This window comes from Meleagris gallopavo, chromosome 6, assembly GCF_905368555.1.
Source record: "Meleagris gallopavo chromosome 6, MGAL_WU_HG_1.1, whole genome shotgun sequence".
Classification (NCBI taxonomy): domain Eukaryota; kingdom Metazoa; phylum Chordata; class Aves; order Galliformes; family Phasianidae; genus Meleagris; species Meleagris gallopavo.
This window is the reverse complement of record NC_139409.1, coordinates 34,054,423-34,198,601: the sequence shown is the minus strand read 5'-3', so window position 1 is coordinate 34,198,601 and position 144,179 is coordinate 34,054,423. Positions and strand designations below refer to the sequence as shown.

General features: G+C 38.0%; 2 protein-coding genes across 17 annotated transcripts in view; one reads left to right on the top strand and one right to left on the bottom strand.

Moving 5' to 3' along the window:
* TBC1D5 (TBC1 domain family member 5) overlaps positions 1–3,515 on the top strand; it is a 297,677-nt gene extending 294,162 nt beyond the window's left edge. For 11 of the 13 annotated variants that reach the window (XM_085226304.1, XM_085226314.1, XM_085226310.1 and 8 more), the window contains one exon: positions 289–3,515. In XM_085226304.1, the coding sequence (XP_085082430.1) occupies positions 289–573 (285 nt within the window). In that variant the 3' untranslated portion in view covers positions 574–3,515. The remainder of the gene's footprint in view (positions 1–288) is intronic. The other 2 variants (XM_085226316.1, XM_085226315.1) reach the window with 2 other exon arrangements.
* A 35,493-nt stretch (positions 3,516–39,008) lies between these two features.
* Positions 39,009–134,000, bottom strand: PLCL2 (phospholipase C like 2). Of its 4 annotated transcripts, none has more exons than XM_085226301.1 (7): positions 133,714–133,992; positions 132,655–133,193; positions 78,860–81,346; positions 75,684–75,887; positions 60,725–60,800; positions 47,063–47,172; positions 39,009–40,298 (listed from the first exon to the last, which is right to left on the bottom strand). In XM_085226301.1, the coding sequence occupies exons 2-7, from the start codon at positions 132,952–132,954 to the stop codon at positions 40,119–40,121; spliced, it is 3,357 nt and encodes a 1,118-aa protein (XP_085082427.1). In that variant the 5' UTR covers positions 132,955–133,193; positions 133,714–133,992; the 3' UTR covers positions 39,009–40,118. The 4 variants fall into 4 exon arrangements, 3 of the variants coding, with proteins under 3 accessions (XP_085082427.1, XP_085082428.1, XP_085082429.1); XR_014883934.1 differs by lacking the exon at positions 39,009–40,298 and adding an exon at positions 72,500–72,588 and having other exon boundaries at positions 47,109–47,172; positions 133,714–133,997; XM_085226302.1 differs by lacking the exon at positions 47,063–47,172 and having other exon boundaries at positions 40,156–40,298; positions 133,714–133,996.
* Between the last annotated feature and the right edge of the window lie 10,179 nt (positions 134,001–144,179).

Sequence of the window (144,179 nt, the reverse complement as noted above, 5' to 3'; positions counted from 1 at the left end):
GCATTGGATGCCCAGCTACTGGGAGCATGGCACAGATGCACTGTAATAAGGAAACACATAAGAACTTCATATCTCATGGTAATTTTAGAGCTTTTGTACTGTTGTCATTAATAATTTAATCCATAATACATGTGTTGATTTTTTTATTTTTTAATATGGGCGTTGCAAATTTTTGAATAATGATAATTCCTCTATCCCATTCCTGAATCGTCACTGTGTGTCAGAAAACTCTTTTAAATAGTAAAATGGGTACTGACTTACAGTTCTTTCTGTGCTATTGTCTTACAGACTGCCACTGATTCAAGCACTAGAGAGAGTAAGGATGCTGATGACTGTATTTTGGTTTCCAAAGAAGGAAGCAGAAGTGCTGTCCCAGAGCCAGCACAGTTGCTTCAGACATTCAAGGAGTCAGCGGTGAAGCCAGAAGCTCCATCTCGTCCTTTGGTATTCTCTGACCCTCTGATGGGCTCCATTTCAGCCTCCTCCAGCAACCTGAGTTCCAGCCCTGATGACAACAGTAGTAATAACAGCAAAGATTCTGACTTTGCTATTGTAAGCCCACTGGACATCTAACTAAACTGACTGGGAGAAATTAAAAGGCCAGCTGGTACACCTCAGCTTGGCTTCCAGTGGTTCCACAGGCTGGAGAGTTCTTTGGATTAGAAGGACAGAAAATAGGTGAAGGTAACACATTCAGCTGCCAAAAGCCTAGGTTAAAAAAATTACATTTTTTGTTGCGACTCTTCAAAAAGAATATACATCTTGTAATGACTGCCTTAAGTAAAAACCCAGTAAACCTGGTTCTAATATACAGTTATTCTTAGTTATAGATCTATCTTACTTAGGAGCTTTGTTACTATAGAACTGTTGCTTTCTTGAAACATAGAATAGTATGTGCTAGGTACCATAATGGATTAGGAAATGCATAGGTACTTGACATCAGACCTGAAGAGGCAAAAACAAACTAGGTTTAATATCATCCTTCTGCAAAATGTGCTAGACTGGGTTTTCTGAATAGGCAAGGATACTGTTTCTTCAGAGTCTGTGACTAGAGAAGTAGAGAATGTAAATCAGAAAAATTAAAAGCATCATCCTGGCACTTGTTCTCAGTTGAGGAATCCTAGTTTCTTTCTTTTCATCCAACAGTAGCCTGAGGTGTGTTAAAGGCATTGGTTTGTGTAATAGTTCCTCAGCACTGTGTTAAAGTGAATGTGTTACAAATTCCTTGAGAACGGGGACCTCTACAACAGAGCCTTACTTCCCTTTGCCTACTATTTTGCCCCTTGAGAATTCTCAGCTCACCTCTTTCCCTCTTAGTATCTGTGTGCTTTTACTCCCCTGGCACGAATTAATTTTGATTTTACTGAGATTGCTACCATCAAAGAGTAGGGAAATTATGTTATTTCATAGTGTACACCTGAGCCAGTTGATCTAAAATTATTTTGAGTATGGTAACTTAACAGGGAAGGGTGCAAAGTGATATAAAATGTTCATAATTAAAAGCACTTTACGTCTCCTTGCTATTATCTTCTATATATTCTGTTTACATATATGCATATATGATTTCCGCATTACTAGTCAGAAAAAAATACATAGTGGTGCAGCAGCATTAACCAACAGAAAGTTTTTAATTAACCCTAAAACTTGTTTTTCTATGGAAAAGCATATTTCTTTGCCATCAAGTACATAGTGCATCTAATAACAGTTCTTTTCAGATAGATAAGATGGGGGTTCTTTGTACCCACTGATTCCTTTAAACTCTTCTGGAATTTGCAAAAAGAAGCTGTTAGTCAGAGGAAGCCTGCTGCTCATGCAGGACTTGTGCAGTTATAGCAAGAGGAAGTAGTGCTAGAAAATTTCTCCATTTCTAACAACAGTACAAAATCTGAATTATTTTGTTTCAAGATACTTATCGAGTACACCATGCAAGAGCATTGTAACTGCATGGTGAAGCTTCTGTTGGTATAGTCTTTTAAATGGTAGTTATTTGCTGATTAGTCTGTAATTGTCAGTAGAGTTAAGTACAGTATCCCAAAGATGAGGCGATGTGGCTTGCTGGTCTTAGATGGTCTGTGTTAATGACTGACATTAAGAGATAGCTGTCATGTAATTACATGGGAGCTGCCATATCCTTATACGTTCAGAAGCCGCTGTGTAGTTCTTCTTAGATTCTCTGTGCCTTGTAAAATGTTAAAACACTGGAATGTGTTAAAATACATTGTTTAATTGTTTAATTGTTTTAACACATTGTGAGCGGGCATAGCATCACACATCTCTGTGGCAGAGTGGTGTGAACAGTCAGATGACTTTGTTTAGATGAGAGACCTTAAGCGAGTAGCATTTCAGATAGGTGTTTATTTTGGTTTAATTTTAAGCTTCATAGAAAATCACTTTGGAAATAAACACACATGCCTACCTTCAGGTTTATTTTATTTCCCTGATTTTGTGTGAATGCCAGGGGATTAGTTGCCTGTTGGGGTTTTTAGTTCTTTCCAACTCTTCTAGCCTTAACCCATTCAGCAAGGCTTGTGCCACACTACCAACAAAGGGGAATCTGTTCAACCAGTACTCGTGGAAAGAGGAAAGAAATATTGTGGGGGCAGAGAGACAAGTTTTATATTCTGTGATACATAAGCCTTCAGTGATTCTAGAACTTTGGCAGGGGAAAATGTTTTTACTTTTTTTTTTATTATTTTAAGAATCATTCTTTTCATTTTTGTTCTGGTTGTTTGTTTCAGGGATCACATTGCTATTTTCTTGAGCAGTCTCATTGCATTGGAAGAGTGTGATTTGTACAGTTCTTTTATTTTTGTAAGTTAGTTGTATCTTCAATACAGCATATTTTAAAGCAGCGCTGAAAGTATATACAGATTTTTGGAGTTTCTAACAAGTTTTTGCTAAGTGGTGGATACCACTGAGCTGGATACCTGTCATGCCAAGGGATATAATAAGATCCTTAGAAGCAGAGAGTTGATTATGCAAGTAAGATTAGAGCAAGTTCCAGTAAACGAATCTGCTTTGGTTACACCATGTCCTTCCATGTCACAAATTTGCTGTCTCATACTTAATCATGGTACAAAGACAGTTAAAATTTTATATATTCTTTAAATCAGATGAGCCTGTAAGTTAGACAGAATATCAAACCATCACTCTGTCTTGCTTTATGTTAGAAATATACTGAGAAATAAATTGTTTAAAATGCAAGATTATTCTTTTTTCCCAGAAAAGACCCGCTCATAATGTTCGTGGATCCCAGTAACAAGATAGAGAACTGATATGCATTGAAAACTTGTGGTAATAACTAATATGGGATGAAGATATGCATTTGAAACTGTTGTACTGTATCTTACATCTGTAATTTATGGCTGTTTGAAGTCTTTTGCATGTCATATCAGTTGTACATACTGCGGAGAAACAGTATGGTATTTTGACTGGGTATTCATTTAGTTGTGGAACTTTGTGTCTTTATCCCAGAAGAATATCTATCCCACTTTATTAAAGAATTAACTACTTTCCTGGGTTGTGCTTGTGCTGTTTTCACAGAAGGAAAAGCTTTTTTACTAGAATTTTTGAAGTATGATTTCTCAAAACAAAGGTTATTAGAAACTTTAAAACTATTCCATTATCTATATAAGCAGATATATTATTAATATTTTAATCAGATTTTATGTATTTGATCCAGGGAATCAAATTGTTCATTACTCATCTTACTCAAGTGGTGCAGAAAATTTAGTATTTTGCCATATTTATTGTATCTGACAGTGCTGTACAATATTTAAAGTGGTATAACCTTTCTGCTGCTTCTTTAAACTTGTTATGATCTCATCATCTCATCTCAGTTCCCATCTCAGTATCTGTACAGTACCTTTCTGAATCTCATTACTTTATTGCAGATTCTTAAATGGTTCCCTTTATTCTGCAGTGTGCTTTCCTCTTTAGAGGACAATGAAGCAGCATTGACAAAGGTTAAATTTCAGGTTTAATGTCTGTGGGACACTTGTGCTGGCAGTTACAATGTCATCTGTTCAAATATGGACACAACAATCCTTAAAAGATTTCCATGTTCTGAGTGTCAGCCCTTGAATAATACTTTTGATTTTGTGCTGCATGTGTTGGTCTGGACTGAATGTCTGTAATGGTTTATTAGACTTAAAAAGGTGCAGTTTCATAAAATAAACTTCATTTGGCTACACAATAGCGATTAGACCGTCTCATAATCTGTGCTGTTCTTTTAAGAGTGATTACATACAGCCTGCATTAGTGTTTCCTGTGTCGCTAGACTCACTTCAGTAGCTAGCTAAATTTAGAGATGAAAGAGCATGAAAGAAGGTCATTGGAGAAACAGCAACTTGAAACGTGCACACAGGCAACTTGTTTGCCTGCTGCTTGAAATATATTTAACCACGAAAAAAAGTGTCAGAGGTATTAGGAGGACTCTGCAAGAGGTGAAATGTGTTGTTACTCTAGAAGCAGAAGACAAGTAGCAAGGGATGAACCATGAGGCTTTTAAACTACAAATTCTTTTGGGCAGGATCCATCTTCTCTGAATTTGAACAGAACTTCTAAGACTGTTGTACTCACAAAAACTCTCAAAAACTGTACATTTATCAGTTCAGCAGGTTTTGCTCTTTCAAACAATGAGCCGGATGAAACCCAATAGTAATAGCTCAGCTGACAGCAGCAGGATCGTATCAGAGAAGGATTTGCTCCCCCACTGCTGAAATGCAATTGAAGAGCATTACATAATTAAATGTAAGAAAACAATATACCACAAAAGTGAGACAATAATGTTGCTGAATACAAAAAGTTGCATTTACCTCAAGGCATATATGAGGTATGGCAACTGTGTGCTACATGTCTTTACGCACCTGGTTTGACTGTGCCAGCAGAGTTGGTACAAACCTGTCTTTGCTTCTGAGTTGCAAAATCATAGCTGATGCTTAGCTGCAGGATGAACTAAAGACACATCAACTTCATAGCGAAGACACTGCCATTCCTCTTGCTATGAATGATAAGAATTTGATCCTTCAAATCCCATTGCTTTAACACTTCTGCTGTCTTTTGTGGTGACAACATGAAAAACCCTGTAAGCACTATCCAAGCTCTGCTGCTTAAGTTGTCACGTGCAGTTATAGAGATTTGAGCTGAGAAAATTTTCACAGCTTTGCCTTTCACTGTGGATTTCAGGGACTGCTGTGAGATGAGATAGATAGTTCTGAATTTTTAACTAGTACAAAGAAGCATTCAAAAATGCTCTAAATTATCACGTCAGCCTTTTGGAATATAAATTGCTGCATAGTTTTGAGGGAAAGAATAGTTGTCACAATATCTTCATCTACCTGCTTTTCTAATTGAATCCAGGCGACAGGGAGAATATAGTAGCAGTTTCAGATCAGCATTAAATTTCTCTTTAAAACGAGAGAAAATATAAAGCACATAGATGCTAAAAGGCAGATTGTCAAAGATGTCGTATAGCTTGCTGGATAATATATACCTCTGTGCAATACTCAGGAATGTGCCATATTTTTATCCACAAGTAGCCTGGAACACATGACAGAAAATGTACGTGAGTAAGAGCCTGTCCTCAAAAACCCTTTTAAAATTATGATTGAAATAACATCAAAATGTTTAACAAATATATTTTTATACACAAAGAGCTTATTTAGGTTTGCAAAAATTATCAGAACTTGGTAAAGATTCACTTGGCTTGCAGAATTTTTCTTTAAAGTCTGAATACTTTTGGTTCCACCATGTAGAATTCCCATTACCACTGGCCCTGCTGTCTGAGTTGCTGCAGTACTTGCACCCACACCCAAGTGTAATGCCCAGCCCACCAGCAGCCCACAGCTGGACAGAATTAGGGTATGTCTTGATGGGAGTCCTCCAGACGTTGCTTTCTCTAGTTATTGCCTGACTCATTGATTAGCGCCTTGCAGTCCCTACCTATGCTTTCTCTGAAGGTTTTTTTTTTTAATCTTTGTATTGTCTTCAAGACCTCTGGCATCACACATGCATTGCAGATACAGCACTGAGACTCCAGCCTCCAGGTGGTACCACAGGACAAAGTATAAAGGAACCTATGGGTAAGTATCTTGGGCCAAGATCAACTACTTGTTTCAGAATTGTGCTTCAGGACAATAACTTTCGTAGTCCGGAGAAGATTAATTCCAGTATGATGAACAATGAATTGCACGTGTTTACTAAGTTGTGAAGAAGCTGCGATGGGGGAACATCCCAGCAGACCTTCTTTCCAAATGCCTTTTATTTTAATTTCCCACAGTCTAGCCCATCTGGCAGCTTTGTGATACCGGGCATAACCCATAAAAGTTTGAGCTGTTTAATTTTCTGAATAAATGAGTTCTCAGTCGCTGTGATCAAAGTTCAGTGTTCCTCATCTGAGGACTCCAATCTCCTCTGCCTGGAGCCTGGCCACCAGCCCAGCCAGGGTGCTCCTTGTTCCAGTGAAAATCTGCAATCTTACACAGATCTCACAATACTCGTACAGCAGGTGGTGTCCATATTCACTCTTCATAGTTTTCCTGTGGTAAGCTTTATTGTAAGTTAATATGTTTTTTCTATCCACACTTTCTTACAAACAGAAAAAAAAAAAAAAAAAAAAAAGATATATATATAGTTGCTTGACTCAGAAATGTTTTGCCTTTCTCTTTTCCCATACTTCTCCCCTTCTTTGGGAATGGAATTTTGTAGCTAAGGCTTTGGGGTTCTTTTACCTGGAAAACAGCCAAGGTATATTAAAACTGACTATGAAGTAGAATTCTGACCTATTTTGTCTTAAAATGCTGAAGTAATACGTTGATATCTTCAGAACTTTACTCAGCAAGTGGAGTTTGTATCAAGCATTGACATTAAAAAACCATAATGGGGAATTGTGTCTCTTTTCCTTCAGCTGCTCTGTACTGGTGTGTGCCTTGTTATGTGGGGATGGGAGGACTCTTACTTGTGTGAGGGCTGCAGCACTGCTAGCAAGGTTGGAAGGTCCAAAGGCAGAAATTACCAGGTGTTGCCTTTTGTATATCTCTAAGTTTCAGCATAAATTTAAAAAAAATAAAAATAAAAATAAATAAAAAAAAAAGGAAGGCAGTTGTCAAGTGCCATTAACCTTGTCAGCATTGCAGTCACTACAATGTGATTTCCTCGATTTTTAATTTCTGTGGGATGCAAAGTCTACACTTTAGAGTTGCTTAAGAAGGACTCTTTCTTCTTAAAGCAGAAAGAAACGTGAAAAAGAAAGTCTTTTTCACATTTTGGCATTTTGCCATGTGTGAAAATTTTTGAGAAATGTTTGTGTAAGTCTTCAGATGGACTGCATCAGCTTCTCTCCTCCATCTCCATATCAGTTATGTTGAAGTAAGTAGAAGAGAGAAAGAGAGGAAAAGATTTCAAAATGCTTGTAATCTAAGTGTTGTTCTTTTTAGATGGCAGGATTGGTATGGTCATTAGTTTTGAGTGAAACACCGATATCTATTAGGATAGCTGGAGAGAGGCAAAATGCCTGCTATTGTTCAGTATATTTGTGACTATGTATTTTTTCAGAGCCTACTTAGGTACAGCTGGTCTCACCAGAGAAGTTTGATGATGAAAATGGCTTGGACAGATTTTTTTAAAGGAAAATCAGTTTATAAAGAATGGTTTTGTTTTCTGAAATACTTGGGTCTTTTTAATAATGCATTTTGTGGTGCTTCTCTACAGTGTGATGTTTGTTTTCTTTCTCTGACATCCCCTGCCAGCATGACCTGCATACCCATCTGATCCTCTCACACCTTCACATAAATGTCACGGTTTATGGGAGTTTCAGTTATAAATCATTTGGGGAAAACCACAACAAAGGATGTGAGAGAGCTACATACCATAGTTAGAAGAAATTTGCCATCAAAATGAGAAACCATGAGCCTGACTTCTAGACCCCTTAAGCACAGACAAGCATCCCCAAATCCTCTCATTTTAAAAAATGTAGGGAGACCCTATCTTTGGTAAGGAATGAAATTGCCACCAGGAGTTTGGATCTGGATGTGTAATTTGGTGGGGACCAATCCAAGCCAGATGGAGGGTAGCTCTCATGCTGCTGTTTTGTGGTAGGGAAGGTCACTTCTCCAATTGAGGAGAAGTCAAGACTGGTTCACAAACTAAGTCAAAGGTTGCTTTTTGTAAATGTTCATTCATATGTCTGTAAGACAGAGGATACTGCACTAATATCAAAATTATTAGCCCTAAGGTTGGCATTCGCTGTATTTCAAGCACAAGAGTGTTGGTTTAATCAGAGGTTTTCATCAGTCTGCAGGGCACTCTCCAGCCTGACCTCCTAAATCCATGGAGCCAGCAGAGCCACCTGCCTCGGTTACAATACCACAGATGTGGAGCAGCACTTCCTCTGGCTGCAGGGATCACATCAGTGTATTCAGACTGAGGTGTGTTCCTCCTGGAGCTGGCTTCTGTATGTGACAATCCTCCTAGCTGCTTCAAAATAGAGCTGCCTTAGCATCTGTTGATCCTGTGTGTTGCTCTGATTTGGGACACTTGGGTGAAAATATGTGTCTTTGTCCTATCTAGGGTCACTACTCCTTGCAGCCCCTCAGCAATTGGTCTCAAAATGTTCTGTCTGCACTTTCAGTTTGTGAGTCAGGAGGATTATGTATGAAACAGAAGCATCAGTATGTGTTAAAACTGGTTTACACCTCCACTGTGAGTTGCTTGCTGCAGATACTCCCCGTCGGATCCCACCACAGCTGTTAGCAATGCTAAATCATGTAGCAAAACCTAGCGATGCTGGTTGCGGCAGCAGTGGTGGTGGCTTCTTGGAAGTCAGTGCCTCAGTTCAGGGAGGTTGTGTAGCAGAAGGACTGCAAGCCCTGGAGACTGACAAACACTTGGGCTCAGTGTTATCAGGGCTGAGGGTGCAGGGTCAGCACACACCCAGTCTGGAGCAGCTGCTGCCTCCCTGCTGGTGGATCGATGCTGGGCTTCCTGTTACATGTCCACCTCACTCACCTCACCCCAGTTCTATGGCAAGGAACACTGCTTTTAAGAGGCTGCTGCTCCGGTAATGGCAAGTTTATACAGGATTTCAGAGGGAGAAGGCACTGGGCTTCCTCCATGTCGCTGCCAATTAATTGTCATGAATGCATAAATTCTGCAACCAGATGGGGCAGAGGTTTCCATTTCGGCTGCAATTGGTTTCTTGATGAACAATCTTCATAGAGCTATTTTGGAGATGTGCTCTGAAAGACAGTTATGCCTTTTCTTCTCTCTGTGTTTACTGTTTCAGAGTCAGGACATGTATCCCACTATGAAATATTCTCCCATAGAAAGTCACTGGGACCATGCGCTCTGCCCTGCCTGGAAATGCCTGAAACCAGGATAAATCAGTGCTGCTTCAGAGTGAGGTGACCTGAGTCAACAGTAAAACAGACCTTGAGATACAAGATTGTGGAAAGGGGAAAGACTTTGTATCAATGCTGACTTTTGTGTTTTGAACAGATTTTCATCAGTAGATAAGTGTTTAAACACAAAGCTATCTGATCAGATTGTTCTTATGGAGTCTGAGTTTTAACACCATAATTACTGTAGCACTGAGTTTTCCTGAATTTCCTTTTGTTACTTTTCATATCACCTATTGAAAGTGGCAAAGAAACTTCTCCAAAACCGTATGTGCAATGTTTGTTATAGGAGGATAATTTTAGGGATGGTTGGTAACTGAAGCACATTTTACGTTTTCTAAAAAATACTTCTTTTCTAAAAGATGTCACGTAGTGACTTGTGATTTTGTGACCTGAGGATGTTTTTCTAAAGAAAAGGACGTGGGAGGGAAAAAGAGAAACTAACTGCACCATGATCATTAAGGGAGAGTGTGAGAGCAATGTGAAGACTGTTAACTCCAGGTACCTCAAAATAGATTTACAAGCAGATCAAAGAATAAATTTATATGCACATGAATAACAAATGCATTAGTCACATTAGGGTTTAATGAAATGTTTGTGAAATAGCAGCTTTATAGCGCTATCCCTTCAAGAATAATTCACTAACGTAGAGCTGGTGGCACATCCTTGTTTTTCTTTGTCCAGTGTATAAACTGTGCAGGAAGGGCAATGAGGATAAGATGATCGTTACTGCTTTAGGATTAGCTACCAACTGGAGATAGAAGTTGTGTGGTATTGGTGCTTTGCCATGTGCTACTTTACCTGCAGTAAGCCTATAGAGGCCATTAAAATCAACCACAGAACCTTAGCTGAGCTCAGATTTTCAGACTGCTCTTGGTAGGAACAGTGCAAGGAATGGGGGTTGACCAGGGCATTCAGTTCATGAGAAGGAGGCTGCCAAACAGTTATTGTTTAATCTCCTAAATGCAAAGAAAAGCGCTGCCTCTACTGCCCCATTTTGGACACTTATCCATGTTGTTTGTCTTCCTTAAATGAGCTGTGACAGGAATCTGTGATTCTCCAAGGACAAACACTGCACGTTCTAGTATAGTCTGTATGGGCATGATGGAAACTAAGAACATGCTGTATTCCCAGCTCCACCAAGGTCTACCAGCTACCCAGCAGTCATTTGGGGAATCAGGGAGTCAAACACTACACTGCCACTAGAGAGAAGACCAATGTTAAAATTCAATCAGACATCCAGAAGCCTTGATGAGAAACCAGCGGGCAGAGCTGCACTGAGGAAGAGCAGGATCTGTTTGCTCCTAGGTTTGGTTGGATTATGTATAATCCTCTGGGGAATGGCAGGCTAATGGGTGAGGTGCTGTCATGGAACCAGACAGAGTCAGCATCTGAATGGATCAAGTGCCTAAATATCATTGAAATGCGTACTTGGATTTAACAGAAGACATGCTTTGTTGCTTCTGAAAATAGTTCTGGCAACTTTGAACATCTTGTCATTGTTTTTTTTGTATGCCATGTTCTGAGTTCAGGAAGGTGTCATCACATCTGTTCTCTACTATTGCATGAGAAATGTTGGAAAAATGGTATCCTCTGCTGCTAAGGTAATGGGAAGAGCCCGTTTTACTTCTTTTTGATAGTTGGAGTGGGTATATTGGTTATGGCTTTTCTGATGACTATAAACTTAGAAATGAAAGAAAATGAGTTTGCTGCAGAAGTAGTGTTTAAAGGCACTGTATATATATCATTAGTGTCATATACTTGCCAGGCTCTTAGATCAACTGCAAAGAAAGCTGCAATGGCCTGAATGCTGACAACATGCCTGCTACTCTCTGCTTTGATTATTTACAGAATTCAAAATTAAGGCCATATTTGAACAACATCCTGTATCAAAGGTGCATGCAATAGAAGTAATTGGATGAGCCTGTGTTTGCTACATATAAATAAAGTTTCTGCCCTGACAAATCATTCTATGACAGCAGTAACTCTCTAGGCATAGAAATATTGACTGCTAGATGCATGACTTCTTCTGAATTATCACTTGCCTACATGTAATAATGCAGAGAATGTCAACAGTGCCCATTGTTTCCCAATGACTGGAAAAGTAATTCATGCTGTAGGTTACCTTTGTGGTTTTCAACAATAAAGGCTGGACTGGCTTTATGCATTCATTAAGGAATAAATCCAGCACAGTCAAAAAAGGGTGTTGGATACGTCAGCCTCTGCACTGTTACGTGCCAATTTAGCCAATATCATGCAATGCAATCTCTCTGCAGCATGAGAGAATGAAAGAATTTAGAGCAGGTTCTTTCTCAGAGTCTTTCAGAGAATCTCACCAAACCATAGCTCCAAATCTCTGCAATTCAGCCTATTTTGCAAAAAAGAAGAAGGAATTTTGTGTTTGCTTGCTTTGTTATTTTGGCTTTTTTTTAATTATTATGTAAAAGTGCTGAATTTTACTTGAATTCGTTAGTATATTTACTTCTCTAGACAATATTTTTTTGCAGAAAAAAAGATGTGTTGTAGAAGTCTGTACAGAATAAATATGCTATGCTTCAGTATTTAAAGCTAGAAACAAAGATTTGTCATCTTAGAAAATCTGAGAGAGAATATATTTGAGCTCTAGCATATGGAATGTCTTCATACCATCTCCCTTAGCTTAGAAAGCTCTAACATTAACAGAGAACCTAGTACGTATTGGGAATGTAAGCAAGCCTTTATGCAATGATGGAGGATTTTTGGATAAGGACAACCTTTCCAAGATCAAAAACCAGCCTACTCCCAGTTGGACTGAGAGATTTAGGCAGCTGCTATATTTTAACTTGTTCCCATCGTATGTAAAGAAAACCCTCACTTTAGAGTTTATATGGCCTTAAGTAAGATATTAGCACCATGTTATTTGACAGTCATCGTAATCAAAAGGAGTACCTTGGGCTATTAACTATTTTTAAATGCAAATGCCTCAGTGTGTGTTTGATACAGTAAGATTTTTTGGATGCCAAGCACCTACTGCCAGATGTTTAACATGGTCAAACTGGTCTTTTACTATGCCTTTTTCTTGCCAGTTGTAATGTTACAACTAGCTACTTGTCCTTTCATATCTGAAAGATATGACATCCCAAGTGGACCTTCCAATCTCCATTTTATTTGTCTTCTAATAGCTAAAGCCAGAACTCAGCATAGGACACAAATATTATTTTGTTGGTCCCGATTTTCACTTCTTCTGGGGAAAGCAAGAAATGAGAGGGTTCTGAAGAAGAGGCATGAGAGGACTGTCTTTGTGATGGTGCATTGTTCTTATAGCAGGGAGCTCTGTTCAAAAGCATTTCCTAAAGCTGCAGTGTACCTCACCCCTGAAAACCTGTTCTGGAGCAGAGAACTACATAAAAGGAACAACAATTTACATAACATTTTCCCCAGTTCTTTCTTTCTAATTTTTTGTTTGTTTGTTACTGTTGTGTTTCTTACAAAATGCTTCCCCTTTTGGATAGTATTGCAAACTATTAAATGAGGATATTTTTAACAGAGATAACATCACCTGCTGAGAATGTCCTTGATGATGCACTGTCAAGTGTGTCCTTCAGGAAGCAAGGAGATGTTGTTCTTGCATGTTATCTTTCTGTGTTTCCTGTAAATCTCAGCCTGTTGGTTGGAGTAAATAAGGGTACACCCAGATCACTGCTGCAGGTTACTACAAGATTAAATAACAGGTAGCTCATGTTTTTGGTGTACAAAGTTTCAGTTCCCTAATAGAGTACCAAGTCTTTAAACTTAGGCTTAGACATGTCTCTGGTACTTGGGTACAACCTGTGTTTCTCTAGGACAGATTTCTTAAGTATCTTTATGCTTTGACTGTAAATTCTGCACACTGAATAATGTCTGTTGACAAGGAGTTTCAAGTAAAACCAGTGAAAACACAAAAAATACTTGTTCCTTTTCATAAAAAAAGATTTTAAGGCTGTTAAAATAATTTGTTAAAAGACCCACTTCAACTAGCAGACCTCTAGAAATTAGGGCATTGAGCTGTAGACTTTACATCCATTCTTTTTCATTTATTACCATCAAGGGAAAATAATGGAATCTATACTTTACTGTCTTTCCATGGATCATAAGCTCAAGCAGAAGGGCCATCTCTTGCTTTGTTGCGTTGAGGATGTCATCATTTGTGTGTAGCCTGAACCTTGCATTAATCTCTGCACTCTTCGGGCTTTACTTCCAAAGCAGCAGTACTGATTTACCACTGTGTGTGACTCAAGGTCCCGGATGCCCAGGGCAGCCCTGATGTTTGTGTTCCCATGCAGCAGCTGTGTCTCACCTCAAAGCTCAGTGAAAGATGCTCCACTTGCTCACTGCCCCAGTGGGCAACTCTGGCTCTGGATTTCTTCTTCCAAATTGTTGCAGCTTCATCAATATTACCCACTGTATTTTTTTACATCCTTCATAAATTTCACAGATTATATTGACAAATAAGGATCCTCTAGGCTCTATTCATCTCTCTGATGTACACAAGCCAGCTCTGTGATGCAGTTGTTGCAGCCCTGGTGCAGGAGGAGGAGCCCAATTGCTGCTCTTTTTGCAACAAAGGAGCCAGATGTTGCAGAGAGGAAGCAGCCTTCCTGTCGGCATGGTTACCTCATTCTCCACTCTTTTGAAAAGAATACGAACTTTTAAGACTTCCAAATGCAACACAATTTCCACCTTGGCATGTGTTTCCAGATGACTCCCAAGTGATAATCACTAAGGACTTCTGAGTTTTCTTCTTTTTTTTTTAACATTTAATGTTACTGGAATAATATTAATAGGGTTTGAGTTTCTGTTTGCTCATTAAGCAGCCAGCAGGAGCTCACTTAATGGAGCACAAACTCACAGTTATTACATTATCACTTAATTATTCGCCGCTGACATCACTGCATCTTCACAGCAGGCACCTTCCCAGCTCGGAAAGGGGTGTGCTTCCCCTCAGCTCTGCACATCACTCTGAGCATCGGGTAGCAGGAGCAGCTGGGGGTAACACTGAGGTGGGCTGGTCCTGCTGTAAGGCATGCAGCCCTGTATGCAGAAACAGCCCTCAGCACATAGCGTGAGCCACGGGAAGTAATTGTGAAATAGGGCAGCTACAGAGAAGGGTAATCAGGGGAAAGTAGCAGTAAAAATATCACACTGCTGTACAACTGCACTCACCAAGATATTTTTAAGTTGTTTAATAGATAGAGAAGAAGGGAGGGGTGGGAGGTTTTGCAGTGGCAAAAAAAAAAAAAAAAAAAAAATTGTTCAGGTGAATTTACTGAAATCTCAACAGTTTTGTTGATCCATGAGTAAAACATCATCAAGCTCTGCTTTTCAGTGAGCCTGTTTTTAGTGCAGCCTTCTGCAGAGCTCTTGGGGAGTGAGCTGCTTCTGGAGCCTTTTCCAAACAAAAAAAAACACACAACGGGTGGGCAACACCCATCTCTGCAAAGCAATACTACAGGAGAATGCTGCTTTCTAAACAAATCTCTAAGTTTTTATTCTTACAGTGGAGTTTTAATTACCCTTCTGTCAAACAGCAGAAATAATGAGGTCCAGAGGCCATGAAGTGTAAGAACAGACCAAAATCCCTTTGAGTTTAGTACCTGCCAACAACTGTGCTACTGAAGCCAGTTGTTACTCTGGTGGTAACACTGAGCTCCTCATGAATTAGTGTGATTCAATAGCATCCAGCTCTGCAGAATATGTTCTCTTAGTGCTTTCTAATGGGAAAGGGAAAATCTCTTTGGGCAGATTTGTCCTTTATGGATGTGGCTGACAGATTCAGCTCTGGTTACTCAGCAGCACATGACTGCAACAAAGTGATGGCTTTTATTGTAAAGGAACAACTCTTGCAGAAAATCCTGGATGTAGATTTGTCAGGCATCTTAGTACGTCAGTGTTAAGAATACATCATGACTGGGGAATTTCTACTCACCATGGCAAGAGGGAGACCTGTGAAGTCTCTGGCTGTGGCTTTCAGACTACATTTGTTGCTGTGAGACAATGACATTTAGAGGTGATTTTAAAGTGCGATGTGCAAAGGGAGAAACAGCTTTGTTCCATTAATGTTATCAAGGTACCCCACACTAGCTTTCTTTATAGGGATGGTTTGCTGGAAGTTTAGCCTAGCTGTTTGGCATTTGGATATAAGCCCAGGGAGTAAGTGGATTCAGGTGTAAGGAACTGCACTTTAAAACAGGAGTTCACAGTGTTCTTGTATTCATCCCTTGGGGGTTTAAGGCATTCTGCAGCATCTCCTAACCATCAAATGTCTTCATGTCGTGCTTTGACTTCCTTTTCTGCCCTGCTTTTTTTTTTTTTTTTTTTTCCTAACCTATAAAGTTCTCCAGCCACATAGGAACACATGATCTTAATTCATTTATTCAATAAACCATTTCTGGCTTTCTGTCTACAGATTTGTTCCAGTGGGGAAAAAAAAAAAAAAAAAAAAAAAAAAAAAAAAAAAAAAAAAAAACAGCCAAGGATGGTAATGGCCTAGCAGCTGACATGAAGACAGACATATTTTTGAGAAAAGGAGGAGGCGGCTGATAAACCCAAGACATACTTGGGCATTCCCCAAGGCCAGCTGCCCATCACCTTGAGAGGACTGCGGAGATGCAGCAGCGTGCAAATAGGCTTCTGCAAGGAGGACAGCTTTCTCCAATAGCAGGTAGAGCTGTGCCACAGCAGGATGCAGACAGAGACTGTGTCTACATGCAGGAAGACAGGACAATGCCTATTCTGGGTTGTTAGCCTCCTCTCCAGGTACTAGCGGAGATCAAGTCAGATCTTAAGTGTCACCAGGAGGAACTAGCTGTGCAGCTGTCCCTGCGGCTGCTATTCTTGTGGTGGGGATAGCTGAGCTCTACAAGAAGGGGTATTCCAGAGCCTGTTGCCATTGGGAGACCCAGCCAATAGGTCTGCCTGCACCACTCCAAGTGCTCCTGTTTATCCCATAAAGAGACCATTATTTGCCCATAGCTTTCACAGGAGAAGGGCTCTTAAGTGGCACACGCCAGAATGGTGCCAAAGCACACAGAGATGCATCACTAGGTTTTTGTCCTTCCCATCTATGTGAATATTGCCTTCTTTTTTTCTTTCCTTTTCGCAGCTGCAAGTTCAGAAGTTAATGTGCGTTATCTGTGGATGAGGAAAACCACTAAGTGGAGAACAATCTTTAATAATGAAAGTGCAGAAGAGAGACTAGCAGTGGCGTTTTTAAGACTTTCGACTTTCCCATGATGTTGAGAATCCGTCCCCTCCATGTTTTGTGCTTTATGTTTTGTACCATCACTTTGCCTCTCACCTAAAAACTGCACCTCTTGTGTTCTTTGTTCATTCTGCTCTGATGTCAGCCAAAATTGTGACTTGTGGCCTCTTGTGGTTAGTGTTTCTTAAAAGTACACTAGCCAAAACTATTTTCTGCATTATTTCACCACAGTGAGATGAAACAATTGACGGATTGCAAATGTGACAACACTACCACACAAATGCTCTGCTTTGGGAATTCATCTCCTGCCTTAACTCAGTGCAGGGAGAGACGTGTCTTCACTCCTACATCTGTGCAAAGATGCCTAATTGAGTTCCTGTTGTCTTTGCTGCTAATGAGACTTCTGCACTCAGGAGGTGTAGTCTCAAAGGCACTATTAATCATTCTAAAGCCTCCCATTTACCACAAGCCCCAAGTAGGGTAGATGGATCTACAGACTGAGAAGTGAAAACAGCCTATGGTGACTATATAAAGGAGGGAGATCATCTTGCTGTAAACTTACAGTTAGTGCTAGCGTATACTTAAACTCTAAAAGAACTAGTGAATTCAACTGCCTAAAATGCACGAATAGCAACACTTGCCCCCACAGAGAGGAACTTCCTCCTATAATCCATCAGTGATTTCAAGCTGGAACCTTCAGGAGGGTGCCCCCCTCTTCCCCTCCCAGCACAAGGAGATGCAGCCTCACACTGATCCTCTTGCAGCTCCTTTCTACTTTGTTCCTCTAATTTATTCCTTTGGGACCAGGGCTAACAGGGGGGTGATAATTACCTGCTGATTGCTTTATTAATTTAAGTGACCTGCTGGGCCACAGGAACCCACTTCCTGTGCTTCAGGGAGATAAGAGCCATGCTGTGGGTGCCTCAGTCCATGTCTGCCATCTCACACCTGAGTGCAGCCATCTGTACTGCCCTTGATCTAACAGAAGTGAAATATAAAATTAACATGATAAGACAGCTGGGGGCAGGTTAATTGGAAGCTGGAGACAGGTTTTTTCTTCTTCTGTTCTTTTATTCTCTGCATCTTGCCAAGATCCTTTAAAAGGTTTTTATCTGCCTGCTGTATGGTGATGCTGCTCACCAGAGCTTGCCACTGTTCTTGCAGAAAGCTGATATATTTCTGCAGGGTACTTAATTGTGGCACAGCAACTTTATGTACAGCAAGTCACAGAGCTGTCGCTAACAGGAGTTAGTCTATTGTGGTTCCTGGCCTCTGGGCTTCAAGAGAGATGGCACTGAATCTCACAGGAAATATATGAGCTGCTTTCCAAACAGGCATGGATAGAATGGAACAGTGAGGACCTGCTGAACAGACTGGTACTTCCATTCCAACAGATAGTGGAGAGACAAATGCAAGTCCTACGGCCACCATTCCCAAAAACTCAGTCTACACAAGTCAAAGATGTGAATCCTTCTATAGCCAAAATATCTCTGGCTGTAAGGTTATCCCAAACAAGGTTATTGCCATGGTTGCCTGATCTCTCACTGTCAGAACCCAGCATGTTGTTTGCCATTTCTGTTTGCAGGTCAGTCTGATACTGTTTGCAGGTACACTGGTGTGCAGAGGACTACCCTTAATAGGAAGTTAAGGCCTCATTAAACACCTTTATAACCTGTATTTTCAAGCTTTTCACACATAGAACTCCTCTTCATGGTTTAAAAAATGAAACTCCAGGTGTAATAGGGATCCATCACGTCTCACAGGTGCAGATGCAAAGAGTTTGTAGTATTTTAAAGGTTTATCCAGCCTAACTGTGTGTCCAGATTTGTTTTCAGTTTTCTATGGGTTCTTTTCCTTCTTGAATGATCTTTTCCATCCTTCCAAAATGCAATTAGTAAAGTTCATCAGGAGTGGCATCAACTTTAGAGAAAGCAAATTTGAAACAAGTGACAAATGCTTCTCCTGCTGGCTAGGATGGCAGGCTGTGTGTGCCTAACCAGCTGTGTCTATTTGAGACTGTAGAACAATACTTGTATTCTATTCATAAATTATCTATGGATGTGGAAGATGGTTTCATGTAAGTCTTCTTCCTACACAGTTGGCTGAATTTACCCTAATTCTCTAATCTTGTCCACACCAGCACATCTTTCTTCACCGCAAAGCAGCAGTGTAATAAGATCTCTGAGTATCTTAGCAGAGGTCATTAAGTTTCACCTTCAGCAGCACCTCCCTTGGTATATAAATTTGTGATAATTACATGATGACTCTGTTTCTTCCTTTCATTCTGATATCCACATCTTAGTTTTTATAAAGACAGGATTGCATGTGGTTGACGTGGCTGTTTCTTCATGGAATAGACTTCTGAGCAGGAGGAATAAGAGAAGTTAGGATGCACAGAAGTGCAGTATGAGGCTGTTTTCAGAACATACCCTCTCCCACTCCACCCATAAACCTTAAATTACTAATTTTCCTCAGCCACAAGGCATGGAGGAAAAAAGAAAGATCAAGGTATTTTAGGTAGGCAGCTTCAAGGAAACAGACTAAAAAGGGAATAAATAACTCAGTCAGCTCCTATTTAAGCAATGTTGGTAAAGTTCTTTGAGTGTCTCCTCACAGCTTTGCTGAGGAATTTTTTACACTGTTCTATAAGATTAAAGCTAACCTCAACAGCTTTAAATCTCCAGTTTCATGGATGCCATATATTATCATTCTTGAAGCATAAGAAAAAAAGAGCTGATTAGGGAGCCACATTGAAGACAGAACTTTACTGAGTTGTCCAGTTTTGAAGATGCATAAAATTGTTGCTTGTTCCTGGGCATTTCTTTTAAAAGGGTGAGCAAACTGATTAGGTTGAACCTGTCATTGCCTCTTTATTGTCCACAGATCCAGCCATTGCCTTTAGCAAGAAAGCAAAGCAGAAATGCTGCAGGCAGCTATTTAAACTGCACTTTACTGAAGAAATTATGCAGGGTTTGTCTGGCATAGAATCACTGGCATGTGTAAACACCAGATGTAAGTGAAACACAGTTTCTTAACTAGAATGCTGTGTTTAGGCCAATAAAAGTAATGTATTATTATAGACAATGCTCCTGGTACCTATATCTGGGCTATGTATCAGCAGCATCTTCTGTCTCCCTGGGCCTTGCCAGGGCTGCTCTGACCACGTGGCTCTGCTGGTTTAGTGCTGGGAAGGGCTGCAGCTGAGCTACGCATGCATGTCCTGCTCTTGGGCTATGCTCTGAGACAGTGTTCCTTGGTGTCTGCAGAGATCCAACCTTGCTGTCTGATGCAGCCTTCTGCTTCTTGCCTCAGTGCTTGTATGTCTGTCCTTGCAGGGTGTGCTCTGGCTCCAGACTCCTGAGGGAGCAAAACAAGCAAGACCTTATTCCATCCAAGGGATGATAAACCCATGCCTGCTGGGTGAATATGGAGAGGAAAAGGAGCATCCTGCAAGCAGGGATTTAGTCTGCGAGGTCACTGACTTTTGTTCTGTCTGCTGAGAAAGCCTGCAAGCAGGGCAGAAAGCTGTCTCAGGCTCTGCCTTCATGATCCCGTCTTCTCCAAACTGCTGCTGTTCCCAGTGTTGGAGAAGGCCACAGGCTGTGTACCCAGGTGAGTGCAGGCCTGTGCCAAGGTGGTCACAGCAGCTGGAGGAAGATACACCTCCCCGAAGATGTTGCACTCCATAAGCTGCGTCTAATGGGGAAGGGTGTGGGTAGATGGAGTCAGTCAAGATGCTGAGCTTGACTGCAACAACATGTTTAGCTGCTATCAGACAAGTGTGGAGTCAGTGAGGCTTTGCAGGGGCTTATGGTAACTACAGGTCTGGAATATTAGTAGGAAATGCTTCCGTGAAACTTTTCTTAGTCCCAGAGCAAGTGTGAATCTAGAACTGAACCTGCTTTTGCAAGACTTTGTTTTTGTTCCTGTAGCAGCAAGAGGACGTTTGATTTTCTTCCTTCCATTTCTTGGAACTGCTGCATGATAAAAGCACTCATGGGTCTGCAGAAGAGGCTAGCAGAACAAGGGCAATAAAAATGCTGTAGGCTTGCTAAGATCCTCCTGAAGCCTCGGTAGTTTGTGATGTCCGGATCCAAGACTGAGAAGAGAGATTGTTGGTTTCTCTGCATGGTGGAGTCAACAACAGGACAAACCGTACTGCAGAGACAAAGCCTGCACTAGCAGTGAGCATTTCATAAGTGAACAAAAATACGAAAGCATGTGAGGCACATTGAAGGATAAAGGCTGACACTACAAGGGTTGTACTCACAAGAGAGTGACCTGGCAGAGAGTTAGAGGCACATGATTAGGCTGCACCTCAATGTACTGTGTTCAGTTTTGGGTCTCTCACTACAAGAATGACATAGAGGCCCTGGAGCATGTCCAGAGATGGGAACTGTAAAGGGTCTGCAGCGCAAGTCTTATGAGGAGCAGCTGAGGGAATGGGAGTAGTTCAGTCTGGAGAAGAAGAGGCTCAGGGGAGACCTTGTCACTCTCTACAGCTATCTGAAAGGACATTGTGGTGAGGTGGGAGTCAGCCTCTTCCCCCACATTACTAGCAGGGGAATGGTCTCAAGTTGCACCAGGGGAGATTCAGGTTGGATGTTAGGAAAAATTTCTTCTCCGAAAGAGTGGATAGATCATGGAACAGGTTGCTCAGGGGGGAGGTGGAACGTTGTCCCTGGAGGTGCTCAAGAAACATTTAGATATTTTATTAAAGAAGATGGTTTTGTGCAGAAATATTGCTGTAGGTGAACAATCATACTGGATGATCTTGGAGGTCTTTTCCTCCCTTGGTGATTCTATGATTCTACGTTCATATGGGAACTGTTGAGACATGGCCTGAACCACTGATTGATCACCTGAAGCAAGGACTGAGTCAGCCATGGGAGCACAGGTGAAGGCGGTTCAGCTGGTGACTGGAAGGTGTGGAACCTGGCTGTAACACCAACTGTAACAATGATAGTCCTACAGATTTTGCCACAGACTCACTATAAAACACCTCTGAAAACTTCTACGTTTTATGGAGTAGTTTTTCCCATCTGACCTGGCTGTTTTTCAGTTTCCTATGTGTGGCACAGCCATCAGCCTGCTGGAAGGCTCTCAGTGTCCCCATTGGGTGCTGTTCCTCAGCAGCTGGGAAGAAGGAAGAGTGGCCCTTCGTGCTCACTGTAACATCTGTTTCACCCACAACATGCTGCAGCCGTTGAGGACAGGACCTGAGGTTTTCCAAAGATGTTTAATGATGACAAAAATAATTCAATAAGCTGACCAAAATAAGGTACCCTACAATGTTCTCCTTCTTGGATAAAGCACATAGTTATCGAAGGTCATTAGCTGTGCTGCAGAAGAGCTGTAAGCATCCTGATGCTTTATTAATCACATAACAAAATGCTAGTACCTGTTTAAGTTCCCAGCTTTGCTTAAGCCATCTGGGAGCTGCACAAGCAATCTGATAACAGGTTTGCACCACTGGTCTGTTAAATGAATTTCATTAACCTCCCACTCTGTAACAGTGCGTGTTTTATGCAGCTTTCTCTTTCTATCATGCAGTTCACTGAATTACCAAGGAAAACAGTGTTTTCTGAGCCTGGAAAAGGCCGGAGAGCATAGTTCTGATCACACTGATTTTGCATCTGAACTCTTAAATTAATCCCCTGTTCCTTCTGGCCTGTTTAAGACAGGAAGGTTTGCAACTTTCTTTTTTATTACTGTGGCACCACATAGTGAGGAATGAACTGGCTTTTCCATTACAAAGCACTTTTTCATTTCTGAGCACACTGAAGCCTGGCATACAATGCTAACTCAAGGCACAGGAAGTTTTTTTAGCAGCTTAAAGAAAATTAGGCTTTCTTTGAGATTTGGGAGCAAACAGGGTTATTTGTTTCTAGGGGAAAAACTGGGTGGTTTCAGCTGGAGTCTGGCAAAATAGTGCATGGAGAGAGCCAGGAAAGCCAGGTTGTTTTGTTGGCTCTAAAGATACTCTTTCCCCTACTCTGACTAAGATTTTATTTTTAAAAACAGACAAGATTCCAGCAATCGCTTAGTTCTCGCTTTGAGTAAGTTTCCTCTTTTTGATTTGCATACTGTGTGTGCCTTTTTAACATTTATTTATTTTCCTTTGCCAGCTCCACACTGAGAACAGATAGCCTACCCCTGAGGTATCAGCACAAGGAGGAATCACTTCTGTCCTGCTGCGAACAGCCACTTTCTATCAGCCTCAGTACTACATCCTCAGCACGACATGATAGGGATCAACATCATGCATCCAGCGCCTGTATGATTTCAAGGGGATATGGAGAAGGTTCATACTGCTCCTAGTCACCTTTCCAGAATGTATTCCCATCCCATGCAACCATGTCAATGTAATGAGATTACAGCACAATTATTTCCAAGCTCATGCTCCTCCTTAGCTACATCTCAACCTAGAGATGCAGCCTTCTTTCCCTGAAGATGCAGTGGAATTTGTCTCCTCTATCACTTCTGCTGACAAAATGTTAATAATGTCACTGGGAATACCATGTGCTTTATGGTCAGCTGTCTTTGTTTTATTTGGAAGTAAGATGCCTGAATAAGTCCAAAATAACCTGCAACCTTAAGCTGGAGGAAAAATTGATTGACTGCACTGAAGTCATTACTGGAAGTAAGCAGTGTTAAGCAAGATATATGAATGTATAAATCTACATTGCTCTTTGTCCATTTGAAGATCATAGTGTAATGCAGATCTATGATCTGTAGGTTAGTTTTGACTTCAATTAGTAGCGGGTTGTGTATTGAATTTTATTTTCTTACAAAAATAGTATAATACATAAAACAGAGAGGTTTAAATTAATGCAGACTTAGTTCCCCTGAAATCACGTACACAGTCAACAGAGACATGGTGTTTTGTTTTTATAACACAAATACAACAGCAGAAATGCCCAAGTGTGTGCTATCATTTATGTGTTGTCCTCTCCTCAAGGCAAAATTGTCTGTGTGCCTATCTATGTAGTGAGCATAAGAGAATTGTAAAAGATAAATATGAAGTAGTGTGTTAATATAGGTCCGCCTTCAAATGCTAAACTAAGACAAAATTCAAATGGAAAAATATTAAAAATAAATGTCCCTTCTCTCTAAAACCACAACATGGAAAAAATGCAGCCTTCAACAAAGTTAACCCTTTGTGTTTCTTGGAGCCTGCAGACCTCACAGCAGTATGTCAGTGAGAGTTGCCAGCGTGCTTCATCCTCGTTTAACAGTGGGAGGAAGCTGATACAGCCCATCTGTTTCATTTTGGAGGTACAAAGCTTAGGAAGATGAGATGCTGATTTGTCACATGTAATTCAATCCTCTGAATGACAATGTTGTAAGAGAGTTCCAGTCTTCTTTGTGCATTTCTCTGACCTCCTTGCCTTTGATCAAACCAGCCCCTTTCCTTTCATGCGTCTGTTGAAGACAATAGCTAATGAGCAGCCTTGCAGCAGTGCTTGTACTCTGACCAGCACATAATTTGATTGCCCAAAAGAAAGTAATGTTGATTGTTGTTAAATATAAATGTCTCATAGGATAAATAATCTCCAGTGCAACCATTTTTCAGTCACATATACTTTAGGCTTTGGTTTGTTCCTTTTGTCTAATGCTACTCAGTTTTCTACATGAAGTGCCTCTTGTGACATCAATTCTGAGTCCTGTCAATGGTTCTTGTGCCACTACAACCACACAGAATGCACAAAACAGCAACCGAAAAATAAGCTGTATTTTTTCCTTGATCTTGTCTGAGTAGATTTTGCTTTTTATGCAAACACTCTCAGCTGTGGCCATAGCATAGAAGCTGCATTGTGCAATTGCCACTGTTGATGGCACAATCAGTTTTGCTGAGACACTTTCTCTATTAGTGTCCTGCTGTGAGCATGTAAAGGAGAACTTTAACTGTAGACTGCAAAGATGGTGGAAGCAAAGGCTTGAATAAACCACCCATAATGCTGGTTTTGCATTTTACGGAAAAATGGTAATTCTCTTCCTCCACTGCACAAAGTAACTTTCCAGCTCTATGAGACAAAGAGAGATGTCGAATGAAGTAAAAAAAAAAGGCTGTAATTGCATGATAACAGGGAGGAATACATGCAGTATGTATCAGCAGCAAATTCCCATCTGAGAAATGAGAAAAACAAAAGTTTTTTTGATAGTATATAATTTGTCATAATGTTAAAGACTGGAACCAGAGAGGAAAAAAAAAAAAAAACTGACTTTTCAGTTAAGTACCTCCTAGAAATTAGTTCAGCGGTTCCCAGTAGACTAAACAAGAATTAGTTCAATGAACAGGAGGCTTCACATAGAAGAACTTCAAATTCATTTTGTTTTTCCAAGTATTCCCTGCCTGGGGAGATTCCCAGTCACCAGCGTTATACTTGCCTGGACTGTTTTTAACCTGTCTGTATCAGTACTGGTGGCCTGTAGAAAAGTGCTTTGAGACCTTTAGTACCAAAAGTTTGCAATCATATTGCATCATATTGTTGCTGGTTTTAATGAAAGGTATGAAATGGAGATAGATTAACTGCCTCCAACGGGATGAGTGATGCTTAATATTGAACAAAAGCTTGACATGCATCAAACCACACAGCTGTTGAGATAGTTCAGGTTTACTTCTTGTTGTTGCCTGAGTTTTATTGTTACATATTACCTCACGTAAATTTTGTTTCCCATGTGCTTCTCCAGAATGGCCAGATCTTTGTGCAACAGGGCTGGCACCAGTTCACAGAGGAGAGCAGGCTCTGGGAGGGCACTGCTCACAGACCCTGCTCCTGCTAATTCTCTTGGGTTAAGGACCAGGGCCAAAAAAGGAAAGAAAGGCAGAAAGTAGCTGTTCGCTGTGAATGAAGATATACTGAGAGCTCACAAAGACAAGCTTTTCACCCACGGGGTCAGGCTCTGTAGGAATGGTGAAAAAGGCTTTGAAAAAGGCTTCTCTATGACCATGTCCTATGTATGCCATGAGGAGGCAAAGGGAAGGCACTGAGCCAGGAAAGGAGATGAGGGAAACCAAAGGGAGCTGCTACATTACCTGTCATCAGATCTGGAGCAAAACCATCTACTGGAAAACCTCTCACTAGCTGCTGCAAGTCTGCCTCAGACCAAAAGCATTGGGGGGACATGTGGGCTCAGCCACTCCATGAGCTCTGCTCCATGGGCTCTGTCTTTTCACTTCTGAAGGTCTCTTCCACAGGGGCAATGACATGTTTGGGCTTCCAAAAAAAATAAAAAATAAAAAAATAATAATAAAAAAAAAAAATAGAAAAAACTGGGGAAAACAATGTCTTCTGGGATCTGTTAAAAAGCCTAAAATGTCCCTCTGGATCCTCCTTATCAAAGTTTTAAGGCTGACAGTTGCGATTATGATGAGCTTTCACCAATTTCTTGTCAAATTACATTTATCTTCCTGTCAAGTCTTCTTGTACCTGAGCAATAATGAACACGCCAGCAGTTTAAAGCACATTTCCCCAGCCTCTCTCTCTAGGAACCACTCCAAGTACTGTCATTTACCTGACCCAGATACTGTATTATTTTGCCAACATTTCTCCAGACCCCTCTTGATCCTTTCAAAACCCCACTTCTCAGCCTGCACTGTAGCTACTCAGTAGTTGCTATTGTTAAATGCAGGTTTGTCAAAGCAGAGCACAGCAGGTATTAATAACCAGCTGCTGCTTTCCTTCTCAAGCAAAGTGATGAGGAGATGCTGAAGATCTGTTTACACAATTCTTGAAGAGCAAAGTTCTTCATTCCCCCCAGAAGCATTGTTGATTCAATTGAAGAACTCCCCTTGGGGAGGGTGTTGCTTGTGAAAGGTTACAGCCTATTAAGATAAAATCATCTCCATCAATTGTCAGCTCTTTAACCTAATGATGATGATCTTGAGTAGTTTGCTCTACTCTGTAAAACTAGGTACACAGCTTAATTATATTAATTAGCAAAATAGTATTATCATAAAGAATCTGACTCTATATATCTCAATGCCAGAAAGGAAAGTTAAAAAAAAAAATTACAGATTAGTCTGAATGACACCTGTCATTTATTAAATAGCAACTGGTCACTGTTGTGTTTTGACTGCTGTAAATCTGTCTTCATTCCTGTTCCAAGATCTTCAAAATGGACTCAAAAAATTGCTTGTTCATGAGTGGGTTTTCCAGGTTTTTTTTGGGTTTGGTTGATTTGGGGTGTTATTGTTCTGTTGGTTTGATTTTCTTTATACTTGCAATGAATGCAGCATAGGAATGCTTATTGCTGTCCTTCCAAAGGGATATGTTTCAGTACTGTGCTTAAAATATGTAAAGAGGTGCTGTAAATGTAGGTAGGTGAGGCAACAAGGTGGTTATGCAAGGCTATATCTGATTCCTAGAAATCCCAAGCTTTCCTGATTTGTCTTGAGTAAACTGAAAAAAAAGAAAGAGGCAAGGCAAGGCAATGCAAGGACAAATTGATGATCTTCATCAAGCCTGAGATGTGTAGGACTCAAAGAATGATGTTTTGTGGGTTTGCAGTAGGCACCAAAGCGAGTCGGTGTTATGTTTCATATTTCCTGCAGGGGAGCATCAGCAGTCACATGATGTTCAGGAACAAAAACTAAGCTCTGTTCTGTGCTTTGTTTTTCTAACATAAACCCATCTTTCACAATGAAGATTCTATCTGCTTTTACTGTGTCTATCAGATGTTTTGTCCTTGTTTCAAAATTATACATTACTTCAACCACGCGTTTGCAGCTAAAGTAGTGTTACCTTTAAGTAAAAAGAATAGATTTGGTCCCACATTTCATGGAAAAATATTTTAAAAACTGCTCCAAAGCTTTCTGAACCATTGATTTTATTCCTCATTAAGTGTGGTAAAATGAGAAAATTTCTTAGAATGACAAGCCAGGAAATCAGCAGTCTTCTAGAGGGGTAAATACAGAGGCTGCATGAACTATGTAGTCCTGGAAAACAGATTGTATTAAGCAATTTGCACTGGTTGAAAACTGGGAGAGGACGAGGGTGGTGAATTCAAATGTCGATGACCTAAGAAAACTCAGTATAAAAGACTTTACTAAATAATAGATCAAGTAAGATTAACTTATTTGATGAGGTTATAATTTGATAAATTTGTGCAGATGTTCTGTGTCATGCTCTTCAAATTAAAATGAATAGCAGTACCTAAAATTAATTGAATTATGTTAATAATTAACTGTGAACAGGAAGACACCATTTTGAAGGAGACTTCCTAGTGGAGCACCATGTAAGCACTATGTAGATCATTGCATTCAGTTATTTCTTCACACTTTTCTGAAAGAAAATAGAATTAAGGATTAAATTTGCAGAGGACACAAGTTACTGAAGTATAAATAAAAATGAGATGAATTCCTTTGTTCAGATGGATTTCCATCACTTGACTACATAATTGTGCTGAACGTATATTTGGGAAAGAGGAGAAGTGTGGCTAGCAGAGTGAGCCCATGTGATGCATCACTAACTGTGTCTGTGTCATTCCTGGAATACTATGTCTGTTTTCATAGCATCAACACCAGAATTTACGTTGAGAGATCAAAAGGGATTAGCAGGGAAGGCCAAAGAATGACTTGAGGTCTTGACAGGGCGCTTCAGGAAAATGCTTCAGTTTGATGCATAATGTAATATGGGCTTCAGCGTGATTAGACCACATGAAAGATTTCTGATTACAGTAGGATCTCTTATCTGGTGAATGAGTGAAAGCTCAAGTCAGACAAAGTCAAGCTGGGAATGAAGTGCAAGTTTTACAAGGAAAAAGTTAACCTTTGAACAACACAGCCTACAAAATGGTTTGATTTTTAATTTTTATCATCCTGGATCTCTTAGTAAGGAAGGAATGTGGCTCTAAAGACCTGCTCCAAGTGAAGAATCTTTAGGCGGGAGGCACTAGGTGAATTGGCCTTTATAACTGATGTTAGACAGACTAAATTATCTGAAACATTTCCATCTGGACCTCTGAATATCTTTTTTCTCATGTGTTGAAGGAGTGTTTGCTAGAAATTTTTAGTAAAATGAACCTGAGACCAATTTATCCCTGCACAGTGGCATTCTTCAAGCCAAGAAGACAGATCTGTGATGTTTCCTTTGGCTTTCTGCAGAGGTACAAAATAAACAGTAGCCACTGAGATCATAAATTTAGCTACATAGCAACTTTCAGGAAAAGCAGCAAAAAATTTATAAATAGGGACAGGCAAAGCAACGGAGATGACAGAGTCAGAAACAACCTCATCCTGGACCACAGAAAAATATTTACAAAATGTGTGTAAAAATTAGACTGTATAGAGCTGCCAGTGACTAAAATCAGAATGTTTTATTGAATAATGTACCCCAGGGGAGACATCTGATGGTTATTTGCATCACGACTGACATTTTCAAAGATAACATCCCAGGAGTGTAGCCCAAGAAGCCTTGATTTTCAGTGGCTCAATTCTGCTCTGAGAAGTTTGGTTTAAGGTATAGCCATTCCCATCAGTTTTGGTGACGTTCCTCTGGTCCAGTGTTTAATCACTGGAATTGAGACCCTTCTAAGTAGTTCACAAGATCTGCCATTTAGAGTAACAGTATTTTAACTGTGTTGAAATATCCTTCAGAGAGGAAACTCATAGCTTAGGAGAGCAAGGGCCTCTGCCACAAGGTAGCCAGAAATAGTCTGTGGTGCACTCAGAGTAATACGATACATATAAAGCACACAAAAACTTCCTTCCAGATCCCAGAACACCAGCACACCTAGCCTCAATTCAACAGATGCATAGTCGTATGTTCAGCTGGGGTCAAGGAAGCAGTGCAGTTTGAGGTTTACAAAAATATATTTCTTTCTCAAAATATCTCTGGCCATGTCCATCGTGGTCAGGCAGCCTCAGCTCAGTCTCCAAATGCCACCGGCATCATATTTCTGGATTACAGGGCACCAAACCACTTTTCTTCTACTTGCAGTTTGCATCCTCACGAAAGCAATTTATAAGTTAATGTCACATCTCCAAAACATGTGCTCGTCTTTCGGACTGGTAGAGACCTCCCTGCATAGAAATTCTCTTCTGTTACCACTGTCAGTGAAAACAGTTGCCCTAGATTGCCTTCCAGTTAAAACAGAGAACATGGATTTAATACAAATTGTTACTCCAATGTATGTCATGAAGTCTGAACCTAAAATTAATGACTCCATGTACAAGTTACATTCATGTCTGCATGCTCTGGAAAACGACACCACCTACACTTTTTTTCTGAAATAATCTTGATATTTCATATGAATCAAGTTTCTCATGTGATCCATGGCTTCAGGCAACTTTCAGCTCAAGCAAAAAGAATTAAGAGGCTGGCTTTGTCTCCCTTAAAATTGGTCAAGGTTTATGCTACTTGGAAAAAGATGAAACTGCATTTCCTAGATGGGTCCTTGCAAGACAAAGCCCTTTGATTTCAGAGAGAATTTTCTCGTCTTACTAAAAGAAGGAGCAATAATGCCTCTTCTGTGAACATTCAGTGCAGGTCTCTGAACACAGCTGGCTCTCCAATGAGAAATCCTGAAACTATGAAGAGTCCATAGTGGATTTCACAGAATCATAGCATGAGTCTTGGAATGGTTTCAGTTGGAAGTTGAAATTTCATCTCAAAATATTTCTAATGTACGTGGTATCTGCAAGATTCATGCGCAAGTTCTGCTCATACCTGTATGGTGCTGTTATGACCCTACATAGATGATGCTCCTTTGGCTGGGGCAGCCCTCTCTATTTGATACACCAGCAAGACTCAATATCCTCTCTTTTAACCGGTACTGTGCTTCAGCATCCCCTTTGCAGAGCAAGCCCAGAGCAGGCACACAAGAAATGAAGAAACGCCCCACTGCCATTGCTCCAAATTTATCATACTTTCTGTTACCTGCCCCACTTGCTGAGCCCTCACTGCGTGATGAACCTGTGGCTGAGGACAGGTGCACTAATGGCTGGCCGCATACACATACAGCAGAGAGTGTTACAGTCTTGGTGGAAGATGGCTAGCTCACATCAGTGAGGAGCATCTATGCACCTACAGTGGAGAACAAAAGAATAATGGCTTGTAAAGCTCCTGTTCCCGAGTGCATTATCAAAAGGGAAAGACATGAGCACCCTGCTGCCTCAGGCGAGCTGTGGTTGCTTGCCTGTCTGCCCCTGCTGGCACACTGGGACTTCAGCACTGCTGGTGAAATGGTTAATGAAATAAACATGCTCTATTTCTCAGTCATTTAAGCTATTTTCACTTGTGTCAGGTTTCATTTTACAAAGCCCCGATGTTGCGGCTGAAAGCAATTGGCAGTTTGAAGCTTCTGAGAAAAGTTTCACAATGGATCATCCAGTATGTGGCAATGCATCTTTCTGACACCAAATTTTGCACTTCTTCCCATTCGAATTTCTGGCTAAATATGAATTTAACTTTGTTTTAGGCACAAGCAGCCTCCTGATCCCAGGCAGCCTCCTGATCCCAGACAGCCTCAGTGTGCAACAATCCCCTGGATAAGGCTGAGCCTTCAGCTAATTTAGAGTTCAGCTGGCTACAATTTACATGAGAAATAGTTGGCAGTTCAGTCCATTTTGTTATCTTCCTTGCTGCTTCTGCAATGTCAGATCTCTTTCAGCCGTAGAAGAAGACTATATGCATGAAGAGAACAAAGTCCCGCTGCTGAGACATTTAAATGCCATAAAATGTCACAACATCAGATATGCTTCAAGATCTTAAAAAAGAATTAGAAGTGCAGAGAATTTATTGGATGCTGACATGCAGCTAATAGCACGTTTGTATGCAATGATTTCACACTATTTCTGCAGTTTTAAATGTCATGTAAGTGTATAAATTCCTTTCAAACATAACCTTTACTATGGGAACATCAGTAACAAAATCTAATTAAAGGATAAAAAAAACTTGTTGGAAGCATAGCCTTTTTCATATCAAATTTGTAAATGAGTTAATAGAATTCTAGGAGGGATATTATTCCAGATGAATACTGACCAGCACAGAGAAAGCCCAACCTTCCACAGCATCATTTAGTGAAAGTTCCTCCCCTCTCTTCAGCACCTTATCCTCACTCTTTGTAATCCTGCATGAATTATTATCCCATGTGGCTGCATCAGAACACATGAAAACAGCAGCTGGACTTCTGAAACCACCCTATTTCGTTCAGACTCAATACCTCACACTGGGCCACTTGCCACCTTGCCACAATTTGTTACACCCAAGCCTGTGGCTGTTGAATTACAGCTCTGTCAGTCCTCCTGTCCAGCAAACTGCCAGTGCATGAGGAGGAACCCAGCATCATTAGCAGAGTTACAGAGCACCATGGACAAAGTAATAGCAGGCTGTGTTTCCCTCGCTCAGCGCTTCCCCGGGAAAACTAGGCCACGGTGTCCTTCAAACCATAATGAGAATTATTATTGAGAGGACTGTCAATCTATGTAACAGAAGAAACGAGGCTTGACAGTTCAGAAAATTAGGGGTAACTACAGTAGGAGAAGCAATTACTGCAAAAGGATTCTTTTTTTTTTTCTCTATGCTCAGACTAAAACAACGAGAACTGACCCTGGCCAAAGCTGTTGTCTAATTTCGACTATATATGGTTATCTGTACCTAGCTATTGAGTTTTGTCTGGAAGACTTAGATTATGATAAAGTTCCACTTAGGCTGTTCTTTCCCTAAGCAAATAGTTTTTTGCATTAAGTTCATGCTGCAGAAGTGATATCTGAAAACGTTGTATCACAATGCAAATAGACCAGCAGAGCAGCCCTCACCCCTTTCTGTTTCTTTTATTATATCCCTAGAGAATCACTGCAAGAATATTTTTGTCTTCTGTGACTTTCCAACCATCACTTACTTTCCCTTCCATCCTGGTGGTTCAGAAACTATTAACCTTCCAGGTTTAATTGCTGTGGCTCTCTCGTCTGTCAGAATGTTCTGTAGGAGCTGCCAGCCCTGATGCAACCAGCGATGGAAGCAGCAGCTTTGGGAGCAGTCAGCACTGGGAAAAATTACTGTGACAAAGCCATATTTCTGGACTCCCCGACACAGGGCACGGATCTCCCCAAATGAGGAAGTTCCCCATCTACCCACCACAGCCCCACAAAGTTACTTTAACTGGAGCCCTGCATCTCTTGTTGCTGTTATGGTAATATGGACCAAAGCAACACTTGGGAGTCACCTCATTTTTAACACCCAGCTCTCAGTGTTTGCCTCTGCTGATGGATGTGCAGAGAGCAGTTCTTTCTTCATGCCCCTTCGCAAGAGAAGTGTATGTCTTAAACATGAAAGTATTTTTACATTTACTCAAAAACACAGGAATTATCATGTAGTTTTAAATGCACTCTCTATCTACTGTAGCAGCTAGCATTGGCCACTGACCTGTACCAGTTTTCCAGTGTGTGGTTCAAAGTCTTCTCAATCATTATGAAAAAAAGAGATTATTTTAAGCCCTGAAGTAGGAGATTTAACCTTCCCATGCTTAGTGCAATGTGCTGTGACTATGAAAATCCATATAAGCTGTGAGAACTCCAGCACCTTTCTTGAGCTTGCTGAGTTAGCCAATTAACTTCAGTGAAATCCTGTGGCTGTGACTACTGCCTTCTAAAAAAATACAGTATTTTCTTTTATGGATTTCTACGTTTTCCAGCCTTTTATTGCATTAAAGGATTTAACCAGTAACATACCTGTTCTGTACGCAAAACATTGCTCAGTAGAAGTTAGAAAAATGAATATTGTAGGATCAAATATAGTCATTCTTACAGCACTAGAAATGTTGCTGCTTGCAGTACAGGTCATGAAATAATTTTAACCTGATTCTTCTGGTGGGCAGTCTACAAACAGTATCTTGCCAGAGTGTGATTCTCAGAGAGGTTCAGAACCCAGTGGAATGGCATCAATGCCATTTGCATGTTATCTACTTGGACAAGTTGCAAAAGCTGCAGTTCCAGTGTTAGCAACTGCCTTTCTATTCTTTTACAGTTTGTAACTTTACAAGAAAGTAAATACTTGAAATACAGGGAACTGGGTTGGGGATGGCTTCTTTTCTGTGTAGATTATGAAAAGTGTGGGCACTGATGCTAAAGTACACAGATCTGCATGCTGCCCTGTGCATCAGCGTGGGAGCGCTGTGTCTCTCAGGGCCCTCCTCTGCTGCTCTCATCTTCACAGAATCATAGAATCATAGAATGGCTTGGATTGAAAAAGACCTCAAAGATCATCTAGTTTCAATCCCCCTTCTATGTGCAAGGTCACCAACCACCAGATCAGGCTGCCCAGAGCCACAGCCAGCCTGGCCTTGAATGCCTCCAGGGATGGGGCATCCACAACCTCCTTGGACAACCTGCTCTAGTGCTTCACCACCCTCTTTGTGAAAAACTTCCTCCTAATATCTAACCTAAACCTCCCCTGTCTCAGTTTAAAACCACTCCCCCTTGTCCTATCACTATCCACCCATGTAAACAGTCATCTAGAAAGATATTTACAAATTAATACAGATTTCATCAAGCAAATAAACCACAAGACTGGTTGTGAGCCAAGGCCCAGAGCAGCATGAGGCCCTTCCTCCCTCCTTCCCAATTTCAGATCCTGCCTGCTTTGCTGGAGCACAGCCATAGCCCGCCAGGTTTCACCTATTTCATAACCACATTGCACTTATTGCCAGAGGAGATGAAACAGCACAGAAACGGCAACGAGTAAAGTGTGCAGCTCCTTAAACTTGCATACAGGAAAGGTGAGCACAAAGCACAGTACTCCAGAGAAGGGTGTTCAGGAAGCACTGTTTCCAGCACTGCTGGCTGGCAGCTCCCTCTCCACAGCAGAAATGGCTGCACAGATGCTCACTGTGGGGATGCTCTGCATTCTGCAGTGAGATCCCTACCCACAGCCCCACAGTGGTCCGAGAAGATCCACTTTTTCTCCACCCAGTGACATCCTGTCATCATTTTTCAGCAGTCCTGGCACAATCATTACCAGTGAGTTATGCAAATAAAAGATCTTTTACTCTCTTACTGGACAGTCGTGATATTTAACTCCTTAGCCCTCATGACCCCAAACACCCAAGCTCACTTTGCAGCCAACTGACAGCAGCTGTGTGTTAAAGCCCTCCTCAGCAGCCCATGGCACGCTGGAGCATGACTGATGAATATGTGCCTGCAAAAAACCATTTAGACATTAATGTGCTTTGTAAAACCCAGTGTATGTGACATTCAAATACATCCTAAAGCTGAGCTATTTATTTGGCAGTTTATTTCACTCCTAGCAGGCACTGGGGGGGTTATATTTTTCAGCAGTCACACGGTATGATGTTTCTTTTGTTACCTCAGAATGTGCTAGGTGTCACTTCCTCCAATTTATTGATGGAGGAAACCAAGGGACGGAGAACAAAACCCAGCCTGAGTTCCTGCGCTCCACTTCCTGGCTGTGCTGCTTTCCTTCTCCCCAGGTTCTCAGCTTACGGTGAGGCACTGATCAGTCAGCTCCTCTCCCTCCAAAAGCTCCTTTATGGGCTGTAGACATAAGGCCGGGGCACTTCCAACCAGGCAGGAGGGGCAGCTGAACATCCATTTTGTCCTGAGGGACTGCTAACACCTCCAGTGCCACTGGATCTTCCAGTGCACAGGGATCCTAAGGGATGACACCAAGACCACGCCATCCCATAGCTCCCATAGCTGCCCATATTCCTGGGCTAAAATTCCCCATTTTTGTTTAACATTTGATTGCCTTCCCACTCCCTTTGGCTTTCCAGCTCATTACACTCTACAGTGGCTGCTCCCCTGTGTCTGCAAGGGTTCTTGTTGCTCTTCACTCAAGCAACATTTCTAATCTGCTGTGCTGCTTTTTGCAGCTCTGCCTTTCCCCAGCCACTGGAGGCCAGAGGTGGTAAGTCAGAAAGTGAAGTTTAACAGTGTCCAGAAACAGAAATACCATAAAACCTCGAATGGTTTTACTGCCTTTTTCTTACAGAGAACAAGCAAGTTGTAATGAATAAAGGGAATCACGAGTCAGTTTGGAAAATTATTGGACTGATCTGTCCCACCACTGCTTTTGCAATAGAGGAAAAAAGAATCTGAGGGTTGTACGACTCTGGGGATTTTTTTCAAATGTTTACAGGAGTTCAAACAATTGAGATTGGTATAGGATACATGCAGACCTGTTAATTTTTAAACCAAGTTAGTAAATATTCCATTTAGAAAGCTTAACTGGTCAGTGATGAGGCGTGAATTGAAGAAGTGGTGAAGTCCTCCTACATCCATTACAGGTGAAAGCAGCAAGCTAGAGACTTCCCCAGTATTAAAATGCCATGGGCCAGGTGTCCCACTGCAGCAGTTCTCCACTTCAGCTACAGGATGTGAAATACACACCACTGTATGTGCAAGCTTTGCTGCAACTATGGCTGCATGACTGTCCCCTTTGCAAGTAGCACCCCTCATTTTGAACATTTTGAACAGAAGTAAAGCTAGGGAGATCCAGGCGTTTGACTGAAAGGAGTTTGACTCAGTGATCTTCATGGGTTTTGTTCCAACTTGGGATATTCTGTGATTCTGTGAAAGATTATTACATGTGCACAGGAAAGCCAGGAGTTCCCTTGATGTGTGCAGCAAACAATGCATACAGCAAGTAGAAATATTACTGACAAAACTGCATTCATGCAGTAGAAATCCAGGAAATCATACATATGGAAATGTAAGAATGCAAGACTGGAAGATTAGGACTTTTAGGATTAGTTCATTTGATTAGGAGAACAGAATTAAAATTTGGAGCTCATTTCCATTTTTCATGCTGGCAGTTCTGATTCATCTCTCTGCTGCTTCAACTAACAGGAAAAAGTGAACATGGTAACCAGCCAGGGAGTCTTATAAAAATATTCCCGGGCTGTACGAAGCAGCTGAAAACCGGCCTGACTCATACAGCATCTTTCACTATGCCTACACCAGCAAGCCCATGAAATGAGCTGCAGAAACATGAGAACATAAAGAAACAAACGATCCAAGGTGGAAAAGACATTTTGCAATACTGTGCTTAAGTCCTGACCCCGTTGACTTGACTAGGAAGACCAGCACTGAGAGAAGAAGGGTCATAGCTTCTCCAGAACTTGTCTCTGAGCTATTCTGAATGCTTTGATAACATCAATAGGCCCAGAGCATCCTTCAGGAAGTGCTGTTGGAGGAATTCTTGGAGGACTGAGTTGCCATGTGCAAGTGGTTGGTGAGTTCAGAGGACGGAGGGCATGATCCTGGGCTTTGCACTTCCATCTCCAGTGGCTGCTACAGACTGGACCTCACCAAGTGCAACTGCTGAGTGGGGTGCGAGGCAGGAGTTGAGATGGGGCTGATTTTTTTAGAGACACTTCTTTTAAAAGCTGGTTTTGTTTCATCCTTTTACTTGTGTTCAAGAACAAACTTGCTGTTACTGTATACATGGCGAATAATCCCTATGTGAATGTTTTCTATCCAATTAGTAACTTCTTTTAAATTAAGCAATATGTTGACATATTTCTCTATTCATATCCTTACTCACTTACTGGAGCCAAACGAGAGCCAAAAATGCAGTCAGATAAACAGCCACTTGTGTTTTGGCTCCATCTTCCAGAGTTCAAAGCTATATAAATAGTTCAACTACTTTACAGCACATTTAAGAAAATAAAGGCAAAGAAAAGTGTAATGTTAATTTGTGGCTTGATTTGCTAAGAGCACTTCACCATACTTTTGGTGTTTGTACTTCTGCATAACCTAAAATAAACACCGTCAAAAAGGACTAATAATAAAAATAATTGCATCATGGATGCAAAGAATGCTTTAAGAAAGTACAACTGAAAAAAATATGCTAATAAATTTGGTTTTGAAATCATCATTACTGGGTTAACAGTAGAACCTGATACTTTGCTTGCAGGTGTTTATGTTACATTCTCTTAGCATGTAACATGAAAACTGCCTGAAGGATTTTTAGCTACCCATCAACTTTCAAAGCATCTGTCTGAGTTCATTTAAAGGCCTTATGTTACATACAGATTTGGACCGAATATGAATAATGCACAAAAGCAACTTCCATTTTAAGGTCTCAGTGTTACACTAGAATCCAAAAGTATTTAAATGGTCATTTGGATAACTGCATCTATTTTAGCTGTTAGGTTGCTTTTGTTGTTTTGTTTTGTTTAAGCAGATGATATATATGGATACTACTCACAAAACAGAATTATCTTCATTTTTAGTGAGATACAGAAGGATCAGAGGAGTTATGTATATAGCAGAGTTCAACATACAAAACCTGTCAGCCTTAACTCATGTGGCACTCATCTTGTACTTTTTTTTTTTGCCTTAAAGTGAAGAAAAAGCACCAAACAACCTTACATGTGTTTAACCCTTTCAATGTTACCTGACATCTCTCAAAGATGTGATGTGCTAAGCAGCGATTTATCAACAGTAAGAATACCTGAGCCATTTATCCTGATCACCCAGATGAAGAAAGAGGTTGTACAGAAATGTTTCGTTTGCGATATCAATTATATAGTTCTGTGATTGCCGCTAAAAACGTGATGGGCCAGAACTGCTAATGGACCTTCAGTGGCCTTTAGGCCTATCTGAGATACAATACCAACTGTACTGATGTTTTTTCAAAGTCTGCACTTTTCAACTGGGATTAAAGTTGGTGGTAAAATTCCAGCAGCCTGGGTATTGGATTTTCTGATAAAGTGAAACTGACCTTGTCAATTTACAGCCCAGCTAAATCTTGATGTAACATAGTTATTGTTGTGTAGATAAGTTGGGAATAGATTTGACCCTGGAAGACCGATTTTATGCTGGCTCGGAGTACAGTCGGTAACAGCCAATGTAATGTTGCTTCCCATCAAGCAGATGTGCCTACGGAATGTTTGCAGCTGACAACATAGAGAAAGACTGCTCACAAAGCTGTGCTTGCAGGTGCTCACCACGGGTTAAACGTTTCATTTTCTAAGTCAGAGCAGAACTCATTCCTGGCAGGATCATCACATTGAGGCATATGATCTGTCACTGGACATTAAGAGAGCTCAGCACCTTCTAAAACTGCTCCCAGCCCATTCAGTTTGACATTTAAAAATGCAAGCTAAGACGTGACATTTACTGTGCAAATTGTTTTCATCTTTCTTTTCCTCTAGCTTTATAATGACTAGAAAATAAATCTAAGTCCCTAACAATTCAGATTGAGTGCGGATATACTGATGTTCTTTGTCAGAGCCCTACTGACTTTTACAAGATGTTACCCATACACAGATTTACATTCTAACCTAAATGCAAAAATAGGATCTCAAATTGGTTAAACAAATGGATTCTGTGTAGAATGCATGTCTTGAAGAGCTCTAATTAAAACAGTGATTTTCAACAGACACTGCCGTCTTCCACTTTTTCCCACAACTGAACAGAAACTTCATTTTGATCTCTGTAGGATTTTGCTTGTTTTTCTTCAAATTTATTAGCTTCTGTAATTATATAGTCCATTTTATTGTTAAATCAGGAACAGTAAGAGAACACTCTAGGTTGGTATAGTCATTTTACAATGAGTATATCAGCTACAATACCTTTACCTAATGTCGTCATAAAACCAAACAAACAGAACCAGAACAGCAAATTTTTTTTTTTTTTTTGACAAATCTGCTTATTGAGATATCGCGTATTCCGCAAGGAAGAAAATACTTGAAAAATAAAAAAGTTAAAATTTAGTTAAAAGCTTTACTTGTCTAGGAGCAATCTCATAAAACTTTTTAAGATGAGCACTTCACTTCACAAAATGAAAAACTATTTACAACATTTTGCTTGCAGTTTGGTCACATTATCTACACACATTTGCAGAAGATCTTAGGCAAAATAGGTATGAATCTTTTTTCTGACATAAGCTATCAGATTGATTGCACATTTTCCTTTTACATAATGGCTCTCCTATAGTGCACTGAAGTCAGTGATCACTGTCTAATTACATTCTCGTTGTAATTTATGGCTCAACAATAAAATCAATAACACTTCAAATCCAAATATCTGAGCGGCTGAATTACGTATAGTGTGAAACACGTGGATCCCACTTTTTCGGACCTGATTTTCAAAAGTTAGGCGCACAATAATTCACTTTGCTAGCACAATTATGGAACTGTGCAAAGAAACAGAGAACCCACACATCTATCTTTTTGAAAATCAAGGCAACTCGTCACATTCTGTGAACTGTTTTCTAATCATAGCTCATTTAAAAAACATTCACTTCTCTATGGCACTATAATAAACTTTTCAGCACGCTATGACTGAATTACAGTATCTTTTACATACATACTACGTTGTGGCCAATAATGTAATTTCCATGTTACACAATATCATTGCCTTCACAAGCAGAGTTGCTACATACATTCACAGTTTCAATAGATTGTAATTAGCTTCTCCAGTTGTGCTTTGAAGATTCCAAATATTTTTCAACAGTAAGTGCAAAGCAAATGTCCTATGCAGCTACAATTGGTCACAGAGTTATAAACTCCATAATTACGAGATGAGAGTTCTCTCATTCGCCATTTTCATCACCTGCTTTTTCAGGTATGACCTCCAGGCTTCGACGGGGCTTTGAGATTTCAGCGTTTTCAGTGCCTGGCTTATTGAGTCCACATGAAAGAGTGGCATAATGGATTTGTTTCAGATTCTCCAGTGCTTCATTTTTAGCATATTTGAGAAGATCAGCTTGTCCCTGCAAAACAAAAATGGTGTGTGAATACACAGTGGATAATAGAGCTATATATATCTTTTTTGCCCTTCTGTTTATTTCAGATTAATGGTAGAGTTGCCCTGTTCAAATTAAGTAAATAAATAAATATTTGATTACTTCATACTTGTAAAGTGATAAGAACCAAGCTCCTTGCTAGCTCTGGAGCCAATCTGTTGCATAAACAAAGGATAGGGATTATTTCTAACAGCTTTCAGAAAGGTAATCTGTTCTGTATTTATAACCTAGGGGACTAAAAATGTTTCCTCATGGACAGAATTGTGGAGACTCATTTATATACTTCAAGGAGCAGTTAAACAACTTTGATTTTTGGTTCTTTGAGGTTTTTTTCCAAGCAATGTGACTAATTCAATCGTAGCATGGTAAAGAGTCAAAGTTTGTCAAAATATGAAATAAAAATACGGGTCAGGAAGTGACAGGTAAAAAGTACAGTGACAGCAGAGACTTCGTAGGACTGTCTGCAGTTCAGATCTATCTTGCAGTCTTACCTCTAAGTACAATTCAGCTTAAGCTGTAAGAGAAACTGTCTCAGACTCAGGTGATCCAGCTTTCTGTATTACAGCCCCCTAACTACCACAGCTCAAAAATCAGATGATGCTTCAAAAATACCAGATCTTAAGCAACATCAGTTTGTATGGAAATGTTGATCACAGCCTGAGCCTCTGACTGACCACCTGAGGCAAGCACTGAGTCAGCCACAGGAGCACAGGTGAAAGCAATTCATCTGTGCTACCAGAAGGGGTGGAGGCTGGCTGCACCTCTCCTAGATCCCATTTAAGGGCTGACTGCCACTGAGGAAGGGTCTCTTTCTGGAGATTGCTCCTTGTGGAGTTTACTGCAAGCCTACAACACTGGTGAGTATTTCCATTTATTTTGATTATCTTTCCACTGTGGTAATCTTACTAAGCCTAGATTTGTACACCTATTGATTGTATATGGTTCTAAGTGAAGAGAAGAAAACAAACACACAAATAACCAAACAGGCACTGTGGTTCCTTGAGACTTTCATTTCATATAATGTTTAAAAGTTCATGAACTTTGACTGCATCTTTTCCTGCAGTAGGAGTGTTCATGTCTTTCTGAAGTAAAATCCAGCTCCTGACAGTCACTTCTCTTGTACAGACATAACTGCTATTGCACCTCTCTTCCTCTGCCAAATAAGGGTGAAGTCCAACTTTGTGATTTCAAAAATAAAAGAGAGGTAAAATGATGATCAGGTTTAAACAGATGTGCGCTCAAGTTGTGATACTTCAGCCTCGCTTCTTTCAGCAACTATAGAATATAAATATTACCTTAAGAAGTAAACAGAATTACACATTTGAGGCACACAAATCAAAAACATGTATTGCTTTCTTCAAAGAAATACCTCCCTAGAATAATCCAAGGCTATAATAACTAGAGTGTCTTTTCTGTTTACAGGGCAGGAAAGATCTCAAAGTTCTCCAAACACAGCAAAAGCTGCAGTAAATTTTTTTTCCAAGGAAAACCAGGGATACTATTTTTTTAAAAGTCTTTTTTTTCCAAACTGACAAACAACTAAAAGCTAATTTAAAACACTCCGGCAGACTAAGTGAGTCATATCTGGAGTGCATCTGTCTCTAGCCCAAGCTCTGTTTTACATGGATTACTGCTAAATAATTCTAGAAGTTTAATGAAGTTGTTTATTATAGGCAGACTTGCTAGCAGCAGTCTGAAAATCTGTGTTTTTTTAAATTGTTTTCAGTTGCTTATACGCTTGCCAGACTTTTACTACTTAGACTGATATTCTCCATGCAAGATTTTTGCCACTGGCAGATTTTATTATCATTACTGCTTAATATTATTCTATAACCTCAATATATGGATCACTCAGTTCTGAGAATAAAGACAGGAAAATGCTGTGAAAATTTTAAGAATCTTCCATCCTTCCCCCCAACTCCTGCTTGGGGTAAGAACTTGTAATTCAACAACAAGGGATCTAGAGTTGTGGATCCAAGTTATGAGCTTCTAACAAATACTCCAGCATGTGGCAAGGCAACACATATTCTGTTCTCACACAATAATGTGTTTGAAGAAAAAGCTGTGTTTTTCCTGTATGGCTTCTCCAAGTTGTCCTACCACCAGCATTTGGTTAATTACAACACAAGCAGTATCAAAGCCTGATTGGAAGAAGGGAAGAAATAGCTTGGGATGGCAACTGGTAAGGAAGCAGATAAAGGGAGGAGGAGAGAACAATCTCTGACCTGCAAGTAGTTTATGACTGAAGGAGTAACTGGATTACATTAGGCAAAGTAATGACAAGATCCAATTGAAGGAGGAGACTGAACTAGCAAAAAATCTACTAACGCAGTGCAAGAATGCTGAGTCTAGAACAGGCAAGCTAAGAAGAAAGAGAAAGAATGAAGTAGCAGCTTAAAATTGGGATTGGAATACCAAAAAAAAAAAAGCAGATCTGACAAAAACACCATGTTGAAAGAAGCCTTGAAACAGTAGACCAGTAGAAGGAGTAACAACTCAAAAAGAACGAGAGAGCTTTGCAACAAAATTAAAAGCTGGTGACAATAATAATAAAAAAAATTACGCAGAATAGGTAAACAACTGCAGAATACAATGAAATCAGGTAATGTGATGAAAAAAAACAAGATTAACACTCATCAGGAAGACCTTGGGGGAGAGGGGACAATACAAACTGCAAAGCAACAGGAAAAGCTACCAGAAGAGAAAATGAGGCACCAAGTGTAAAAAGAATAGTGGATGGAGGAGACAAAGGAGAAAAGAGAGTTCAGAAGGAATGGCTGGGTGTTCAGCAGGGAACCCATCTGGATGAGACTAATATGGAAGATTGCATCAAGAGAAGTGTGACCAGCAGGTTGAGGAGGGTGATTCTGCCCCTCCACTCTTGTGTCTCATGTTGTGAGACCCCCACCTCAAGTACTGTGTCCAGTTCTGGAGACCCCAACAATTGAAGGACCCATTCTATGATCCTATGTTAAGATGAACTCTGTAGACAAGAATATATCTGGGATAAGGAGTTGGATTATTACAGGCAAAAGGGTTTAGACTAAATACATTTGGCCAAGTGGGGTCAAGTTTAGACTGAGGTAAAATACAAAAATGAATCTGTGTTCATTAGACACTCTCTTATCCAATAATTAGAATGAAGAAATTGATTTCTGAATGCTTCTGACTCAGAAAACCATTTGTGAAACCAACATGTACCGGTATACCTTGAGCCAAAGACAGAGTAACAACCAGAACAGCCACTTTTTTTACTTTGGTATGTATTCTCTCATGATTTTTGGTTGGCAAGTTCTCCAGCTATTACATGAACATTAAAGTGCTATATAGATGATATCTGAAATAACTGCCTAACTCTCCCCAAGAAACTGTATTACAAATGAATAGGCCTTAGCTCAGGTTCTGGGACCCCAAAGCTCCTATAAGGAAAAGCAGCAAGTCATCATCACTGTCCCTAAATAGCAGGCTGCTTGGTATGCTGTGGTATCCCACAGTGCTCCGCATCCAGAAGACTTGCTTTGAGTGCATTTACAGAATCAAGCCATAAAGGATTTAGCTTCTTTACTTATAAGAATTGCTTTAATTAGGAGCCAAAACTCCACAAATCTGGCAATAGCAAGAGAACAGTTTTCAGTATTTTAATAGAACTCTTTTTTTTTTTTTTTCTTCTGAGCACCTACAGTAGTATGCAGCAGGTGTCAGGGGTTTTATGAATGCTCAAGGTGACAACAGTATTGCCTGAATTCATTGATAGATTCAGTTCATAAAATTCAGATGATGAAATAAATATTTAAGAAGTTGCATGCTGGTGTTTCAAATGTTCTGTTTATAAATATATTTACAAACATAATTCAGATGAAAGACCAACATCATTGCAGAGGTAATAGATGCTATGAACTGGTAGATTACAAAAATATAGAAAATAATTTGTGTTGACCAATATGATGTCTAAAAAATGTTGGAATTACAACTCACACTTTCACTCCAAGTACTTCATTCAAACTCTCCCCATATGCTTAGAACAGCTTCTGTTGCAAAGACTAATTTACAGAAGCTGTTGTGCTCCTCTTCTTCCTATGGGCATTTCAATGTCTGTGCCTATTTTTTTTTCCCAAAGTTTTGCTATGCCAGTAAAATCTATAAATTGTTTCATTAGTTTGTTTGCAAAAGTCTGCTTCAACAGCACTTAGTAGACATTTTTTCAGCTGGTGCACTCTTTCTGGCAGGAAATGTGATTATCAGTCATTAGAAAATGAGTTCTATCAGTGTGAATCATAACGATAAACAAATTACCAACAAGTGGTCTTGCAAATCAACTATCAGAAAGAGAAGAACAGTCTAGCAGTAAGACCTCTAAAACTGGGAGCAGCCCTTGTAGGTCAGCTCTTCTAACAAAGATTTCCCCTAGAATTAAGCTGTCAATTTTGTTATTTTATCAGACTTTCCATTGCATCAACCATAGTCAAAGTGTCCCAATTAAGATAAAGATCAATTTTGTCTTGAGGGCAAAATGGAACTTAATCGGTTTGGAAAATGTATCAGTTACAATACATGAGCAGCCTACTCCTCTTGGAAAGAGCTGATGATTACATTTGTGAAGAATTAAGAGAGCTGCTCCAAAAAAACATAGGTCAAAATTATGGCTGCCAGTCTCTTTGTCCAGGCAGGAAGAGTAGGGTCTAAAAAACTCAAACTTTTCCTCTTTAGTTATATCACTCAAGACAAATTATAGTTACAGCCTATAGTTTAGAGTCCAGAGTGAAAAAGCTGAATATGTTTTACTTTGAGAAATTACAAGCTCTAACTTTATGTAGAAAACATGAAAAAAAACCTTAATATATGTGAACTATAGTTTTTGTGAACTGCAATATTTATGAAGAATTTTTAAGATGTCATAACATACATGAACCTTCTGTAATAAGACCTGCTACAAAAGGTTGATTACACATCAATTTTTTGCTGAAGTATCCAAAAGAACCTTCCTACAGAAGGGACCTTAATCTTGGACCAGAAAAAAACTACATCAACGTTGAAAAGATTTGCTCAATAATCTCTTCAAAAGGAAGGCCTTCTAACTTCATAATTACGTTAATTCTAGGGACACACACAAAAGCCCATCAGTGCTCTCAGGAGTCAGATTTCCAGTATGGGTTCTCCAATTCCTGGTTTACACAGAAATTCTGATTTCACAGGTCAGTCATTCATCAACTACAAAGCCTTCCCCCCACCAGCCTTTACATTTTGAATAGAAATAAGAGATGAAGCAAAGCTACTGTTACTTCTGGAAGAATTAAAATAAATTTACTTCTCCAAATGATATCTGATAGTTTTGACAGGAAATTAAGGAGTAGAATCTGTCAGAGTTCAAGAAGCATTTGGACAACATTCTCAGATGTAGGGTTTGATTTTGGGGTGATCCTGTACAGAGCCAAGGGTTGCACTCAGTGATCCCTCTGGGTTCCTTCCAACTCACAACATTCTGTGATTTTGATTTGTCCAATGCCATTGAACTGACTCTCCTCCTCTGAATCTACTGGTTAGTACAGGTTTGGTGTTTGACACATCACATGTATCGTCTTCAGGATCTACTGCTCTAATAAAGGAAAAGTAACAGTCTGCCTCTTTGATCTCAAAGCAGAATCTGCAAATATGGTTTTAGAATGTATTAGATGTACACATGTAGCAAACGTGGCCTCTTTTTGATCCACTTCTGCTCTGGACAGGAGCAGCAAGCAGCACAGAGAAAAGCTTAACAGCTGAAACCAGCACAGAAAGCAGAGATATGACTGCATTACAGGTTTTCTGTAGTAGTCCACTGTAAGGAGAAGTGATAGTTAATTCTATTTTCAATAATAAGAACTAAAAATAAAACACACGTGGGAGAAAATTCTAACTAAAACAGATTTTATAGTTTAATATAGCAATGAAATATTTGAGTGGGAAAGAAGAACTCATTAGTAGATGTAAACACAAAATTTGAATAATTTGGGCTAGAAGGATAGTGTCAAGGGAATAAATTAGGCGAGGTAGTTTTGCTGTCTCTATAAATTTTGATATACTCTGCCAAGATGAAAGACAAAAGATAAGAAACTTGAAAACCTATCCGCATTCAAGTTTCCTGAGGGTTTCTAGCTGAAAGTACTTTTTTTATTACATCATTTAAACTTATATAGTATAATATATATTTGCCTATAGTAATATAGGCAAATGTGCTCAACGAAGAGAATCTATGGGTCATATATGTTCACTTTACTATAGTACGGATGATTTGTACGCTTTGTATGTATCTTTAATTGCCATTCATCACTGACTGCAATAGCAACATCTTCCCTTTTGTTTTCCAGTAGCCCCATTACCCTGAATACTCTCACTACCTTTGAAATCAATGAACAGGGTTTACCCAGCAGCACAACTTCCTCCCAGACCAAGCAGCTTCATACGAATTAGTACTCATTTCACCCATGTATTCAAGATTACAGTGGGTCCTGTTGACATTAAGAGGTTTTAAAATAAAAACCTCAGGGACAAACAAAATGAAATAACCTCCAAAATATTATATAAAAGTACAAAAACATGCAGTCAGTCTGCTGTGTTTTCAAAGCAATGAATGCTGAAAATGACCATAAAAGTGAATAAATCTAGTTGAGCTATGAGACAGAATAATGACCAACAATAACATCAGAACGCCACCAGTGAATGGAAAAATAACTAACTAATGGAAGACACATTACCTTTAAAATTGTAATATTCCATGTAAAGCTTTCTACTGATTTTTGCAGTTTTCTTTCTTTTAAGCCTTCTCTTGCTCCTATATTGTGCAGGTTTTCATGAAACTCCATTGCTGTGGAGAGTAAAAGAGGGAGTAATATAGTAACTATTTTAATGTATTTCTGTGATCATAGAAACAGTGAATTGAAACTAAAAAGGTAAAGAACAATGAAAAAGCTTCAGAAATTTCATTCTTCGAGCACAAATATATCTGTGAAGTTATAGTACATGCAAATATACTCAGATCTCTCTAAGTCAAAATCTGCACTGCAATACCTGCTGGGTCACTGCCATAGAAATGGAGCCAAACAAATATATATAAATACTATACAAAATATTTTTCAATCACAATAAAATCTGTTGCACTACATGTGAAGACCTTCATGTGGATCACTGTGAAATGAAAGCATTCGTTTCAGGAAATATGTCCCAACAAATTTATTTTGTGCTTTGCTCTAGTGCGCACCAAATTTACATCACAGTTGCCCAATTTACGTGCTGGGAGCCATGCAGAATACAGCCTTCTCACCTTACCCCTGGGGGAAAGGGCACAAACGTGAGAAAGGTGGCAGGAAAATGAACCACCAAGAACATTTACACTCATGTAAACTGCTGTCTCCCTGCAACTTGCATCTGACAGACCCCAACCCAAAAATTTACTGCAAAATTCAATGCAGTAGAATGACTAGAGCATACATCTTAATTCAGTGAAATGCACAGATTTAACAACAAATAAATTGCTTTCCATGATGCTGTTACAAGTCATACATAAAGAAGTTTGAAACACACTTTCCTTCCTACACAGAAAGTAGCATGTTCTTCCATAGATGTACACATCATCACAGCCTGCATTACAGTAATCCTCCTCCCTTCTTAAACTGTTCTCTTAAAGTCTCCATCAGTAATAACATAAAGTTACATAATATAATTTACAGCTATAAACTTAAAATCAAGGTATAGTGTGATTCTAAATTATTCTATTAACTACATTGATTCATTTCTTCTATCTGCTATTGAGTAGATGTGCTTTAAAATTTACATGGAATTAATTGCCATGAAATCCACATACAAACCTGTCCTGCCCCTCAATCCTAATCAGAGTAGGTTGATTTTTAAGGGCATTATTGTATCTGCTCTTCTCTGTAATCTTTCAGCCTCACACTCATGTCTTAATACAAAAGAAAGATATGACTGAATGTTTTCATCATATTCTTGTTTACCTTATTCCTACATAAACATATATAAAAACATATATATGTATATATAAAAAAATTAAAGATGATTCATAAATTAATTTCAAAGACAGACAAAAAACCCTCTTGTTAACTTTTCTTATCATTTAAATTTTACTGCAAGAAAAATAGACAGCATATACTTTTCCTGAATTAAACTACTGTATTGTTTTTAATTCAAAATACTTCTCCATAGCTCTACCTCCCTATTGAGAGTACAGCCTTAAGAAAAGCATTCATTTGGCATTTCCTCAGATCTTAAACCAGGTGAGAAATTAAAGTTCCTCGATCCATCACTGTTTCCAAGTATCTGTTTCCTGTTCAGATCATCATTTAAAAAAAAAACCTTCCCAATGTGATCATGGAAAGATGATGCATAGATCCATATTTAGAACACTACATTTTTAGAGCCTCCATAACAATAGAGATTATAGAGATTATTTTGTCTGAACCATTTATGCCCAGATTATGCTGATAAACTTGGAGCTCTGTACTCCAATTTTCAGCAGAATAAATAAATAAGCAAGGTGCATGGAATATAAGCAGGTGACTTGCAGCATAACCCCGTTATCAGCTGTTATTACATTAAAAAAAAGTGAAAGGTGGTGGACAAGAGCGCAAGCAGCACACTTACAGAACTGCAGTAATGATGCATTAACCTCATCTCCATCTTTATTAATACTCTCCTTCAAGTCCTAGCCCATGGGCACTAGTGACTGATAACAACCATGAAGCAAAGCTACTCTGAGATTAAGAATAATGCTGAGGGACCACACAAACGATGTGAAATTGGTGCTTTGCAGATTATAGATTATTCTAATTTATGCAATATCACTGGTAATACAGACATGGAGACAACAGCCTCCAAATGCTCTGCTAGCTAGAAGAACTCATCACTTATGGCACACTGAGGACTTTGTGATGATCACTTTCTTCACACTCAAGCTGAGCTACATTTCTGTTTTGTCAAAGCCATTCCACTCGAGTTAAATACTTCGAGCGGTTGGCAGCAACATCTCATTGCCCTTTTTTCAGAAAACAAAATCATGTCAGGTGATCCCACCAAGGCATACACACGTAAAACTTTGACAAACAAGAGCTGCCTACTTAATGAGGACTAATCACACCTCTGTCCTCAACTCTTCTTACAGACAGGAAAGGACAACTCCTCATTGGCACAGTAAACTATAAGCTATCCCATTCTAACCCTAAACATACAACCAGAGGCAAATGGATTAAAATCATATTTGTGTTGCTATTATTACCTTGCCAGGTAAGCTTAAATGGATTATTTCACTTTTCATTATTTCACCTCTGGACTGTATCAGTCTCATTTTTTTTCCATCTGCTGATTGGAATTAGCCATGCTCCCTATACGGTATATGGACAACCTGAGCCTTAATTATGAAGTATGAATGCAGCACAGCATTTATTTATCGACTACATTTCTCCTGGTATTCTCCTTCTCTTTCCCTGCTTGTTTTTCTTGTGTATTTTTTTTTTTTCTCAGAACTGGCTATTTTCATTAATATTGGCAAAATAATAACAGAAGCGTTAAATTCCAAAATGAAACTGACTTTCAGAAGATAAAAGGAAAAAGGGAAGAAAGATTTTCATTCACAATTCATTAATAAAATGACAAATATGTTCACACAGTCACTTGAAAGTGCCTTTAAGATAAGCTTAAAAAAAACTCTTTTTTAATAAATAAATTCACAGGATTTTCTATATCCTTGCAAGCAAAAATTCTGCTCTTGCTGTCATTAAGATATGGTAAGCAAGTTAACTTTATGAGGCTTAACTACTTCTAGAATTATTAGCCCATTAGTATCTTGAACTGCCTAACATCTCTTGGAAGGTAATAGTCATTATGCTAATTTGATTTATCACTCTTACCGTATTTCTATGTATACCACCTGTTTAATGCAAGAAATAGAAGTTACTCACACTTTCCATTTTTACTGGCAGCTATTAAAAAAAGACATCACCCACAAATTTCTCAGTGATCACAAAAATTATATAGGATTCCAGAATACGCTAATGCAATGGTAATGTCGTTACTAACATTCAGTCGTATTTTTCCCAGTGAAAAAAGCCCCAAACTATAAAAGAGCTGCTACTTTGTGGAAGAGGAAGATGGCCTCCTTTTTTCCTTTAGCAGAACAGATGACAAGAGCATGCTTTGTCTGCATTCTCAAGAGATGCATTACTTGACTTTTAAATTTGGTGTTATCACTGAAGGTCAATATGAAACCAAAAAAAATGAACATAAACAGTATAGAGTTGAACAAGAATTCCTCAAAAGGTGATATATATAAGGAACCATGGCAACATGGTCACTCTCTAAGTACCTCTGCATCACTCCAGAGCGTACATTTGCTATGCTTAGCAGTCATTTCATTCTGCTGCAACCTGCACAGCAAATAGGAATGGCAAATGAAGACTGTATAAAGGCCTCTCAGTGTTGGCCAGAAAGCATCCCCCATTCCCACCCTTCTTCAGAAAGGCCTATTACAAATTAATCATGGATTTGCTCTTAGTAGCATCTTACGCTGAATCAAAACCAAAGTGCTGTCATCAGTAAGTAACGACATTAGTGTAATATCCAACTGATGTGAAACAAAGCACTACATCTCTCGGAATGCTGATGGAAGTGATCTGAGTATGAAAGCTCTTGACTTAGGAGATCAGTGCAAAGACTGAGATGACAGCCATAATTCTATCAAAAGCTGTCCACCTTCATCTCCGCAAATTAATTTTAACAATCATCTGCTAAGATACTCATACTAATGTATACAGACTCTGAATTCTATAGTTGTAGGACTTGAAGCTGTCAAGAAAGGTTGATGTAGTTGGCTTACCAGGAAAATTTGAAAAGAGAAAAAGCAATAAAAAGGAGCTGAGAAAGGCTCAGTAGATAAATGTCTGCTCAGCAACACCTGGCTAAATAAGAACTGCAATAAGATTTTGTCTCTAGTGAAAATTGCAGTCGGGAGGAAAGAGAGCTCCTCTCATGCTGAGAGAAATCATCTATAATAGATTTGCTAATCTGAGCCATCATAATTGTATATAGAATGACATACAACACAATAACAACAAGTTGATTTCTTATTAATCATACAGACTTAACCGACTTAACCGAGTGAAAACAGCTTGAAAAAGGTGAGACACCCATGGTTCTGAACAGCTCAGGAATGACAACACCCACTTATCTTTTGCATCCTGCTTTATCTTATGCAATTACCAATTATACTACCAGAATTAATCTAGTTTATTACTAGTAGTGCAATGAACTAATGGGAATTTAATCCGTCCCATTTATCACAATGTTGAAAAGAATTTTAATATCTCTGTTTAGGAGATTATCTTAAGGTTTGTTTGCACTGTTTTGAGCAAATATTACTACTGAGTAGTGATCACAACCTCTCATTTATGTTAACTGAGATAGCTCAGTCTCACTTACGAATTAGAATGCATTGACTTACATTGCCTTAACTACAGGTTTTACTTCTTGTTGTTTAGAAATCAACATATGGCCAAATGCTGTGGTCTGCCTGGTAAATGCTGTTGAGGCAGTGCTTTTAGCCTGGCTGGTCAGATGACTTTCAGCCCACCTCACTGTCCTCTTATCTAGCCTGTACTTCCTGAATGTCTGAGACAATGTTACAGGAGTGTGTTGAAAGCTTCAGTAGAGTCAAAACAAGACCAAGACCAAGCTAGTCTTCTCACAGCACTGTAGTCACCTCAAGGTATTGTACCTATAATAAGGATTAAAATATGATATACAAAGCAGCATAACTCATTGTTATTATTTTTAAACTACTTAATAAGAGTATATTAAAAGCATTAAAAGCAATTAACCTGCTTGGAACTTTGGAATTTCTTTTCTATTCTTTTTTTTTTTTTAAGATTTACTATCACAAAGCCCTGACATACAAACTCCATTTATGGGTATAAAAAGTAAACCATTTCTTTAGCTGATAGTTGAGATATTTGTTTTTTATGGAATCCCTACTGAAACAGTGAGCACAATACTTACTATACTGTATTTCTAAAGCCAGGTTTCTACTTCACATACTGACTTGTTTTCTTTGATTAAAATTTTCTTGCCACAAACCTGATTTATAAAATAGTCAAGATACAATTATACAGAAGGCGGGTTTCTTCTAGCTTAGGCTTCCTTTCTTAACAAAGCACTTTACTAATGTAACAACAAAATGTAAAACTTTGGCAATGAATGCTTATACACAGTATGCCTAATATGAAATGGACAGCAAACAATATTTTTCCATATCTATATAAAAAACGTATTACTCATACTCTTGTTAAGTACTTAACTTCTGCCAAGTTAAATATGTTTTATTTCAGTCTTGGAAGGGTGCTTTGATTTAGAAGTGAATTAAATATTTTTCAAGATATTAATAAATAGGTAATAAAAATAATTAAGAATTAAATATTTTAAAAACTTGAAGAAAATAGCATACAGCTCTTGATTAGATTACCACAGACTGCAGCTCAATTGCTATGTACGCTCTTTTTGAAAAGAAAAAAAAAAAGTCCAGGAAAGCACTTTAGGCTTGAACATTTTTCTACCTAGGAAAGAATTCTAGGAAAGAATTTAAAATGTTAGTGCCCATTTCGACCCATAAATACTTAATCTGCACATAAAGCTGCTACATTTGCCTGTATCTTTGAAGGCCAAGGCTTTAATTTTATTCTGAACAGAATATGTTTCTTAGTAGTTTTCTTTCTGATTATATTTCCTTAAAATTCAGGTATTTCAACCTCAAATAATTTCTTCTTAAAGCAAAATTTATCAGAAAAGTTCTTGAGAAAAGAATCTGTTACCAGATCACTTCTGCAATAAATCATACAAGTCATGTTAGAGGGGCAACTGTAATTACTATAGCTATATATAAATTCCCAAGTAATTTTGGTTACAGAAAACTTTTCATACAAAGATTTAAAATGCACTTTAATAAATTACTTCTCCATTCACCATTGTATTTTGTATCACTTTAAGCTACAAAAACTGAGTCTTAACAGAAAAAAGATTAGATGCACACATAATTTCAAGGACCCACTTCCCACTGAAGTCACCCAAAATATTTTATATTATAACTAGAGAATTATGTGTGTTGTTCTTCAGTTTCAAGAAACTCCAGGTCAGAATTATTTGCATTCAAAATATTCAGGTTAATAGTTGATGAAATATATTAGCTAAATAAAATGCTCAGTATTTTTTAATTACTTCAACTTCTTTGGCAACATGCTGTACGTCCTTATTAAGTAAAAATATTCCCCATATATACCCAGCCATGTCCTGTCTCCACTTGGAGAGTTAAAAAGACTTTCTGATGCCTGATGCTCCATTATTCTTCTAAAGTAGGGAAGAAAAATTGTATGCCTAAGACACCTTTCTTATTCCAACACCTCAAATGATCAAATGGCATCACAATCTGCCTAAAAACATCCTCTCTGCTACCAACATCAGTATTTAGTCTTTCAATCCCAATACATCCAGTTCCATACTCATCACAGTAATTCAGTAATTCACCATAAGATGGTCTCACAATACACCAACTTTTTACTGAACTGCTGATAGAAGAAATTAAAAGTAGCTGTAACACCAAATTTATGCTGCTACAAAAATACAAAGAGGACATCTGGCCGTGACTTAATTACAGTTTAATAACTTCCATAAATGCAGTAACAAGCTTCAACTTCTTCAAACACCTTCAACAGTCCTGCATAAAATTTTCTAGACAACAAAGTTAACAAAACATTTATCAAGCAGTGAAATACTCAAGACTCCTACACTTCTCATGAGCCCCCAGTAGTGTACAAAATACACAAAAAACTAGGCCTTCACAAATTAAGACATTTGCACTGAAAAGAAGACCCATAGTATCCCACTCTGATTTCTGGCAAACTGTAGCCTACAAGGACAAATCATTTTTCTAAATGTGGGTGAAGTTAAGCCATTACCACATGAGAATGAATTACTGCTGTCAATAAGGGAAGAAACACAGAGTGGAAATGGAACAGAATATTTTTTTCCACATACTGCTGTTTTCATCTTTTATTTATCAGCTGTGATCCTCCAGAGAGATCACTGAAAGACTAAGAAAAAAAAAAATTCCTAATGTTACTGAATGCTAGAAAGCAGACTTAATAAGGACATTGATTTATGGTACATTGTAATTTCTCCCAGTCTTCAGATCATGCTGTGTCCATATTGTTTCATTGGCAACAGTAATTACTATCTCTTTCTGTTCAACAAGAATGCTACTTCTCCATTCTCTAATGCTACCTTCTGCTTCAAAGAAGTTGGCTACCTTTTTCTACCAAATTATCTGATTAACACAATTAAATGTCAAACACATTGTGTTTAACTTGGAATTTGTTACTGTTTAAAGTATGAAGAATGAAATGAATGTGCTTCTGAAAACTCATTCATCTCTCTTTGAAGTATAGCCCTTCAGTTAATAAAACATATTATAAAATTTGTCTTTCAGCTGTATTATTTCTAACAATTTACTATTTTTTCTTAACTTCCATCTACAGATAGTTTAGAAGCATTGACTCGCCTTAGCAGCTGCTGTACTTGTTCTGTCCTCACATGTAGATACAGACAGTCTGATGGGAGGATAGAAGAATGTCTCACTCTTTCCTGCTGTTTTGGATTAGATATTAGTTAGGATAACAGTACAGCCTTTTATCAGTCCTTAGCACACACAATGTCTGATGTACTTGTGTGCATTCTAGTGTACCTCTAAATATCTTCAGATATATAATTAATCTTCCCTATTTAATCAGGTTAATCATAGAAGGCAAATACAATTTGCAAGCTAATATCAGATTTATGCAAATATTTTTGCTTTTGGGAAACCACACTTAAATCAGGACTATTATTTCAGTCTTTCACAACTGTATTAATATTTCTAGTACACAACCGTATTTTACAATTATTTCTGCTACTGAAGCTACTGGGAGTTGAACATGCAGCTCATTCATCACTAATATGACCTGATCTTTTACACTGCTAGTACCAAATTAACTGTAAGGAAAAAAGGCTTCATGTAAAAAGGCAAGCTCACAAGAACACTACAAACTCTGCGTTAGTTTAAGCGTTTTTACAATCTTTTAAGTGCAGCATTTAAACATAAATCTACGTGGCAAAATAAACTTGTAAATGAAGTTGAACTGAGAATATAGAGAAACGTAGCACGGCATGTGAATGTGATGACAACTGGAATGCAAAGAATCTAGACTTCTAACACCATAGTTCAGCTACAAGCAAGTCTGCCGCCTACGTCACCTGTGAATGTGAGGCCAAAATAGGATGTTCAACTATTTGAACTGTGAGAATGACATTGAGATACATTTAGTCAAGTATATGCATTTTCCTCAGAAAAGTGCTAGGTTAGATAATTCCAAGAATACATCATTTACCCATTGGAGAGTCCAGCAGAGAGCTACAAAGATGATGAGGGGCCTGGTGTATCTCTCTTAAGAGGAAAAGTTGAGAGACCTGGAACTGGAGAAGTTCAGCACGGAGAAGACTGAGAGGGGATCTCATTGATCCCCTCTTATAAATACCTAAAGGGCAGGTATCGGGATGATGGGACCAGGCTCTTTTTGGTGATGCTTAGAGACAGGACAAGGGGTAACAGGCACAAATTAGAACACAGTAAGTTCCATTTGAACATGAGAAATAACTTCACTTTGAGGGGGTGACAGAGCACTGGGATGAGCAGCCCAGAGATGCTGAGAAGCCTCCTCCGGAGATTTTCAAAACCGCTTTCCTGTGTAACCTACTCTAGGGAATTTGTCTAAAGCAGGGGAGTTGGACTAGATGATCTCCAGAGGCCCCCTGCAACACCTACAGTTCTGTGATACATCAGTTTATCATAAAAAACACCATCCATGGTGGTTATTCCATGCCTATTTCTTCATGTTTTCCCCCATGGTGGAATGTGGATTCAAAAATATTCAAGGCACAAGAGAGACAGACAGGATTAAATAACTGCAGAGTATAAAACAATTTGATAGCTGGCTTATTAAAAAATGAGAAAAAGGAAAAAAGTGAAGAAAAGCAGGTATTTCAGAAGAATGGAAACAGAATTAAAGAGGCGTCAAAGTGCTATTTCAGTCTAATTGGAGTTTAGGCACTGGGTGTAAATACTGTAGATGTTTTACTTTCAAAAGTTAACCTCATGAAAAACATAAAAGGATCCAATTCTAAGTTTTAATTTGAAGATCAGTACAGACTACTGATGCAAACACATTAAATATTTCTCACTTGGGGAGTACAACAGTAATAATAAGTAGCATTTTTTCAGTAACCCACATATGAGGCCAACCTTAGTTGCTGTAGCTTCTAATCAGAAACCAAGACTTGCTGATGAAAGACAGTATTTCAGAAGGTACAGATAATAAACTCTGACAGATCTTTGTAAATAATACGATATCATGTCAAGAAACTGCAAATTCTCTTCCAAATCAGAGTTAACCACAAAAATGTTGGGAAAAACTGTTCTGGTCACTCTCTTTCATTGGTTAAAAAGACTTCAACTACCCTTCTATATACTCAGTCAAAAGTGCTCCTCAATATTTAATTATTATTATTTATTTTCATCTATTAGTGGATTACCTAATATGTACATAACATATAATGTACAATATTATTTTTTCTGCATCTTACACGCTCTGTTATAATAGACCCTAAGTCTAAAACCAATTTAGACTACAAATAATGGAAAAAAATATATATTAAAGTAAACAGCTCTGTAAACATGCAGTTATGCTGAAAAGGTATTAAAACAAAATGAATTTTATTATTTCAGTTTTCAACTCCAAGAAGAATTTGCCGTGCTTATATGGTCATTGTCATGTTATTTGCATGCAACTCAGACATAACTTCTTCCCAGTGCATACTGTGCACTGTTTATCTTTGACAGCATCCAGTATGGCTGGATCTTCTTCAAACAGTATCCTGTTTCTGATACTGCTGAAAGACTGCTTTGGAGTATATATTAAAACATGTACTCATTTTATGTCTTTTTCTATCTGCATTGTTTAATAACCCAAGTCCCTGCTGGTTTTGTCACTGTACAGATGGAATAAATGAGACAGTTCTTGCTCCAACAACCTGGAATCTAACCATAAGGAAAAACGATAACAGATGGGCAAAGAAAGAGGAGTGAGTGCAAGGAAGCAATGAAAGCTATTTTTGTTAAGGTAGTAGGAGGACATGTGTCAATCCAGCTATATTTGTAGGACAATTTTAAAAATCAATTCAGAGGAAGCAGTCCTGTGGATGTTTACAGTGAGTATGTGGGGCAACATGATAGATAGCAGGATGATGGCTCACTAGCTATCAGACAATGGAAATTCTTGTTACTAGATGAGCAAATACAAGAAAAGTAAAAGCAGCTCAGCCAGTATAGAACAAAGAAAAAGTAGAGAGATGAGTACTGGGAGAAACATTATCAAAATGAGAGCAGGAAAATGATGTCAGGAAGGTAAAATTAAAACGGTCAAGCTCAGAAAAAAGGACAGGGGTGTCAAACTGTCAGAAGGTTAGAACCTGAACAAGAGTTCTGGCTGCACAGATAACTAGGGAAAACTATACTTCTAAAATAAAAAAAGGGATCTGAATGATCAGCACACAGCGCTGGAGAACTCCATTTTCTGAATTAAAACAGTAAACTTAAATGCATTTCTTTCAGGTATCGATGCAGCTATTTTCTTCCATGTGCACATTAATTTACCTTATTGATGTTACATTTCACACACTGTTTAATTCAATTCACTGCTTAATGTCACAAGATCCTACTGTACTGTTTCACAGTCCTATCTAGATTTGAGTACACTCAACAATTCTTTGTCACCAGCAAACTGTGTTCACTCATGATTTGCTGCTGATCATTTAATGAACACGTGGAATACTAAGTGTACTGCTGAGCTTTCGCCTCTGAACGCCAAAATACAACCTAAGCTTTGGTTCTCTCTTTTAACCACTGATTAATTCAGACAGCATTTGAATTAAGTGCAACTGGTGATTCAAGAAAAGTGGAAGAACATAAAGGAGGACAGGGAAGTTAGGTCTTGTAAAAGATTAAAGGTACAGAGTGGATTATCTTTAACCTCTCTTTAACACCTACACTTTATTTTGTTGTAGTACATTCAGCTGACTTAGCAACAAAATAAATGGTGATTAAACCATTTCAAAGTAACTCTATTTTTTTCTTCATATATTTTCACTAGTTTTATCTAAAATGCTTTCAATAAATAATTAAGAATAGAATGTATTGAGCTGAAATTAACACACTAGTATGAAGAAACTGGAAAAGCTCTTTGATATGGATTAATTTTTAAAAACCGAGGGAAGAACAAAAGTTTAACTAATGTTTTCATTTTCCTACAGAACATTAACTGCAATCTGAATTCCAAAAAAAAAGTCATAGCAAGAATCACATCTTTGCTTATTCTCTAAAAGCTACCAACCTAAGAAATAATATTGCAGTTACTTCAAATTTAGTTTTGAACTTTAAAAGAGGGCCAAAGTCTTATCATTAAAGCTAAGCCAGAAAATGGTTTAATAGAGAAAGCTTGACAAATTTCTCTTATAAGCCTGTTAATATACCCTTACTGCTTATTCCCACTTTATCAGTTTTGCTTCTTAATTTTTCAATTTTTTTCACTACTTGACCCATAGAACAAACAAACAAAAAAACACTGACAAATACATAATTTTTCTTTTCCTTTATCAAGAGATTACACTGGAAAAAGTATAATCCTTAACTCAGAATTAAATAGAGTAGTATCTACTGAGATCAATTAGTCTTAAAAAAAGCTTTGACAATCACTGATATTTAAATGTAATTTAATACTGCTCATTCATCTTAACAAATACCCTGACCCTGCAGGGCTGCAGCTGCCCTAAACAGCAGCATCTATTACATAATCCATACTTAGGCTTATGTCATTGTGCCGTAGGTTTCTCATCTAAATGAGATCAAAATCTCTCTTCACTGCTTACCACTGATTTTAAGTCTTCAGCCATCTTAAACAAAGCGTTCTTGTACCCAGTTGCACATTAAATCAAATAAGGTTGTAAGATACAGGAAGATCAGACAAGTGCAAGTTTACAGGAACCTGTATGACCTAGTAGCAAGCAATCTTTTCTAAAGGGTAACAACTCTTAAAAACATGAGGATAATACGCAACAACGTTTTGCCTAACTAAGCTGTCTGACACAGCATTGTAGCTAAAAAATATGGCACAGTACCAACAAGATATAATAATATTTTTGTCACTCATGTTACTTATGATTATATTTGACAGCTTAAAGTAAATAGGACAAGGTAAATTTTTCGAATATTTTGACACTTCTATGGTTTGATTGAGGTTCACAGAGTCTAAGGAGTGTATACTAAGAATACAGTGGAGATCATGAAATTCAGAGTGGGTGCACCTTCCTGCATCTCATCTGAGTTGAAAGGAACCTGTTAACAAAAAAGAGTTTGCAAGGAGAGAGACTGAAATTTTGTGGACAGCAATGAAAGGGACAAAAGAATGCAAGAAAAAAACCATGTAAGATTATGGCTGCTGCACAGTGCTGAGTATAAAAATGTATTTGTACATAAAAAGCTTTTGTCCCAATTGATTTGTGCATGACACTGCTGCTTGCGAATACTTTGACTTTCTAGCAGATTTCCTGTTTCTGATGCAGAATGAGATGCACCATTACTCTGAACAAATGTGTTATGTTATTTAAAAAATACTTGAGTGCGATCAAAAGAAAACCAGCATGATTAAGTAGCACGGTCAGACACGTTATTCAAAATAAAGTAGTAGCCTTAAATACTCATATTTGTGTCCAAATGGAAAATTTTTGTAACATAGCAGGTAAGAAGGGGACAATTTGTGAAAGGACTAAGAACAAAGTGACTATACAACCTGTTTCAAATATATCAGAAACAGGAAAACTTCCAGAGAATGTGTAGGTGGGACCCATATATCGTAACAAATTTTTTTTAAAAAAGATTTCGTGCATCCATGGACTAGGAAAAACTGCCATAGAAGGTGAATGTAATTGAAACAAAATTATTTTATTCTAAACAGACAATATGGTAAGTAACAAATCCACAGAACCAGAGCATATTCATCTAACAGAGCTAAAGACAAGTTGTAATTTTACAGCTTTTTGATTTCTATTATTTGAAATATCCTTTTCACTGTTGCTGTACACTACTGTAAACTCATACACATATATGTGTGTGCTTATATTTGCTATAGCTGAATAAATAAACTCCAAAGTTTTGGGAACTAAAGAAAAATATCATGAATTCTTTATAATAGTTTTAAGAGACAGCGTACACTTACCTGCTTTCTGACATTGCACTATCTTCTCATATAAGCTATCTGCATTTTCAACTAGAGTCCGGATGGTCTGAATCATCTGTAGAGAAAATAAAATATACAGAAATATCAGTAAAATTCATTTTTTACTGGCAATTTCAAATTTGAAAAATATTCTTAATTTAAACTGAAATCAGTAATCTATTGTTTCTTTTAAACATAATAAGATATTATTCTTCCTTGTTATGACCAAGCAGAGAAGTTCTGCCAATGTAGCATAAGGACACAAAAAACATGATAGTTTTGGGTCAGGATCTGTGAACACTGGAGTAAAATGTCAATTCCATAACTCACTCTCTATCAGAACATATGGAAATTATTCAACGGTTTACCAGGTTGTTTGTTTTGTTGGCTTGGGAGAAACAACCTGGATGCAGTCTTGCTCTTTGTTAATCACTCAGATACTCAGGATGGCAATAGCTCATCACCCAGTAATTGTTTCCATATTTATCATGCCATTGCTTTTCCAGATTTGCTCCTCTGTATTTTCCTTTCTATGACTTGACTTGTGCATGTGCATGAGCTAACACTAAGGAGGAAAACAAATCACTCAAGGCTTGTACTAGCGGATAAGAACAATAAATGATTTCCTTACTTGATCTTTCTCAAGCAAAAACCTTTCATGGAAACTCAGCCAAAAGCATACTGATTAAATTGGATCTGTGCAGATTCTTCAACCCAGGATATGTATTCAGAAGGATGGACTTTGCCCTACCCCTTAACCATTAATGTCTCTGGGATCTAATCAAGCAGCATTATTTCTATGAGCAGATTTCCCTTCACCAAAAACACTGGTTAAGCTAGATATACTGCTTATCCAAGTCTTGAGGTGGAACTTTCTTTTCTTTAAGAACTACAACTGCTATTATGAGCAGGAGCATTTCAGGTTACAGAAGAAAAAGAAAAAAAAGAAAATCAAACATCCAAAATTTCTGCTCACCAATACAATGCTTTAAGAGGCAGGACTACAGGATCTTTTCTCCCACCTAGTAGAGGAAGCTTTCCCCAGCTGAGTGACACTGACATTGAGGCTGATTTCCTGAACATTGCTCTAAGTGCACTCTACAACTTCCTGAAGGGAGGTTGTTATGAGGAGGGGTTTGGCCTCTTCTCCCAGGCAACAAACAGGACAAGTTGTGCTGCACCAGGGAAGATTTAGATTAGACATAAGGAAGAACTTTTTCTCTCAAGGGGTGGTCAGGCACTAGAATGGCCTGCCCAGCGAGGTGGTGGAGTTGTTGTCCCTGGCAGGGTTCAAGAGGCATCTGTTTGAGGAGCTACAAGACTTGTGAGACATAGAGAGACATAGAGGCTTGTGGTAGCAGTGGTAGTGAGAGGACGGTGGGACTAGATGATCTTGTAGGTCCTTTCCTTGTGATTATATAAGTTAGACACGAGTGAATTTGGAGAAGTGGGTAAATGAGCCCCAGATTCTGGATAGCAGAAAGTGTGCAAGCAAGGAGGAACACCACATGTGGGGATGTAAACTATGTTATAGACTTCTATTATTTTCAGCTAGACAAAAATCTAGTTTAAGTACATGACAAAGTATCTAAAGGTAATTCTAGGTCATTTTCTACAACTACAGCTGTGGAAGTCACTGTACTGGATAATGTTTACATTTAACCTTCACATCCTGATTAATCCGTTTGTAATTTCAAAGTATCTTTATCCTGACTTATGTTAATTGAAAAAAAAGAAATGCAAACTATAACAATAAGTGAGGAAAAAATAGTAACTGGATCAGGTTGCTAAGCTGCAAGGGAAATATTTTAGCTTACCCATTTTTAACTGGATTGTTCTTTGAATATAAATATCAATGCTCACTCAGGCAAAAATTGCCTATGCATAGAATTATGCTAATTACTAATTAGTTGCGATAAAGACAACAACTGTACAGAGAAGCACATTTTAAACAATAGTATATTTTACCCAGAAAGCCTTCCGTAGGGAGCACTGCAAATTAACTATTCCTGCTTTGTCAAGGAGAGTTTCATCATCATTTGTTCTTCAAAACAGTATACAGAAATTGAAATGAACCTACCATAAATTTCCTTGAAATGCAAGGATTTTACTTGTTTCAACATATATGTCAAGAAACACATTTCTTTTTGTAATGCACTTAAACTAAAAGGTCCAAAGCATGATTGACATCAATTGCAAATATACTTCCAATAAGCAATAAAGTTAGTTTACTAGCTAGCTGAAAGGATACTGTAAAGCACTCTGCTCTGAGTTTTTTCCTGCTTTGAAAATCACTTTGAAAAATAAAATGCTGAACATGTATAATTCTTGTTTGGTCAGGATCCTAACACACAATAATGTGGGATTCTTCTCTTAACCTGAGAACGTTTTTTGATTGGAATTCCTAACAGAACAGTTATGCTGCCTACTCAAGATATTTGTTCTGGAGGGATTGTGCAAAATACTGTGACTGCACTGTTAGTCTACTATGTGTTTTTGACCACACTTATACAATAATTTCCATGCGCTCAGTTCCTACATATAATACATTCTACATGCAGATAATTTAGAAATTGTAGCAACAGAGGTAGATTAGAAAGCTTACTCTTTTGTTCTGGGACACTGCACTAATTTTTAGAAAAAAAGAGAATACAAAGATGACTAAATATGCTCACATCATGGTGTTCTTTTGTTTAGCTCCTATACTTTAAAGAGTAAGAAAGTAACACTAGTACTGCAAATGGAAGGAAAAGAAACATCACAGTATCAGTGTTCTTCCATTGTGATAAGGTTAACACCAAAGAAGATACAATAATTTAGAGGTTTAAAATTTCACAGTTTTGGTATGAAAAATATTCTTAGATCAAATGTAATGCTTTCCTTGCAAATTTTGGAAAAAAAAAAAAAAAAAGCGACAAATGATTCTAATACAAATTTTGGTATTAACAATACCAGAACAAGTTTCTTTCTTTACTTTCAGTTTCCTTTAAAACACATACAAAGCTGTATTTAACAGCATCAGTAAGCAAAATTGGCTGAACTAACAAAAATTCAAGGGTTGATTCCCACCACCATTTAATCAATAACAATGCTACACCCCAATTTTGTTGATGTCAAAGGAAATTACATGCTGTTTTTGTAAACAAAAAGAAATCTTTCACTAAACAAAGAAGTAAGGTGTGTCCATGTCCACATCACCTAGTCATGTTTAATTAATGAAGATGCATCATTCTAGTCATGTTTAATTAATGAAGTAATAATAATAATTCACTACAATTTTATTATTACATTGCTTCTCATCACATAATTACTCAGCTGTTACAACCCTTACAAGGTGTTCCAACATATAAATTCTTTCTGAAATTTTAGCCAAAACTGTATCACAGAAACAATCAAGCAGATATTAACAGAGACTGAAGACTTTTTGGTAGGCACAGCATGTAGAACAACTAAGTATAAATAGTACTATTTAAACAGAAAATCAGCTTGGTCCACATCATACTTGTGTGTTTCATGCTTAGTACAAGAGCAAAGTAGATAATGAAAAGTAAGCAGAAGCTTCAGTGTGAGAAACAGAATGTCTGTAAGCAAAATGAGAAATGAAATTCTGAAGGTGAATTAGTTGTGGAAGCAGAGGAGAAAAACAAATTATATTCTAGTGTACATTACATAAGCATATAATGAACAAGGCAGTCAAAAAGCAGGAATTTCCTAACCACTGCTAACTTGTATGTTAAGTGACAAAACTGGAAAGAGAAATGCAAACAAGCTTAATAGGGAATAACCAGTGTTAGAAGTGCTCCTCATTAAAAATGTACTACCAATTATGCATGCCTATTCTAAGAGAAGAACAAATATTATACAAAGATTAATTCTTCCCAGTCTTTTACAATATTAATTCACATTTCTACTGTTGCTTTCCTCTGGAAGTCCAGATTCCAAATATCCGGTGAATATTTTTTAAAGACAAAACATACAACATTTACTGGAATTGTTTCAGCTCTTCCTGCAATTCCTGCTTCTCATCCATCTTATGACCAGAGTTCTGGTACTTACAATGTAAGCGTCAGAAACGGCTGGACTACGTTCTTATTTTTCTGGACAATGGAGAAATACAAGGTACACCTTATAAGCCTTGAAGTCTTTGAATTTGACAGGCTGACAAAGGTTGATCTATTCCTTCAACCCTATTTGCTAAATCATGCAACCATTTCACCTACTTATCAGAAAAACTGTTAGTAATTCAACCAAAAAGAATAAATGTCAACAAAGATGATAAGAATATTTGAGTTATTTAATCTATCAAGGGTATTAGAAAAGAAATGGTTATAATGGTTAGAAATAAAAAACACTTCTAGTTTCCTACTAATAGAACTTTACCAGTACTATTGGTACTATTGGTAAGGGGTAATTCACCCCTTTTGTGACTGTCTTCACAAAACAAATAAAAAAAACATATACTTAAAGTATCTATTCTTTTCTCGGCAAAATAGAATATATCACTAGGACAGTAATAGGAGAATAATAACAAAGGAATATAAAAGTCTAGACTATCCTTTAAGATTATTTTTAGTGTTTCAGAGTTTTGTTACGTCCATTTTGTTTTACTGAAGAGGTGAGATCTATGAACTAATACTGTGTATGTCTATATATATATGTATATAGTACGTATTACATGTAAGATAATATATTATATAATGTATGTAATATGTAATATATGTAAGTATGCACAGGTGTAAGTAGATACTTATATATGTAGAAGTATATATATCTATATAAATGCTCATCTGGATTACATGCACATTCTATTAACACTACTTGAAATTATTCTGCATTCGAATAAGAAGTCAAGATTTATTATTACCAGGCTGATGAAGATATCTTTTTTGGTAGAAGACAGAACATTCTATTCATGCCTCCAATGTAGGGGAAAGACATAGATTGAATTTAAACTTAAATATTTTACACACTACATTCTAACAAGAATACAGACCTTGAGACAGAATTCTTTGAGAGACAGGGGAAAAAAAACCCACTATAGTATTTATTATTATAGTAATAATAATTTATTAATACTATAGTATTCATTACTTCTCTGGAACTGGTAGGTAGCATACCTGTGGGAATACAAGAAAAACTGTTCAGAGCAGAAGCTGTGGAGCAAGATAAACAGCATTAGAACCAAGGACACCTCTAAAAGAAGAAAGAACATCTCATGGCTCTGATTGGATAAGCACCTGTGTGAACGGTTGAAGAGTGTTTTGTAGAATGCTCTGTTGACATGTAAAGGTGGATGGGAAAGTTGTAGGGGTGGATGGGAAAGCTAGAAAAAGAAAACTTGTGAAGTATATAAGTGATGTGAGAACTTGTAATAAAGGATTTGGATCATTCACATCTGAGTCCGTGCATCAGATGCTGCACATACCAATAGATGTATCAGTTACATTTTACAAGTACCCAGCTAATGGTAAGCTGTGTCAGGATGATGAAACTCAGTGAGAGAAAATACCTTCACTGAGAGAGTTTGCAACATCAAGGATGAATTTTATTTTGTAGCAATTAAAGCACACTACAAAAGAAGAGCATGTGTTAAAAATACTGTCAGATCTATGTTCCAACAGTAAAAAACACACTTAAAATAGGCATAAATCAAATCTTTATTTAAAAAGTTATCTCCACAAAATGCTATTCACATTCTTCTTTCCACTTGAATCTCAGTAAATTAGATACACTTCTGTGACATTTCTGGAAACTGTCTATTATTCAGTGGCCAAACTGGTGCCACCATATGTACTGGGAACACAAACAAAATATTGTCAGCTCTAACTAAATATACATATAAATTTTACCTAAGTAGTCCAGTATTCAATTTTGTTGCATCAAAACAGTGTTTTGTTATAACACTGGAATAAGCAAAAGAATTGTTCTCAGTCCTTCCAGTGTCACCTGCCAGTCAGCTTGCTCTGCAGTTGCATAAAGAATTGTTTAGAACTATATATATACTGACTTTTTATTTTCAACTGGAAAAGAATGCAGCTATAGCACTAGGAAGGAAATGCACTGGAAAATCAGATTCTGAACTCATTTTAAACCTCAGAACCCAAGTGAACTATTCTAATGGTGAGGGGACTGAAAGCATTCTTAAACATGCTTTTATCTAACACGAACATCAACAGCAGTGAACTTCCATTAAGCTGGAAACTGCTCTTCACATTACTGAGCTCAGTTCAAAATTCAATAATCAGTGATTAAATCTTGACAATTAACTGACAGCTAGATCAATGCTACTAAGTTTTCAAGAGAAAGGGGTCCTCAAGCCTGATTCAGTCACCAGTGGCATACCCCAGGGGCTGATACTTGAGCTAACAGTGTTTAACACCTCCATTTATTACCTGCATGATGGGGCACAGCACATCTTCAGCAAGCTGGCAAAAGATACTAAGGCTTGGACGAGGATGGGTACAGCACATGGCTGTACTGCTACTCAGAAAGACTTTGACAAGCTGGAGAGATGGATTGACAGGAACCTAGTGAAATTCAGTGAAGCGAAACGAGCTTCATGTGCACCAGTACAGGCTGGAGGCTGACTGACTGGAAGGCAGCTTCTGAGATCAGGGCCAGAGGGCCTGATGGATAACAAAGAGAAAACAACAAAGGAAGTACAACACCAGAAGAAAAAGGGGAATAATCTTTCCCCCTTACTAAGCATTGCTGAGGCCACATGTAGAACACCCAGGGCAGTCTGGGGCTCAGAAGTAGAAGAATGATAGGGACTTACTGGAATAAGCCACAAAAACAGTTTCTTAACAGGACTGGGGCATCTTTCACATACTGAGAGGCTGAGAGAGCTGAGACTGTTCAGGCTCAAGCAGAGAAGGCTCAGGGGAATCTTGTATGGTCATACAATGGCACAGTTTGCCCAGAGAGTCTGTCGAGTGTTCATCCTGAATGATACTCAACACTCAACAGTCTTAGGCAATGTGCTCTAGCTGGCCCTGAATTCATCGGGGATTGGACAAGATGATTTCCAGAGATGGCTCCTATCATTAATGATTCTATGTAAGGATTTTAAAGTTGACATCTTCAATCAAAATAAATTTTTACAATTGAGCTTTCTAGCAGTACACTTACAGAAACAAACAAAAAAATCAATAGTAACTTCATTATAAGTAAAAATCAGGTGTGGTTCAGCCCAGACAGTCCAGAGATGCCATATAATGAAGAATAATTGATCTTTCTACTATCTGTGCACTGTCCAAAGTACAAGATGAGAAAACAAAACTGCTAACTGCTACTTCAGTGCACATTGAAGACTTCTTACATTTACCAAAGGAACCAAGAGTCCACAAATTCTGTATTTAAAAGCCTGTATGTTCTCTCTTCATTCCTCATAACTAAAGTACTCGAGAAGACCAGATTGAAGACAGAGTAAATAAAATAATCAGCAGCTCTCTTTTAAACTGTGCATGCAATGGCATTCAACTCATACACTCAACAACCATTTTGTCTTGTTTTCCTGATGCCCTGGCTATCAGAACAAAATGCTTTTCATTATCTTTAAAAAAACAGAATGAGAACACTATGTAAAAAGTGGACAATAAGGAGGCATGTAAATATACATATATATACACACGTGTATAAAAAAGGAAAATAGCCTGCATCTGTAAAAAGAAGCAAAACACTGCTATCCTTGGGAAATAAAATTAATATGCAACATTATTTTTGAAACTCAGAGTATCAGTGAAAGATCAAACAACCACATTTCTTACACAGGAGTGGTCAAAAAGACAAACAAGATTAAAAATTCATAGGGAAAGAAAACGAGAACTACTATTGGAAATATGCGGTACATTTAAGTTACTATTCATGTGATCTCTTTTTATGCTTTTCCACTAACATGCCATTGGAATATGTTAGAAACAAGAAAGTAAGCCAGATCAACTTTTCTTCTCATATAGTACTATTATTCTATGTTCTTATAAATAGTCAGACATAAGTCATAACAGAATTACTGAGAGGACATCAAAATTTTCATCATTCATTCTCTTAATTTAAAAAAAGAAAAAAAAGAAACCTGGACTTCCCAAAAGCATCAAGTTGTCATTATCAGTTCTTCATTCAATGTGGAACAGCTCATACTTTACAACATTTGGCAGTGAAGCTTGAATATCCAAAATTAGACCTTTGTTTTTGCCTTTTTTGGACTGAAAAAGCCAATATAATCTGAGGTTATCATCTGCAGCTCCACTTTTGGATGTGTAATTGCAGCTTGCAGTTTAGAATGACTGTCCTGTTATACAACAGGAAAACAAGAGCTGATAACAAATAACATAGCTACTTTCGCAGGAACTGCCCATGCTATTCACTGTATGTTCCATCAGTACTTTGTTTCTCAACAGTTTTTTTTGACAGACTAACAACTGCACTCAGCAACTATTTAAACTCATTAGAAAAAAGTTACAATTAAACAGGACAAAAATATTACTTAGGCTATCTGCAATATTAAATTGCAGATTCAACAAATATGCTGAAATTAATATTTTTGCCCTTAGATCTCTTCACCACTGAGCTGTATCCATTCATCACCTAAGACTGTTCTTGGGGAATCATTAGGTCATACGTCTTCAAGACAATTTAGCTATGTTAGCTAGATCAAAATTCTTGCTAATATACTTACAGTCTACCTTACTTTTTCTAGAAAATTACAACCAAATGCAATAATGAATACAAATGCAATAATGAATACGAATACCTCTCCTAAAAACTCCTTTCAGCTAGTTTGGGCTTCTCACTACAAGAAAGACATTGAGGCCCTGGAACACGTCCAGAGAAGGGCAATGAAACTGGTGAGGGGTCTGGAGCACAAGTCTTATGAGGAGCAGCTGAGGGAGCAGGGATTGTTTGGTCTGGAGAAGAGGAGGCTCAGAGGAGACCTGACTGCACTCTACAACTTCCTGAAGGGAGGTTCTAACGTGGAGGGATTTGGTCTTTTTTCCCAGGCAACAAATAGAACTCGAGGAAATGGTGCAAGCTGTACCAGAGGAGGTTTAGGTTAGACATAAGGAAAAACTTTTTCTCTCAGAGAGTGGTCAGGCACTGGAATGGCCTGCCCAGAGAGGTCGTGTAGTCGCCATCCCTGGAAATGTTCAAGAGGCGTCTGGATGAGGAGCTGTGAGATATAGTTTAGTGGCTTGTGGCAGCAATCGTAGTGGGATGATGGTCGCACTAGATGATCTTGTATCAAGGTCCTTTCCAACCTTGTGATTCTATGATTCTAGTTGAATTCAACATTTATTCCAGTTTTCAAGGCATAATAAAGTATTTTAAAAGGCTAAAAAATTTAGTGATAACTTCATTTCAACCTAAGTATTTGGAAAGGGACTTTGACAAATGTTTTTTACAAAATAGACTAGTCTCCCTTGTCTACAAGCTTCTTGACTTCAAAGAACTCTTCCCATTTTCACAGTACAGATGACAGGCTGTCTGAGCTGAAAATCTTTGATTTCCTCTGGAAACCTTTTGAAATACTGGCATCACACTAACAACTTAGATAGTCAGTTTTAGGTGTGAGGATACACAAGCAATTTAGCAGTTTGGATATATCAATCCTTGAGAATGCTTGAATGAATATCATTACTTTATAGTAATTTTTTTTTCAGTCACTTTTTCTTTTGTAATTTCTTCTACTAGCAATTCTAGCTAGAGGTGCATTCTCCACTGATTTCCACATAAAGAAATATTTCATATGAACTTTCAATCTCCAGAGGTACATGCATGGAAAAAAAATTTACTCTTATGGCTTTGTTTCTTTCCTACAGGTTATATTCTTTGATCAGCTAGCAGCTGTACACACTCTGATGGACTTCGTTTCCAATATTTTCAAGAAATAATTTATTGTTATTTTTAAATCAGTGCAGTTTGCTCCTGAATTTCTTCACAGTCAGCTCTTATATTTTTATACTTAACCACAATATGGCTAAGTATCTATTTATCCTCCTTATATTCACATGACTTCAACATTTTGGAGGATGCCTTGTAACATGGACTTTAGAAGAAATGTAGTCAAGAATGACGTTCTGAATCAGCTGGGGAAAAGTAAGCACAGTTTTTGTAGTCTATGCCAGTCACATATTCGTAGAAAAGGCACCAGATTGAAAAATACAGATTTTCTTTAGGTGCACAAAGTAGGCAGAGGTCAGATGCTATCACATGTGATCCAAAGTTAGATTAGATTGGTGAGAACTCAGCTTTCTTTGCAACAATCCAAAATCTAAAATTTAGGTCTAAAGTTATATGAAAGCAAAAGCAATCTGTTCACTCATTCCATTTTACAAGAACAATCAGTAAGTAGCAGCACTGGACCTTGTATCTCTTGTTAGCACAGACACTTTAAATCCCAAAGGATAATTTGTGGAACAAAGGTTTGTCAGCTAACTAACTCTGGCACATCAACAAGCTGAGAGGAAGTGGAAAAGTCTTAATTTACACATTCTCTCAAGATACAGCTTCATAACCACAGAAGAATGGCTGAAATCTCTTACTATATTTGGAAGGTAACCATGACCTAGAACCTACATCAGCAACAAGGTAACTAATACAGATTTAAAGGTTAGTATAACCCAAAACAGATCTAATTATTCCTTGGAAAATTTACATCCCGTAGAATTGATACGCTTTTTGTTTCTGTCAGAATTACAAATTTCAACCCAGCATGTCTGATACAGAAGTGTCCCACCAAATACATCTGCATGGACACCACGACTTTTAAAGATGAAGAACATTTAAGGTACTGAGCAGCAGACAAAATATTAGATGACCAAAACCTAGATAGTAAGTTGTTTTTAGACAGTTTTTAGTAAACCCTGCTAGTGCTGATCCAGTCTACAACTATTCTAGGATTAATGTCGAAGTATCTTCTGAACAGAATGGAAATCAAAATACAGGCTACCTTAATTAGCTTATGTCACTGGAAAAATTTGCAACTACATAACATGAAGTTAACTTCAATGTGACTGTATATGCAATCTGCTGCCAACAGTCAGATAACCAGATGCAAGCTTACTACAGAATTACTATTCACAAATCAGATTGTGTATTCTGGTTTACAAGCTTTGGTGTCTTTTAATACCTCTCATTTTCATTATCTCATAATCCTCAGCATCAATAAACTCAGACCTGATTTTGATCCTGTCCCTAGAGCGCATCTACAAAAGCTATCCATACTACTTGAAACAAATTAAGACCTCCTATACTGTCAGTCTGAATACACTTTGAATTACAATATAACTTTCATGTGCGGATTTTTTTTTCTGTTTTCTTTCGTTTTCCTATTTTTTTTTTAATATGAAAAAAATAGGCCTAGCAACACTACACAATTAGGTCTTAATAACAATCAATCCTAATTATTACAGCAGTATTACTTTATCTTCTTTCACACAGGTAGAGCTTTCTATATTTTCTATGTTAGTTTTTTTCTTGTAAGTATGTTTTTCCTTTCAAACTTCAGAAAACCTCATCTTCATCAAATGGGACACTTCATCCTTCACAAAGGACAAACAAAGACAGCATCTGTACAGTATCTGGCTTCCTCTGTATGATCCTCTAGCAAATCTTTGCAGTGCTATTACAGTCATCACTGAATAATGCTGCAGACTTAGGAAAGGTAATTTATTTTTTTTCTCTTACCATAATACAACTTTTTAAAGTTTACTTACTCTTCATCTTAAATCTCATAAGACATAAAAAAACATGCAATGGTGTGGAAGAGGCACTTGCCTTAACTCCAAGCTTCAGTCTGCAGCACTGATCAGTGATGGGTGTGATGACACCAACAGAGTGCATGCTGAAGTATCACATAAAGGAAGCTGAAGTTCATGAACGAAAGGGAAAAATAAAACATTGTTAAACAGTGAGAAAAAATAAGAGAGAAAATTTACTCAGGAGCATGGAGTAGCTAGAGAAAAATACGCAACTTCAGCTTCTCAAAATTTCCCAGTTATATCTATTTTCATTCTTCTGGAAAGACACCTCAACTACCATAACATGGATAAAAGCTGAAGATCTTCTTATTTCCTGGGTAAACTTTTGGTTTTATTAAGGCTGATGGAAAAACACTCATCAAGCTCAAAGATATACTATTTTAACCCATAGCTCCTGTATGTAGTAGTGAACACTGGCAATTTAAAAAAAGTATTACATGCTGTTTGTTTGCATATATAAAAATAATTATGTAATGACATGATAATTAACATATCATTTGTTTAGTAGTTTCCTTAAAAATTGTATGTAACCATGTGAACCTGAAATTATTCTCACGTTAGATGTGTCCTTGCAGTACTGCACTCTCCTTGTAATTATTTCAATGCAGACTGACTGTCCCACTGTAAATTCTTACACCTTGTCTCACTTTACAGGGAAAAGATGAGCCCTCTAATGCTTTCAATGCAAATAAGTTCTTCTAGATAATTAATAATCTTGGCTGAATATTGCTTTCTATGTTGATTATGATTTTATAAAGTTGAGAGCGTATCTGACAAATAAAAATTCTTTGATTTGTCCCAAATACTCTCACTCTGAAGTAGAATTACTTTGAAAATATCATTCAGACTGCTATATTCGGAATTCATGCAAGGTCATAACAACTTATGCATTTATGGTGTTAACCTACGTTTAATTAATGAATATGTAATGTGTTCCCTTTTAACATCATGATTTCATGATGTTTCTCAGCATACTCACACACCATTATGTGTGTGTCACAGAATATGGCTGAAATATAATTTTGATCTATGCTGATGCCTAAACCAGCATAAAATAAGACAAGGAGGTAATCAATATTTTGACAGCACAGCTACCCTTTCTTAGTTCTAGATAAGACTTCTCATTACTAAGCCCAATTTTACACTCACCTGCTCTTTAATGATGGCCAGAAAATCCCCAAACCAAAACCAGCCATTGATATAAATTGTGCCATTTTGAGGGCTTACTAAATTCAAACCAAAAATACAGAAATAAACTCATTAATGTAGTATTAGACTCTAAAAATCTGTCACTATAGCAAATTTTGAAACGTGAGCTAGATAGCTTCACATCTTCTCATGGTCGATGATACTCATCCTCACGTTTTCTCCAGTTGATATCTAGATGAGCTTTCAGAAAAAAAGAGCTATCAGCACAGCTCCCATGTCTGACATAGGATTATCCAGTAAATTCTACTGATTTTAATTGCTTAAAACTTTTTGTCCAGCTGGACAGACCAACTTTCATGAATTGAAATGCATCTCATTATTTTCATTTGTAAGTTTGATTAAAATCATCATTGTTTTTGATTATTAATCTTCAATATTATTTAAAGCTAAAAGCTTAATGTTTTTCTTTGTATGAAATGGAGTCTTTACCATTCTTTACAGAAGCAGAGATGGTAAAACGCTTTGAATATGCCTTTACATAAATATTCTACTGTTTTAATCAATGAAAATGAAGTATAGATTTCTAAGTACACAAATATTCAAATCACTTGAAGACTACAGGAGGAGGGGGTTAAAGAGAAAAGGAAAAAAAAAATTGTACTGTGAAGCTGTCTGAATGTATGAGTCACCTCTATCTAAAAAAGCATTTAAAAAAAGGATTTTAATAAAAATACTTAAATATTTGGAATAGTTTAATAACAAACAAGGAGCAGCATCAGAACAAATGAGAGGTAGAGACATTTCCACCAACAAAATAGAACTTCATTAAGTACATTATATGTGTAAGTCCAACAATCATGCCTGTTTCCATCCTAATTATGATATCTTCTAAACTACCACTAAGATACCATCTTTTTGTAACTGTGCTACCACTAAGATCAAATTCTATTGTATTTACACCATCATTAAGCTATACAAGCTCTACATAAATTGTTAATTACCAATTAATACTTTAGGACAGTGGTATTATTCTAAAAGTACTTTTTATCTAGAAAATAGTTTAAAATATATATGTATGTATGTAACATAGTATGTAACTGAGCTACCAGTTTATTTTCTTTCTCTTTTTTTTTTTCTTTTAAATAGCAAAGACTGTTTTCAACATGGTGACTTGATCTTGTTGAGTGAGGTTTCTCCTTTGAACATAGAAAAGTAATGCAAAATTATCCTAGAAATATTTTCTTATTCTCAGATGATACATCAGATTAAAGCAATTACAAAATAAACAAATAAAAAGCTCAGTTACAGTGTTCTAGATTACAGAAGTGGAGGACATTTCAAATCACACTCATCTGCTCAGTGGATCTTTCTTTAAATTTTTGGTAGGTAGGTATAATCCATTATTTCTCAATGTATTATATTTTCCTTCCTTCTTGTAAAAGTTTCCGGTTTCTGAAGATACAATTTACACATTTATTTAAGTATAAGTGCTGAAATTAATATTACAGCTGATTACAGGCTAATTAAATAAGTTTGAGTTCTCACACAAAAATATAGCACAGGAAAATGAAAAGGCATGTGAAGATTTTAACACTTCAAGTTGCTTCTAAAACTAAAACTCCTACAAACTTTTTCTGACTACTTTCTGTCTACACTAAGACAATGCCAAAGGAATGTTCATAAAATGAAAAATACTAAGTAGCAAATAATTGTAAGAGGTTTACTGATAGGCAGACAGCTTCAAGATACTGCAGAACAGGTAAATTAATACATCCTCTTCATGTTACACTCTCTTGATTATAACAACTTTGCCTTCTGAAGTGTACAAACACTTCTATATTCACATGCAGTGTATTAATCTTGCTCTTTTACCTGATATGAAAACACTACCAGTTGCAGCACATTCATGGGAATGGCTTTCAAACACATGTAATGAAGCATGAAACAGCAATTCACAAGTTAAAATGACCTTTCTAAACGGGCATAGTACTGCGTATTCTAAGAAAAAAGTGTTCAGATAGCATATAAAATAACCACAAAAGACTACTCACCATGTCATATGCTGTTACAATCTTTTTCAAGACCTCTGGAACTATCCCTTGGAGCTCCATAGTCGGATACTGATCATTGAGATTCAGTACTACCAAGGGTGCACTATCAGGCCCAACCAAGCGCGTAGACACTGCCAAAATGCACTGCATAAGATTTGCTACAGGAGAGAGGCCACATAATTCTTTGAATGAGACTACTGCATTCTGCAAAAAGGAAAGAAAGAGTTTCCTTTACAGTTAAATACAATTTTAAATTTCTCATTCTTTCAGGTTAATATACAACACTGCAATAGCTGAGCTAAAACGTACACAGCTTTTCCCCAAAGAACTGGCAGCTTTAAAGCAAACAAGAATACACTTGTACTTAACTAGAAACGTTAAAAGTTCCAACAATACCTGCTGCAGCAAAAATCTAATTAGAACAAGTGTATGGCCTATTCCACTACTAAAATTAACAATGCAAATAAATGAGTTCTGAAACATACTGCTTATTTGTTTTGAAAAAATTCTGAAAGATATTTCAAAGTAACTCATAATATGTTACCAGGAGAAACAGCAGGTGGTGAATGCCCCATATAAGCAAGGTGGAGTGGAAGGAGAAATTCAGCCCATTTGTAACTTTAGACATACCTTAACTATCATCCAGACTGTGCTGTGGATCTGCTGGCTCCCATTTGGTGCGATTCACAAACCCAGCAGTCCACTACTGATGTCACTCCTATCACAGGATCACTTAAACAAATTTTTCAGGTACTTTTATATAAATTCCAATTTTGTATATTTCCCTAAAATTTATTTTAGTTTTATTTGCTATCCAATATGGTGGAATATAAAATTGCATGTTAAAACTTGAAAAGAATTTCCAGTATGAGAAATATAACGTGACTCCAAGCAGCCACTGAAATTCCATGAGAGGAATGTTCTCAGCACTGTATTGAATTTAGGATTTCTGTACCAAGTGGGAGCTGGTGATCTCTGGCAGGTCTGGAGTTTGTTTTCCTGGAAGAAACAAAAACATTGCATACTTAAGTTACAAATGTGCTCAATGCTCCTTTCTCTCTCATCTTACCTACACTGGGTATCTGACCAGTTTTTAGGACTGATTAATCATTTTCATCAAACCATTTTCCATCTTGACGGCTCTTTTTCGGACAGATTTCCTTGAGGGACATAATGTCAACTTCAATGCAAATAGTAATCAAATGTGAAGTATTCTGCACTCTTTTTATGAGACAAAATACATAAAATAGATTTCAAGATATCTACATACAGGATATCCATGCCAAGTTATGTGAATACCTACATTACATCCATTACATTCACTTACAGTATACTTCAGTAAAGTAGCATTCAGTAAATGTCCAGCAAAGACAAACTACTTCTAACAACCAGACTACAGCTTAATGATACAATAATTACACAGCTGAAAGGGAAAAAAAAGACATTGGAAAGTCTTTTCAAATCAATTTTGTTTAACAGCATGAATAAATCATTATGAACAATAATTTTACAGAGAGGTAAATGAGAGCACAGGGAGCATACGCATTAGCTACAGGCAAGCAAGACAAAGATACAGCTGTAACTCCTGCCTTTGACTTCTAACCCTATATCTGACTCCGTCAAACAATTTAAACATACATCACATCCATTGTTCTTTTATCAGTGATGGATACATAACAAGTTATGACATCAGCTTTTGTCATGGCATTGACGTGCATAACAAAGATGATAAAAGGCTACCTATGATTAAAAAATATGATTTAAAAAAAAAATTAAACTTCCTGGTCTATACTTCCTTATTTTTTACCTTCTTCCAGTTTATTTTAAAAACAAAACCAGTTTCTCAGTATCTGGCTTCAGGGACATTATGTCCTTCTTTACCTCCAAAAGCCATCAGTCATAAATCACATTCCTTGACATAAGCTGGTATTTATTTTGAGTGGCTTACTTATTTTTATTAGCTGGAATCCTTTAGTTATACAGATTTTAAATTATGCAGATTTTGTAACCTGCCAGAAATTTACACAAAATTAATGTTCCTACATATACATAAAATACCTTCTTGATAGTACTTTGAGATACAATAACAATTTAGTTGATAACGCAACTTAAACTGAGATAATAAAATATCTAAGACATATTCCAATATCTCACATTCAAAGAAATCATACTGCAAAGACTGACAGATTATATCAGTTTTGGAAAACAATGCAGCACGTGCAGTGAAGAGTTTAAAGCAGCTACAAAAACTGCACGTTTTCGCTCTCCTTAAATCAAATCAATGAGTAGCTGAATTGCTACTCCTTGAAAGCCATCTTAAAATACAGTACCTCTTATGTGACAGAATTTTACACTTCAAGAGATTAAGTACAAGTAAAGCTCACTCTATACCTAGCTTGTAATGCAAAACACTTTCACAAACCAAAATATTATCTCCATATCTTTCAAATAATTTCTTAGTACAGTATTTTATATATAAAATAGAATGGGGGAGCTTCAAAATGCTGAACTACTTTCTTCTTTCATAAAAAGAAAAACTAGTTTTAAAACTGTACTACTAATAAATTCTCTTCAAGATAACATTATTCATGAAGAAAATTTATCTACGCTGATGTCTTTGATCATTGATTCCTTAATGTGAAATAAAAGTATGATGATTTAATAAGTCACTTCATTTCAGATGAAGCTGCTGAATTTTACGGATCACTGCTAGTATTTCTTCAGAAGTTTGTAATTAGTTAAAAGATTTACTAAATAAAATATAATTTAAAGTCCTCTTTGATTTAGATCTAGAAAGAGCTTATTTACCTTGAAATCTTTATTAGAATCTCCAAAAATAACATTTGGAAGTTAGATCTCTTGGGTTCTACAAAAACAAGCTAAAATCTTACTGTACTTTCCACTAGTATATATCTAATAATTTTTTCGAAGACATAGGTCTAGTCAACAAGTTTGAGTTCTGAATCACGTCTCTCACACAGAAAAAAATGGCAAAATATGTGTATAAATCATCCCAAAAGTTGCTCTAATATAATCAGTTTCTAAAGCTGCTCAGCATTAGACTTGATTCAAGTAACTTACAAAATGCAGTAAGACTCTAAACAGCATATATTATTTACGTATCATAATACAAAAATACACATAATGTACTGATAAATTCACCATAAAAACTGTACCTGCATATTTTCTCTCAAATCCGTGGCATCCCGTATAGGTTGGAGAGCATTCTTGAACACTTCATCTATTGTTTTAATCCACAGTGTTCTCAAAGAAGCATACTCCCGTGATTTCTTGCCCTTCCTCACAGAGAGGCCCCGCTTATGAGGTTTCCCACCACCCCTTCGATTAGTAATGGCCACATGCACGAACAAGGAAGCATGTGCTAACATTTCACCGGTTAAAGACTGCAGAGGAACATGACGATAACCAGTCTGTAGACACTCAAAGGGAATAGTGTACTGCCCGATAAACTCATCCCCAATGTAATCATCATCCAGCACTACAAAACGCACCATTGCTAGTTCTGGTAAATTTATTTGAAATTCAAAGCTTTCATCAAAAATTGGATTATCACCATTCTGATGCATAGTCTTTGTCCTTTGCTCGGCACAGTCAGCGGGGATTCCATGTATTTCAACATAGACATATGGATCCACAACATCACCTTTGGCACCTGATCCTTTGGGTTTAGGAAAGTTTTGCCCACTAATGATTTTAATATGAAGCAGCTGAGGCGAAACTCCAGGCACAGTGTCTTTTGTGTTTGCACTAAAGAAAGATACTTCTTCTCTCATGATAGCAGGACGAAGGACGTAGCCACAGTTCCCATTTTGTCGAAACCAACCAATGTTAAGATCCATCATTAATCCAGGCGTCTGAAAGTTCATGGCTACTATCTGACAACCACATTTCCAAAAATCCTGGGGATTCATATTACTGGAGTCGATCCTCATAGGACTGGGAAAAACTCTGGCAAGAAAACGTTTGTTATAATTTACAAAGTCTCCCGGGTTTTCATTGGCATATTTGCTAGCAAGCACTTCATTAAATGAGCACACTTCCCAGTACTTCTGGAGCTGAAATGAAACTTGAAACTCTTTGAACTGAACTGATTTACATATGCTTACCAACTCAGAGAGCTCTTTGCAAAGCTGAAATCGTTTCCCAGTCAAAGAGTTTTGTTGTTCTACACCCTCCTTCCCCACTCTTTGTGACATTTCTGCCCCTTCATCTTCATCTGTAACATCTCCTTCTAGTCCAGAACAATTTGAGGAAAGCTTTTTTGCTTTAATTAGTATTTTTCCTTTAAGTGATTCCGGTGATGGAAGATAAGAGTCTTCAATGTTTGGAGACTGCGTATGTAGTTTGTCCCCCAAAATTTTCTTCATATGTTGTACCATCACTTTCTGCTGTTTAATAGAACAATGATTTTCTAAACATAAAATAAGAGGATACTCTGAAGCAAAAAATGCATACTTGTTAATAATGTCAATCACACTACGGAAGACAATCTGAGAAGTCATTGTATGTCCCGTGTAAATCACAGGCTCATTATCTGGACCGTCCCAAACATCCAGTTCAACACTGCGACAACCCATTTTAAGAGCACGAATATAACCTGTGATGTCAGAAGGCCCTCGAAACTGATCCTCTATCAAGTATGTATTATGAGATGAATTTATAAAATAATGAGATAATGGCTGTTTCATATCTTGACAAACTTTTTTATGTTCTGGGTCAAATATGTGGCAGTCTGGTGAAGTAAGGTAATTCGTAAACCCATCTATAGAAAGCCAACCTTTTTCCTGGCCCTCTTTGGCTGGCTCATATTTCTGAATAATTTCAAGGCTTATTTCTTCTGTGACATGTGCCATACCCTGTTCTGCTTCTAAAAACATCATAAGGTCCTTGGTATCTAGGAATTCTTTATTGCTTGAAAACTGAACCAACAGGAAATAGATTTCAGGTCGAGTACAAAGCTCATGAAAAACTTCAATAAACTCTTCTTTTGTTACTTCAGTACCAGTTTTTTCCTTGGATCTATGTAACTCCTTGAATTTTAATTCAATTTTATTTGTTTTTAAACCAGGATTTAAGTCTTTTATAAACTGTACAGCATTACACAGGGGTATATGTCCTAAATTATCTACATCCGATTCACTGAACATTTGTGAAAGCCATGAAGTCCGCATATTATCTTGAGTACTTTCTATCATGTCTAGAGTATGTTTTCCATAAGAAATCAGGTATCTTAAGCCAGTAACCCAAACATTTGCAATATCTGCTGAGTTAGCAACAAGATCTAGTGACTCGTAGTTTTCTCCATATATGATAGAAAATGCGCAGTCCTCTGATATCTGGTCATATATTCCATTGCTGCGAAAAATATCTGTATTTTTTCCTGTTCTTACTTCTTTGATTGACTTGATGTCAATCTTTGCTTTTTCAGAATCCTTTTTTGAAGGTTCCCAGCGTAGGGATTGCATATCTGCATCTAAAAGAAAATATCGGTGATACACTCTGGAATTGGATCGAATCTTTTTGAGCTCAGAGCCTTCAACCATTGCATTTATACAGTCACTTGCACTGCTGATCTTTTTCTCAGTTGGCATACTGCTGAATGACACAGTCTTTTTCCGTTCTCGTTTTTGTTTCGTACCATCCTGGTAAACAAGGGGGGAAGAAAAGAAAAGAAAACATGTATCAGTATCACTTTGCTCAGTATTGAAATAGGTTTCAACTTACACATGAAAGTTAATAAAGCACTTCAAGAAGGTCTACATGTGATGACCAGCACATTCTTATTGGAATCATCACAAATTAAAACTTTGATAATAGCTTAAGATTTGCTCCTCTGTATAGACATAACATTCTTTTCTTTTTAATATATTTTTCATAAACACAAAATTAATCAAGGAAAGTTTTGAATGTTAATAAAATAATAACGTTGTATATGTGCGTTTTATCAATAATAATCCATTTAAATACTTAGTTGGTCTACAGCCAAGGCAGTAGAAAGTAAACTGTCTTCTGAGTCTTTACATAGTACTACAGATCCTTGCAGAACAAAATACAATGCTTTAATACCACACCAACATGATCTTCTCAAGAATACCAAATAAACACTAATACAAAATTAGATATTTAAAATTCATAGGATATGGTCCTTATCTAAGCGTACAGACAAGACAGCACTTAACATGCTTAGTTCTCTCCTCTACTGCACCCATCCATGTCCTTCCCTCAGATTGTCTAGAGTATTGTCACATGATCCCCCCCCCCATATTAGAAAAACATCCACATTAGTCTTAATGAGATACACTGAAAAATAAATAACAGGACTGGAGCAGATAATTCACTCTACATTCTGAATTTCAGGAAATACAGTGACAGTGACTCAGGAGGGACTGCCTGAGAGGGTTAAAGGTTAACGAGTTCCAAAGAAGATGTATATTGTCAGAAAGACAGTGAATGGAAAGGCCAGACCTGGTCAGGAAAGGAAGCAAAGTTCACCTTTGCTCATAAAACAATGAAAGAACTCTGAGTTCTTAGTCTGCTAGAGAAAGCCTTGATAGAAAAATAGATATATAAGTCATTAACCAAACAAACTTAAGAAGAAAAATAATGTCATTTAGATTAATTGTTATTTATATTGATTCATACAAGTGTAAGTCAGTAACAGATTAGATACAATCAATTCCTCAATAAATAACTTTTTTTTTTTGCTTTCATTATCTGCATCTTTTTTAAGAATAAAAAATACTGCAACAGTTTTAACAGTTGCATGCACTGAGAAGAAAGTCTATACGACTTTTAGTCTGAAATAATCTTTTAATGGAATAATCTTTTTATGTTAGATATCCTATTTAGAAATGTTCTTATATTCCAGCCTTGCTTGAAAAAAACTTATCCAGATTTCTACAACAAAATTGTTAATTTTCCCTTGAACAGTTTTTCCATTTGAAGTACATCCCGGTGCAAATAAGCATCACATATATGACAGAAAGGAGAGGAAAAGAAAGCTTTTAACAACTACAATACCAAACAGATATTCAAATAAAAATAATCCTATAGAGAATGCACTTTCCGTTCATGTCATATATATTCTATATTTAATTTCATAGAATTAAAAATTATGTGCAATAATTCTGTTTTTATAATTCAATTCATAAACACTGCAAAGCTTTTCAATGAAAACAGTGAAGTAGACTTAATATTCGTGGTTCCATGTTTGGAAAAAATAATTAACCATATGATTAGTGCACCTTTAATGACAGCAGAATATCCTTTACAGAAGCTCTCCAAAGCCTAGTAACAATTAATAACCCTACAAAGGTCTGATTTAGTCTAAGTCCAAACCTCTGCAGTGGATATTATGCAAGGCTGACTCTTGAAATGTCATTACATGTAGTTTGGTCATTAAGATTGCTTTCAGACAAAGGAAAGTTTCCTTAATTGAAAAAAAAAAAAAAAAAAAAGTGATTTTTGTTCACAAAGGTTTTAGTTCTATTTTAAGCCTCATTTATTCAAGGTTTAATTCTATTTTAAGCCTCATTTATCCATATTACTGAATTTGAAGAAACAGGAAGGGTCAGTCCCATAGAAATGAGCAACAAATCTCCTTTCCAGTATTCTCAGGCCTTGAAATGAAGTGTGCTAAAACTGCTTAGATTTTTCAGACACAAATCTAAGAGAATGTGATCCCTAAACTATTTCATGAGACAGATGGCAGATAACCTCCTAACATGAGAACCATCAAGGGATGGGAAGTATTACCTTGCCTGATCATAATCAGTATTTTTAAAGCCGAAGAACAATGTATGCTTTTCTCCATCAAGACCATGTCTGATCCAAGACACCAAATAGCAAGGGAGAAAAAAAAGTGCAGTTGCTTGATGCCATCTAATGTTAGCAAGTCCATCTCATGGAATTCTCATTCCCAAACAGTTTCCTAAAGCCTGAATTGGAGTTCACATATATGTATTAGAAGAATAATTCAATCTAGCATGTGTAAGACCATTTTACTTGCTTGCTAGATGAATCCAAGGCCATTTCAACAGCATACTACTTTTCTGCAGGGCAAAGCAGTTTCCCCACTTGCCTTACTCATGTAAAGCCCGATAGCAGTAGATATCACTCTCTGAATGTGATAACCACAAAGACAAATTTTAAAATACTCTGCAGAGTTTCTCACAGCTCTGAGCTCCAGAATACTGATCATAAGATTTGCTTCTTGAGAGATCAAGGATCCTGAGCTTGTGAGAGTCCTCATTCCAATAGAGACAGTGACAGTCACAATCAATCTGAAGAAACAAAAGAACTTAAAGGATATTTTCACAAAGACACAGGCCAGGACCATCTACCAAATGAGTGACTTACTGAAGAGAAACGCAAAGGAAACTCTCACTCATATACTGAAAATGTAATTGCATACTCTGTCTTAACAGGTTTGTGAGCCTCAGAGCTAGAGTCTGATTGTGGAAAAGAGGACAGATGTATTCTGCTATATAATGTGGAGGATTTCTCCTTGACATTGGGGTGCATTCATGACCTGGATCCAGGCTCTCACAGCCTTATGTCTGACTTACAGATTAGCAAACTTCATGTATCTGACAATTTCTCAGCGTTCACAAGATAGTGTTCTCAATGCTGTTCAAGATGCTCAAAGTGAAACCTCTCCAGCATGGCTTCATAATTCTGTCCATCACAGAAACTAGATATTTTGTGTTGAAACAGCTCTCCAGTATCTCTCACACAATGAAGACCACGTCAATATTCGGATTATAACTGATATTGTCATCACAAAGCAGAACTTTAAGGACTGCATGTTCTTTAGAAGGCTTTATCACTGAAACCAGAATGACCACCTCATCAATACATTTCCAAAAACAGGTGTCACAGGTGTCACACCCAATTTCATCTCCAACAAATTTTGAGATGGACCAAAGTGCAGATGAACAGCACAAAGAGTTTAGTTTATCCAGGAGTTTGTGCCCACAGAAAGCAAGTTCAAACACCAGAAATAATCCCAGCTGACGTCTATAGCACTTAAAGAAAGCTGGAAAAAAAGGCTCAAAAGAGCACATAGATAAGAGAGGCTTGTTTAAAGAGTCTCTCCATGGTAACTTGTTTATTATTACTATTTCTCTCACAATACAAAACAATGAAATACTTATGTGACTAAGAAAGTACTGTTGCCAAAAAAAAAAGAATAACCTAGAAGTTCAGATATTGCTTGGTATAGCAGAATGTAAGGCATTCTGGAAGGAAAGCTGTAGAGCCAAGACAGCCCACAGCTTTCCCAAGGTGGAGGTGAAGGGTCTGTGGAGATGCAAGTGAGCCCCACACAGTGGAGAATGACCCTCACATGGATCAGCTAGTGTGGGCCTCTGAGATGGGTGACTGCGACTCCATCTGCCTCCATAGCTACCTACAGTTCTGATGTGGTAGTTATGGTAACTGGATTTGAAGGTAAGGCCTCTGTCTGCCTTTTGCCCACAAAGGTACTCCTTTTGAAATGTTGCTTTACAACGACGAGACAACGGTAACAAAAGGAAGTGGCAGAATGACACATTTTTAGAGCGCTTGTCCAGGAAGTGAAAGTTCCTGGTGTCAATACTCTACAAATATTTCACTTGGTGACTCCAAATGCTAACTGCACAGGCAGTCCACGCAGCAGGGACCATAACACTGAGAATTGCCTGCTCAGAGAAATAGTCACTCCCCTTGTTTAAGCTTTGCCCTTACAACATTTCCATTCGTAGTTAAGCACCAGAGGTTGCGCAGAAGAGTGGGAGGTGGTTCCATCCCCACCCTGAAAATGCTCACCTACTACACGAGGAGCTGCAGGCCTGAATTTAATGTCATCTAGCAAAAAGCTGTTTTAGAAGTAATTTAATGGCATTTGTAGCCAACGCTTGCAATACAATTCATTGTTTTATGACAGGAGCTAAGAGTCTAATGATCTTGGTGATGAACACAGAGGTAACTACCCTTGTCACATTTTATATAACTCACTGATGACTTGCTTTTATTCTTTGTGTGATGCTTAACTGGCCCATTTCACTATGAAATCTGCCCATCTTCTTCAAATACAATGCAGCAGCAATTGCAAAAATCACCCAACTTAACAATGTCATCTATAACATAAGTCTATTACAAAAAGTGGCTTACTTTCAAAAAGAATAGAAGCTCTGCTTATTTATTTAAGATTTCTATGCATTTTTCTTCAAAATCCTGCACAGCAGAAAAACACTTTTTTTTTTTATATACTTGAGTAAGCATCCAGGTATATCTATTCCCAGCAGCTGATATTTAAAGAAAAAAAAAAAAAAATTATTTTGAAACATTGATTTTCTAAATTAATTTAATTAAAAAAATCCTTTCCAAGTTTTCACTTGTGGTATTAGAGATATAAATACAGACATAGATCAGCCAATCAGTTACAAATACAACTTCACAATCGCATTATCCTTCTCTTTTCACTGCAAAAATATTTAGAGCTCTCTTCAAAAAAGTATGCTTAATAAATATGGCAATATTAGAAATGATCATTTATTTCTCCAAACACTAAAAAATACATCATTATTATTTATGGATCACCTATGTACAGATGCCAGCTCATTCCAGAGCAAAACATGCAACATTATAAAAGAAACTAAGGAAGCTTTTGTGTGTGAGTCAGTACAAAAAGGAGGGAAAAAAAAAGAACTGCAACTAAAATCAGTTTAGAAATTTTACATCACTGTTACAGAATATCTAGCCTGGATTTTAAAGTTACACATGAGGGCAGCCACCTATTTTATTATGTTGGTCCATAACAACAGAGGTGGATGTTGGTGGTATGGCAGTAGAAGCTGAACTTCCCAACAACAATCCATTACATATAAACTACCATCAGCAAGTTTGCGAATGACACCAAGCTGACTTGGACAAGCTTAAAACGGGGTCCATGTGAATGAGGTTCAACAAGGCTAAGTGCAAGGTGCTGCGCTTGTGCTGAGGCAATCCCAGACATGAGTACAGATCAGGGGAAGAACTCACTGAGAAAAGCCCTGTGGAGATGGGTGTGAGGGTTCTGGTGGACAAGAAGCTGGACATGAGCCACAAGCAGTTACCTGCAGCCCAGAAGGCTAAGTGTATCCTGGGCTGCATTAAAAGAGAGTTGGCCAGGAACACAAGGGAGGTGCGCTTCCCCCTCTATTCTGCCCTCATGAAGACCTATCTGCCTCCAAGTCTGAGGCCTCCAGCATAAGAAAGCTGTGGAACTGTCAGAATGCGTCCATAGGAAGGCCATAAAGATGATCAGAAGGCTGGATCACCTCTGAAGTGAGGGAGATGAACTTGCTCAACCTGGAGAGGAGAAGGCTCTGGAGAGATCATGCTGTGACCCTCAAGTACTAAAACGAGGCTTATAAAAGAGATGGAGAGCAATCATTTACATGGACAGATAGCGACAAAGGAGAACGGTTTTAAGTTGAAAGAAGAGAGATTTAGATTAGACGTCAGAAAGAAAGTTTTTACTCAAAGTGTGGTGAAGCACTGGCACAGCTGCCCAGAGAAACTGTGAATATCTCCTCTCTGGAGGCACTCATGGCCAGGTTGGATGGGGCCCAGGGCAGCCTGAGCTGGTGGGTGGCGGCTCTGCCCATGGCATGGAGTTGGGCTAGATGACTTTTAACATCACTTCCAATCCAAGCCATTCTATGATTCTACAAATTCTGTTTGAAAGTGATAAAAGCATCATGCACAATCAGGCATACATATTAATGGCACTGGACCAAGTGAAGTCATTATTTTAACAGCATAGAAAAAAACAAACACATACAAAACCAAGTCTATTAATTATTTTAAATTACATTTAATTAAAAATATGAAAGTAGTTCTTCTTCCAAGTATGTCTACATATCAATGTAGACTAAATTTTTTTCATTGTCAGTTCAACAACCTGCACCTTCAGAATGGCTATGGTTTCCACATTCCATTCTGCCCCAAGAAAAGCACAAGCACTAGATTGATCTTTTAGGGGCAGAGGAGGCAAGGTCTTCTCTGGAATAAAGGGTTATAAAAAAGATGGTGAGGGAGGGTAGGCAGTTCCCCATTAGGAACCATATTCTCAAAGGGTGGAGCTCTACATTCTCGGTACAGCCCCTCTCTGCATGAGTCACCACTCAGCCACACTCCTCTTTCCAGACATGTAAGGTGCTCATATCAGTACCTCTTAAGTTGTCACTGCAATGAGAATTTTACTAACACAGTGACCCAAATTCACTAAAAAGCATGCACATTATAGTGCTTTAACACAGCTGTACAAAGCTTGCAGAGCATGTGAAAATCAAAATAAGAGAAAACTCTCCAAGTAATTACCAGTTTAGCTAACAGAATTTCAAACACTTTCAGAAACAGCATGTATTACATCACATTGAGTACAATAGTCTCTCAATCAAATTGTAGCTACTGTTCAACGGCACACAGCCCTCAACATTTATATTTAAGACAAAGTAAAGAACGTTCAACTGAAATAACATTTGGGAGGAGACAAAACACCAGCTATTTTGAAAATACAGGGCCTCCCACTCATTGTGAATCACTAAATTTGAGCTCAGCATTTAAATATTTTTCCAACTTGCATTCATGGCATATTTGATGTTTGAAGAAGTCTTTTAGGAGAACTGTATTTTTTCAGCATGTGGTGGATTGACTCCAGTTAGAGACAGTACACAATGTTAGAAATAACAATGATAGGGAAAGAAAAATATGAAGATTAGCTGCACAAGTAACAATTCATTATCTTTTTGTCTTCTATTGCTAAAAGAAATCTATTATTAAAGGAACATGGATGCAGGGCAAGTCTTAGTTCAAACTTAAAACAAAAACAATCTGTATTATTTCAGATCAGCTAGTTGCATGGTTTCATGATACCACTAAGCCTACAGCTGAACACCAACAAGGAAGGGAGTTATGTCCACCTCACTGTTGCTATTCTTTCCTTAAATGTCTCTTCTTCATCTAATTCCAGGTGCACCTTCCTTCTTTCTTCCTATCCCAGCTCCTCAGGTCAGCATCTGTGCCGGTCTCACATACAGAGAGTGAATTCACCTCACTTACTGAAGAAGCAAAAAAAAAATCCCATGTTTTCTGTAGTAGTTTTTTGTAGTTTTAGTGAGCCGAACTGATTTGCTGTGTGATCATTTGGACATCAAAAATTTCAAAAACATACTGAACACAACAGCAAGGTATAAGAAAGAACTACACCATGATAAAATAACAGAATTAAAGCTCTCAGAGCTCTCATGGCTCATTTAGTTCCACTTCACTTCAAGAAAATGGGACACCAGAAAAAACATGATTACTACATGAGAGACATCACTACTACAATAGCAATTAGAAAATGCAGAGAAGAATGGTTTGTATTGCCCCAGGTATTTTTTTTAGAGTAAATAATTTAACTTTGTTAGCTGACTGTGATGAGCGGGGAAATAGCAGGATATGTTTTTGCAAATAAACTTGAGGCTAAGGACTTCTTCGTAAAACTTCTTACAAAAGAACTTAGTCATTTCACTAGTTCACCAAAACTACACAACACTTTTTTTGTTGTTATTTGTTTGTTTGTTTAATGTTTCTGTGTTTCTGTCTTGAGTAGCCTTATGCTCTCGAAAGTCCAAATGCTCTCTGAGCAGGTCACAAGGGTGAACCCCCACTAGCAGGTTCTCCAATAACACTTCTCCAACAAAGACACCGACACATTCACATGTGTGCTGGCACTTGCTCTCAGAACTCCGTCACTCAGGACCTAAAGATGACAAAAGCTAAGCAGGAGAAGAGAACCTCCAAACTCCAGCAGTAAAACTAGCAGCTTGAACATATTGAAAACATGAACTGGATGATACTGGCAACCGTCAGTGCTTGCAAGTCACTCTGGTGACGTCTACACAGAGAACTAGAAAAGCAATTACAGCTTACTTTGTAAAAGTAAATGACAAGACAGTGATTGCACTGAGCACTCCTGTTGTTCCCAGCTTTCAACCAGCATTCTGAAGTTTTAATTCTCAGCCTAAATTTTAACCGCAACAGAGCCTACATACTAAAATAGCTTAGCCATCTCTTCACATGGTCGTCTACAGCAGCAAAATGCATGCTTGACCTCTTGAGGATGCATTAATTAGCTTTTTTAAAACTAAACATTAAATCAAAGTGCTATTTCACTACATATTAACTCAGCATACATAGATACATTCCATAAGTTTTTCAAAAGAAAGTAAACAGTTTGATGTTGCTTACTCTGCTGAAAATAAAGTGGTAACTATTTAAACTATGTTTGATTTTGACTGGTAGCATTTATAAATTAAAAAGAAATAATCATCTATCACAACCAAGTCTTCTCCATGCTGCAGTTTCATGCTGCCAATTAAGTTTAGCAACTGCTATAGCTCACAGAAATGTGGTTCCATTTATAAATCAATATTCATAATGAGAGAACTTGAGAATATTGCATCTGTATATTGAAATAGAATAGTAAAAATGACACTAAACCACCACTGAAGCATTCTTTCCTATGTATGTACATCCAGGAAGGATACATTGATGATGTTAAAATAAAAGTCATTTGGTTTCAAAGATTAACTTCTGACACGGGTGAGAAAGGGAAAGAGAAGAAAAGTCTGATCTCAAAAGAAAATAAATAGGAAGCATCAAAGGAAACTGCCTATACTGTTGGGAGCCTGGGGAGAGCCAAAGACCAAGTTATACTTGGCATGGAAGTCTAAGTTTTTAATTTCATTGAGTCAGTTAATGTTCAGGCTTCTGAGTAACACTTCCAATGGAGAAAAACAGGCATCCACAAAACTAAGTAAAAGCTAAAGCATACACATTTCAAATCCAAAGAAACCCAATATTTTAACCCAACTCATATAAACTACAGTAATTATTTATGAAAACCAAGAACTGATCAGTCCTAAACTGTGACAGAGGAAACTGCATCAACAGAAAGTTGTTAAAAATTACTTAGGGGTACTATATGATCTTAAAGATCCCTTCCAATCCAAACTATTCCGATTCCATGATTCTGTGAACACAGTGTAGGTTTTCAGGAGCTTCTCCCTGTCCCCTCCATAGGCTGGCTCCCCAGACAGACAAACCAAAAAGCGTAATTAAAATCCTTTGTCTGAAAGCATTATCCAAATGCTTCTTGAACTGGCAGCTTGGGGCCATGACCACTGCCCTGGACAGCCAGTTCCATGCCCACCACCTGCTGGTGGAGAACCTTTCCTAACACCCAACCTAACCCGCCACTGATGCCATTTCCTCAAGCCTTGTTCCTGTCACCAGATAGAGGAGATCAGCGCTCCCCTTATAAGGAGCTTCCCTCAGCCTCATCTGCTTTGGGCTGAACAAACCAAGGGACATCAGCCATTCCTCACATCTTATCCTCTGGATTCTTCCCCATATCTGTAGCCCTTCCTTAGATGCTTTCTATCAGCTTTTATCTCCCCCTTATGCTGTGGCACCTGAACATGCAGCCAGTGCTCAAGGTGAGGACACACAGAGCAGAGCAGAGCAGGACAACTTCTTCTTTCACCCACTGACAGTGCTGAGCTTGTTACACCCAATGGTACAGTTGACCCTTTGGGCTGCCAGGGCACACTGTAGGCCCTAATTCAACTTGCTGCCAACCAGAACCCCAGATCCTTTTTTACAGGGCTGCTCTCCCTCCCCTCATCCCCCAGCCTGTACATAGAGCTCGGCTGCCCCACCCCAGGTTCAGAATCCAGCACTTGCTCTTCTACATGCATATGGTGACCACCCTCAAATTTGGCAAGATCTTGGTGCAAGGTCTCTGCAGCCTCAAGGCTGCCAACACTTCCCAATTTAGCTTCACCCACAAATTTACTTAATAAAACTTCCAGATCTTTATCAGAGTAATCAAAAACATTATAGAGAAGTGGCTTGAAAATGGAGTCTTGCAGAATCCCACCTGTTGCAACTAAGGCAACTCTCAGGCCATAACCCCCTCTCTCCCCCCCCACCTAAAACAGCCATAGAGGAGGAAGATGGATCTTCCCCCACCAAAGAAGCTTTGGCTTCAGAGGAGCAGCAGTTCCAAGCCAATGGATATTGAGCTCCCTGATGGCAATGTCAAGTCCACGGACATGGACCTACCTCCAGAGGAAGAACTGATGGAGGTACATCCAACTCTACATAGGCTTGGCAGGCACCACAACACGGTGCTTGCTTGGAGATATTGCCATGCATGTCAGCAGTATACCAGGGGCTCTCAAATTTTATCTCAGTGTTGAGGTGTCACCATCCACCAGAAAGCCCTTGCACCAGCTGCTGATCCTTATCACTCTTTCTTCCCCATCTGTCATCCTTCCCTCCAAGACCTCTCATCTTTTCTTCGCCGAGCTCAGAAGAAAAGGGAAGGACTGGAACTGGCATCCTCTGAGCTGCTGTGCCAGGACAACAAGAGAAGTCCAGTGGACAGCCCCAAGATTGCTGCAGCCTCCAGGTGAGCCCTGAGGAAGAGAGCAGGACTGGGACTGGTGTTCTCCGAGCTGTAGTGCCAGGACAACAAGAGAAGCCCAGCAGATGGTCCCAAGCTCCCTGCAGCCTCCAGGTGATGTCAGAGAAGCTACAGAGACAGCTGTTTCTTTGGAGAAGCAGAAGACTTTGGTTTAGACAGGAAGAAGGGCTGACTTTCAGCATGAAAGTCCAATCTAGTTGTTACATTAGGACTTCTTTTCAAGAAAGAACAATAAACGTAATAAAATAAAATTAAAAAAAAAAACAGTAAATTACTCTCCTTTTTGGTACTTTAGAGTCTGCAGTGGGACTCCTATGCCCCCTCTTGGTCTCCCCATTGCCAAACTTTGCATAGTAGAGTGAGGGCCCAGGCAGCCCACGAACACTGCCTTTGCTGAGCACTAGGCACAGAGAGTGAAGGGGAACTATAGGGCAGCAGAATTGCCCCCTCCTCTCACTGCAGAGTGACACCAAGGAATGGGAAAGGCCTCAGCAGCCCCGGCACCTGGTGGTTGGTGAAGGACGGCACAGTATCTCTGCCACTTCCAATAACATCTCAGATTTTTTTCAAGTATTCATAGCTGCAAGTCTTTACTGCTGTTAGAAAGCAATGCATTTTTTCATTTTCTGTTTCAGGCATAAACAACAACTTGCCTGAATTGGCAAGATAAGTAATGTCTGTAACACAGCTGTCAGGCTTCACAGTTTAAGGCAAAAATACAGTACGTTGGTAACATAGATACAACACACACTATCATTGTGTTTCAGATTTTGTAATTTCAGATAAAGCACTGGCTCTGTAGAAATGTACTTCACCTCTCTACTGCTCCTCTTCAGCATCAGAGACGAAGAAGAATGAGGATCAGCAAGAGGTGAGTTTGCATACTGGCTCAATCCTCTGTACCCTTCCAACTAACTGTTGGTAAAGCCTGCTCAGAATCTTTCCCAAAGTTTATCACAGACAACAGGTTAAGCCACCTGATAAAAAGGAGCTTCTGGAGTGTGCATCTTGGAGTGCCATCGTTATTATGTACTCCATTATACTTTTGAAGTTACATAAATCTAAATAATAAATAAAAAATAATAAGGAAAAGAGCCCAGTACTCCATTGCAGGCAACAATCATATTTTTCAATGCTGAAAATGCAGCCAGTAAGTGAAAACAACAGTGTTTGTTACGAAATACTGATTTAGTCATACAGCAAAGAAGTATACTGTCTCTCCTCCACAGTGTAAAGTCAAATTGACAGTTAAGGGAATACCATGTAGGCTACTTTACACTTAGGAGTATAACTTTAAACTGAGGCTCATAAAAAAAATGAGCAGCAGATTTGTTCATGTCATGAAAACTAATTTAGAGGAATGGACTTTTTCATGCCTCCTTATATGTCATTCCACCATACCTCTCACCACAAAGTTACACAGTAAATTACACTACTTCCCTTCCATTCATTTGGCATTCATTTTAACCTGTACTGCCAATTCATGTATTTTGTCCAAATTTCAATCCAAGTGTCATCTGCTCTCTTGAGAAGATCTTAGTGGTTTTTTATATGTATTTTTCTGTCACTCAGTGTCTTCCAAGAAAGGCACAAGTAAAATTATTCCTTAAAGGTTACTTCATCTAAGTACAATAAGTAAGAGGAATAAAATCTATATTTTTCTTCTAAAAATGATCATTGCGTCTGCCCTATAGTTTACAGAATCCTAGAATTGCTCAGGTTGGAAAAGACCTTCAAGATCACTTCCAACCTCAACCTAACCATACTAGCCTAACGACCCTCTGCTAAATCATGTCCCTGAGCTCCCTATTCTTCAATTGATTTACTTAATTGTAATTGATAAGTGATGTCTTCAAATCTGCTTCTTGAATAATTACATTTGGACAAATTTCATAAGATAGCTCTAAAAAAAAAAAAAAAAAAAATCCAAAAACAGAACTTCACAAACTCTACTGTTCTATTTCTGTGGTTTGAGACGACTCAAATTACTTTTTATCAAATAGAAGAGTGACTATTAGCAATATTAACTCTTCAGTGCCATGAACATAATCCAGTGTTGAATTAAATACAATACATGAAACTTTCTAAAACATACTACTTGATAAAAAGATTATCTTCCAAATTCTTCTGAGTTGCCATTTCAGATGTATTACTTAGAAGCCTATTATAATTAAGCTTTTATAATGATCTATTTTTAAAGCACAAAATTCTAATTTTTTTTTTTGCCTAATTCAGAATGTTACCATTGCTCAGTGATTACACAAGCAGATAAGACATGAACCCAAGTACCTTTGCTAACTAGATGATACTGCTGATTCTGGTACGTGTTTTCCTTGTTGATTTTCAGATGTATGTAACAGTTGTCAAACAATTATAGGAAATTCTCATTCTGAACATTACAGCAATGCCTTTTTCTCCCTTAACTCTGTTCTTTAATTATTCATAAGTTACAATCACTTAAAAAAGAACATTGAACTATAAATATTTAATGGAAGATGCCCATGACAGAAAGACACATAAGAGAGATTACAAAAAACAAATACTATAAAGTATTTGTTTAACCTGAGCTAACAACCAATAAGCAAGGCATATGCTCTTTAGATTTTCATAGCTTTGACAAACCAAATGTATTAAGTCACCTGTAAGCTTTACCAAACAAGCGCAATTAAACATGTATAAATCCCCGGGCATAATGGTTTCCTCCAGACTTTTCCTATTTTAAAGGCTTTTTACATTTCATTTTCAAGCAGTTAAAGGATGCAAGAGTCAAGAGCAAATACGCTGAAGCTAGTGATGTCTGAAACCCCAGATATAGCAGAAACATTTTAGCAAACAGCTGATGATCTTAATACAAATTCTCAGTGTAAGATAGAATTCTAGCACTTGGAATGATGAGAAAGTATGCATGAATTTCAAATGTCTTAAAATCAAGTTCATACATCTTCTAGATGTGGAGGAGGGCTATGCATCCAACACGCACTCATACATCAGGATAACATGGCAGGTAAAAATAATTCTACTTTGAATTTTCAGACCTCATTATATTTAATACTTGGTATTAGCAACGCTGAAAATACAGTAATGTCATAATTGTGTTCTAAGGAGGAAAAGGTAACTAGGAAAATAGGACTCCATTTTTTTTTTTTTAATCACTGCTAAATACTAGGGAAATATCATCAATCTTTCATTAAGGTATTTGTCTACAGTATCTCAATACACTGTATGGAGCATTCTGAATATTCTACGCATGACAAATACTGAAAAAGTTACACAGCAGAGCACAAAAATTTAACTTAAATTGCATCTAAAAACTGAATCCAATCAGAGAAGCAAAACAATGATCCCATTCAATTACTAATAATGGAATTAGTATCTGCTCCTTGTGAACCCAAAGGCCTTTAAGACTAGGTCATTCTCCCAGCATGACAGCACATCTGCCTAAACTACTGGCAAAAAAAAAAAAAGCATATCTTCAGTAGTCAAAAAAATTGAAGATTTATATAATACTTAGAAACCACATTCATTTTCCTTACCTTGACCTTATAACTGCCCATAATACAGCCTCACAGTGCTTAAATGACTTTGTGATGATATGTTTTGCTCATTTGATTTATCAGAGGCAAAAATAGAGCTCTTCCACTCTAAGAAGTCTTCCCCCTTACTTTCCTAGTTTCCCTGCCTTCAACTGATTATTCTGTTTTGTCGTGTTTACTGATTTTTAATGAACTTTCAATCTTTGACATATCACAAATTCAAGCATTCTTTATATTTCACTATTTCAACATAATGTAAAAATTCCACTTCAGCAATGAAGAATTTGTGCAGTAACTGTTTTCTTTTCCTGCTTCATTGTTAGTAGACTATTAGTGTCATTCAGAACTGAAAATAAATCACAGTTACCACTTTCATACATAAAGCATACACAGACAGAGGAACCAATATGTGGTAGAGAGTTTTGAGAGTTTGTCTGTACAGTTGACTGAAACATAAATAAAATCTCAGCTGTAAATGACACCTGTGTACCAAAAAAGTACTAGAATAGACACAACCTTATCTGCAAATGTCTCTTTTTGTTACTAATCTTACCACTCTCAATAGTTAAATTATGCCAGCAAAAAAAGGTTGCTATTGGAGTCTGTCTTTTCTCTAAAAATAGAGCTGCCCTCTATGTCACCTATACCAATAAATCTAATCCAAAGGAGACAAGCCCTCAGTATTAATACCTACATTTGAACCCTTAGAATAAAGGCAACCCTTCAAGTGCCAAAATTAAAAATAAAAAAGAGCAAAGTTACACCGGATTTTAAATGTCAGTAGAGTTTAGAAGGAAAGAACAAACAATAAGTAGTATAACTATTTCACTGATGTAAGTTCTTATTTAATGCATGTTGAAACCTTAATTCAGTAACTTGTTCTATGCTGCATCTCTGTTACAATCATTCACAAAACTATAAGATACCTAAAGAAAAATCGCTTAGTTTTGCAGATAAAATCGCAACTGACCAACAAATTCACCTCAAAATTAAAAGTTTTACAACTTTTTGCCTTGACCTTTGCATGCACAGCTATTCCAACAAGATAGTTCTAAGTTTCTGAGGTTTTGGGGCAAAGAGGGCACAAAGGCCAAAACAGTTACTTAGTCTAAAATGTCCAAGCCATTCAGTTAAAAATACCTGGCAGTATACCAGGTAAAATGAAGACATTTACAAACCGCTAGTACTTTTATGAATGATAAGCTATGTGATACATTGTTGACGTTTTTTCCTACCTACCTTGACTCAAGACATCTAGTATTCTTTGGAAACAATAAGATCTAGTTTCAAGACATGGCCCAATTTTCCTGTTTACATACTAAAACAATCTTAGTGGCTTTCTCTTTTGCCTTTCGTTTGCAGTATACATCCCATTTTCCAAAGTGAACACAGTTATGTTCATATAAAAGTACTTCAACTGAATGCATCTTACCTCATCTTTAAGTTTTGTGTTGTTTTGTTTTTGTTTTTTTAATTGTACCACAATTAAACTGATAGAAAATTGAAAATAAAGGAGCAAACTTTCACAGTCACAGCAGATTCAGGCAATTCTAGCTACGCCTCATTATATTTGAACAAAACAAAGGAAACTTTAGATGTGAATTATCCCAGGCAATGTACTTTTCACTCCCAAAAGGTAACCACTTGCTACGTTATGAACTAGACACTGCACAAAGCACCATCACATATTAAAAATACATGTTTCTGCTGATTAGGTTTTCCTGCCTTAAGTCTTCAAAAGGGAGTTTTGAAATCTATTTTACAGAAATATTTTGTTGGTTGGCAGCAAAGAAGTAACTGAGAAATAAATTACTTCCCAAGACATAGCATGTTAATGACTTACCTAAGAAAAAGGTATACTAATGTGCTATCCTTTCTAGAGGAGCATCACGTTATGTAAGCTCTCATTTATGTCTGGAAAAATGCTTCTGACTCTAGGTTGGATTCTTTAACTGTCAAAAGGGACAAAGTCAGCTTAGCTACTAAAAGTTTCCTTCCTCTTTAGCATAGTTTTAGTACAGATCTTTTTGGAGAACTACATACCACAGTACTACAGGGCAAAACTGTTTAAAAACATTTAAAATCTTGTCGAACAAAAGAGAGAAACAATGCAAATAAATGATTAACTTTTCTTAAATCCTAAGTATTAAATACTACTAAATACTAGTTTGAATTGTAATAATAATGAAATAAAAGTAGAAAATTGATAATTAGAAGTTGTTGGTAACAAAAAAAAAAAAACCCACCCTTTGATGGATTTTCCCCCCCACAGCATAAGACACATGTCCATTTTTAAATTTTCTGAATTTGTAGAAACAAGAAACAATTAACTGTACAATAAAGGAGTGTAAAAATTTTCCAGATTTGGAAAAATCAACAGTAATTCAGTCCTGACCTCCTGCACAGGATTATTTGAGTGTTTTCTAAGAACAGCTGCAGTTGTACGCACGACATCATAAAGGATTCATTCTTACCACAGTAATTCATTATAAACACCCTTCATTTCCTGCAGGTCCCATCCAGTACAGTATTATTTCCAGAGTGCTAAGGAGCTCAGCCATCAGAAACCTCTGTTAAATGGTCTGCACAGAAATACAGCAGAAATATTCCAGTTTACATAGATCCTTTTACCCTTCTCCTTACCACAGTATTTGAACCTCTCAGAATAGCATTTAGTTACAATAAAAACTACATCTTAAAAGCCAGATGCAGATTTACAAGAAGGAAATCACGGTTGAGAAACTTTCATGAGGAAAGTGACTAAGATAGGAGCAGTCTGTTTCCAGGGCTACAAATGAACCACATATTATGTTTTAGATGGTTTCCTAGGAAAATAATTCTGAAAATCACATCATCTATGTGTGTCTTTTTTATACATATTCCTACTAACTTTAGAACTTTTTTTCTTAACTTCTAGTAGATCAGTTAATAGAGTAGATAGTTAGAAAAATAATAGATACCATTCTGCTTATAAAAATAGCTTAATTCAAGAGTTCAGACCTTCTCAGATCCCTCAGTCAATCAACAAAGTGCAGCTCTACTGGAGAGCACCTGTCACTAACTGTGTGACAGATGCAACCGATTCCAAAGCAGAGAAAAGATCCCACTGCATCCCATCTTCCAGAGGCAAGTAAAAATTCAGCCCATAGAACTTCTCCCCTTTATTCTGTCTTCACCTAGATAAGAAGGACATACAGCACTGTGATGTAAGCATCTGAGCCACCTGTCATTACTGCCTTACTGCCTATTTTTCAGAACTCCTTGGCAGACATTAGAGCATTGCCAGGAACTCCTGTGGATCCTTTTAAAAAAAAAAAAAAAGAAGAAAAAAAAAAAAAAGGTGTCACATCTATTTATCAAGCCCTGCTCCAATATCTGCTTCTTCAAAAACAAAGCTCACGGCAGCTACAGAGACTGAGATTTGTTATCTCCCCTAGGCAAGAAGCCACAGAGAGGTTTATCTCATCTGAGCATGGCCTGCTGTCTCCCCACAGAAGATACTGGTAATTTTAAGAGAGCAGGAAAGGTTACAGAAATGACCTTAGCCTATGTCAAAATTCCTACTGTGTAAACAGGTGTTTCTTTCAGTGTTGGAAATTCACGTATTGCCCAAAGTGCTTAAAACCAGCTATGTACTATTCATCCTCTTTTTCTACCAAGACTACTACTGTAAAATACATATTAACAAAGCCATGCATCCCACTGGCCTTGGCAGGAGCTGACAAGTGGTGGAAGGGCAGAAGAAAGTCAGAAAATTCAATTTTATGAAGGCAATCTTTCATCAACTTAGTATTAGAATACACGAATTAAACCACAAGATTTCAGAACGCAGTTCCTTGTGTTGATACAATCAATTTGTATTTATTTTCCAAGGGGACCCAGTTGAGTAAGAGGTTAACCTAAGTGTCACAGGTTTGCTGTTAAAATAATACCAAAGGCCTTAAGGCTTCTCAAGTTTTGCCTGGACTTGCCTTGGCCTGCTTAGACAGGCCTGTCTAGCTGCAACAGTTAATGATCTGGTGATCAATCCCTACTGTTTTGGATCTTGGTCAGCTGCATAATGAAACACCATTTATTCTTACAGAGAACAGAGAGCAATAACAACTAGACAGCTTGTGTAGAATAAAGAGCCTATGACCAGAACATCAGAGAACAGGGTAGATACTAGAAACCGTGTGTAAAGACTTCAAAAATACATAATTTGAACTGTGTTACTGTCCTAAACAGACTAATAATTTTGTCATTAAACTGCTATGATTTTATTTTCACTGTCAATAAATTGGTGGCTGTGCACATAAGATGTTCCTTTAATCCATAACAGGATTTTCAGTGCAATAAACTAGTTAGAATTCTGTAAGCTGGATGAATCAATTGGCAACACTTCCCTTCCCACTAGTGATTATCATCCCATATACAAGTAAATAACCTCCTGATGCTTAGTGGCCTATTTTTGTTATGTAATAGCAAGCAAAACTTACCAATACACACCTGTTAAAATTTACCAAACAAAAAACAAAAAACAAAAAAACAAAACCACAAAGGAAGTTCAAAAAGTTTATGAAATATGGTTACTGCATTTCCCCAAAACTTTCTGGTTTCCCCAAAACTTTCTGGAACAGATATTGATTGTTGGAGTTCCATTTTCAGTTACTTCCATCAAACCTCTTTAAAAGATCTGTTTTCTTGACTCCTAGCAAAAAATTAGTCACTCCTTTGAGGAGGTGCTAGAGGTCAGGCAACCCAAAATGACTAATCTGACATCATCATCACTTCCTACACAAGGTATTTCCGAGTATCTTCAACCTCAAAGAAATCTTACAGGATTGCAATCCTGAAAGGTAATTTAGTTCCTAACTAATCAACAGTCCCTGAGGCAATATCATAACACCAAGGTTTTATTTCAAGATACATGAAAGCATAACCAAAATTTTCCACTGCATTCAGTTGTACAGTTGCAGATGTACTACACCTATAGAATTATCATACTAGTTTTTCTCCCATAAGCCAGATTGCAAAAATGATATACAGAGAAAACAAACATGTTTTATGGATGCATGCAGAACATTACTCACTGGTTTGTAAAACTTTGGCAGCTAAAAAGAAATGTTTACACAGTCAACTTTCCTGGAGTTCTATACTATATACTAATAGGACTATAATTCTACTTGAGATTAAAGTAAATTCTGCATTCAAAAAACACACTCTATGTATATCAGAACTTTATGAAACAGAAGGTCTGCCATACTCATCCTTTTTGTCACACATACAACTGAACAACATACACACTAGCAATACAAGACTCCTTAAAAAGAACAGAGAGACTTCACACACTCTGTGAATCCCGCTGTTTGGAGAAGTCATAAAAATGAGTAAGTGAATGGAAACTAATGCAAATAGCAAGACTGCACACACACTTGTCTTTGGCTGGTTCCAGAAACAAACCGAACAGCTGAAATCAAAAGGTAAACAATGGTTAATTTCTTGGATGTTTCACATCCAAAGATTATAAGTGTCAGTAAAATGTTCCAAATTCACATAGCATCTCTAATTCAGTGTATGGCATTAATTTGTTTTAACTTACTATTAATGTTGTACGTAGTTCAAAGTCTGAGGAAAATGGACAGACTCATTTGCTATCAGCAGATAAAGAATGATAAATAGTGTGGAGAATATAGAGATAAAATTCAGCAGTAAAAAAGACAAGGTTCAATCATATTCTTTACTTCCCCATCAGATTCCTAACACATAGCAACAGAGATTAGTAGTATTTTTTTTAATATGTTTTGCCTTGGTTTCTTTGTATGTTGCCACAGCAAGCTAGTATTTACAGAAGCCTCGTAGCTTGTTATGGTCATAACATTCACCTGGTAATCTTTTCTTATTGTTGCTGCTTTCTAAAGACAGTATATAGATAAATGACTTCTGTAACCACAAACTAGTTTACGGAACTTACCTAATTCATCTGGTTCCCTTTGAAGAATGACATTTCCCACAGGAATGGATGATCCTTACATTATTACACATAATTATACCTTTTTTATTATATTCTTATTCAACAATATTATCTACCATTTGATAATTATGTTGCTAGCATATCTAGTTCTGATTTTCTTATTTTATTAAAATTAGAGTAGAATAAGGAAGTCTGGTCTAAATTCCTAATTTTCTAGGCAAAGTCCACTGAATTATGTTTTGAAACCAAACTTTACAGCTACTAACTTTCAATATGCACTGTGTGTCAAGAACTAAATAAGGATGCACTAGTCCAAATTTTTTTTTAATTAAATAACTTAGATTACTTTCTACAACTTCTACTTATAGATGGTTATGGATGTCCACAGAACAAATAAAAAATATTTCAGGAGCTAAGGTAAGCCTTCCGTGACTTACTATTCCAACTAAATAAAGACAGGGTTAATACTGTTTGTTCTTCCTTTAAACTGCAAAAACAAATGCAAAGTACTAACAACACTAAACTACTTCCTGCTGAGAGCTCACCACTGCAAGAGGGAACGAGGAGAAGAGAGGGGAAGAAAGGTAATTAATACTTACAATGAAGAGTGACTTAATTATTCTTTATTAGAAGTTATATTTACCAATCCATTTCTAAACTATCAAACATTCAGTTGGCTACACTAATGCATGTGGATTTTCCACAGGGCAAGATAGGTACTTGAATTCTGGAGAATTAAGACATGGAGAGACTTGTTCAGCAGAACAATCCACCACTGCATAACTGTATTCTATTGAAACATTCTACTGAAACTACTTAAGACACTTTTCATATCTTAAAACTACTCTCTTAATTAAAATATTATATGCTCTTGGCTGTTTCATCTAGACACAAATACTGTCAAAGCACCCTGTTCTACATCTCTTCCTTTCATGTCTTATGGAGGCAGACATGTTGCTTGCTCAGCACGTCACAAACAACAAAAACAGACAGTGATTCTACTTTCCCTATCCTATTGTAATGAAGGAGAAACAGTGCTGTGTTTCTTCACCCAGCTGTAAATGTTCATGAAATTTACAGAAACAAAACTGTGTCTGAGACCTCTATCCTGCAGTTTTGTCTGGCAAAACCAGCTAGTGGCAGGTAGGTGCAGCAAATCACATCATCAAGAAACTTGGCTAGAAAAGTGATGTTACCATATAAATATAACTAACTTTTATAAACCCTTATCATATAAACATAATTAATTTTAATAAACAGATGTGAGAATCTTTGGATTAAAGTTTCCATATCAGTGTATTTATTACTTTATTATATATCTCCTTGTCTTTCAGCTATGATTTTTTTCAGGTAACTAAGGAGGTGTGATCTTTCTCACAACCACTAAAGGCAAAACACATTATAAAAGAAATACATTCCAGCTACCATTTAAATTTAAAAAAAAAAAAAAAAAACTTACAGATTTACTTTAATATCCCAGAATGCTAAAAAAAAATAATAATAATAAAAAAATCAAATGAATTTTCCATTCTCTGAGCATTCCAGACAGGAAGAGCATACAAAAGAACAGTCTCCTCCTGGCTTTGTAAAAACCAAATAATTGCTTTTATAAGACAGAAGAGACTACATACTTGAAAATACAGTACAAACGTGTGTTTTCCCATTTATCAAACATACTGCAGTGCTTATGCAGGAAGCCATGCTGCCACACAGAACTTTCTAATTTGTTTACTTCACTAGAGGCACTCATGTTTCAAACTAATTTGCACTGTTCTCTAGTAGAGTCACAGCTTTATATTCAGCTAACTTTAAAAGCCTTTTGCTAAGATTATATAGAACAGTATATTCTCTTTATGTCGTGTTTTTGGAAGGAGACTAGCCACAAGCCTGTAATATTAAGAAAAAGTCATTTGTAGCAGATGCCATCAGTTCACTAGAAAAAATGTACTCGAGTCCTTTTGTTTATAAAATCTTTCACCAAAACCCACTGAGACCATCAGCAAGAATTTTGGCATAATTATCAGAGTTTAGTTCGGCAGATAGAAAAAAAGCACAGCTCTGGAACCAGCTTTGAAATAGCTAACCCTATACATCTTTGGCATACTGGTAGTAGAGGAAAAACTGATTGTTATGGTTTCCAATATTTGGTATTTAAAAAAAAAATTTAAATATTGCATTAAAGCAAGTGAAGACTCGTCCCTCAAAGTTTCCCTCTCATTCAAAAGTAGTAATATGTTGGGTTTTGGTTTTGTTTTGTTTTTTGTTTTGTTTTTTGTTTTTAAGACTATTCTGGCCTTCTTTTTATTATTAATATTAAAATAATCTCTTATTCACATCTTACTTGAGTCCAAAACACTTCAGCAGAAATAGAAAAGGAGAAGGACCTGCTTCTACAGCAGGATCAAGCTATGACTCTCGTTCATGATATATCATGATCTATGCAATAAAAAAGTATAATGGAACAGTAATGATTCCGCTTCGCAGAGAAGACAAAAAATGTAGGGGTTTCTGGGTGTGTATATGTTCATAAATGCAATCACATAAACACGTAACAATAAAGGGGAAGGGAGAAAAATCATCCTCCATAGTTTCAACTCTAAGAAGAAACAGTGTCCTTACTGGTATGTGCTTTGTTCTCGATCACATCTATGATAAAAATATATGATTGCATCTAAAATTAACAGTAAATTTATATGAAATTTGTCAGATGTAGAAGTGCCCTGATTTCTGGGCAACAGGCTTTCAAAACTTAATCAAAACATAGTTCAAGCCAATTTTTCAGAACTTAGATTTAGCAAAGATAATTACCCAGGTATGGGCAGTTTGAAGGCATAACCTCTTTTGCTGGCAGAGTAGTTCGAGTATTTCACTAATGAAGGAAGACAAGTTTGAGTGTTTGCACCTCAAAGTATTGGTTTTCAGTCATACTGCAGACTGAATAAAGTATTTTGGGAGGAAGCATGGGTGGTATTTAGAGCACTGAAATAAATGCGAAATGAGAACTAGGTGGATTTGCTGGCTGTATTACAGGTTGCTGTGCTCCCTCAAAGACAAGCAAATAATGTAATGTTAACACCACATATCAAAGACCTACTGAGAATAGCACGATACACACTTTTCTTTTCAATCCAATTCATTTAACTGATTTTTATTGTAATTTTTCTAAACTCTGCATGAGTGTATCCCACACAGAATGTGACAATGGTAACCCTATCCCGTACCAAGTTTTATTTCAGAGTAGTAACACTGTACTGAAACCTTAAGGTGACAGTGTTAACATATATTATTAAATGTACACATATATAAACACATACATACCTCTCCATATACTTCTGCTTTTGAACACAAAATAGCTGATCTGAAGGCACTTCATTAACAAGTCACTATACCTTCTATTTTCTACTGAAGTACATTTTACCTGCAGTCCAAAAATCTATTATCTTCTCAGCCTGACAAATTATGATTTGCATGAAATTTCCCATCTCAAGGCCTCACACCAATAACAAAATCTCATAAAATCTACAGGAAAAAGTCCACGGAAATACTGAAAGAAAAACACCAAATCTTTTAAGAAAAGGACATACCACAATATCACTGTATGGGAACTGCTGAATCACGGCCTGAACATCTAATTGATCATCTGAGGTAAGCAATGAGTCAGTCACGGGAGCACAGGTGAAGGCAATTCACCTGCGCTGCCGGAAGGGGTGGAGGCTGGCTGCACCTCTCCTAGACCCATTTAAGAGCTGACTACCAGTGGGAAAGGATCTCTTCTGGAGCTTTACCGTGAGCCCAGGATGTGGGTAAGCATTCTATCTATTCTCTTTTTGCTATTATAACCTGCTCTACCAAACTCTCTTGTTTATTTCATAATTATAACATCTTTATATTCATTGATTATACAACCACACTTGCTATTTTTCTTGAAAAATAAAAGCAAATTGCCTTGTCCATGTAATGTTATAAAGATGTTCACAGATACTAGCAACTTCAATACTTTATTACACCAAATCTTCCTATTCCACTTAGCCATGGCTTTTCACGCTTAATGAGTCTCGTGAGAAACTAATTATGTTCTGATTTACAGAACCCCAGGAACATAACGCTCACTTCTACAACTTTTAAATTGCTTATATATCTTTGTTCTAGAACTTCCTTTAGCCACTCTAACCTAAAATACAGTACTCTGGATTTTCAGTGCTAGGCATCTAAGCAAAAATTGTCTTAGCAGCCCTGAAATTACACTAAAGCCATTTAGTTCCAGCAATTTCTGGAAAGTATTTAACTGACCCTGTGGTTCACAGTTTCCACTATCTTCCTCATAAAACTCCCTAGGAAATTTACCTTAATATTGGATGAGTTTTATTTAAGGTGTTTTCATAGTAAGGCAGTATACATTCTAGTAATCATGAAGTAAAAACCCCAAATTATTAATCATTTCCCGACTGCACTACTGCCTGACATGACATTCCAAACAGTTTATGCTTTCCAGTATTGTAAGCCAATTGCTCCTCAGCAACAAAGAGGATAAGGCAATCTTTTATTTATTAATTCAGTGATAACATGAAGTTAGAAAGCAAGTTCTTTTATCAGCAGCAAGGATGTGTTTTTTCTTCTGTTAATGCTACTATAGCTTGCCAGGAAAATTTCCAGCCATTTTGCAAAAGCTAGCTAGTGTTTTTCATTTAAAAGTATCTGCCAAGTCCTCAGCTTACAAGAGCCTTCTAACTACCATTCATAGGGCCGTTGATCGTACCACAAACATTAATTAATCAACCACTGCAATAAAAATTGCAAAGAAAAATACAGCTCTCAGAACATGTATTTTAAGTTTACAGCCTTTACTAAACATGTGTTTACTAAAATTAGCTTGGAAAAGCACTGGGCCAAAAAGAGCTTAAGTACAGTTTATTCTCTTTCCTTTTGCAGCTGTTTTAAGAATAGATTAAAAAACCTCCCTGCTCCCTTTTCAGACTATGGGGTTCAACTAATAGAAAAAACAGGCATAAGGATTCAATAGAGTGCAAGAAGGAAAATATCTATGCAAGAAACTACTTCAATTAGGCTAGTTGGGGATCATGGTTTAGGAAATGACTATGTAACTCCTTGTGATGTTCTATTACTGTTCTATTCCAGTAGGAAAAAGTCTCCCTAAGAGAGAAAACAAATTAACATCTATAGATCCCATGGAAGTAGTCAAGCAGGGAAATTATGTCAGACTAACATAGCTGATAACTGAAGCACAACAGAAGCTGCATAAGTCTTCTATAAGTCTTACATTCTTCTAAATATATATTTAATTAATTCTTGTTGAAATTACTATATTTCTTGCTTTCAAAACAAAGTCTGTACTTTTTTTTTAACTAACTTGAAGAACACAGATTATGCAAATGGTTTAAATGTTCAGCTATTTGCCTGTCTTTACCCGTTACCACCTGTTAACATCGTTTTATTCCAGCAGCTTTCCTAAGAGTTGGTGTGAGAAGGAGACTGAAAATAGTACTTCTAACTAGAAAGAGTGGGCAAAATTAAGCTGTTTTTCATAAGACATTGACCAATGGCATATCTATAAACTCCTATACAGCTGCCTCTTAAAGAATGGGACTTAACAGGAGAATTCTCCAGTTATATATTTAGAAAACTAAGCCTCACTTTTTTTCTCCTACCCATGGAACACCTTGTGTTCCTAAGCAGAAAAATACAGAGAAGTCAAGAGCTTTGAAGAATCTCAAAATCTGCACTGAATCATGTCTTAGATGTAGATTTTAAAGTAAAGCGTGTTCTACCCTCATCTTCCTTCATTTTTAAGCCTGTAAAACAATGGCTGCTGATCTGGCAAACTTCTGTAAAGCACCTTTGACCACTGTCTCACCTTTAGACCCAGTAGATTCAATTTCCAATTTCATTTTCACCAAAATGGAAAAGATGCATTTAATGAGTTCCAACAAAAGCCTATGGTTTGACTGAAACTATTTAACACTGTTGCTTCCAGGTACCAAGATACTTCCTCTGCAGACAAGAACCCAGGCATTTCACCCAAGGAGATTTTACATAGACTACCACTGCTGATAAACAGTCTACAGATGGATTTAGGATCTTACAGTCTCAGTATACATAGTTAATCCACTCTGAAACTTGAGTAGTTGCAGCAGATGGTAATCAGAAATCTCTCATCAGCCCCAGAATATCCTCATGGTACATCATCCTATAAATAAAGCATATCCTTTTCCCCTTGGACTGTGGAATTGATTATGAATATCAGAATTTTCTCTGGATTACAGAAAGCTCAGAAAGCTACCATGCTGAAATTACTCACATCTCATTTTTATTTTTTTGTAGGGCTTTTGTCTTAAATCAAAAAGCAAATGCAGTTTTGGAAAATGTAGGACTAATTTGAATGTTTATACTATTTGGATTTTATACCATTATTTCTAATTTACAAGGCCAGTTTTGAAGGCATGTTTTATCTTACTGCTACATTGAGTCATTTGTGAGTTTTAAAGAATTGTGACCTGCTAAGAATAAAAACATTGAAAATTGATGTGACAATTCAAAGAATAAATTAACACTACACATCTAAGGATTAGTGCTATTTATTCAAGGCAGAAAATGATACATTTGAGGTTTGATCACTGTTGATAGGTAACGAGATATATTAAGCCAATTACATGTTTCGATTTGTTTCCAAACAACTTCAACAATTCAACATGAGTCCCTTAACAAATAATCAAGCATTGTTACTCCCTAGTTTAGTCTTTGTCAGGGGGAAAAAAAAAAATCTGACTCAAAATACTGGATTCTTATCAGCTAGTAACAGAATTATTACATTGTCTGTACTGTCTTCTACTAATTTCTGTCTATTCCATTGCACATAAAAGTAAGTGTCTCTTATGTGTTTATGCCCTTCAAATGCTTCTGAAAAATAAAACTTGAAGCCAAAACTTACATCACCACACTAGGATATGCTCTCAACTTTCCTATCTAATTATCAATAAGTAAGATTTATCTCTTCCCTTTAAAATTTCCAAATGAACGCACCATTCTGAAAATCTAGAAAATGATTTACTTTGAATTACTTCCTGAATGTGGCAAAGTGAACAGCCTTCACTGCTTCTTCTGGCAACAAGTTCCAAATTCTGAGATTTTCTCAGCTGCAGGGCCAAAAAGAGACCTTATTTTCACCCTCTCTAAGGTCATAAAAGTTTCTGCAGAAGAACTTCAGTATCAACATGCCACGTTTAATAGGAACCTTCTCTCTTGAAACAACAAAAAAAAAAATACAGATTCATCTTTGGAAATATATTTGTATTAGCAAAACAATTCACTCAGACAACACCATCCAAAAGGATGCAACAAAATGTGATCCATCACAACACTTTGCAAATGGTTAGACTTATCCTGATAAATCTTTAAAAAGATAACACCAGATCAACGCTGAACTTCAAGTTCTAATTTTTAATGAAGATACTTAAGTATCTGTATTAAATGAGAAGATTTCTACTACAGATCTTGATTACAATGGACTACACTGATTTAAATGCATTCACTTGGGAAGTTGAGAACTAATTTCCTACCCATCTTTCTATCATTATCTTGTATACTACCTTGTCAAATTCATGTCTGCATTACTAAGAGCTACTAATAGATAACACCAGAATTCTCTACTTCCAAGGTTCGTAGCAAGGCAGGCAGGATATTTGATATGAGCTGCAAGGATAACTTTCAAAACAATGCCTTACCTATTATATAGATTAACATAATAAGAGTGTTTTCAAGTCATACTTGCAATTTTAAGTATATCTACACTGAAAGGAAAACAAGAAAAAGCAAGGAGAAAAAAAAAAAAAATACTGAGATGCCAATAGGGCAAATACAAATATTTTTGAAGCTTCACTAAATTAAAAAACCTTGACAGTATACTTACATAAACACATTACAAAACCAAGCTGCTAACGTTAGAGCTGCATTCTGTACTCATCATTATTTACAACCAGTGCAAGCTGCTGCATTGTAATTAACTAATCTCTGTTAGTTACATACTCCCATTTCTAGCTGCCATGCTCTACAGCCTAAGTAAATGCTAACAGCTACTGCAAGCATACTGACTACAGAATTATCTCTGCAAATTTATTCTGCTCTTGGGTGAGAGATTAAAACTATTTGCACACATTTTGCTAATTCATAAAGGCCAGCAGGAGGAAGAGATATAGCCTGTATTCTATCCTCCAGGTTTTGAATAGAAGTGGATGCAAAACTGCACCACTGTATGTTGTGGCAGTGCCTATAGACTTGCAGTTAAGGTAAGCACGTGAACACAGTAATTAGAAGCTGCCAATCACAGAGTTTCCAAAAATAAATTAGAGTCCATAGGGCTTCTTTTGTATTCTATAAACTGATAAACAAGAAATAGGCATAAACATGTCTTTCAAAGTCAGGAATTTTATTGAATAATGAGCTACCAGATCCTTTGGTATCAACTCTCATACAGTTATACTCCTCATTGCTGACAGGGCAAAGAAAATGAACATCACAGAGAAAATAAGCGTAGCATTCATAACCAAAGGCAAGAGTCCTTGAGGGACTTTACCACTGGGAGTGGTAAAACATGGGGAAGTCATAAATAAATTGAAAGCAAAACAATCCATGGAGAAGTGTGAGCAGCAAGAAGGTATTTTATCACTACAGCAAGGAGCACAATGAGAATAACCAAAGGAAAACAAATGGCACTGGTGAGAAAGATGACAAATATCATTTCATTTTCTATGTTTACTTCTATTAAGAAATCAAATAAGATTCTCAGAGTAGAAATTAAGAAATTAATCATGATTCAATGAAAAGCAAAATGATGGGAGACTCAGAGGTAGAAATTAAGTATCTCAGATTTTGTGCAGGCTGATGAAGATGGAAAAACAGTTCTGCTTCACCTGAAAGGTGATGGAACTGGAAGAAAAGGCAGAGGCAGCCTGAAGATGTCTTTAGAAGGGAAGAAAGGGAGGAGGTGATGACTTGTTAGCAGTGTTTCACACAGTACCCAAAATAACCCTTGGGCCACTTTTTACTGGAAAACAACCCAATAGCAGACTGAAACTCAGTTTCTAGAAACTGTGTTCACAGAACAGAGATAATAGCGCTTTCCCAGCATTGAAGTCCCTTGTGAGGTAAATGTACTAACATTGGCATAGAGCTGCTCAAACACATTTAGAAATGGGAAAGAGGAACCCTGGAACTTCTATTCCTTGAAGTAAATACTCATTAATAATCAGTGTTTCTGTACATGTGTATCTTAACTGAGTAATTCTGGAACTAAAGAAGATAAAGACATCTGTAGTTTATCTTTTTTTTCTAAAGGGGACATTTCTATTGCAACAAGAGCAAACAACATTAGGGAAGTTACGCCACTAATGGGACATATTAATGTCTACAAGAATACAAATCATTCTATAAAATTATTCTGAAGGCATATTTGTATACTTCTGTTTTATTTTTACAAAATACTCCATACAAATTAAAAATCATGCATTTCTCTTCAAGCTTGGGTGATTTTCCTATTATTTTCCTGCATTTTGTTAAGAAATTGGTCCTTCAGAATACTGCAAGCTCTCTGATAAAGATTCAGATGAAATGGACAAGTCACTTTTTTCATTTCAACTGTCCTCAGATGACACATTCCTGCCATTTAAAGAGAAGGTTCTGCTCATGTAATTTTCTGTGAAATCAAAATACTGAAATTCATTTGCAACTTTCTGTTCCTGACTTGAAATCAGAAAGGCAATGCTGTTTTGTTGACCACAAAATCTAGACAAGTTTCCATCCACAAGCAGGTACAACAAGAGGAATGGCAGGAGGCAGCTATTCAGCGTCACATCTGTCTAGGCAATGGAAAACAGAGTGACATTTAACTCATTACTGTGAACCAGCAAGCACTACCTTTCATGTCAAGTCTTAGTTTGAGAATAGCACAGGAAAAAATCCTCTAATAAAACACAGGAAGTTAATTTTTTACTTTTACTGATACAACCCTCGCAGTATTGTATTTTTTATGAGCTATGTAACAACTGCTTGCTTCTACTTTAGTGAGTACAAAGTGCTATGTTGATATGGGTTGGCCTTTTCATTTTAAACAAAAAAATCCAATTGGCTCTTTAACTTTCTGCATCACTTCACATTCCATTTGATCCTTCTTCTATTAAACACTATCTTTTTCTTAAATTTTAAAACATTAAATTAAAAAAACCCTACTTTCCACTTGCAAGACTGAGAACACAGTAACAGATGTAAGTACTGGAATCTGGAGGAAAGAACATAAGCTCTTTAAAATGCCTTTATTCCCCACCAGCCACCACTCCCCAGCTTCTAGATTAGTACCAATTAAGAATGTAAGAAGAACATACCAGTACCAATTAAGAATGTAAGAAGAACATACCAGTTCTATTTATTTGGCATGTTTTGTATGTTAAGCTACAGCAACAAAGGAGTTTGATAATAATGTCAAGGAAAACCAACAGCAAAACCAGATAAATGTGCTTATTTCAATTTACATTTTTTTTAATAGTACTTGTTCCAATTGTTTTTTAATAATTTGTTTTTTAATATATAAGTTTAATAACTTGTTTTTTAATAATACTTGTTCCAACATTAACAGTTCAGCTACTCTTCTATCCTTAAAACAAGAGTAGTTTGTCATTCTCGTCTGAAGTCGTCAAGTTTAATAGGGCTAAGTTTTCCTTAACAACACACTAACAGAAAACCCAACTATTTGGCATTTCAGTAACAGCTGACTGAAACGTGTTTGGCACTGGATGTTTGCACAGCAATCCTTTCTCTGCAACTTCTATACTGTGTGAATGAAACATGGTCTACAGCTGACATTTCATCTTTTACAATACTACAGCTAGAAAGAAAAGCAGCCAGAGGATAAATCCAAATCTTGGCACTGCCTCTTCTCGTTCACAGTGTTAACGCTGTGCTTCTTTTTAACCTTTTCTCCTTAACGTGTTTCAGTACAGAGAACACACGGATATTTCTGGCAGTGGCAAACTCAATGCCAAGCTCGGGAATGTATTTTTCCATCCATTAGGGTTCAGTCTGCTGCTGTCTGTTTCTCAGCCTTTCTGATGACCTGTTGGCCTGTTCAGCCCCTGCATGCAAGGCTGCTACACTCTATAGCAAACCAATGTGCAAGCGCTTCTATAGCAAAAGGGCTTTCCAATTCCTCTGTTTGTGCCCACAAGAATCTGAGACACTCACACAAGGAGCTCAGCAAAAATAAGTAAAATACTTAAAGAAACACTGAAGAATGAAAAATGAAAAATGTACATTCACACACCGATGTGCATATTAGCTGGCAATCTGCTGATGGCTACAGAAAATAGTAATAGATACACGCCAATTTAATTAGTGCTAATTTAGCACTTGGTGATCTTTCACTTAATTTAAAACCATTCATGTACAAAATTGCACCTATTTGTGCCAAAGCAGTGAGTTACAGGCAAACACTTAACGTCAAGCTTCACATCCCCTGCAAGCATTTAATACTTAAGACTTTTAAAACCCCACATACATTGAGAAACAACTGTGAGAATCAAATATCACTGATTTTCTTTATATAAAGACAATTTAATAAGTAATAATAAACTTAATAAATTTACAGTTTATAAATTGTACTAAATCAATCATCTAAAGCTAGATTTTACAGAAACAAAACTTCACAAGGGTTTTCAAGTGCAGTTGATTTGAGGACCTGTTCTAAATGTCTACCTATTGAAAAAGAATAACAAATGATATCTAATCTAGTTTCTCAAACTGACTCCTCATAAGCTAATTACCTGTATAACAGAAGAAATCGAAGTAGGTTGGCCAATGAAACAACAACTACGGTTATCTCTTAGCAGTTTTTGTGTGAAAGACAGTTTTTTCCCAAATCATGAGTACTGTAGTTTGCAAGCCACAGCACATTCTCTTTGAATTCAAGATGAGTTTTTACCAGCTTAGGAGCAATTAACTGCTTTCACATGTTACTAAAATGCTAGTATCTTATCAGACTTTCTGACCCACACGTCCTAGATAATTCCTAAAAACTGACATATACTTGCTGAAATCATAAGGAAGTTTGACGCGATGGGAGGAATGTGAGATGAAAGTGAGAAATGATCAAAGGCCCTCTCTATTAAAATTAAACTCTGTACTTCAGAATAGTCAAGAAGATTTTCACACTCTGTCACTGAGAAGAGCGAATTTGCACTCTTACCCAAATGACCATGGTCTGGTGTGTTGGGTTTTTTTGGTAGATGGGAAAATACACCGTAGCCTTAAGTTTTGTTATTAACATCAAAAATCATGTGCAGAGAAACCCTAAGCCATACACACGCAAGGAAAGGCATGTATTCTGGGAGAGAAGTATATTACTCTGATTATCTTACTAAAGGACACAGGACTGACCTGGTCTGGCTATGACAGTTAACCTTCCCAAAGCAGCCTGAATGATGCTGTCGTTTGGTGGCTACAGCAGCAGCACTGGCAACATAGCAGTGTTCTGGCTGCTGCTGAACAGTGCTTACACAGTGTCAAGGCTCTTCTCACTGTCCCCACTCCAGTAAGAAGACCAGGGGTAGCAAAGAAGCTGGATGGGATACAGCGTGGATCTCAACTGCCCAGTGGGATATTCATACCATATAGCATCATACTCAACAATAATACCTGAAGTTTTATTCTCTTGAAGGTTCATCTTCCAAGGTAGCTGTTCATAAAGATTGGCTGGACAGTAGCATGCTCATGGGATTTGCCTTGCATAGCCTTTGTGTTTTTTTCCTCCCCCTCTATCCACATAATCACAAAATCACAAAATGGCCAAGGTTGGAAGGGATCTCAAGGATCATCAAGCTTCAACCCCCCTGCCACAGGCAGGGCCACCAACCTCCCCATTTAATACTAGACCTGGATGGAGTCCTGGGCAGCCTATCTGGCCTTGAACATCTCCAGGGATGGGGCACCCACAACCTCTCCGGCAGCCTGTTCCAGCACCTCACCACTCTCATAGTAAAGAACTTCCCCCTGACATCCAACCTAAATCTCCCCTCTCTCAACTTAAAACCATTTCCTCTTATCCAGCTGTTATCTACCCTTTCAAAGAGTTGATTCCCCTCCTGTTTGTAGGCTCCCTTTACGTACTGAAAGACTGCAATTAGGTCACCCCGCAGCCTTCACTTATTAAACAGTCTTTATCATAACCCCTGAGTTTTCTTGCTTTTCCTGTTCTTATTCCCTCCCCTTGACATGCAGAGAGTGGGAGAAACAGGGAAGCAAGCAGCTGTGTGTGGCCAGGGTCAACCCACCATACATGGCACCATCAAGGTGCTTTCCAGCCCTATTTTCAGCTAATAGCAAACATCACTAGCACCTTCTTGGGACTAATGCCATTGTTCTTTATGTGTGTAAAGACAAATAAAAATATAGAGAAAAAAACAACCAAGTAAAATGCTCCAAAGCAAGCAATGATATGGGCAAATTTCTGACTAAGGAAACTTACCAATTCAGCTTCTTCTGGGGTTATGTTCTCATCAATTTGATACTTGCAAGCAGCAGAAAGAATTTTAGATTCCTAAATTAAGTGTCTTTTTACCACGTTGTTCAACAGATGTGTTGCCAAAGTGTTTCCAATCTTTTTCCTCAGTACGCTTGAAACTGCCATTTGTTTTGTCTAATCAGTCACAGTCCAGATTGTTTTCTCTAGACTCTGCTTATATTACTGTAGCCAGAAAATAAGTGCCCAACAATCACCCAAGGAACAGATCACTCTCCATATTTGCCTTGAGACATTTTTCCCCAAGGTACTGACAGAGACCCAGAGTTCAAAGCCTCCAACTCCTATCAAAAGTAACAAATTAATTCTCACTTGAAAACAAAATCACAGTCTGTGAGTCCCCCAGGCAGAGACTTCACCAGTCTAAGTAACCAGACTTACAAGGTCACCTTCCTTAAGTTTTTTGGGTTTGTATATAATTTTAATGTTCTAACTTTGTTCAACAATCAAAAGAAAAAAACTCAAGAAAATAATATAAATAGTTTTTATCTTATTTTCTTACAATCAGTAGAAAAACATGGCAGTAATACAGCTTGAATCCTAACCAGGAATTGTGGAATAAACTCTCTCTGGTGAATTTTAGAGCTGAACACTCAGAACTTCACTTTGCAGAATATTTTCCAGATGCAAACAATTCAGAATGATCTGCTAAGGACCATTCAGATCAACTGGATTTTATCAATTCTGAACACCACATACAATCGCTGAACGGTTATTTGTTCATTTTCATCTCTTACAAACCACAATCCCCGTCCTGCAGAGCACGAAGGAATAATTTAAATACCCACCATGAGATAGCCACAGGTACCTACGTTCAATGCAAGAACTTTATTAACGAATTCAGCCAGCAAGCAATTTCTGTTAATAAAAGGCCAGCTTGAACTCCTTGAAAAGAGAAAAAAGGCATCAAGAATGAAGAAAATAATCTTCCTCTCTCCCGCACAAAGAAGTCATCAAATCATTCCAATCATTTTCAGAAATAAGAGCTTCCTTTTTACAGGTAAAAGAGGTGAATGGAAGGGAAGGAGAATAAATAAAAGAACAAAATAAGGTAAATGGTTTTATACTATAAGAGGGAAGATTTAGATTAGAAGTTAAGAGGAAATTTTTCACTCAGAGGGCAGTGAGGCCCTGGCACAGGGATGCCCAGAGAAGCCGTGGATGCTCCATCTCTGGAGGCACTCAAGGTCAGGTTGGATGGGGGCCCTGAGCAGCCTGAGCTGGTGGGGAGCAGCTCTGCCTATGGCAGGGGGTTGGGCTAGATGACTTTTAAGGTCCCTTCCAACCCAAGCTATTCCATAGTTCAGCAGATATAAAGCCTAGATAGGCAAATTTGGGGAAGTATAACTCCAAGCACATTTATCAAAACTAGAAGAAGGTTTCACCTAAACCAAAAAGGAAAGGTGTCAGCAATTCTTTTCTATAACTCTTTGTATGTTAATAGTTGGAGAAAAGCTGTTAACAACTGAATAGCACACAGTTTAAAATGATGAATCCTTTGTGGAAGAAATTGCAGGAAGACTGTAAATTGAAATAAGAAGACAACAGAAAGTGATTATACTTAAATAGTGAATGAGGGTAAAAAAGAACAGATATTTAAACAAGATGGAGACACTAGAATTCCGAACTCTCAGTGTGGATACTAATGTGACATATTTCAGAAACTCACTGGATGTCAGTGTGAAATTACTGCCAGCACACAAGTTCATGAGGTCAGAGCAGGCTTTGAGAAGTGCAGAAGAGTTGTGTTACAGGTGAAGGGTAGCTTACAAGTAAATCAGATATGACTAATCAGAGAAATATGGTTCCAAGATCTCAAGAAATCTTTTAAGCTATACATCACAAATATTTACTTTATAAGACAGGAAACTTGATGCCAAAATATAAATTCAAAAATTAAATAAATATCATACATCATAATGCCTATCTACCGAAGTAGTCTATTCAATTAATCCTGCCCATTGCATTAAGTAGAACAACCTTATGCGCTTTAACCCAGAAAATGACACAAACTTTATTCTGCTACCTTTTAAAATAAAAGATTGCAAAAACAGTCATGAAGTGATACAAAACATACAGAAGCATCACAAAATGTACAACAAAAGAAAGGGAGTTATGCATATGGTAAAAAAAAAAATAAAACTGCATTATTCTTTTTATTGTTCTGAGCTGGCAAAACAGGTCACCTATAAGAACAGAAATAACAAGCAGATCAGAAAAGACTCCCTGCAGCCTCAAACACAGAAATGAAAAGGGAAAAAAAATAACGTGTGAATGGAATTCAAAGCAAAGGAGTTGTATGAAGCCACCTTAAAAGACAGCCTTTTTATCGAGTGCTTCTTTCCTTCTGTTTGAAAATCTACCAGATTCCCTTCAGTAATTGTTAACAAATGTATCCTTGATTACTGTTCTGTCTCTGACAATGATTTCTGAGACCTTATTTCTCCTAGCTACAACTTGAGACCTTTCAGAACATCATACAGTGCACAGAGGTTCTCATCCCTAATAAGATTTACATCAACTGAAGGAGAACAGATTGACGTGAAAATTTGCACATAACCTCTTACCAGAAATTTCAAAATAACTTGATGAATTTCTGAATTTTTCTAGTATTAGTGGTTGAAGTTACAGCTCAATATCACACTTAACAATGGTGGCTTTTCTGAAATTCTTACATGTAAACAAATCAGGGTTACAAAATCCTACGAGGTATCACCTTCCACCAATCAGTTACTATGAATGTTGAAATAAAATGTCAGATGTGGGATGAGATAAGAACATATTCAGTAACAGTTTTAATTCCAAGCCTCCCAGAGTTCTAGTACATTTCATACCATGTTTTACAGTAACAAATTGCATTAAACTGATGATTTCCTGGAGGCAGGCAGAAATGGCTTTTCATTGCTGATTTAAAACAAATAACAAGTTTGGCAAATGACACAAACAACAGAGATGGAAATGAGGAAGTTTCAAGCAGCACAATTTCTGCCTCACAAGGCTGCAGCTAGCATAACATTCAGAATGACCACAAACAGAGGGAACAGAATTCTCTTATATAATTAATAAATAAATACATTGATAGATGAGAACATTCCTGACTCCTGAGCAGTTCTGCAACTTAAGACAAAAATCCATATATTTTAATTTCTCTGAAGATCTCTGAAGCCTCTCTCCCTTTCTTCAATGCAGCAGGTGCAAGAATGGCAGTCCTGTTTGTTTTCCCACCATAATAAAGAAAAAAAAAATGGGGTTTTCTTCCTGGGACAGTCACAAAATTCATTTTAAAGTAGGAAAACAAGATGCATTATATGAAAACAACATATTACTGTGACTACATTAACAAGTAAATCTTAAAAACTAGAAAAAAGAACTGTATTTTCAAACAGAGATATAGGAAATGTCAAATAAATGTCATACACGTTACCTTAAGAGAAGATGATTTGACAAATTACAGAGGGATTTTGATGCTGCTCAAGAACTGCCTCTCTCAATAGGATCTCTCAAGACACTTTCTAGCAAGAAATGTACTGGCATCTCAGGAGGAAAATAAGCACAAGCACAGCACAAAGTACTGGTACGTGTTGTACTTAGTATATACTGCTTTATCATGATGAAATCATTTATGAGCTGCCAAAGTTGTAGGTAAAGGACTCAAAAATATTTTGCCTCATTCCATCACATTATCTTAGGCCTGAAAAATATCCTTATCAGCCACCAAAAATTCTTAATATCTTTCACCAGCTCTCAAAAAACACCCTACCACTTAGCAAGGAGTACATAGGCAACATTAGCATTTAAAATATCTCTACTGAGTATTGCGTGTAACTCTATTTTATTAGTAACTGCTTTAAACAACGCGACTGTGACTGCACTCAGCTGTCTGTGAAATCATTGCCTTTCCCTCTCATTACCAGCACAGAAATCTGCTAACATTCTCCAGGTGCTGGCTTCAGAAACCTTGGACTTAAATCTAAGTTTCTGCCTAGTTGCTGGCCTGTACTAATGAAGAGCTATTTTTTTCCCCTTTATACTATAACAAATTAAGATCTTTTAATTGATTCTTTTTTTCTCTGTCAAGAACAGCATTTTAAGGATTTCTAACCATTAGAACTTCTTTTTTTTAACCCACATACTTTAGCTCCCCAGAGCTCTGTAACTGGTCATCGGTTTTGAGAATGCTGTAGATCTGTTTATCCTAACTTCTTTTCTCCAGAGAGATTTTCATAGTCAGACAAATAGAAGTTTTGCACTCCTGATTCCCGTTATACTAAAGAACGCAGACAAAGCCTGCGGGGCCTCTATTTTAACACAAATCAGAAATTAATCACTCCCAAACTGCTGAAACAAATAGATTAAGTAAAGTATAGGATCAATTTAAAGAGCACTTAACATTTTTTGTAAATATAACTAAGCATTAAACGATCAATTCCAGAATTAATTAAATAGCTGCTAAGAGAGCAAGTTTCAACTACAATGTTGGCACCTTGCTAACCCTGCTAATCACATAAAAATAAATCAAGAAAACAAAACAAGGTGTAACTTGATAAAAACTAAAATGCATTATCAATATTCTATTATCTAACGTTATCTGCCTGACATAACAGCTGTGTAATCATCACATGTTTTTCCATCTCGTGGTACTTGGTGTTTTCTTAAACCCCTTCTGGATCCTTATATCTGAGAATCTCCACATGAACTTAAATGTTGTATGTATTCATATATTCCTATGCCAGGAACTTGAAAATATGGTGCATATGCAGAATGGCATAAAGTCAAATCAATTCATTTTCCACAAGCTATGCCTTTTTTTTTTTTTTTTTTTTTTTTTAATTTCACAGTTTTGCAGACTTTGTGATATTTGAATGCTAAGAGTTAGTGCTGTGGGAAACATAACAGGAATGCAAAACATGCACTTCACATACTTTATCTCAAAGAGTTTTGTTACAGTCAACCCAAGAAAATAAGGACACAGGAGGTAAGCAGAAGAGTGCACACTGTCTAGAACAACTAGGAGATCAACAAAGCAAGAAAAGTCAGCTACAAAGTCCCAGAAAGTTCAAGGATAATGCTGATGGTTTCACGAGGGTTTACTGGAAGTTAACTTTATGGGCAGAAATATTCAACACTACAGATTTTTCTCTAAACACAGCCACAGTTTGAGGATAGGGAAGGTCATGAAGGGTAAAGTGCTGATCAGTGCCACACCAGTACTGTTCATAAGACAACAGCCTACAAGGGCCTCCAGAAGCCTCTTAGTGATGTCTTCTAGATAACTAAAAAGAGGAAGGTCCAAACAATTGCATTGTGGAGAATTACACAAGATTTTGAAATCAACTGACCTAAGAGTTCACTTCGTATCATGTTTTTGAGAATACCTGCAACAAAGAAGTACACCAACCAAAGAGCCTACCGGGGCTATGATCAAAGCAGAAAACAGAAGTATGCAAAAGAAACCTTTGACATATTCCCTCAACCACTATTAAGTGCTGCAGATCAGATGCTTAAAATAAGGAAGGGTTATGAGGAATGCATTTCTAGTGTAAAGAACTGTATTATATGCATTTTGAAGCAATAAGCACATAAAAAACTATGCAATTACATATATTTTGCAATGCCAAGAAAAAGTTTCATTTGCTGTACAGGAATACTAAATCAATTTTGAGCACCATTAATACAATATTGTATCTTGTAAGTAGCTACAAGATACTGTAAGATATTAATAAGATATTGTGCACGGAAGTAAGAAGGGCATACAATTTACTTTGAGGCTATTGACTCAAATCATCAACTTTCAAAGATGCACGCTGTATTCCCAAATCACTCGTTTCACTTTGGGAAGAGTAAGGAGTCACCTTCGCTGTAAATAATTTTGATTCTTGTAAAGTTTAACGATACATAAAAGAGAAGCAAAGTTCTGAGCCAAACAGAAAGAAACATAACGTGGCTCTGTGTTTCTGTTTCATACACAAAATAATTTCACTTGTATTTATTTTGGACTATTTAGACTTTTAACAGCTACACTGTATCATAAAGGAAAGCATCAGAAAATATTACTTGGTATTATCCCAGCCTCAAGCACCGTTTAGTGAAGTACCATGAGCAACTATTGAATTAATATTCAAAATCTATTTCATGGTGAACTATTAGGCATCACGCTAAACCACAAAGTGGAGTTTTCTCTGGAAAAGACACATTCAGTTTTTGGTATTATATCATGTAATTTTACCAACTTCACTTGAAACAAAATAAGATCCACAATAAGTTCAGTAATTAATTATTCATTTCATTTCCAATGCATGCAGGGATTGTTTGTGGACTGTATGATAAATCTAAAACCATAACCTAATTAAAAATAATAATAATACGAGGTTCTTAGATCTGTGGCAAATGGTTAATATTGCAAATCAGTTTTTAGAAGCCAGACCTTTAACCACAAGGCTCTTTCCTTTAAAGTCTGCCCTCATCTTCCTCCCTAAGTGATTATAGAAAATGTTATGTATATCCACCAGGGCAGAGTTGAATTTGGGATTTGATAGAGAATCTTGTTGCAGCTGACCACACTGAAAATACATGATTGAGATAGTTATGTTTAGATAGTTATGTTTTTTTTATTAACATAAATATAAAAATTCATCAGCAATTGCCAGGATAGGAATGGTAGCTTTTATTTTGCTGAGACGGAGACCTCTAAACTACCATTTGGGACACTAAGCTCAATAATTCGGAAATGTCTTCCACATGTAAAACAGTGTCAATCCATGTCATGTTCTATTCCTGTTATTTGAATGCTTATCACTTTCAGGTAGAAGAAAAACAGCATGTAATCAGACATTTTAAAGCAAGAAGTAGAATTATCTGAATCTTAGAAGCATAAAGATAACATTTTTCATAAAGACGCTCAAAAATATTATGATTCAAGCTCTGAACTTTGTCACAAAGTAGACACAGGAGCATGAAAATTCGAGAATGACAACAATAGAAGTGTCTTCCACTGTCTCACCACAGCTATCTGACTGAGAAGCAAAAATCTAACAAAGGTTACTCCCTCTCTTCTATAGCCTGAAAGTTCTGAATAAGGAAGAAATAAAACAAAGCAACCTGATTTTCCAAGGGAAATTTAAAAAAAAAAAAAAAGAAAGAAAAGAAAAAAAGGGTACTCCTAGATAAACCTAACAAAGACACAGGATATCAATCTACCAGATTTGTTGCAACACTTCTATTTTCAGCAGCTTAAGTGTCAAAGTGTTGGGATTTCCTTCTGAGATAATGCTGTTGTATCAATCCTGTGGGAGCAAAAAACTTGTGGCTATTTTTACCTTTTACTGCTCACTGCAACCTTTCAATAACTTTTTAATCCTCAACTGAATTCTCCTCTGAAGATGAAGCATTTGATGCTCTCATTTTTTCAGGAAGCTAACTGAGCTTATTGTTTTATCTTATACACGTTTCCTAAAGGCTAGAAATGCCTTCTTGGCTCTTCTGGACTCTGATGCAGACAACCTGGAAGACCCACATACCGTAAAAGTGAAACGAATAAAAAATTTGGGTAAAATAATCCATTGCATGAGTGCTGGACAAGACTCTTAAAATCCAAAAAACCTAGGATCGCATTTATAAAAACAAGGTCTTTCCTCCTTCTTTAATACTGAGCAGATTAAAAGCATCTTTATCACTACTATATTTTTCAGCTTTGTGCAATGTCCACGCCATTTTATTCTGTTAATATGCAAAGAAGTGCACTCAACCATAGCTAGAAGCTAGATGTACTAATCAGCAACCTCTTCTGTCCTCGGTGCCATAAAAAGACTTCCATAACATATTAAAAAATTTCTAACAAACCTTTAGCCTCAAATAGAGATGTTAATGCCAACCATTTCCAACACAACAAGCACCATCACCGGCAAAGACATCCTTATACAGCTCTTCAAAGGGAAGGTAAATGGCTTTAACAGCACTCCTCCATTGCCAATTAGTGGCATTTAAATCTTTCACGATGACAACACTCAAAAGTAATAAGTTACAGTACAATTTAGTATCACAACTAAATACAGCAATATTCTTTAGCCTGGAAAAGAAAAAGATCAAGTATGACAAACACCTTTTGACTCACATAGAATACAGAAAGCAAGGACAAGACAGTTGTTTGCTATCTAACACATGAATGAAGGAATATCAAGTAAACAAGTAGGTACCACATAAAACCAGGCAGAAAGGCACTTCTCACAGCACATCGTTAAAAAACTGCCATAGGATGTTAAAGCAGTGTTAAGCTTAGAAAAGCCAACCTGGTCTTTGACAATGGATTACTAAGCACAAAGACGTCTTCAGCTCCAAATGTCTGGGAGCAGATGTCAGGAAAGGATGCTTTTTCTACTCACCTTTCTCACAGGAGTCACTGCTGGAGGCCAGCTAATATACCAGGTGGACTTCTTGTCTCACCCATGGCAGCCTTTCCTAAATTCACACGGGCTGACAACATGGGTTTCAGGAAAGCATACAGGAACAGATACACCTGCCCTAAACTGTGCAGGCAGCTTTCAATGTAAGCTTGGGCCTCAACCCTGTGGGACTTTAGGCCACTGTGAATGACCAACAGCCTTGCACAGGAACCTCAACCCAGGATTTTATTACTCCTTTCTGGGGATTCACAGACATGAACCACTGCTCTACTGCACATAGAGCTCTGCTCTGCTCTCACACCTTACTGGGCACAGAAGGATCCCCAGAGCAGAGAGGAAGAGCAGAGTATGGTCAGCCCATAGTGGCTGCTGCTCAAGCACCAAAACAAAGGTGTGCGAGGGACGAGGGGAGACCAAAGAAGGGAAACAGTGAACAATTAGGGAGACCCAGTAGGACAAGGTGACAACATGGAATCAGGCCAAGCAGTACAGTGAAAGACTAACTTTAGGAATTCTTCCACAGTCTCACTTCTAAATCCATAAAATACCAAAAGATAACACTCACAACTCAAATATTCAGCACTTTCATACCATAACAACTCCCTCTGGCTAGATTTTATTCAGGCTGGCCATTCACCAAAGAAGAAGCAAGTATGAGGCACAGAGTGCATGTTAGTTAAGCAGAGGAGCAAAGCTCAGCACTGGCAATCTCAAACAACAGCTGTGAGATGTGGCACTGCGCTTCCTGCAAATGGGAAGAGTCAGGCTCCAGCTAACCAGGTACTTCCAACAGCTATAAAATGCTTCTGAGGGTTCTTCAAAAGAACAAAAAAAACATAACCCATCTGAACTCCCAACTCCTTACATCTTCCATACCTTTCTCCACTGTGTGGTAGTACTGTACCACACTAAATACCTTCTCTCATTTCACATAACATTAGTCTTTAACTCTTAGATTCAGGCAGGAAATGGTTTTTGCAACAATTTTCTATCAGCACATTAAAAAAAAAAAAAAAAAAATCACCAACCTGATCTAGAGACCATTCTCTATAAGTGATATTTGGTTGATCCAAAAAATTTCCAGAAGCAATTTATTTCCAGCTATTCCTTAGTTTCTTCTGCCTTATTCAGTGATAATGTACGCAGTTGTGAATATATTAATACTGAAATGACGAGAAGTATTATTTCAGCAACTTAAAATCTACACTTTTCTACACAATATTCATGAAAGATACTGATTCTGCTTCTCATTTAGTAGTGGAAAAATTATCATTGAAAAAACAAAAAACTCTTGCTTTTATTAAAAAGAAAAAAAAAAAAGAACAAAAAAAAAAATTGTTCCATTAACAGGGATTGCCTATAACTCAATAAACAACCATCTATCCTACAAACTCCAACAACAACAACTTGTAGGAAGAAAGCAATATAAACAAAAGCTTTGACAGCAAGTTGCATTCCTGTCCCTTTATTCCAAAGGTACACTTCAATAATATCAAGATCACGAATGAAGCAATGAAATTAGATGCTATCTTTTATTTAAGTAAACAGACACATTTTGTTTTAAGGATTGCGGTTAGTTTAAACTGTTGACAGACAACATCAAACACTTCTGTCATCAGGATCTAGGCAATGAAGTATATAAGGCAACCAGGCTTCTCCATTATCAAGAGGTATTTCACAAAGAAAAAACACACAGACTCTACCAGCCTACATTAAAAAGGTAAAGGATGGGGATATGTTCAAACAATAGCAATCACAGAAGCTCAACAAGAAGGAGATCTCGAAAATTCCGTGGAAGTGCTTTCTAACAAAACATCAGCAGTTCTACGTACTGCAGTCTCCAGAAAATGAATGTCTGGTATCTGAAAAGACCCCTGATCCCCGATTCCTTCAGATCTACAATCTGATGAACTCTGGGATATTTTATTACTTATTCAAGGGGTGAAATCATATCAAAAGAAACCACCAGGGAGCCAACAGAAACAGAAACAAATTGCATCCTTTTAACTCTCTCAAGGCTGAACTAGTTAGCACTGTGATCTTCAGGGCAGCCAATTTCCAGTAACAGGCTATATGTTGCTCTTTGCTGACTTGGACATTGATGCTTTGTGAGGCCAAGGTCTAGGAGGGAAGAAGGGGGTGAAATGAGCTATGCTCCTCTTCAGATCCAAGCGACACAGAGGCCTCCCCTGACATTTCTTAACAAGTAACTAGTTAAGTAGAAATGAGAGGGGTACAGCAGTCAAGAGGATGCACAACACAGCCTTCCATAATATTGCTCCAAACATAATAGCCTGAAGTAAAGAGAAATTAGTAAAGTGATGGCACTGACCCCATGCTAGATGTGAAAATTGACTATAAATCTTTAAGGATAATCTTTGCAAGCACTGCTAATGAGTAAGGAAAGATGACACTTGCTACTGATTCTCCTTAAAGACATGTAAAACAGCTCCTTTCAGAGCTGCCTTTTTTATCCCAATCTTGCGATCTATTAAGCATATTCATAAATTCATACTTACTGTCTATTAATTTCAAATATTTGAAGATAAAGACATCTCCTCATAAACATATTTCAGAGTTAGATTCTGCAACATCATATTGCCCAGTTTACAGGCAGCAAAGAGCAAAACCATTGATTTGCAGTTTAACCACGGAGTACTATCACATAAAGAAAAAACATCAAACACTGTACGACGAAAATGGGTTCACATTGAAATCTGGCTATTAATGTGAAGATGGAAGAGTTGCAACCATGTTAGAAAGTGAGTTACAATCAGAAATAATCTGATAATTTTAACATATGATCCAAAATAATTCAAACTCAGGTAACAGGACAAGTACAAACTTCAAAACTCTGCAAGATCAGTGCTTTTGCTCATGTGCAAAAATCAGCCCACAGTTCTGCACAGGAGGTACAAAAAGAAAAAGTGATTAAACTGTAAGAACACCACACCAAAATTGATAAAGAGTTGATCCTCTAACAAAGTGCTGGACCAGAATAGGCTGACCTCTCAAAGTCTGTTTGAGCCCTATTTCTAAACATGCTTTAATACACATTAGCTGCTGCTTTTTATTTTCCTTTTCATCACTTATGCTAAACAAATTATTATATTTCTTCCCATAAAGTCTATCTGCTCATCTGTTTCTATTTAGATTTCCAAATTCTCAACACAATCCCAAACTAGTGTCCAAAGAGAATAGTTTAGAATTCATACACAGTACGGCAGTAAGGGTTAATTTGTCCCTTAAAGGCAGACAATCAGCTGATTTTATTTAAAGGAACTTAAAGAGAGTTAGTGACAAAATATAAAGACCGACATCAGTATCACCCGTGGACCAGCAAAGGCTGGTAAACTATGCAATTAAACTTGGACTGTCAACCTCAGTCCTATTTTTTTTTAAATCTTCCGTGAATGCAAGCAAATCATGTGAGCAATCCATTATCCCTGAGCCATGGGTAGGAAACCACCACTCTAATTCCTAGTTGTAACAATGTCTAAACTAATAGTTCTATATTTGATCAAGTCTGGTAATAGGCACGAACAAAAAACTCATCAGGTGTTCATAATTATTTTGAAATGCCATTTATTGGTTTTTCACATAACAGACTGAACACGGTTTATGGATATTCTAAGGATTTGGGAGCGGAGGGTGCGAAGGAGTTGCTATTATGCACAGTAGCCAAGCTCTTTATACAGTCAATAGAAATAGGCAGATAAGCTCTTCCAAAAGAGAAGTCAGAGAAGCTAAATTCATCTAAATTAAGCTCCCTCTCCAAGTCATCGGGGGGGGGGGGAGGAAGCTTTCTTTTCACTGGCTATAGTAGGTAAACAAACTAAATTACATGCCCAACAGGGGTAAAGTGAAAATCCTTGTGTGTCTGTTTCTATGAACACATTCTCTTTTCCTTTTTTTTTTTTTTTTTTTTTTAATAGTGTTAATCCAAGCAAAGTTTTGGTTACTACAGTCTAGATAAAGCACTGAGGCAAACAAAAATATATACGAAATACAATGCACAACGCAATCACAGAATGGCTGTGCCACAACACACTTCACAGCACAGCCTCACTGTAAAAAAGCAGCACACTGCCTAACATGTGTGTGTGGATTCAGTTTATGTATACTCTATCCAAATACCAATAATAATAATAAAATAAAGATTTAGAAAGAGCTACCATGTGTCAACAATTGTTTGAGAATTCAATTCATGTAACATTTCTAAAAATGGTTACACAGTAAGTAGTAAAGGATGAAAAATAAGTAACATATGTATCAAAAGGTGCTTGTAACCTTCGGTAATGTAGATAGGAAGTGTGACGAATCAAAGAGAAAATAACCCCCGATAGAAAGCTCCAGGCTTTGTGAAGCTGCAGGTGGTCACCCACCTCTGCTGCTGTATGACAAACAGTGGTGATGAGATCATGGCTCTAACAGGCATCAACAAGAACAAAACAGACAGCAAAATCCAAAACAGCTCCTCAGAAAATCTCCACTTCCACCATCTAGTTGGAAGCCTGCTCAGGGTAAGATGTAGGAGTAGCTGAACTGCTGCAGACTTGTTTGCTATTGCTTTGATTCTGGCATCAACTCAGTTAACACGTGCGTGCTGAGTGAATGATCCTCCAGTGCCGGGACATTTGTAATGTCTTTCCTCCACACAGACCTTGTGGAACTGTGAAGAATAAAACTCATACAATAGGTTTTTGTTCCCAAGCGGAAAGGGTGTGGAGCAAGAAAGTATGGGCTAGTTTTCTCTTTCTTTTCCCCATATGACTGTTTTCTTTGAACTTGAGGAGCCTCGGCACCTTTGAGCCTGTCAGTGATCAGCCAAGTTTAGCTGAAAATCTCCAGCACATCTAAGGCACAAATGCACACATTATATATAAAACAATATCACTTCACAGGTTTCTTTTCCAATATCAAAGATGGCTGAATATCACATAATTTCATATAGTTTAACCTGATTCCAACAACCAAACTTCTTTATACCCTTTTAGGTGGAAACTAAAGCATATGATCTATTCCTGGATCTCCACCAGGACTTGCTAACGTGCCATTTTAGCTAAGGTAACTTAGGGCTGCAGAGAAACTAGATCTACTAAAAATATTGCCTTAGAGTTTACTGTAAATGCAAATAAAGAGGTATACAAAGTCTTTAAAGCTATCACAGGAGGAGAAAATACTGCATAACATTCTCTATATTTCATATTTTGTACACCCCTTACAAACAGGTATGCAGTACGAACCGGAGAGCACAGAGGACTGAATGAGATAATGGCATATGTTGGTATGTTGATCTAAAAAAAAGAAAACCCTGTTGCATATGCTACAGGACTCCCTAACTGTATAAAGACAGATATAAGAATGACCAATTTCAAAAGCAAAGTTCTGCTGTGAATTACAGCCAGGCAAATCTGCCTGCTCAATTTGATTCCTCTCTTTACACAGGCATTAGAACTTACAGAGTTGCCAATGACCAACAAGTGCCTGATTTCACAAATTGAAAGCTTACATTCACAGCCAGGCAGAGAGAAAAGAAAGAAAGAAAGAAAGAAAATAAATACAAGAGAGATACAAATTTGCTTGAGTTATCAGCCTAGAAATTTATTGACACTAAGATCATTATTACTATATGAAAAAAAGAAAAAAAAAAACAAGCCCACACCTGGACTTTGCTTCCAGACACATGCTGATAGGAACACTGCTGCTCATGGAACACCCGGCCACTTTTCTCCGTTTATTTCTCACTGTTGTCTTCCCAGACAAGTGGGGATGCTCCTAAGTGTGTCTCTTCACAGTACTTTAACACCTCTCCTAATGCATTCATTCCTTCATACTGCTGGTCTCTTTCTGTCTAGGTCTACAGTTTTGACAAGGTGTGAGGTTCTCTGAGTGGTTTGTATTTCCCTGGAGGGCCATGGAAGCAGGCAGCTCTGAGGAAACACGCAGACCACAAGTCATCTGCCTTCTTAAAGCACCTCAAAGGCTTACCATCTCTAAATCTTTTTAAGAGAGATGCGAAAGAACCCCACGAGAAATAAAGCAAGCCCACTGCCAATTACCACAGCAGCTGAGAGAAGCCCACAGGATGCTTACATTCACTTTCAGCTGCAAGATGGACTCACCGTAAATTAATTTTATAGAAAATTGTAAGAACTACAGTAGGAAATTACATTATAGAAAGCCACAGACAGTTGCTACAAGAAAAGTGTTATGGAAAACCATAACAGTGACCAAAAAAAAAAAAAAAGGCATTACGTACAAGTATCTGGTATGTAAATTAGTTCACAAATTAAGTCTCAGAAGAGCCTAAAGCCTACAAATGTACCATGCATCATCACTGTCACCTCTGAGATCAGACTCTCCTAAACTGAAGGCAGCAAACTGAAAACGCACATCGCTATAAACACAGCCCTCAGGTTTGGTTCAGCAACAGTAAGCACTGAAACTAGACTATTCCACAAAAACTGTTAAGAATTAGTGGTACAATCTTTAATAGAGCTTATATATCAGAGTGAAAGGCCAACTAAACTACCATGATCATCTTAGTTCTCCCAGTAAGAGTGACCCTGTTACCCATCATCATACTGGAAGGCATCATCCACAAAGAGGAAACTCTCTTGTCCCAATGAAGAAATAAAAACCCAAAATGACGCAGGAGCAGAAAATAAATAAAAGGAAAAAATATGGAACCAGTAAAAAAAAAAAAAAAGAAGAAGAAAAAAAAAGAAAAAGAAGGAATAGGAGATGCAAATAAGGGTTAAAAAGTAAAAATGAGAAGGAAAAAAAAAAAAGTGAGTACTCTGAGAAGAGTCCTGAAAATGGACAGAAATGGTCCACCAATGGAAGCACGAATTAAAAACAGAATAAAATATACTGCCACGGCCTGATTTCTGTGAGCAAACAAGCACTTCAGAACAGTTTAATCTCAACTGGAACTACTACTCACAGACCAATTTTCTGCTTGTGACTCAAAAGCCTACACAGTAATTGGCAGGCAAAACATTTAAAGCATTAGATATCCCATAAATCTGCATTTTAAAGATCAACCAACATCATTCTGTATTCTGCACAGAAGTATGAGAACTGTGTTTGCACGACACGGAGCAGTTTCCTCAGATTACTCCTAACATTCCTTAAGAGCAGTTTTACATCATTCATGTAAGTAACTAAAACTCCAGGAACAGTCCTGAAAAATAGATTACATTTTACTTTCTTCCCCACTCTGCTTTATACACTTCTGCTCAGCAAGAGCAGACAACAAGGAGCACGTAAAGGTTTACCACTCAAGCCAGATTTTCCAAAAGGTTTCATATTGAAAATGAGGTACCTACGCAACCTGATTCAAACTACCTGCAAACTGCTGAAGCAAGCAGACGAAAGATATTCAGCATGTGTGAAGAAAGTAATTTTTCCCAGAAGCATTAAAAGAGTCATATCTAAAATAAACATGGATCACACAGCTTTAAAAGCATTGCTGCCAGATTTTTCCACTCAATCAATACCAGAAAATTGAGTAATTTTACATTCCAGAGCACTGTAATTTCTGTAGAAACAAGAACCTTGACTTAGGTGTTCATGAAACATAATGCAAACCAGATTTCCTTATCTCATGCTTAATTTCAGTATATCGCATCCCTACATACTATCCTTGGTTGGTCACCAAAGTGGCTGATGGCTGCTGTAACCAAATTGTAAACTATAAAGTGGTATTATGGCACATTGCACACTGCAAGCGAAGTATTACCCTTCTTGGGCTATCACAGATGACCCAGAACAATGTTACGAATTAACAGAGCTGTAAAAAATTGCTGGCAAACCCAGTACACACCAGGTTATTGCAATACAGAGTTCAGCTGCCTCTCATTTACAGTTGTATTTTCTTTAACTCACACACAAACATACACACCTAGCACCACTGCTTGAACAGGAAGGGTGGGTGCAGGCTGTCAGATGGGTTCCGCTGCTGACTGCCCTTGCTCTCCCCTTGATTTCTAAAGCAAGGTTCAGGAAGCACTGACACAACCTGAGATACAGAACCAGCCCTGCATTTCCACACGTTTTGCTATTATCCAGCTAATGGAACTTCATATGCTGACTTCAGAGATGTATAAATATTTAAGCAGACAACAAATCTAGCTTGATTTTGATCTAGCTGATCTTGATTGAACTCAATTCTTAAACACTTAAAGTTGTGCTTTATTTTTTCCTTAGCAGAGCTATCAGCACAAATGGACATGCATCCCTATATGTTCTTTCTGCTTTTCCATTGAGTCAAAAAAGCTACCTGAAGACAATGTCTCACCTTTCAGAATCAATGGTTTAAGAAAAGAGAACAATTTTGTTTGTGTAAACAACTGTATCAACAATCCTCCCATTCTATTTTCCATTTATCTACATTCTACCACTGGTGTTTCCCTACTTTTCAAGCACAAACATGAGCATTCAGAATATACAGAGCAAAGCATAAACACAGGTTGTTCCAACAAGTGAAGCCCAACACAGCCTGCTGTTACATGACAGCCACTTTTAACACAAAGAGCCCCCTGTCCTACCTTCTCCCACCCCCAGCATAGTGAGAGCTGCATCTCCATCACCTGCTGTGTGTCTGTCACATGCACAGCCCAAAGGAGCCACAAACTGTTCTGCACAAGTGCCCCCCAAACAACACGGATGCAGCATAATCCCCATCCTTCAACACCATACTGGTGCCCATGTTGTCGTTTCAGAAGCCAGTCAGGTTCTTACACCTTCCACACAGGAGTTGAAGCTTTCCTTTGAATAAACCCCAAAGCACAAGTCCCTGCCAGGTATGGATTTGTATGAAGCCATCCTTTTCCTGCCGTCCACTTCTGACAAAGGGAAAATCAGGTCCCCTCAACGGGAGGGGGGGGACACAAAACCAGCAGCATATCCCTTCATGTGGAGCCACATCTCTGCCACACACAGGAATCGAGACCCCGCTGGGAGGAGCGCTGCCCTTACCTTAATGATGCTGCTCCTCCGGGGGATGCCGGGCTTGCCCTCCCGCTGCTGCCCGCCGGGAAACCCTTTCTCCTTGCCGCTGTTCTCGGGGCTTCCGGGGGGCGCAGATCCCGGCTCGTCACCGGCCCCCGCCAGCGCACAGTCCCCGTTGGAGACGCGGCCGCCGGCGCTGTCAAAGCGGACTCTACCACCGCCGCCTCCGCCGTCCCCGTCGCCCGCCCTGAAGGCCACCTTGCCCTGCAACGGCCCCGGGGAGCCGGGCAGCCCCCCGCCGCCGCCGCCGCCGCCGAACTCCGCCATCACCCGCCGGGCTGCAGCAGCGCAGCGCCGCGGTCCCCCTCCCCTCTGCCGCAGCCGCTGCTCGGCGGTGCCGCTCCTTCCGCTTTCTGGGTATTTACGAGCGGGGGGGAATCAGAAAAAGTCTCTCTCCGCCGCGCATTTGGCACCGAGATCGCGTCTCTCCAGGAGGTTGGTGGGGGGCGGACGCCTCGGTGTCGTCTCTGCGAGCACCACCGCTCGGTCCGTCAACCCTTCAGCACCTGGGAAAGGAAAAGAGGCGAAACGTGACGGGCTGCTCTCGCACGCGGCGGCGGCAGCGGGGGAGCGTTACACCGCGGCACTCACACTCACACACACACGCACGCACACGCGGGCGGGAGGAGGGCCCGCACGCAGCCCCGCACCGGACAAGCACAGCCACCAGCCGGGGCACCTCCTGCTCCATCGCGTGCCGATGTCGGCGTTTTCCCGCTGACACCGACCTCACCATCGCAGCCCGGCGCCAAAAAGCGGGAACGTGGCGAGAACTTGGGCGCAACACCCCGGACTCCCCAGGCGGCGGCCAGGCGCAGCCCATCTCGGCGGCGCGGCGGCGACCCGTGGGGCTCCGGGAAGAGCGGGCACCACCAGCCGCCCCGAGGGCCGCCGTCGGCAACTTTTCTTCCCTCCCGTCGCCACCCGCCCCTCGCCGCGCAGTCCCCGGGTCATCCGTTGCCCGCCCGACCCCCGCAGCCGCCACCCCGCGCCCCCGGCCACCGCCCGCCGCGCCCCGCTACCCACCTCGGCTGCGAAGTGACGGGGGGTCCCCCCGCTGCCGCCGCGGAGCCGCTTTTCCCCCTTTCCCTTCCTCCCCGCTACGGTCGCCGCCTCTGCCCGGAGCCGGATACGGAGAGAAACTGATTCGCGTGGCCGCTTCCCTCGTTCTTCGCGCCGCCTCCCTCAGCGGAGCGCTCAGCGGCGGCCCCGAGCAGGCAAAACGCCGGCAGCGCCGAGGGCAGAGGCGCCCCGGCCGCCCCCGCTCGGAAACTCTCCGGGGAAAGCAGCGCGAGCGAGCCCGGCTCCCCCCCGCCCCGCGCTGCCAATCACGGGGGCGGCCCCGCGCGGATTGGGCGGCCCCGCCGCCAGCAGCCCCCCCCTCCGGCAACTCGGGGCGCGCCGCCGGGGGCAGGACCCGCGGTCACCGCGCTGCGAGGAGGAAGGGAGCCGCGAGGCCGGCAGCGAATTCCTCCACGCGCGCCCTCACTGCTGAGGGCTCCTCGAGCCCCCGGTGCTCCCGCCGCCCCTCCGGCGCTGCGCCGTCGCGCGGCGAGACCCGCCCGCCCTCAGAGAGCCCGCCCGCCCCCAGCGGCCCCGCCGGAGCCCCCCGCCGCGTGGGCAGGAAGGGCGGGGGCCGGCGGCCGTTCCGCGCCGTGAGGCGATACCTCGGCTGCAGCCTGGCGAGGGCTTCCCCGAGGCAGCCAGTGAGCGCAATTAGGCCTGTTAATTAATTAGGGAAAGACAAGGTGGCCAAGCGCAGGACTAACGACAGCATAATGAAAACAGTAACGTGGTGGTCACCTCGAGACATGTTCACAACAAAGCGAGTGTGACTGGTGTGCCCTTACATACCACACGCGCACGTGTGTTGTGTGCGTTCAGAACGTGGCCAAACAAGTGCAAGCAACAAGCAATAGGACCCGAGGGAACAGCGTGGAGCTGCATCAGGGGAGGGCCGAGTTGGGTATCAGGAAAAGGTCCTTCACCAGAGGGCAGTGGTCACGGCCCCAAGCTGCTGGAGTTCAAGGAGCGTTTGGAGAATGCTATCAAGATGTAGGGCTTGAAATTTGGTGCTGTGTGGAGCCAGCAGCTGGACTCAGTGGTCCTTATGGGTCAGTTCCAACTCAGGACATTCTGTGGTTCTATGACTTGGTGTGTGAGGAATAGCTTAAGAGATGTATGTTTATTTGTACTTTTAGATATAGTTGTATATTGCGATGGCCCAATATTTCATAATTCATTTGAGCAAAGGAATACAAAACAGCACAAGTGAGGCAGGGCCCTCTGCTCTCTATCAGGCAGTGCTCTGGTTGGACCATGGCAGCATGAAGGGTGGGAGCAGCAGGAGGCCTAACTGCCTGACCTTCAGCTTTCGGCTGGTGCATAACACAGGAGCCAGGCACACATCGCAGCCCATCGCAAGCCCTGCACTTTTCATTCAGGTTCCTCTGGTTATCCTCTGGAGATCTTGGCATCTGAGATAAGGCACCTACCAAAGATGCTTAGAATAAGGCAACACAAATACCCCGCTTTGATGTGCTGTGCAGAGTTACACAATGGAAACTCTGAAGAGCTTGTTATAAATCCTACCCTTCAGCAGCAGGGTCTAACCAAGCGCTGCAGAGCAGCACCCTTCCAAGGGAAGGCACCTCACCTCCTGGGGACAGTTCTCTGCCCCCTCCCAGCGAGAGCCACAGGGGAGGCTGTGCCATGCTACAGGAAGGGAACTAAGAGACAGTAGGCCCTGAAGAAGTCAGCACAGAGCAGGAATGCTACTGCAGGCCAGTACCTGTTTGCACAAGGCTGCTGTTCAATAGCTATCCGAGCAGCAAGGAAGGCACTGAACAGCTCACCTGTGCAATAAGAGTCCAGCTACTGGGATGCAAGAACGCATGTGCATTTCTTGAACTGCTTTGTAGAACTGCTGCCCCACTATTCTCAAGGAATAAACCTGATCAGGGTCCATTAACAATAACATATCATACATCCTTAATCTCCAACTCATGACAATGTTGTTGGCCACCACAGAAAAAGAGGCACCAGGAGATATTATCCAGCACAGGGGAGTGTGCAGAACATTCCTAGGTCAGTGTAATTTCTAATGGCTCAGAACCTGATAGTTACATCACTCATCTAAATTATTCTCAGTTTTAATCAAACTATTCACATAACATTATTTCAAATGAAAACCAACGCATGTGCAGGGTACAGGCCGCAAACTGCAAAGAACACCAACATTAAATTTCGGAATCAAAATATGCAAAGTTTCTGGTTTCCGTGAGCCAGAAGTAGAGAGCTTTTACTATGTGTCCTTATCTGAACATCTGCTCTTGCCCAAATGTCTTGCCATTGAAATAGGAAAAGTCAGTCTTGCATATTAAAGCAGCCTTTAGCACTGTATCTGCAGATGAGCACATCACAAACTGCTCCTATGGGAGACACTTTAGGACCACCACCATTTCTTCTGGAGGATGAAAATTACACACAGCAGACAGAAAGTGCTATAGAATCGTTTGTCGCAGAGCATTGCGAGTAAGCTGGCAAGGAAGAAGACACGTTTTCAGTGTTTTTGCTATTCCAGATGCACATAATAAAACACCACTTTTTAGGCCTTTAACAATGTTTGATCAGTCCTGTCTCAGAGAAAAAAAAAAAAAAAGAAAGAAAGAAAAAAAAAAAAAACACCCCCTTTTCCAACTCTACTTATCTGTCCAACCTGTACAGATACAAGATAACAACACTGAAAAAGAAATCATTTAGCTGCAGCCTTGGCAGTTCTGTAATGAATGATATCAAGAATCTGCAGACTTTTGGCCATAAAAGTGATGATAATACTTGAGCAACCAGTAAAATTTCTGAACCTCATCTTAAGGGCACATGCCTGAAAACTGATTTTGTTGTACTGGCATTGTGCTTATTCTAGTAGCCTGCAGACATTTAGTGACTGAGAAAAGCATGAGTGCCAGACGCAAAACTACAGGGATTATGCTAGAAAAATAGAGATAGCAAATAATGGTTTCTCCAGTTCTGAGATTTCCTCCATCACTTTTCATTCCCTAATTTTTATTATTGCCCCCAGTTCTGTTTTACGGATTTTCCTTTCATGAGTAAAACTATTAAAGAGTGTCCAAAGGAAAGCTACAAAGATAGTGAAGGTCTAGAGAGGAAGATGTGTGAGGAGCAGCTGGGGTGCATCGGTTTGCTCAGCCCAGAGCACAGGAGCTGAGGGGAGGCCTGATGGTGGCTGCAGCTCTCATAGGGAGCTGAGGGCAGCGCTGAGCTCTGCTGTCTGTGACAGCGAGGGAACGGCATGGGGCTGTGTCAGAGGAGGGGCAGATTGGGTGTCAAGAAAAGGTTCTTCTCCAGAAGGTGGTAGGCATGGAACTGGCTGCCCAGGGCAGTGGTCATAGCACCGAGCTGATGGAGTTCAAGAAGAATCTGGACAACGCTCTCAGACATCTGGTCTGATTTTTGGGTGGTACTATGTGGACACCACGATCCTTATGTGTCCCTTCCAACTTGGGTCATTCTATTATTCTGTGAATGTGGTTATTCAGATATGTTTTGAACTACTGCCATAAACAAAATGAAACATTTCTGATAAACCATAGTCTCAGAAGTGGCCACAAAATTGGCCTTTGCTTATTGATATCTTGCTTTTCCTCGTGAGCTCAAGTTTCCAAAGCAGGTCACGTAATATAAATTTTCTTTGCCATAACTTTGAATGTCATAGAGTGAAGAAACTTTCTTGCTATTATTCAGTGTTGGCCTCAGCAGCCTTATTTGTTTACTTGTTAAATGAAATAAGGATTATAATGGAATCAAAAGACACTTTTGTGACAATATTTAACTGAGAAGTTGCTGCCATGTGCACATATTAGCTATTTCCATAAAATCCTATTAAATATCAGAGTTCCACAGCTAAGCTAATATTACCCATTGAACTTTTCTAACTCAAATAGCGTGGCAGCAGAAACCTGCCAAGAAACAGACCGTGTTTAAGTCCCAAACCTGTAATTACATGACCAGTATTTAAATAAACCAAATACTATTAGGATGTTTTTACTAATATCCTAAATATTTTTTTTTAATTCCAAACACGAGAAGCTTTAATTAGCAATTAACTTGTCTGAATGTTGTTTTTCTGACATCTCTGCTTGGAATTTGCTTTTTCTTTATTATAAGCATCTCTGCAATTCCAGTGATCATTTCTTAAATTGCTTGACTTCACTGTTCGGGTCATGATCTTGCATGTTCTCGTTTATTATTCTTGCCTATAATTAAGTATACATGTTTAAGTAGTCCTATTAAAGTCAGAATCTAATTCATAATTAATCCAAAGCAAAATTTAGGTATAAATAATGCATTACTGTATACATCTGTAAAGTGCAGGTGTGCTGTATGCACATAAGAGGAGACTTAGACAAGTAAGGGAATACAAACAAATGGGTATCTAAGATAGCAGAAGTGTAGGTAGGCAAACATAGGATAAATTGACTGATTTATTTACTGAAAAGCATTTGTTAGTATTGTGTACTTGAAGTTAATTATGTTTATAATTTTGGAGAGTTCACTATACTTGCAGTAAGTATGGTTATTTTATATGTATATTTATTTATCTATTTATTTATTTTAATCAGCAGATCAACCATTTCAGCCTATTAATTGCAGCCTAAGGAATGTTTACCCTCTGTCCTACCTATCATGCCAATTAGTTTGGCTAACAGCCTACTTAATTTGACAGCTGAGGATTAACAAGAGCTTAACAGTTCCCCTACAGACTACTGAATCCAGAAGGGATGCTTTTCCAAATCAAGATCATTCAAATGTTATTCTCTAAACTGCCTGTTATTAAGACTATCATGCTGTGGGGTTAGCTGGCTGCAATGTAGCCTTAAGTCACACTGTTTTGAAAACGAGACTCTTTGTTTATACGTTTAAAAAAGGTCAAGATTTTTCAAAACTGAATAACAATGTTCCCTGCCTTTTAAAATATTGAACTAGACGCTTTAATGGAAAGTTAAAGAGCAGACATAAAGGTCTTTCTGGAAATCCAGTTCCCCTAAGGCCTTAGTTTGCAAACTAAATATTAAGCCTCACTTGAAAGCCTTGACCTAGGCACTATTTTCGAGGAACTGTGTTTGGGAAGTTATTTCTAGTGGAAATGAGAGTTTGTTGTACCTCTTTGCCACTCTTCCAAGCACTAACAGACAAACAGTTTTCTCTTTGTTTCTAGTACCACAATTTGGAGAAACTTATTTCATAACAATGATATCTGAGGTTATTTTGAGTAAAGCTCCCACGGAGCAAAAATTCTATTTTCTTCTATGAAAACAGACAGACACAGTGAGTAAGATTTGCATCATGAGCACTTAAACGAAGGCACATATGTTTTACCAGAGAGACCGCAACAACAAACTTGCTCTTGGGGTGCTTCTGTTGCATCATTACAAGCAGCATGCAACCACAGTTTGCCACCTCCTCCGGTTGTGCTCTGCCCTCTAAGGAGAAGTTACAGAGTTACAAAATGGGCTGAGAGCCAAAATTCTGCGAAGGATTGGGTTTCATTTTGTCTCTCCTTACATCTGTTGGTAACTATTGGACATATGCAGAGACATTTGACTTCTGGAACATAAGGCATTTCATAAGTCATCTATTCTTGTAATTAGAAGAATCTATTACTGTGGGAGCTTACAAATAAAGCTGACTTCAATGGATTTCATAACTTGTTAAAACCTAAACTATGCTTGCAAACTAACCAAAGCATCAGTACTGATCAACATCTTTCATTAAATCCTCACATAGAAAAAGATAAAGCTTCTAACTTGTGATTTCAGGATGATATGTTTTGCAAGTTCTCTTCACAGTTGCATATTAAACTTTTTCACAGCTTTGAGGGAAATCGCATCTCTTCCTTTATAGGAGAGTAGGTAAATAAAAGAGGTTGATTTTTGTCACCTGAGTTCCTTCTATAGTTTTCTCCACTTTACCATGTCCATGAGGTTAAACGCTGGGTCTACCCATGCTTAGTTGGAATTGCAGTGCATTATGACTTTGAGGACCAAAGTTAACTCATACACACTGCTGCTACTAAGTACTTAACTATGGGCTGGTGACAATGTAACTGGTTATAAAGTTTATGACACACAGTACCACAGAAAAGGGAAAATATATGTATGAAAGAGGAATGAAGCTCTAGCAATGAATGTCAGTCAAAATCCTTAACCAACTCAACCTACTCATTTTTCTGAATTATAAAAAATCATGCAGCGCTTCGCATATGCCTGCTAAAAAAGGCAGAAGAACTGGAGTTCATTGAACTCGTCATATCCTCAAACAGAAATGGATTTTATTTCAATCGTCTGAGAAAACTACAGTGGACAAATCATTTGAAACAGTTTTTTAAAATGTTACTAACACATGGTGGAACATATAGTTTTTCTTGTTGTTTGAGACTGGTAGGCTGATTGCATCACCAAGGTCAGTGAGACTGTGTTCCCTACTAAAACTTGTCATGCAGTTCCTTACTCCCATTAATTTCTTTTGGATTGCTCACATGCATAAAATGGTCACCAGATCTCATCCCATAGAGATGGCAAGGTTGGCTGTGCTGCATTAAGCAGCACAAGCCTCAGCAGAAGTTAATTCCAGCCTTTAATGTTACCTACTCTTTCAACTTCTGAAACATAAGTTAACAGTCATACTAGTTTGCTTTATTTTTGGCTGTAAAAATTGCTAATAAGTCACAGTATTTATAGATGCTTTCATATGCATATTCAAAACGTCTTTACTGGAAATAGCTTCATGGTTGAAACATCTGGTCAGACATCTCAACTAAGCGTCTATTGTACTATTACCACAACTGATAGAAACACAGTAAATAGAAAATACTCTTCTTAATCTCTCAAGCATTTATGGTCTGCATAAAGTATCCATGAAAATCAGAGTCCTGACTATTAGCGTAACTTTTACTGTGTTCTCTGGATTTTTCAGATCAATGTATATGTACAAAATGTCACTGTTAGTATACAGCAACTTTGTTTTCTGAGTAAACAGCAGCTGAAATAAGGGGAAGTCGCCAGTTTTCCTTCTGCCATAAAAACAGAAGGGAAATTCCCCACTTCTGTTCTTTGCTATGGCAAAGTACTCCTGGAAGAAGAGTCACCAAGAGGAGGAACCTGAAGTGGGACAATGGTAAGACTAACAAGTACCTGAAGAATTTCTAGTTCTCTCACTTTTTGCCTGCAAGTAACTGTATTGGCAGGCTGGGAAAGCAAAGTTTTTCCAACTTGCAATTCTCTAAGTCATTTTCATGTGTTAAGAAACATTTCCATTCTTCATTCTCCCAACCAGCTCCTACTTCCTGCTAGGTGATGAAAGGAAGACCTATACTTTTCTCTTCCCTTCAACTCACTATACAAAGTGCTTCTTGTCCCACTATGTAAGATAAAAAAAACTACAACCAAAAGGTATGATCAGTCTTGGTAACTGCCCAAGGACAGAAGGAAGAATGAATGTATTAAAATGATTAATGAAAAGGGAAAACAGCAGAAAGGATCAAAAGGACATGGCAATAAAAACTATTAATATTCATTTATAACAAATTTCAGGATTACTGTAATCACACTTCATAGCATTATGTGGCTGAGGGATGGGGAAATAGAAAAAGAATGGAGTCAAAGTTGGAGAGGAAGACAACACCAAGGAACTGATAAATGGAAAGCCATGGTAGGATAAAGACAACAAGAACTGCTAGCCATTTAAATTGGGGAAAGAAAAAAAAAATGAAGAAAAGACAGAAGTGGTTAGAGAAAAAAGCTTATAAAATAGAAGAAATATATAGTAAAGAATGTCTTGAGACTATTACAATGAAATTCAAAGAATTTGGTTAGCTGTCAAGGGTTTTGACTGTACAGCAGAAGCAGAAAACTAGAGAGTCCTCAAGAAAAGATTGTTAATGCAAGAGCTTTAGTCTTCAGATATGATGATGAAGTAACAGACGCAGGCTGAACAAGGGATTTTTCTCTTTCAAACAACTGTTATGTTTCTGTATGCATATGGCCTGCCAGAAGAAGCTGAGGTCTAAATGCATGCTTCTGGACTTCTTTGTGTCATCATTTCAGTACTTAATAAAGCCACTTTTTGGGGAAAGAGGATGTCAAGTTCTTGCTGCACTTAAAAATAATCCCATTTTTTTTCCCTAAGTTCTGAAATTCTTCCCAATCAAGAAACAGAACAGAAATGTCTGTTTCTATGAAGAATATGATTATTGATTTAATTGTTTCTGAATTAATGTTATTTATATGTGCATTACAAAAAAAAAAATGGAAGGTTCAAGATAAAGGCTCACTGCCATTGCCATTGTACAAATCCATGCCACCTTTCACTTCAGAGCTGGCACCTTGCCATCCAGCTTGGAAAGCAAACATGATGATCTTTCGTCTGCTTGAAAAAGACCCCATAGTCATTCTCTGGATAATTTTGGAAATGTGCAACAGTTAAAAATGGATCCTCCAAAATTCCTGTCCCTCTTTCTAATCGCTTGATCATCTTTCTCCTCCATAGAGAAAAATACCTGCTGGTCCACATGTGGAGGAATTCAGGAATTCACATTGAAGGAATTCAGGACAAGGAGCAGTGAAGCCCTGTGTATACCCAAAGGATCTGCCAGTTTGCAGCAATGGACCTCATTGACTTCTAACAGTTTGCATCCCTGCATTTTTGTTCGTTTTAATTATGTTAAGGTACTTCATACATTTTAGGTTTATTTGAAGTCTCAAGAAAAATGCATTGTAATAATAATACCAGCCATTTTACATAAATGATCCTGTACAGGTGCAAAAGGTGGCAGTGCCAACGAAAGGAAGATTATCTTGATTAATCTTCATGAAGAGCAGCATTTTAACATAAGACAGGCAATGAAATTCAGTGACTGATTTACTTAAATTCATATGTTTCGTATCTTATGAATCTTTACAAAGGCTCTCTGGGTATTTGGAAATGCAAATGTGTTTATCCCAGATCCTTACAACAAAGTTCAGCTCTTTGTCTGACCAGTTATCCCAGAACTTTGATTTTGCTGTTTTCATTCATTATTTCTGACTGAGAAGGTACCACTTAAAATGTTTAAATACTGTTCAGAGGGAAAAAGCAGTTTCTTTGGCTTCTATTTTTTTCCTATCTAACTTGTTGAATTCTTAATAATACTTTGTTTCACATTGTTTATCAGCATGGTCTCTGGATGATGATTATGCTCATACACACATGGTCAAGGCTATTTTCTTTGTTTTCACATTCTGTGGTGAGTATCCTTTGTGATTTTTCCCAATAAAATTCAAAGCTGTGCTCTGGAAACAATAGATGAAATTACATCAAGCAAACAAAATAGATGTTTGTAGCAAGACAAACTATATGAAAAGATCAAGTAAAGCTGAAGAAGACTGTATAAAGCACTGTTCCCCAGCAATTGGCCACGGGAAGCACCTCACAAGTACTGGTTGTAAATCTAAACATGAATTGCCCAAGAAAAAGAGAAAAATAGGCCAGAAAAACAGTAGGTTCCATAAATTGATATTTTATTTGAATTTCTGTTTTTGGAATTGATTTAAAATTGTGGTATGCTAAATGACTTACAAATCCAATGGGAAACCAAAAAAAATTCAGCAAAAAAAAATCTTTACCCTAAGGCACTAAGATTGTTTCATTATATATAAACTAATTTTCCTGAAACTGATATATATATATATATATTTTTTTTAATTTAATCAGGAGTAACCTAGGATATACAAACTGCATAGTAATTTTCTCTTCTCCTTGTAGATAAAGAACAGACCTTTTGGTTCACTAGCACAGATTTCTCTAAAATCCCTGCCAGGCAAAACAAAGATTCCATCTTGGTTTAATACAATTTAATATGATCGTTTGAACATTAGAAATCCACCAAAGTAATTAAAACAAACTATTCTATATATAGAGACGCTTTTCTTTCACACGCAAACTACAATTAGCTATAGTCTCCTTTGTGATTTACCTTGGCCTAAAGGAGCAGTGTTAGATAAGTTGACCTACGGGTTCCTCAGTTGTTACGATGGCAGAAAGTTGGTACAGTACAAAGGGGAGGTCAGTTATTCCCAGAGAAGCCAGAAGTACTGGGCAGAAGCTTGGCATTACATATTTTACATCTTGCAATTTATGACTTAATTAAAGCTCACATAAATTATCTGAACATCTGTATTTTGTGCTGCTACCTAGGCCTCTCAGCGTATTCTTTATAGTGCTGTCAACTAAAAAGATTTACATAAAGATACATTTTTTTTCTTGTATAAAGACAATAGCTGAGAAATTCAGCTCAAGGACTCTCTGTGCATATGGGCTCACATTGTATTCACTTAGATCAGTATATTCAGAGGATGGCTTGTATTCAGATTTTTTTCCTTTTTTATGTAGTCAAGTGCGAGCAGCTACACTGAGCCTTCACAGGCTGCAATCCA

Excerpts from the sequence above, each read along its gene's own strand:
- PLCL2 (XM_085226301.1), bottom strand. The coding sequence starts at position 132,954 with ATGGCGGAGTTCGGCGGCGGCGGCGGCGGCGGGGGGCTGCCCGGCTCC. Across the intron at positions 75,888-78,859 it reads ATTTGAGAGAAAATATGCAG|AATGCAGTAGTCTCATTCAA; the intron begins GTACAGTTTTTA and ends TCCTTTTTGCAG. Across the intron at positions 60,801-75,683 it reads TTGTAACAGCATATGACATG|ATGATTCAGACCATCCGGAC; the intron begins GTGAGTAGTCTT and ends TTTTCTCTACAG.